The 140,378-nt window shown below is 40.6% G+C and overlaps 9 protein-coding genes across 16 annotated transcripts; 3 read left to right on the top strand and 6 right to left on the bottom strand.

Annotated features, from left to right (window-relative positions):
• The first annotated feature begins 3,846 nt into the window (after positions 1 to 3,846).
• Positions 3,847 to 20,660, top strand: sgip1b (SH3GL interacting endocytic adaptor 1b). 4 transcript variants are annotated; one of them, XM_063461010.1, is made up of 24 exons: positions 3,847 to 4,274; positions 8,512 to 8,575; positions 8,926 to 8,971; positions 9,487 to 9,543; positions 9,901 to 9,958; positions 10,467 to 10,642; positions 10,811 to 10,822; positions 11,335 to 11,346; positions 12,120 to 12,144; positions 12,529 to 12,592; positions 12,727 to 12,797; positions 12,889 to 12,963; positions 13,052 to 13,120; positions 13,204 to 13,950; positions 14,600 to 14,721; positions 14,839 to 14,989; positions 15,139 to 15,195; positions 15,489 to 15,600; positions 15,830 to 15,985; positions 16,115 to 16,247; positions 16,340 to 16,542; positions 16,848 to 16,912; positions 17,045 to 17,203; positions 17,315 to 20,660. In XM_063461010.1, exons 1-24 carry the CDS (start codon positions 4,265 to 4,267, stop codon positions 17,335 to 17,337), a joined length of 2,667 nt encoding a protein of 888 aa, XP_063317080.1. In that variant the 5' UTR covers positions 3,847 to 4,264; the 3' UTR covers positions 17,338 to 20,660. The 4 variants fall into 4 exon arrangements, with proteins under 4 accessions (XP_063317080.1, XP_063317079.1, XP_063317082.1 ...); XM_063461009.1 differs by having other exon boundaries at positions 3,848 to 4,274; positions 17,039 to 17,203; positions 17,315 to 20,659; XM_063461011.1 differs by lacking the exon at positions 15,139 to 15,195 and having other exon boundaries at positions 3,849 to 4,274; positions 17,039 to 17,203; positions 17,315 to 20,657.
• A 1,025-nt stretch (positions 20,661 to 21,685) lies between these two features.
• Positions 21,686 to 23,138, top strand: dynlt5 (dynein light chain Tctex-type family member 5). 2 transcript variants are annotated; one of them, XM_063462393.2, is made up of 5 exons: positions 21,686 to 21,780; positions 21,935 to 22,063; positions 22,256 to 22,347; positions 22,659 to 22,783; positions 22,859 to 23,138. In XM_063462393.2, the coding sequence occupies exons 2-5, from the start codon at positions 21,969 to 21,971 to the stop codon at positions 23,060 to 23,062; spliced, it is 516 nt and encodes a 171-aa protein (XP_063318463.1). In that variant the 5' UTR covers positions 21,686 to 21,780; positions 21,935 to 21,968; the 3' UTR covers positions 23,063 to 23,138. The 2 variants fall into 2 exon arrangements, with proteins under 2 accessions (XP_063318463.1, XP_063318462.1); XM_063462392.2 differs by having other exon boundaries at positions 21,727 to 22,063; positions 22,859 to 23,137.
• A 2,771-nt stretch (positions 23,139 to 25,909) lies between these two features.
• On the top strand, positions 25,910 to 38,514 carry mier1b (mesoderm induction early response 1b, transcriptional regulator). Of its 2 annotated transcripts, none has more exons than XM_063461318.1 (13): positions 25,910 to 25,947; positions 26,781 to 26,805; positions 28,281 to 28,429; positions 30,105 to 30,287; positions 31,463 to 31,592; positions 31,698 to 31,765; positions 32,104 to 32,176; positions 32,307 to 32,458; positions 32,568 to 32,649; positions 32,783 to 32,877; positions 33,167 to 33,294; positions 34,375 to 34,502; positions 36,748 to 38,514. In XM_063461318.1, the coding sequence occupies exons 1-13, from the start codon at positions 25,939 to 25,941 to the stop codon at positions 37,041 to 37,043; spliced, it is 1,518 nt and encodes a 505-aa protein (XP_063317388.1). In that variant the 5' UTR covers positions 25,910 to 25,938; the 3' UTR covers positions 37,044 to 38,514. The 2 variants fall into 2 exon arrangements, with proteins under 2 accessions (XP_063317388.1, XP_063317389.1); XM_063461319.1 differs by having other exon boundaries at positions 33,248 to 33,294.
• A 136-nt stretch (positions 38,515 to 38,650) lies between these two features.
• On the bottom strand, positions 38,651 to 42,901 carry LOC134616492 (nucleotide sugar transporter SLC35D2-like). The gene is made up of 13 exons (XM_063461320.1): positions 42,686 to 42,901; positions 41,730 to 41,763; positions 41,566 to 41,652; positions 41,418 to 41,485; positions 41,261 to 41,332; positions 41,112 to 41,180; positions 40,907 to 41,009; positions 40,729 to 40,821; positions 40,553 to 40,620; positions 40,387 to 40,465; positions 40,221 to 40,303; positions 39,118 to 39,170; positions 38,651 to 38,930 (listed from the first exon to the last, which is right to left on the bottom strand). The coding sequence occupies exons 1-13, from the start codon at positions 42,877 to 42,879 to the stop codon at positions 38,920 to 38,922; spliced, it is 1,014 nt and encodes a 337-aa protein (XP_063317390.1). The 5' UTR covers positions 42,880 to 42,901; the 3' UTR covers positions 38,651 to 38,919.
• Positions 42,902 to 43,957: 1,056 nt separating this feature from the next.
• Positions 43,958 to 52,200, bottom strand: LOC134616851 (SERPINE1 mRNA-binding protein 1-like). 2 transcript variants are annotated; one of them, XM_063461893.1, is made up of 9 exons: positions 51,827 to 52,200; positions 50,917 to 51,097; positions 50,592 to 50,732; positions 49,893 to 49,964; positions 49,536 to 49,610; positions 49,115 to 49,292; positions 47,828 to 47,893; positions 47,426 to 47,611; positions 43,958 to 45,765 (listed from the first exon to the last, which is right to left on the bottom strand). In XM_063461893.1, exons 1-9 carry the CDS (start codon positions 52,080 to 52,082, stop codon positions 45,706 to 45,708), a joined length of 1,215 nt encoding a protein of 404 aa, XP_063317963.1. In that variant the 5' UTR covers positions 52,083 to 52,200; the 3' UTR covers positions 43,958 to 45,705. The 2 variants fall into 2 exon arrangements, with proteins under 2 accessions (XP_063317963.1, XP_063317962.1); XM_063461892.1 differs by having other exon boundaries at positions 47,426 to 47,614; positions 51,827 to 52,198.
• Positions 52,201 to 53,388: 1,188 nt separating this feature from the next.
• LOC134616729 (3-keto-steroid reductase/17-beta-hydroxysteroid dehydrogenase 7-like) lies at positions 53,389 to 60,476 on the bottom strand. 2 transcript variants are annotated; one of them, XM_063461703.1, is made up of 9 exons: positions 60,337 to 60,476; positions 57,483 to 57,686; positions 57,270 to 57,362; positions 57,032 to 57,146; positions 56,052 to 56,246; positions 55,840 to 55,944; positions 55,688 to 55,744; positions 55,495 to 55,593; positions 53,389 to 55,345 (listed from the first exon to the last, which is right to left on the bottom strand). In XM_063461703.1, exons 1-9 carry the CDS (start codon positions 60,369 to 60,371, stop codon positions 55,211 to 55,213), a joined length of 1,038 nt encoding a protein of 345 aa, XP_063317773.1. In that variant the 5' UTR covers positions 60,372 to 60,476; the 3' UTR covers positions 53,389 to 55,210. The 2 variants fall into 2 exon arrangements, with proteins under 2 accessions (XP_063317773.1, XP_063317774.1); XM_063461704.1 differs by lacking the exon at positions 60,337 to 60,476 and adding an exon at positions 59,625 to 59,739.
• Positions 60,477 to 60,956: 480 nt separating this feature from the next.
• Positions 60,957 to 70,817, bottom strand: ddr2b (discoidin domain receptor tyrosine kinase 2b). The gene is made up of 17 exons (XM_063461879.1): positions 70,764 to 70,817; positions 69,888 to 69,980; positions 68,632 to 68,734; positions 66,802 to 67,039; positions 66,296 to 66,443; positions 66,061 to 66,163; positions 65,755 to 65,938; positions 65,045 to 65,285; positions 64,851 to 64,916; positions 64,299 to 64,435; positions 63,322 to 63,532; positions 63,010 to 63,233; positions 62,612 to 62,739; positions 62,306 to 62,521; positions 61,978 to 62,212; positions 61,558 to 61,707; positions 60,957 to 61,397 (listed from the first exon to the last, which is right to left on the bottom strand). The coding sequence occupies exons 2-17, from the start codon at positions 69,967 to 69,969 to the stop codon at positions 61,263 to 61,265; spliced, it is 2,601 nt and encodes an 866-aa protein (XP_063317949.1). The 5' UTR covers positions 69,970 to 69,980; positions 70,764 to 70,817; the 3' UTR covers positions 60,957 to 61,262.
• A 7,300-nt stretch (positions 70,818 to 78,117) lies between these two features.
• LOC134617543 (carboxyl-terminal PDZ ligand of neuronal nitric oxide synthase protein-like) lies at positions 78,118 to 99,448 on the bottom strand. Its single transcript, XM_063462822.1, has 10 exons — positions 98,991 to 99,448; positions 98,185 to 98,256; positions 95,973 to 96,065; positions 95,789 to 95,847; positions 94,853 to 94,961; positions 88,220 to 88,349; positions 87,635 to 87,762; positions 81,001 to 81,162; positions 79,840 to 80,008; positions 78,118 to 79,388 (listed from the first exon to the last, which is right to left on the bottom strand). Exons 1-10 carry the CDS (start codon positions 99,093 to 99,095, stop codon positions 78,856 to 78,858), a joined length of 1,560 nt encoding a protein of 519 aa, XP_063318892.1. The 5' UTR covers positions 99,096 to 99,448; the 3' UTR covers positions 78,118 to 78,855.
• A 10,199-nt stretch (positions 99,449 to 109,647) lies between these two features.
• rgs5b (regulator of G protein signaling 5b) lies at positions 109,648 to 111,182 on the bottom strand. The gene is made up of 5 exons (XM_063461927.1): positions 111,082 to 111,182; positions 110,873 to 110,959; positions 110,706 to 110,767; positions 110,442 to 110,605; positions 109,648 to 110,337 (listed from the first exon to the last, which is right to left on the bottom strand). The coding sequence occupies exons 1-5, from the start codon at positions 111,123 to 111,125 to the stop codon at positions 110,161 to 110,163; spliced, it is 534 nt and encodes a 177-aa protein (XP_063317997.1). The 5' UTR covers positions 111,126 to 111,182; the 3' UTR covers positions 109,648 to 110,160.
• Positions 111,183 to 140,378: the final 29,196 nt, after the last annotated feature.

Consider the following 140,378-nt stretch of genomic DNA (forward strand, 5'->3'; position numbering starts at 1 on the left):
ATGTTCTACAAATATATTTTTGAGCGTCATATGTGAGAGTATTGTTGCTGTTCTGTTTGTTGATGTTATTTCGTTCTAGTCTTTCTACTTGGAAGTTGCGGTACTTTTAAAGATAGAATATAGGCCGAGCATTAATCTAAGCACTGCCTCACTGTGAGCCTGTTCAGTCATTATATAACATGGATCTTATATGAACTGTTTTGTACAGTCTGTGTAAATGTGATGACTGAATGAATGATTAAACATCAAATATTATTTTTTATGTCTCACTTTTAAACCCATGTATCTATCAGATGAGAAAACGGTGGAGTAAATGACTGTTTCTCCTTTACTCTCCTAAAATGATCGAAGAAACTAGAAAAATACACTTTTGCCCTGCAGCAGAAACATGGCCTCTATGCCTCTTTTCATAGGCGGAATAAAATAATAGCTCTTGGGAGGGAATGACAGAGATGTAATATAGTTTAAATAATAGCAATTACAGCATGCAGTCTTTCCAGGAAGTGACAGTGCTTTTGGCACATGAAAAGTGGCATTAATAGTTGCGTAATATCAGACAGTAGCCAACACAAAAGAGAGAAATTCATAGTTTAATTACTTTCTCGCAATCTGCACAGCTGGCCAATCAGCGTGTGAGGTGTTCATGAATGTTTGGACTGTTAGCTTGAGAAAGTTAGAGAACCAGTGTGAAAGCAATTCTGCTGACATTTCTATGGCTTAAATATATTGCTCACAGCTTTTAAAATGTCTCTGTTTCAACCAGTTCTGAAGCTCACACATAAAGGTTGAATGGAGCAATGGAAAGACTGTTTTGTGGCATATTATGATAATACATTAAAGTGAAGGTGCAGTGTAAAGTTCATCAGAGATAAAAAAAAAAAAAAAGTCATAGCTTAGCTGGACAAGATGTGGAAATAGTGGGGACATAAGGTTGAAACAAGAAGGTAATAATGTGGAAATAGTACGTTATTACCACTTAATTACCAAAGTAATGTCTTCTCTTTTCTCTCCTGTCTCCCCTCAGCCCCCAGTTACTCACAGCAGATGGCTGCCCCTCCCTCAGCCTACCTTTCTTGGGGTTTTCTCTCTAATATTGTAGAGTCTTGACCTTACAACATAAAGCAACTTGGGGGCCACTGTTGGTGTGTATTGTTGTTATATATAAATAAAACTGAATATATTTAAATCGAATACTAAACAGCAATAGTTTGCACAGGTGTACCTAATAAAGTGGCCTCTGAGTGTAGCTTCTGTAAGGCTTGAGTAACTTTATTCAGCAGGTGGCAGTATTCAGTCACTAAGAGTGAAAGGATTTAGTCCTGTTGCAGTTTCCTGCAGTTAGATCTCTGCGCAGGCCGTCATGTTACAACACAGCGTTTTATTAAAATTCAGTCTAACCTATTTGTACACTGTGTGGGACAGCATCACTACAGCCTCGCACATCTGCGTCTGTAGACACATGTTTACCTAAATAGCTGTTTCTTGTTTTTGTCTCACTAATATTTGTGATCTGTTCACAGCTTTCTTTCACTCCTGTCTCTCTGACACCCAGAGCCCAACAATAGCAGTAATCCCAGGCTAACAGAACAACTCACACCTCATTCTCCTTGTGCTCTTCTCCGTCTGGCTCTCCTTTGCTAATCCCACTTGCCATGACCTCTGAACCCTGGATGTCATCTTACATAAGAGGCTGATTGAGGGAAGCACACGGGTGCAGCCTGAGGTGTGTTGTGCCAGCTCGTTTAAGCTCATTAACGGTTACTCTAGGATACAAATAAACAGCTACAAATAAACTTCAGTGGCAGAAGCAGGGGAAACTTATTCCGATTTACAGGGGTCGTGTTCAGCTTCTGGTTCTCTGAATATTTTAGGTTCCAAGGTTTGGAACGTTTCTTGTTTTTCATTTGGCTGCCATAAAGGACACTGACTCAAACATTTAGTTGTGTCTGCATCTGATTACACTCTGAGTATACACTTAGCATAGAACAAAACAGCTGAGGGAAAGAACACACGTTTGAATTTTCTGCTGTTTTAAAATTATGTGACCTCCACAGTGGGGTCTCTCCCCAAACAATCAAACACACACATACACCCACAGACCCATCTGTCCTTGCTGTATCGGTTAGGGTGAGTCACTCTGCTCCAAATGTCCAGCACGCTGCCATTAAAGCAGCTGAATAATCAAACCACTGCTTTGACTAAAGCAATTTGTCTAACACGCGCACACAGTCATAGTTTGTCCTTTGTCCTTCCCGCTCTTGCTTTCTTCCAGGCTAACATTTGGGGTCCCTCCTCCCAGTGAGCATGTCTTATGATTATAGCTGACAGGGTGTACTCTGCGGTGGTAGATTTTCTGCTGTCCTCAAGTGGGACACATTTTTAGCAATAGAAATAGTCTTGCAGCTTTGTGAAGTCAGTATATTGCTCTTGTTTTCTTTCCAGAGAACTAGCAAAAAAACCTTTGAACCAAAAAAACCTCCCAAAAAGTGTGTCTTCAGCATTTTCCCCCCACAAATCAAAACCTATGTGACTGAAATTGAACAAATGATCTCCTCTTGTCATCCTCTCGTTGTTAGATCTGATTGCAGCCCTCAACAGAATCAAAGGCATTATTCCAATCCACCTGCTAAAGCTTAAGTGGCTCACTGGTTCTGATTTGGACTTGTATTACTGATATTTTCCAGTCAGATTCCACTGGGAATTCTTGTTCAGCTTCTTTTTCCTGAAGGGCTACCCTTTGGATGACTCTTTCCATTACTGTGTTCTTCCCATTCAATTCAATGCCACTAAACGTGTTTAGTGGTAAATTAATATTTGTTGTAGCTGCACAACTGTTGTCTGATACTTCCTAACTTCCTAATGAATGGAAGTTATTAGCATCTAGACAGACAAAATAAAAATAAAGCAATAAACAAATACAGGTTTTATGGATTCCTTCTTGTTTTCCTACACAGTACGGGAGAAAAGGCTGAATGTAAAAGCGTTTCTGTTTTCAAAGAAGAAACACACAAATATAGTCATGAAAAGCCGTAAAGGGATAAATGCAGGGTTGTACCACATTATTTATGCACATGCTCAAATATTGATGTCTAAAAACAGCAACAGCCCCACCTGAAGAATGAATTAAATATATTTTTGTATTAACAGAACACTCTATATGAGGAAAGTTTCAAGGTTAGGTTTCATGATCAGCCACCAGCACAGTGAAGTGACCCAGTATAGGCACTGGTCCACTTTTAGCTGTAGAGTATTTGCATGAAAAAGGACAACAAGAGCTTTAAACTCACAGCAAGTGAGTCCTGTGTTTGAACCCACCGGCCTGTGGGGGGATCCTTCTGTTTGGAGTTCTACCTGTACCTCTGTGGGTACTCCAGCTTCCTTCCACAGTCCAAAGACATGTATGTTAGGTTAACTGGTAATAACTGGTGATTCTGAACTGGCCTTAGGTGTGACTGTAAGCATGAAAGGTTGCCTGTCTCCCTGTGTTGATGGCGAGGTGTATCCCGCCTCTCGCCCCAGCATGTCTGCAAAGAAAACGGATGGGCGACCTTTTTGCAGTTCAGAAAATTTTAATGAATTTAATCATCATAAATCATTAAAAAACCCAAATACAACAGATTTATTTTCAAAGCAACAGCAATATTTGAATTAATTCTAAATGAAAGAAAATAGTGTATTTTATTTTATAAGACCTTGCATAGTATGTAGTGTGCCTGCTCAAGGCAAGCCAAGAGGTGCTTAGGCATCAGGGGACAGCAGCCATGTGACCGTGGTTTCAGGGATTGGTTTAGTGCAGATGTGACATCAGCAAGCCTCCCACTCCCTCCCTCCGCCCCTCTCTCCCCTGGTCTTTCTCTGCCTCTCTCTGCCCCTCTATCTCTCTGTAGCGCTCTGTTTTTTTTCCCTCTGCCTTTCCTCAGCATCCCCCCTCTCAGCGATGGCGTGTGTCAGTGCCGCTCGGCCGTCTGGGGCCTAACGCACACAGAGAGGACCCCTATTCCTCTCCCGATTTGCAGCGCATTCCTCGGGTGTCTCTTCTCCCCGTGTCCTTCACCGCTTCTGCTGCCTTGCAGCTCCCACCCCGCCTCCCCGTGCGGGTGTCTGGGAGTCGGGCCCTCGGGGGTGGAGGAAAACAACATCGTGCTTCGCTGGGGAGCTGTGCAGAATTAGCTATGCCCTGCCCAGGCATCTTTTGACTGGTCGGATTCCTCCATTTCTGCCCGCCTGCAATCCAGAGGGCAGCGTAGGATGAAAATCTGCAATCATGATGCAAGGTAAATGATGTGTGCACTCCTTCTTTTATTTTCCACGTCCTGTTTCTCAGCGTCCTCCTCCTGCCCTCTTGTGTCCTGCTGGGCCATTAAAAAAAGTGAATGCAGTGATGTGATCTGTCATGCCGTGCGGACCTCTGGTACGACTGAGCTGTATGCATGACCAGTGTGACAATGTGGCTATTGTGAGTACTTGTGCGTATGCGTGTGTGTGTGTAAGATTTATAGAAAGGTAGCTGTAATGCCTGAGAAGATGTTTGTGGTGTAGAAAGGGGGGAGCTGCCATTCACAGTGATAAAGTGTGTACAGAGTAATGTCCTTTTGGGTTTGTGTTTGTTTTTGCGTGTGCCTGTGTATGTCTGTGTGTGTGTGTGTGTGTGCATGTTAATCTTGCAGTTATGTCATATAAATGTGTATGTAAGGAGAGATGTGAGCAGTCCAAGTAGCTGTACTCATTCATTACTACTAGCTGTTGCTATCAGGTGATCCTTCAGCCTCGGAGCATTTGGTGCATGTCTCATATAAACTGAAGTAAAGGATGCTGTCCTACAGTTAGGTGAAGTACATTATAAACCATCCTGCTCTGCATGAGAGATGCTGGGTCTTTATCATCCATTTGTGCCTACGTGGTAATGGAAGGTGGCTATTATTAGCAGAGGGCCTGCAGTCAACCTAACATGATATTGTACTCGGTTCACAAGCTGGAGGAAACTCACACAGATGTCACAAGCTCACCGTAGCCTTTGTTAGCTACATGTGCACACAGTGTTAGCATGTAGTTAGTGACATTTAGTGAGGTTTGGACTAAAATATAGGTGTAGTAATATGCTTCTTGGGCTTAAGATAAAATGTGCAGGTCCTCTCTATAAATCAGAATCATTAATTGCAGTAGTGTGGGCAGTAATCTTGGCCAGGTGGCCTATTTGTACTAGAAGTTTATGCTTTAAAGGCCACATTGCTAGTTTTACATGTTTCAGACACTTAAAAAAATGTAATTCCTGCTGATCATTTTCCATGGCATACCATAAGGTATCAAATTGATCTTTTCTTCCAGGCAGGAGTAAATGTCAGGAGTGTATAAAAATCAACTTGCAGAAACTTGAAACCTACTTGAGATAGGGTTTCCTTGGCTGTAAGCGCGTAAAAAGAAGAAAACCAAGGGAGTGGGTGGAAAGGATGGACGTCGTGGAAAGGGCAGAATTTATTGTCTGCTAACATAAAGTTAAGATACTCCTGCGTTTGCAAACTGTAAATATCTAAAATACTGAACAAAAGTCAGAGGATAAGATGTGAAGAGAAAGCAGAGAAAACCTGTTCAAACCGCTCATCAGAGCAGAACTGTTCTTTTTCCTTCTTTATTTGAAATCTCCTCTGTGTCACTGGCAACAGCGGCATGCTGGCCACCTCGGTGTAGTTGAGCTACACGCAACTGACAACCAAGATAGCTGACTAGCTGTTTGTTTTAGGGATTTACACAAATTATGGGTGCCATTCTTCTGTTTATCGAGGTTTGCGTTCATACAAACTGTGTCATAGTCTGAAAGAACTTGACAGTGAATCCAAGGCATCGTTCTTGACAATACTTTGTCTAAAAACATTAGTCAGTTTCCACTGTGAACATTTCTCCTACAGCTTTAGTCTTATCTTCTTTCCTAGATGCAGTTTCCTTTGTTGTAAATAGCTGTGTGTAGATGTCAGTGTGTAGATTTCTGCTAATTAACTGTGTAAAATGTAGAACAACAGTACATAGTAGAGAAGAGACTACAAGCTGCAGAACAGACGTTGCAAGGATACCTGAGGTTAAATTTTGTCATATTAAGAAAATGATATATCTGTAAAAAGGCTGAAAGTCTTGTAGCACATTACCAATAAATGCAAATCCATTTGTATTTCACGTGCAGAGTAAAAAAACCCAAAATAACTTAAATTTTAATCCTCGATTTTGAAAGTGGAATAATGGCACTATAGGGAAGTTACATAGTTAAATTATCAGCAGTAATGTGAAGAACATGTTATTTGTGAGTAAGTAGGGTGACGTGTGAATCCATCACTTTGGTCCTTGGAAATGTTTTGCAGAATTGTGTCTAAAGATTGTGTGTCTGTGAGTTGGCATGAAGGAGACCCTAACTCAACTATATTTACAGCTAGTATCATTAATTAGTATGATGCCTCTGTTTAATGAGGCTCTCCTCAGGCAAACTCTGTAAATGGGTTACAAAAACAACAGTCCTGCTGTGACGCACAGTGTGATCTGCATCACTTTGCAGTCAGTCTGACCAGACCTCTTGTATTCGCTCAGTGTGTCATACGTAGTCGTTCAACAGGTTTGTTACTCATCAGTGTTGGGACTGATCTTTACCAACAATGTCACATGCAGGTTAGGACTGGAGAGGAGAATCGTGGTACAGACCTGCGATTGACTAACAAAGAGCAAGGATGCAGGAATAATATTTGCCAGTCCAGCCACTAATACGTCACATCACAGACCCTGTCAGAAGAACGTGAATGCTACTGATTAACATTTATAATATTTGTTAGGATTTAAGTATGAGTGAAGGTAATCACCACATCAGTGACTCAGTATTAATTTAATTTTGAAATGAGTTTCTTCTGTTTTGTGTTTATCTTAACAACATAATATCTGTGACATGAATTAAAAAAGTAAGGCACAAAAAAAAATTAAAAGCGGTAAGTCTGTTTAGAAAATGTGATCCAGTTTAAGCACAGCATGCAGATTACACAAAGGGATGATGAGCAGAGCAACACACAAACGGTATCAGCTGCTTCTGAGTGGCACAAAATGTTCATCCTCCCAACTGTTCATCACACGTGTCCCTGTCGCTCTGGATTTGACTATCAACTGCGCTCACTTCTTCTAAAACACAGTTATGCAAACCTGTCGGTTGCTTATTTGGGGGAAAAGAAAATGCGTGCACACGCACTCAAACTCACACTCAAACACACAGACTTTTTTTTAAAAAAGAAAACTGTGCTCTTAGTCAAAATTTGTGTAAGGTGTCTTTCAAAGATTTTTAAGTGGAGTACATTTAACTTACACTTATTCAGACTTTTTATTTAAGTGAAAAGTTATATGTTATAGTGTAATAGTACGCAAGTCAAAATACATTAAAGTACCTAAAATCACTCATCTTGGTTAACTGCACTTTCTGGAATATAAATACGTTGTATTATTGAGCCAGAATAAGTGATTCATTACTGTGACTATCACAGTAAGCGCTCTAGACCAGTGATGTTGGACTGGAGCACTTTTGACCCTTTAATTCACTCATTAAACAAAAGAGTACTTTATCTTTAATTGCACTAGCCAACAGCCTTCATAGATAACACCCAGAGAATTTTTGTTTAGCACGTTAGCTAATTCCCTCCGCTTTGTATTGCTAATTAGAAAATGTTAGCATGCTAACATTTTATGCTTTAATGTGCTAACATGTTAACAGATGTGATGAACTCCAAACATCAGAATGCTAACACTGCAAATACACGTTAAGCTAAAGTTATTATTAATTGGGCCTAGGTAGCCTCACGGACCTGTTAGCATGCTAGCATGGCTATAGACTTGATGTAATTTTTAAATCAATACACTCCTGCAGCGTGGAGCATCATTAAACAACCTCCAGTTATTTTTATTGTCAGTTGATAATAAGTGCTCCAAATTACATTTGCATACAGCATGTTCTGTGTCCTAATCATTTCAAAAACCTTTTAAAAATCACCATAAGGTGAAACCGAAAAAACGTTTTTCTTTGTGTTTATCGTTCTGATTGCATCGCTGCATGTTGCCAGCCGACAGTGCTGCAGGACTTTTGGCATTCAGTTTGGCTGATGGGATGCTGTACTAGATCCCTGGCTGCTCTGTTGAATCGTGCTAATGAAGTGAACACATTGATCAACGGTTGTTCATTTTTTCTTAACAGCCTACATAGTCAGGGAGGGGACACTGCTTCGTTTTATGCGGAGGCTCCAGATTGCCTGGGGTTTGTTCCAAATCAATACGTTAATTTTTATCTCCGTATTGGGGTTACTGTAACTTCTCTGTATCCACTAGCACGTACTCATCCCCAGGCTCTTATACACCCAGCCCATTACTCTTCTTTGTTATTTGCTTTCAAGTGCATTTTAATGTCTAGATAGTTAATTTTATATTTGGCTATAAAAACTTAAAATGAGTTCTTAATGATAATGTTCACGCGCTCCTTTCCTGTGTGTGTTTCTATGCTAGGACTGAAAAACCGAACCAGGAAAGCCCTGGGCTTACGAAAGAAAGACAAGGACAAAGAAACAACGTGAGTTTCCTCAGACACTCACTGGTAACAGGAGAAAATCCCTAAAACACTTTGAGAACTCATTGGTTTGAGAATGTGAATGCAGAGAGATGTAAAACAACCCAAACTACTGCTATGACACTAATAAAGTTCTTGTCGGATTTATAAAATTATAGGAAATTCTGTGCTATAGGTCTATGTGGTACATGCAAGAGATACCAAAAATAATCTGGGTACCACAACATGGGTATTTTACATGAAATAATTTAAAACAAGACCTGGACCCACTTTTTTAAAACCACATACAAATGAAGAAAAATCTACTGGTATACTGGTACCTAATTTTTCCATCTGCTTGTTTTGTCAAACAGGAGCTCACCTGACAAAGAAGGAAGTGGAAGTGGAAAGAAAGGAAGCGTACGTACATTGTAGACCACAATGAAAGTGTTTCCTTTTATTTACCTCTTTTTTTTTGGTCCTCTAAGTGTCTGTGACTGTTTAACAGAGGAAACTATACCTAGGAGATTATTACAGCACAACAGGAAACTACAGCACAGTGACTTTAACAAGATTTAAACAGATTAGTTGGAGGTCTCTTCCTGTTAAAAGGTAGTTTTTCTGCACCGCTGTTTCCAAGTGCTGCTTTTAGGGGATAAAAATTTCATTTGGGTTCTTTCTTTACCTGGACATATAAACACTTTGGGAAGACTGTTAACTGGTGCTATAAATAAAATTAGATTTAATTGAACTGGGCCTGCAGCAATAATTTATTCTGATTATGGTACATTAAAAAAATATCACTATTGATAGGGATGATAGCAAGATCTAATAAATCAAACATTCCTCTAAGGAATTTTTGATATTAAAAGAATTTTAGTTTAACGTCATAAGCTTTTATCATTTTGCCTTCTTTATGATCTCCATTTTGATAGAAAAAGGCCAACGGGGCTCCCAATGGTTTCTATGGGGAGATTGATTGGGACAGATATGTAAGTATCCACAGCCTACACCTGCACATTTTCTCTCTTTGTCTCTCTTTTTGCATGGACTCTGCAGCTCTGGCATTGGAAATACTTGCAGTGCTGTGCTGTGCAATCAGTGTCATGTGATGCCAGGTTTAAAATTACCGAGTAAAGGGTACAAATGTGTGTGAGTTATGGCGGTGCATAATCTGTGAGTCAGTAGGAGCTTCATCAACCAAGTGGAACGTCTCCAGCAAGACATCTGTGAAATCTAATCTACATTTCTATGCGCTGCTGAAGAGTTTGAGGGTGGCTTTGTTACAGTGTGTGTGATTGGCTAGAAATGACCGTCACCGTTTCCCTCTCGCTGTCTCTCTTTTGCAGGCCTCTCCTGATGTAGATGAGGAGGGCTTCAGCCTCCGGCCTGGTGACGAGGGTGATGATATCCTTTTAGTAGGAAGGAGAAGTAGCACTCTTAGGAGTCTTCGCCAGCAAAAACTATTGATCTGTTTGGCTTTGTGACTCATTGGTTGAGTGCTTCTCAGCATTAAATAGGCCAAATCCCTGTGTATGTGTACCCCTGCTGCAAGGCAGCCGGACACAGCCACATTAGGCCGAACCAGCTTTACAGTTGTCGCTAAACCACAGTTCTCATTAACCACTGACGCTCAGTTCTGCTCCCACAGGTGTCAGCAGTGGGAGTATATGTTTGAACTGGATTCATAGATAGTTGACACTGTGGAGACCTTCCCTGAGCAGGAAGATTTAGTGGAGGCGGAGAAGGAGTGTCAGTTACAGCAGTTGTAATACTGGTAACTGGGACACAGAATGGATGTCTCACTCCTGTCCTGCACTGTTGTCCTTGCTTTAAATGCTACAGAAGGTTGAATTATCTGCATTTTTGTACAGCATGTTGTACTTCCTCCTCTTTGCCCTTTACAAGTGTTCACCAGCCTCCAAAGAAAAGCACTTTTTCTCGTCCAGCGACTCAGAGGATGACGAGGACAGCAAAAAAAAGTTCAAAATTAAGATCAAGCCGCTGGTGTCAGACAGTGCCAAGTGTGTGCTTCCATCCATGGACGAGCTAAAAGCGTCAGTGGGAGGCTTGGCGCTGTCCCCGTCTCTGGTGAGTGCTGCTGATCTGCACTCCTGTTCTGCTGCACAGTTGTGAAGAGCACAGTAGTCACGCTCAATGCAGTTCATATACTTTACCAGCTGCTAATTTCTCTGAAGTCTGTTTGACTCTCTGCCTGCGCTTGTCTTTTCTTCTCACTTATTTGCTGCCCTCTTGTAGAGGAGAAGTCCGGTAAGCCTGTCACACATTTTCACATCTGTATCAGCACCCTGACAGATGGCATGAGATGTGGTGAAAACGCTTGATAACGTGTTCCCTCCTGTCGTAGTGTTCTCGTAGACTGTCTTCGCAACCTCAGTGCCTCACAAAAATTCACAACTTTCTTTTTTTTGTTGCTTCTGTTCATTCAGTTTTGTCCTGCTCGGCGACAGCTTTACTTAAACCTTTGTGGCAAAGCGTGTGCGTTACATAATGCAAAGTAAACCTAACACACATACAGTTCCAAACCCGTTGATCTATAGGCCCGCTGTCTTCACTGTGAGGCTGTGTGCGTGCTGATTGTAGGTGATGCTCGTATTGTCCGCATAATCTCCAGGGAGTTATGGCTCATGCTGCATTATTGAGGCTTTGCGGTTAAAGTAAAGAGATGCGGTGTGTGTAGTTGTAGTTAGTTGTCCATTTGACTGATTTGTCACTCACTCTCTGACCCAGGTCTGTTCTCTCTTCCTTTTTGCTGGTCTCAGAGACGCAGTCCGGTAAGTTTTCCCTCTGCTGGCTGTTCTACCACTGATAGCCCCAAATGCAGCTTACTGATCTCCGCTGCCTTACTCTGTACAATGCAGAAAATAAAGAGAAACATTTTTACCTCAGGCTGTAGTGCTGTTCATCCGTTGTTTAGTTAGCGAGTTGCCTTGTCCACCAGAGATACCGACGGGAGAAATTTCCGCCTTATCTTGAATACGTGACACTTGACTTTTGCCTCTCAAAGCTCCAAAAAATGTACCACAGCTCAGCAGAAGGGGTACGCCATTAATGTTTACACCTTGTCATGCTGTCATGTCAGCATGAGCCTCCCACCACGGGTAGATGCACACTTCCTTCTGCTGACTGACACAGTTAGCATGTGTGCTTCGTTCATGAAAAGACTCACAAGAAAGTATGTATATTTTTCTGATGATCATTTCTGAAAGGAGGCATTTCTGCTTTTCAGATGCTTTTTATTTTTTCGAATGGAGTTGTTAGTTATGATTTGGCAGCACTAGACAAAGCACAGACTTCTCAAGCTGATGTCTCCAATTCTGTTCAAGTCACACCAAAACTATCAAGACTGATGAAGAGCACTTAAGCCAGAGGAGTAATACACAAATTAGATTTCCTATAATCGTACTGTGTTTTGATATAATAAGAAAGAAGAACATCTTAAAGGACTGAAGATCATGTGTATTTGTATACGGTGTATAATATGATCTGTAGCCTTACTTTTCTTTTGTTTGGATTTCTTTTTTTTCTTTTTTTCTTTTTTTTGCAGGGGCAGATAAAAAGGAACTTGTCCTGTAAGTACACATCTCTAAAAATCGCTTTTCAAAATTCCTCCCGTATTCCTTTACTTGTGCTCATAACCACATTGCTACTGCACGCATATTAAAGAGGTTATATTATTCTCATACCCAGCTATTTGAGGAGCTTTGCATGAGTCGGGTTCAAAATAATCATTTTTTAACTTATTCTAAGCGTCGGTTTAGTCATTTTTTAAATTCTATGTCTGAAACAAGCCTTTTAAGCATCTCTTCCTTTGAACCAACTTTCTTCTGATTGGCTGCCACTTGTGAACAAAAGGTTTGAACAGTTGGTGGATGGGACTTCTCCGCTCCTAGCCAGAACAACATAACAGTAGTCTCAGCAGAACAGGAGCTGAGCTTTTGTTATTTTTCTTATAGGTGAGGAGATCGCTAGACCCAGACGCTCAACCCCGATACCGAGTCCTGCCCCAGAGATGCAAAGGTCTGTCATCCTTTTAGCAATGTTGGCAAATTAAACGCTTCTTTCATTAAGATGGTATGCTATTGCTCTGCTTCAGATGTCCCTCGAGCAGCTATGTGTGCTATTTTTTACTTGTCGCATGTGTTTTTTTGCAGTGACAGGCTGTCACAGAACACTCCTGCCTTCTTTGAGCTGCCTTTAGAGAGAAAATATGCCAGATATGATGGTCAGTCCTCCATTGATCGGACATAACTTTACCCAAATTAATAAACTCCCTTTACAAAGGTGACACTGTTCCCCCCTTTATCCAATGACAGTGGTACCTTCGGACGCGTGGGGAGATTCTAGACCCCGATCAGAATCACAGCTGAGCAGAAGTTTTCCAACAGGGGGTGAGCAAACATGAGTGAACTTTATCTCTGTTGTAATTCGTGTTTCTAATGAAGTTGTGCTGACCTTGAATTGTTGCACCTGTCGCAGCTCCGCCTCCACTCCCTCCAAAAAACATTCCATCGAGAAGTCACTACGGCTATCCTTCAGAATCTGCTGGTAAATTTATTTTCAAACATCAGGTCAAGAATATAGTTAGATCAGTCAGCTGTGATCTCACTTCTCCAATATACTCTTTGCAGTCGATCTACCCAATGGGAGGGCGGCTCGCAGTTCGGCACCAATCTACCTGAATGTCCTCTCCCCAGCCTCTTACCGAGGCTCCCCTGCCCCCGACCTAGACGACGTCTTTGGACCCACGAGTGAGGACACCATGTCTCCCAGATGGGTTACTTTCACTGATGACAGGCCCCCACCGCCTGATGAACCGGCTCCACCTCCGCCACCGGACTCTCCTCCTCCAGACACACCTTCATCCACCCCCTCCACCCCCTGCCTCTCGCCTGGACCACCTCCAAACGAACCCCCACCTTCACCTCCGCCGTTTTCCCCTGGGTCTCCTCCTCGTTTCACTCCGCCAGACTCGCCTCCCTCCATCCTACTCGGACCTCCTCCTCCAGATGAACCAGCCCCTCCTCTGCCCCCAGAATTCTCCCCCTCTAATTCCCCTCCTGGGTGCTCCGAAGAGGATGCTATTGATGAGGAGGTGCTGCAGTTTGCAGAGTACTCTTCCTCCCCTGCCCCCATCAGCCCTGTGCCTCCTCTGCCAGCGGAGCGTAGATCCCCTCGTGCTGGAGTCACGTCTCCGCTGGTCCTGGGGGGTTTAGGGGGTAAGAGGACTCCAGAAGGTGTAAACCTGAGAGAAGATGTACCAGACTTTGTGGGTTCCCCCAGAGAGCTGACGCCAAGCTTCAGGGGCACGCCACCTCCTCTTCCTCCAACTACCTACAGGTCTATCATGTCTTCCCCGGGACCCTACTCAGGCAGCAGTGAGTACTCTTGTGTTGCTGCAAACACGCACAGTGGCCTCTTTGAGATTCATTTACACCAAGCACGATTAATGTTTTTTATTTAAATTCTGCAGTGTCCTTTAATTTTGTTTGCTTTGAAAAAAGTAAGAATGATGAGGCCACCAGCACAGCCACAAAAATAAAAATCACAGAGATGAGCAGGTCAACCTTTAGTGACATCTAGTGTTGTGATTGTGAAATAACAGCGTTTTGTTTGTAGTGCATAACAGGTCTTATCTTTCCAGAAATATAAGGAAATATAATGTTGATATTTTAAAGGGGGACTGCTGAAAATGCTTAAATGGTCTTGTTTAACATATACCATCATTCAACTGGTGAATACAAACAACAAGCATCCCACATTAGACCAGTATGAAAATTACAAGATGCTTTCTATCAGCACAGAGATCAAGTGGTAACGTCTTCCTACAGATTTTTTTTCACCCGTGAATCAGAAGAACACCTACAAAAATCTCAACAGCAATTTTATTTCATGCCAGAACCAACCAGAGTCTCGCACTCCAGTTTCTCTCCAAACACAGCTGATAGAAGGGAAGTGCGGCAATAAAAATCTCCGTCACTGTGAACTGAAGGCTGTGCTAACCACAGACACTGGTATGTGCCACAGGCCCCTCATCTCCAGCTCGTCCTACCACACCTCAGTCTCGAGGCAGCCCAGTCCCTCCGCCTCCTCCTCCTCGTCCGTCCTCCCGACCAAAGCTGCCCCCGGGGAAACCAATCACAGACCTGGTATGTGGGAAAAGCCCTTTCTTTTCTTTTACCCTCTCTCTCTCCCCCTCATTTATCTTTTGTTCCTGAGACTGTGTTTTTTCATTCTGAACAAAATAACTTGTGTTACATCTCCAGACCCGGCCATTCAGTCCGCCAGTTTCAAGCAGCCCCCCGCCTTTTGCCCCCCTGGCCCGGGCAGAGAGCTCTTCATCAATCTCCTCCATTACCTCACAGAGTGCAGCGTCCACCCCAACTTTAGGAAGGGACCTCAACTTGTCCACCACAGGTATGCTAACAGCAAGATGGCTGTCATGCTCGTCTCTGCGGCTTAGCTGCGCATCTCAGTCCACATGTTGTCTGTCACTCATCGTGTCCTTGCCTCACAGTCTTGTCCCTCTCCATGATTCTCTCTTCCTGATGTCTCTGCTCACTCAGAGGCCTCGCAGCCTCTGGTATGGTTTGACCACGGCAGGTTTTATTTAGCTTTTGAAGGTGAGTTGAGCTACAGTGCTGCTGTAGTGACACCAGTGCATGCACTGTACGCACCTGCCCCGTTTCTTTACTGGCTGTGTCCACAAGAGTGCTGCCACCCATCCCCATCCCATCCACTGCTCACTTACTTAGAATCCAGATCCATGATCGAGGCTTTGGTTTTGCTTTAATTGTTTTTTAACTATTCTGTCCTCTGTGTGTGAAACCCACCTTCAGGCAAGTAAGATATAACCCAACTACGGTTTTATAAGGAGATGTTATAGCAGTGTCACTTGTGTTTATGTGTGTTTTAGGGTGTTCCAGAGGTCCCAGTCCACTCACCATGGGACCCCAAGACACTCTGCCAGTGGCAGCTGCCTTCACAGAAACCATCAATGCCTACTTTAAAGGCGCTGACCCCAGCAAGTAGGCTTACATTAAAAATGCACTGACATCATGTCAGCATGGATTTATGCTAAAACTGAAACACTGCACTGCTAATAATGGCAGACAGGGGAATGTTTCTAAGGCAGACTGGGCTAGGTTGTTTTAAGCCTAATTAGATGTACACAGTTCTTTGTATTCAGGGTTTTTATACCGAGAGGGATCTGTGAGCTTTATATTTTGTTTAGTTTGAGTCCTCTCTCTGTCTCAGATGTGTTGTGAAGATCACAGGGGAGATGGTGCTATCCTTCCCCGCTGGCATAACCAGGCATTTTGCGAGCCACCCAGCTCAACCTATCCTCACTTTTAGCATCAGCAACTACAACCGACTGGAGCAGGTCCTCCCTAATCCACAGCTGCTGTGCTGGTAAGATGAAGATTACAGACAAACACATATACTGGAGCGGACAGTTGCCCATTTTTACAGTCCAAACAAAAGAGATTCATAGTGTTACCTCATGCTGGCTGAATCAAAGATGTTCCTCTCATCCCTTAGTGATTCCACTACTGACAGTGTAGACAGAAAGGAGTTCTGGGTAAATATGCCAAACTTGATTAGCCATCTAAAGAAAGTGGCTGAACAGAAGCCTCAGGCGACATACTACAATGTGGATATGATCAAGTATCAGGTATATAATATCTGTTAATATTCACGGATGTGTTTTTATATTTTTTCTATCTATCCAGTTATTTCACTGTCTTCTTTGTCTTTGCCATTTAGGTCTCAGCAGACGGGATCCAGTCCACTCCTTTGAACCTGGCAGTGAGCTGGCGTGGCGATGGCACCAACATAGACCTTAGAATAGACTACAAATACAACACAGAGGCTCTGGCTGCCCCGGTGCCGCTTCACGACATCAACTTCCTGGTTCCTGTTGATGGAGGCATTGCCAAACTACAGGCCATGATCCCACCTGCCACCTGGTGAGGATTCCTGATGACAAGGAGTCTTAGTATGTGGTCTTATTGAGAGGCTAAGGCCGAGCTAGTATTGTAAACTGAGCAAACTGACGTGTATGTTAGTGCATCAACCGTCTACCTTTTACCATCTATTTGTAGAAACTAGCCTATATTATTTTCATACTCTGTATTTATATAAGTGTGTATAAATATTGGCACAGTTGCCTGTGTATTATTGATATGCACTGCATTCATAGTATTATTATATCTACTCTTTAGAGTACATGTGAGAGAGTAACATGTAACATGGAATTTCTTTCCCCATAAAGGAATCCGGAGCAGCAGACAATACAGTGGAAAATCCCAAGCCTGTCTCACAGGTCTGAGAATGGAGGCAAGTATTCATTTTTGCCATGTTTATAATATTTAACATTTTTAATTTCTACTTCATCTTCTTCTTCTTTGGATTTTAAAAGTAAAATCTTTTGGTCCCGTTACGCAAATATCACATGTCTGGTAGGAGTAGGGGCTCTCCTGGGCCGGTTCCAGATGATCGAGGGTCCCTGTAAACCCTCCCAGCTGGCAGTCCAGTTCACAAGCGAAGGAAGCACTCTGTCAGGCTGTGACATCCAGCTGGTCGGGACTGGCTACCGGCTATCATTGGTCAAGAAGAGATTTGCTGCAGGTCAGTTTAAGCATCAGAAACAGTGGCTGACTGTCTTCAGTCTGTGGTTTGTTAATATAAATGCACACGGGCACTTCCCAACTATCTGACATGTCTTATTTTGTTTCACAGGGAAATATTTGGCAGATAATTAGCGGACCTGTTTGCGAACAGAACCAAGAAAATCAATGGCTTTTGACTGTGAAGACTATGGATCATCCTATGTTTAGTGCATTTGAAAATTTATCTTTAGGAGCCATTAGATTTAATGGCTGGAGTTTATTAGAGTAACAGATAACAACACACAGAGGTGAAATGTGACATTCTCGGTCAACTGACTGCTGCTGAGTTTATGCAAGTAAATACAAGTCATTAGTTTTGTGCACTTGGAACACTTATGAGCTTATATAGAGTAACGTTTAGGGAAACCCCAAGTCTATGTTCTTGTTAACTTAAAAATAATTGTGGATTTCATACAGTGATCCAGCTTTATTTGTTCTATTTTCCTCTTGTTTCACGGGTTATCACTTCGAATGCACTCTTAAAGATGATGTGAATAATTTGTATGACAAAACAATCTTAAACGAGGTGGAAAAGATGGAAAACGTTTTAACATAGGTTTGCTTTGCAGATGTATTCCAATTAGTTATAGTCACATGGTACTGTCTGATTTGCACTGCCACCTTTAAATCAGATGTTTTTTGTTTATTTTCAACATGTGTGACTGTCGTGATTGTTGTCCAAGCAGAATGTATTCCTCTGTGTGGACAGCTTTGACACCGTCATATCCCTTTTATCTGTCTTATGATTAAAGGTGACAGTTTAAAATGACCTGCAGCACTGGAAGAACATCAGCACTATGAATCCTAAGGTGCTCTTGACATGGAATTATGTTTGCGCCTCAGTCCTGGGAACTTTAGGGAACAATTTGATCATGGGTCATGATCATTTCCTTCTAGCACATAAATTCGATTTTGTAGGGAAACTCGTCACAATAAAGGGCGGAATAATTAGAGCAAATAAAACTGTTTGCTCTATGATTTGTATGCTTGCTCCATTTAATCATCATAAGCCCACGATAACCAAGATCCAAACTTAATGCTTATTTTGCTTCCTTAGACTGAATGAACCATTTTGACTTGGTTTGCAAAGTTACATTTTGATTTATAGTCATTGTGAGTGTTTTGGATAATTGGAGCTATATTTGTGGCCATATTTGGATGACAGGGTTGCGGGCTAAGTTCGCTCTAGGTTCACTCAAGTAATATAGAGCAGAGACTTCTAGGACATGATGTGCAACACAGCAGGACATTTGGCAGATGGCTCTGAGAATGATCAAAAAGACACCCACATGCACGACGGGTCCAGTTCCTATTAACAGAGGTGGTGCCTTGCAGAAAACGAGTGGCATAGTTAGTCCACTGAGGACACCACTGTCATTGGAAATGAAAAGGTTTTTTTACTAAACTGTAAATGTTAGAGGTGGAAATCACCAGACGGTTGGGTGAAAGTCACATATCTGTTGATGTCTTCACAGACAAATTCACATTTGAGCCGACGTGAGTTTACTAAATAACATTATCTCAGGATGATGGTGATTGAGCTGAGCGCTTTTGTTCGTAGTATTCAGAGTATTTTCATTCATTTCGTAAAATATCGAAATTTGGTGTTCACGTATTGATAAAATACTGCAATAATATGCAGTGTCGATTTTTTCCCCCACCTCCTAGTTTATGGGGATTGACTCATTTTTGGAGGCAGCCTTGAGTGGACGTTAAAGGAACTGCAGTTTTGGTCATTTCAGAGTCAAAAATCAGGCCTCAGTTTGTTGAGTGCAAAAGAGTTTCTTTACAAACCACACTTGATGCGCTGGAAAGACTGTGCTCAGGGCTGAAGCGTATACATAACGCCATACTTTCACACACACAGCCTTTAAACACTACTACTGGAAGCATTTTTACCATTAACGAGTCGTGTTGGCAGAGAGTTAGAGCAGTGTGACCTGGTGCACAACAAACACATCGAATTACCAGTAAAGGGCAAGTGCAATGTTGAGATACATCAAAGGTCTCACATTACAGGACACAGGTGGAGTTTGTGGTGGTGTTTTGTGGGTAGAATTGCATTATACTGAGCTGACGATTATGTGTGAAGCTGCTACTTTCACTGGGACAGCTTGGGTAATTTATCCAGAAATTATATTAGAAAGTCTAGAGCCAGATGCAAGAGTGCCATACACTGAGGAAAAGGACCTTTAAGTTTCCAGAGAAATCTAAAGGGACCAGGGCTATGGATTGCAGGAGTTGCCTTTGATGCTGCTTATAAACTCTGACAATAATCTTTGATGGAGGACATCACAGAGCAATGAAAAGAAGTGTCTATCAAAAAGACAGCACTATTTATTTCCCTGCTTTATTTTCTCCCTTTTCCCACCATGTCGAATAAATGTTTTATCATTTTCTAATAGCAATATTTAAAAGACTTAAGTGTAAAAAGTGTACATAAAAAGCTATGTTTCAAATATTTCTCTGAGCATATGGACGTGTCTGTGATCGTCTCTTGGTTTATTGATGTCAGCGCTCATAATGCATTTGGTTCTGCGTAACGACACACAACACTCTCTTCATCTAACGTGGGTTTCTTGTAACAAAAAAACAAAGAGAAAAAAAAAAGAAAAGGTGTTGATGAATAACTCCAAACAGTGGCGCATGAAATCTGCACCTGTCCATCACCGGTCTTATCAATGCAATACCACTTTATCCATTTCAGTGAGGTCATGATGTGTGTGTTGTTGTATCAGTGTGCTTTGAGAAGAGACTCCTTTGCCTTCACTTGCGCCTCCATTCTCTATTTTGCTGGTGATGCACCTTCAGAAACTCATTGTCAATCAAATCTGGCATGCGTTCAATGACGTACCCATCCCATGCATCCGATAAAGGTGTTTGACATCCTCCTGTGTTTGACTTGCACACAAAAGCACACCTTCAATTTTCTTCATGAAACAAATTGTTGCTTCATGTCACATGTGTGTGTTTCACTTTTTTACAGAGCGTTTCCATGTGTTGACTCACACTTTGGACTCGGGCGAAATTTAGTTCCTTAGAAAAAGAAACATGGCTTTTTTTTGGTTGAGTAAGAACAACTTTTGTTTTTCTTCTGTTGAATATGCTTATATTTTTCTTTGCCTTATTTTTGAGTGTACACTAATATTCCAAAACCAGAGGTTTTCTGTAAGTTTATTTTTTCTACAACTTTTTTGGCTGTATGTATTCTTTCACTGCATTAGGATCAGAATATGCAAACATTTCATGTAAATTTCCCATCCAAAGATTTTGAGAGTAAATATATGAAAAAAAAAAAGTCATTATAATGTAATACCTGTTTTACTTGGTAATAAAGAAGAGGAAATATGAGTCATTTATCTCCTTCTCATTTGTTCAAAGATGTAAAAATATAACACCTACAGGCACATAACCCGTAACATTAAATGTACATCCTGGCGCTTCAGCGACACTGTAATTATCTGTCATAACTTAATAGTGAGGTCAAATAGGCCGAAAATCATCATCATCAGTCATCATGTAATATAAGTAAACACTCCCAAGCAACTACAAAAACAGTCCTTAGTGAGATTATGGGAATTTTTTACCCCGTCATGGTCTTATTCCTGTACATGATGACAGTTTATGAAGCAGGATGAAGGATGAAAAAGAGAATGAGCTGCCTAGTTAGTTAAAAATAAACTGTATTATAAGAATATACATAGATATAGATATAGATAAAAAGTTTAATTTACTCATATCCAGTTATTTACAAATCATTATCTTTTAATTTAATAGTTATCTTAATTTGATTTAATTATCTTTTAATATTTCTTTCATCTATTCCATATTCTTTTTAAAAAATGTATTTAATACACTCTTATCCTATCTTAGAAGAGTGTTTTCCCCCCACATATGTTTCTTTTAAGGATGCATTCAAGGATATACTTTTTCCACAGCAGCTAATTGCCATGAAACGCAGGTGTTGCTAATCACATAAAAAAAGGCTCTGTGCATAAACTGGCCAGAGCATGAATATTATATTTTTTTATTGTGTTATATGATATTATTATATTATTTGTAGCTCCTGTATTTATCTTTTTCATGTCAGTATAACGTTTGTGAAAAAGGTATATTGTTGCCACCTCTGTAACTGTTATTATAATTATTGGCCTCCTTTAATAAAATGCAGGGTATCAAGCAAGAAATACTCAGAAATGGTACTTTTTACTGACATGAGCCCAAAGTGCTTTACAGGAAATAGTTTACCACAACACAACGTTAAAAAGGGAAGAAGATGAGTGATGAAAAGGGTACACAACTTTGCCTTTAACGTAAGGTAAGGTGAGCTTTAAAATTATATCTACTGTAAAATGTAATGTAATGTAATGAACTCAGCCTCTCGTTTCCAAGCTTGTCTCGGTCGTTCACCTCGCGAGACTTCAACAAGCCCTTCACCGGAAACCCCTCCCACAGGCTAACATACCGTTTCCATAACAACACCAAGCCATACCAGACGACTGGTTCGGCTTGGTTCAAGGCTTGGTGGTGAAACTGGTAATTTGGCTCAGTATTCTAATTTTATAATCTGTAATCGATTTTGTAATTAAAAACTCTACTTTTCAAACTCGGTCTAGTGACTCTGAACGCAAATGACACTTTTATGAGCGTATTTTTTTGTACTTTGTTATGGTCTACGTGCGACATTCAGGTCATTCAGAAACCAAAAATAAGGAGAAGTGGGGATGTCCGATAAAGAAAAACAGCAAAGGAAAGAGAAGAGGGTAGTCAAGGTGCCTTCTAACGGGAGAGGCAAAGACACAACTGGCAGGACTAAGGAGTGAGTAGACTATTAAGATAATATGGGCCAGTGTCCATCTTTTAGCTTTTTAGCTTCCTGGTAGGTTAAGAATTGATTTTCAAAACAGCATTCCCAGTGCAGCATGTTTGGTTGGGGAAACTGCTGGTCAGTCCCAGTGTGTCTACATGGCATCTGTCCTGGTATTCTCTTCAGCATGATTATGTCTTTCAGCTCTATAAGCACTGTGTCATACATTGATGAACTGGGCCACCATGATGACAACGCTCGCCTTGCTCCAACAATGGAGAACACCTACCAGATGGGTGAGTTAGCCTTTTTAATTGCCTACAAAACTGGGGTTGAGTTTTAGGTTCTAGGCATCACAGAACTGACAAATAAACTGAATATATTTTGTTTGATCATTTTAAGCAGAAAAGTAAAAATTCAGCCTCACAGTGGTAAAGAGTGGCCTACTGTTTTGTGTAGGATATAAATTGAGATGGACAAAAATATGAATTTTTCTTCTGTTCACATGCATCCATCATGTTTTTACCCCACCATCAAAACTACTAGACAAATATAAAATAGGATTTTTGTTAGTAATAAATGTTTTCTGGCTTTTTTCGCACCGCAGGACCTTACAAACGCTTCCCTGCCAACGCTGCCACAGACATACTTAAAGACGTCCTTACCAGTTACCTCCAAGAGGAGAAATATGAAGTAGAGTGGTCTCAAAAAATGACCAAAACATTGTGTGAGGTAAATGAAGAATAGATGCAACTCTTTCTAAATACGTTTAAATTTCTTCATTATTCAGACTGACTCTTCTTCCAGGTAATACGAGCCCGCGTGAAGGAACTAATGATCCCCAGATACAAAATTGTCATCCTGGTCCACATCGGCCAGCTCACCGGGCAAAGCATGCAGATCAGCAGCCGCTGTCTTTGGGACGCGTCTAATGACACTTTCGCCTCGTACTCCTTCAAGAACAGTTCTCTGTTTGGCATGGCGACTGTTTACGCTGTTTACTTTGAGTGAATTCTCTCTTTCTGTGTTCTGTTTTTGAGTAGTTGTAAAGAAACTTAAAACAAATCTTAACCAAACCTCACAGTGTGCTTTTGTTTTACATTTTATTTTATTTTTTACATTTTTGCACTCAGAAATGACGTCATCCTTACAGTGTTCTGTACAACAGAGATTATGCCAAATTAGGATTAACTGTGACAGACTGAGAACTTCCTTGAGATGTTCCTCTGCTCTAGCAGAGCATGGACAGGTCGCTTTTTTGACAACCCTGTTGGCAGCACGTTCTCATCAAGGCTGCGTTTTGGTCCCGCAATTGACGTTCCATCACTGACACATCTATCCACTTTAGGAGGTTTGCCTCTCTGTTGACTGCCAAAGAGGTAAAAATATTTGTTTACTAGAAGTCCCTAATTTAGGTTAGATGAATTTAAAAAGGCAAATAGAGGTGAGTCCATACTGACCTTCTGGGAAAGTATCCTCTTCTCCCATAAATCTTCTCCACCTGGATCCTCCGCAGTTGAACACCACTGCCCGTAGAAAAGCTCGACCGCACAGCTTCAGTGTGTTGGCGCTCTCCTGTGTCTGAACCTGCGCCGCACACAACATGCACAGCAGCACGATGACCAATGGTAGGGATCTCATGTTGATGTTTCTCAGGACACGTCCCGATCGGGTCTTATATCACACAGCCTTCCTCAGGTGTTTCCTGAGTAAATGCATTATCTATGCATTATCATTGGTGATCATCGTGTGCTTTTAACAGCGGATGTAAATCTGCCAATTTGGGATATGTGTGGGAATCTAAGTCACTGCAAAGATCGCTGATTGACTGCATTTTAGTAAATGTTAAAGGGAAAGAATTGCTCTTTTATGTCCGAACTGCAGGGTTTTTATTGCCGTGGATTTAGCAAAGTATTTCATAATGGATCTCTTGAGATGTGCGCCCTACAAGATAAAGAGGTGATTGCTCTCTGCATAGCAACGAAGAAGCACGCACGGCCACTATCACCGACATAAATCAATGATTCCACGGAAAGACAGTTGCTATTACCGGTACGCTTGTTAAATCAAACCTATGTTCTGGGTTAGAGTTGTCGTTGCTTGCCCGTGTTTATATGTCAACAGTGGAGGGGTGGTGTTATAAATTGATGTTTTATAGCCTGCTTCAGTTGAAAAAGTGTAAAATTCGTTTGTTCTTTATGACATTTAAGGATATTCATAACATCTGCTATGTTTCTCAGGGTTTTATGGGGAGTTTACACATACAGCACTCCTGTAAAGTGTGACACATTCACAAATGTTATTTTAATATTTCTGTAGCAGACACAGGTATTTCTTTTTAAAATACAGGGGATTTCTTTCTATAAATATAAGTGGGTTTCTTGTTTGCATATTAATTTCTCTTGTGTCTTCAGAGAAGAACCCACAAAAGAAAAAGTTAAACAGATTTCACATACACCTTGTAATAATTATCTGATTTAGCAAATTAATATAACAAGACTGAATTCCAGTGGTACATATGTACTGTGTCTTTATGCAGTTTGTTACTAGCAGCATCTTGCAAAAAATTGTCCCTATTTGCTTAGCTGAATCAACAGAAAATAAAAAAGATAACATAGTTTGGCAGACATAAAGTTGTATTTGTAGTAAAGTTGTAGTAAACACCACCAGATCACACAATGACTGGACTGAAAAATCAGTGACTACAGGTCTGATAGAGTGATGAATTCAAATTTGAATTTTACAGTTCAAATCAATGTCAGTATATACAAAGAAAGTCAGGGGACAGGTGCAACAGTGAGTGTCACAGCCATCTGTAAAGCAGAGTGACACTCACTGTTGCACTGTCATGAATTGGGGCTGAAATTCAACCATTGGAGACAAAATTGATGTAATTATGAAGAAAAACAAAAGTCCCATCTGATTTTGAGCCAACATGCAACAGCATATGGACAGCATTTGATTCACGTTGATTCCAAACTCACTGCCAATTCAGTAAAAGCATACCTAAATAGAAAAAAAAAACAGTACAAAAGTTATCAGTCAGTCAGTCAGTCATGGATTGGCCTCCCATGGTCCCAGACCTCAACATTACTGAAGCAGTGTGGGATCATCTTGACAGAGAACAGAACAAAAGGCAGCCAACATCCAAAGAACAGCTTTAAATGTCCTTCAAGAAGCCTGGAGAACTATTCCTGAAGACTACTTCAATAAATTATATTCCCTAAGAGAATTCATGCTGTGTTGAAGAATAAAGGTGGTCATATAAAAATTTTTCAGTTTATTCCAAAAGCTTTTCCACAATTTGATAATATCTCCTGCAAAACTTTAGAACTGTATCTGAGCTCTGGTGGACAGCCTAGGTCCAAACCAGTTAGAACCTCCACACCTTCAATCAGGACACTGGCTGCACACCTTCTTTGTCACATACATCGCCATCACCTTTAGCCCCTGTGTCTGTATTCTCCCTGATAGGAACATAAAACCACTATCAGAAGAAGAAACATGTGACAGTGGAGACATTACAGAAAACATTTGAAAATAATATTTTTAATTTACATTTAAAAGCTGGCTCCATGGTATAGTGGTATTTGATGTGTATGGAAGCCTTTATGAATAAGTGAGAAGCTGAAAGTAATTTTAAATATAAAAGCTGAATATAACACAGTAAAAGCCTTTATAAATTTAAATGTTCCGCATTAAATAAAACACAATGAAAAATTTCCTTTACAAAACTAATTATTTTTGCGTTAAGCTTGCTGTTATATGAGTACATTACTACATCACTGCTTGTGGTCACTCAGTTTTTCTATGGAGACGTAGGTGGGCGGGGCTCCACATCCGGGAACTACCGCTGACCCCCGACTTGACCCTGTAGGATTGCGAACATGGCGGAGGTAAGAAAGTGAAATAAATATTCGGAAAAAATAAATTTATACTACGGGATAGTTACTTCAGTCGAATATTCACACTGTTTGTGTGTTGTAGTTTAAGTGTACGAAATTAACTGTGGGATGTTTTCGCTGCTAAATAATGAGCATTTCTCGACTCAGGCATGTTTATTAAACTTCGGGTTTAGCTAACATTAGCGACGCTAGCCCCGTTTGGAGGTAGCTGCAGCTTTAGCGATGTTACTCCGCGGTTTTCTTCGAGAATACTTAACTGTGTATGTTAATATTTTTTATTCAGCCGTGTGGCGGATTTTTATGCTTGGAGATATTTTATGGGTTATTTTTAATCGTTATTTGTTGCCTGTTGATACCAAGCCTAACTTGGACGCGTTAGCATAAATATCTAAAGGAGAATTAACTAGCTTGCAACTTCTCTTGTAAGTTAGCGAGCTGAGAAAATTAACCTAGTAAGCACTTGGCTGTTGGCGTTTGGGTGATTGCCGGTGATATACACGACGCTGTACCTGTGACATTTCAATCAGCGAGGTGCTAAATAAATGTTCCCACAGGAACCGGTGACAGTATTCTTTGTTTCAGTTTGTGTTGAACTGCAGTCAGCTTTAGGACAGGGTCGGGCGCGCTTTTCCCCAGCTCCCGTTTACAGTCCTCTGTCAAAGGAACTAGAATATGTCAAGTTAATCAGCAGTGAGCTTTTTTTTATGTTGTTGTTGTCCATCTAATGACGTATTGCATCTGATGCAGTTTTTTTTAACAGTATTTACATTTTTTTTATTTTTTATTTTAATTTTTTAATTTGTTGCTCTTTTTCTGTTTTTCAGCCCTCCCTCGGGAATTCGAGCCCAGGTAATTTACATGTATTTGGAGGCTTTCTGTAGTTGTTTGGTCGAAAGACACTGATTTTAAATCTTTTGTCTATCAGACACGGATTAATTTTGATTTTGATCGATATTAATCGTGTTCTGTGGTTTGTTTGTTTTTTAAATTATGATTAGTTTGAAACGGAAAATAAATGTATCAAGTTTTTAGGCTTAGGTACCCTCTATGTTTAAAACAGCACTGTTTTTTCCTGTACTTATTTTGAAATGAGAAATTAATATTACAAAATACTAATTTAAAAAATAAGTCCGTACTTCTTAATCGGAACATTTTGCTATTATTAGTATTTTTTTAAGCATTGTACTCACCACACCAGCTGCCTTCATCATCATCTGAAAATTTCTGTGATCTTGACACATGTGATCTTATTAATATACAAACACTGTCACAGTGTTTGTATATTACGATATTAAGTAACAATGTTAGACTAAATAAGATTTCTGATGTGGTATCTCATGTAATGTGGTCGTTTCAGTTCTGCACGCACACACCCTGGAGATTATCAACAGTAGAACCTTCAGTAAAAGGCTGATTGCATCAATGTGCAAGTCTGAGCCCTTTTATAACAGTTACTATAAGAATGTTTAATGCATAATAGTAATAATGATTTTATTGATATGTTTGCATATTTGAACATGTTAGCTGGCAGTTTTATTTATATATTATCAACTGATTTATTTAGGAGTTAATATTTTGCTGGTTGGGATATGTGGTGTTATGATTGTGTTGAAACGTCTATGGCAGTGTAATTTTGTGTAGAGGATTAATAAAGGATCTATCTGTCTGATAAGAAATTGCAGTGCAGCCAGTGTAAAAAGTAAAAAAAACACAAAAAACCCATGAAGTTGAAGTTAAACTGTCAGCCAGCACTGTGAAAAAGGTTTAATCATCGTCCTCCATGTGTTCAGCTTCTTATATGTTAAAGACAGATCTGCTAATGTTAGCTGAAGCTCCTTTGGTGAATCAAGCACAATATAGTCTTCAGCTTTTAGATATATTTTGCCTTTGACCGGGTGTTTTCTCAGATGAGATGTGTTACTGTGGCCAGCTTTGCATTTTGCACTACAGATGTAGCAAAGAGTAGAGCAGTGGCTAAAATTAGGCACTGATTGATTTAGTGCTGTCCGTACTACAGTACTCTGCAGTACTGAAGTAAAAAGTCCTTAGTTTAGTGCACAGTACTTCAAGTAATCCTATGTGGTTATTCAATTTGTACGTAGTTCAACATTTATATAATTTAGAATAAAATATTTAACAAATTAAACCATAAAGTAACATTTCAGCCACCCACACTCATACAGTATATGTGAAGATATGCAAATAAAAATACTGAGTGATTCTTTAGAGCTTTACAATTTGTTGCAATTTCCTTAAATGAAGATTAAATTCTGTCATATTTTCCTTCTAAATTTCCATTGCCTCTTTCATGCTTCCTTTCATAGGAGGTTCAGCAGGTTCTGATGACCATGATTTTGACCCATCAGCTGAAATGCTTGTCCATGACTTTGATGATGAGCGCACCCTGGAGGAGGAGGAAATGTTGGAGGCATCAGATGAGACCAATGCCAATGAGATTGAAGATCTTACACGGGTTTGTGTCAGGAGATCATATTTGGTTTGGTCAGGCCCATGGGGTAAATAAAACACTAGTGTAGTTCAACATTTATTTTCACAGTCTGTAAGGGAATAATCCTGAGTTTCAAATAGTGTGGGGGGGGGGGGGATGGATCGACCCAGTACAACATACTTGGTTACAGCCAGAACAATAGTGTAGCTCTACAGCAGGCAGTACAGAGAGAGAGAGAGAGAGTTGAATGGTTTAGTTGTAAATACCACCATACTGAGTGAATGGATAACAGCTGACCAGCTGAAGGTACACTAGTGTTAAAACATAATGTTTTCCAGTTACTTTTTTACTTTCGTTTAACTTTGTTTAATTCTGCTAACTTATTCAATGGCTCCACAGTGTAGTGGTTAACACAGCTGCCTTACACATGAAAGATCCCTAGGTTGTTTCTGGGAGGAGACACAAATCCAGGCTCAGGGAATCGTAACGTAAATGTGCTTCTGGTATTTAAGCCGGACTAATTATATCTTTATGTACTAGCCATTTTCAGACGTATTGGCATTTTTAATGGCCGACAAAACAAATATGCCTCAACCGTGTTCTGACTGTTGATGTTGTATAGTTTATCCATCAGATGCAACTTCTTGGTTGGCAACACCTGTTCAGAACTCCATAAACATAAAAACATCTGAGCAGAGTCAGGCAGTGCAATAAAGAGTAATCCACACCTCTAACAGTAAAACAAGCTTATTTTTAAGCTGTGTTGTCATATTATCTTCTAAGGACTAATAAATACATATAACTTGTGTTAGGGAAATCTACCTGTTTCGTATGTCTGAAAGAAAAAAAAAATCAGCTGCTATATTAGATTTTTTAAAATCATAAAGTAACATCTTGCATTGGGTTGATTTCTACCTAATCCTGGTCCCAAGCCTGGATAAATGGGAAGGTTGTTTCCAGAAGGGCATCTGCCATATGCCAAATCAAACATCCACCAGTGTGACCCAATGGGAAATAGGAGCAGACCACAAAATTTCACTTTCCATTTAAGTAATTCATGGTGGAATAATTAAACAACAACCGTGTGGTAATGGTTGTAGGGAGAGTTGCACTCTAAGCTCCATTTTGCACTACTTTGTATTTTGGTCAGTAGATGCCACAGTCTGTGGAACCTTACCTCCACTGACTGACTACACAGAATAGATAATGAATAACTGGGTAGTGGGAAATGCAGTGCAGGTCCCCGATAATGTGATTATTTCTTGTTTCTAGTTGAAGAAATTGTAACTGTTGTTATTCCATGTTTTTCACAGCATAGCTCGCTCAGGGCTGAAATGTTTATTCTGTATAATTGAACTTCAATTTCTGTTTATGTCTCACTGTGTAAGTATGTAGACATTTTAAGACAAGTTCATGCAGCAATGATTTTCATTGTATTGGTTTGCCCTCTTGTGGCTGAACATGATATTGGAACGGTTTGAACCTTTAAAGTCTATTTTGTTCTGTTTTTTTCAAAGAATAATCAAACTTTAAATCAAATCAAACTAACTGACGTTTTTAAGTTTTAAGGATCAAGGTAAACTAATCTTGAACTTTAATTTGGACAAATAATTATTACACAAGGATTTTTAGGTTATGATGTGTATGAGTTTTAGAAACGTAACACCCAAGCATCAGTAAACCAATCTGCTTTTAATAGGAGGGAGAGATGCCTATTGATGAGCTGCTGAGTCTGTATGGTTATGGGGGCGGCAGATCACCAGCAGATGAGGATGAGGAGGAAGAGGAAGAACCAGAAGAAGAGGAGGATGATGAGGAAGAGGATGAGGAACTTGACAATGATGAAAGCAGCAGAAGCACGGGCGAGCTGAAAAGAAATGAGGTATGTTTCGGAGGGCTTGTGTGTCATTGCCCTCTGTGCCTACAACTGTATGTACATCTTGTGACTCTTCCCTCTGAACAGAATGTTACCGTAAGCTCTGCGTACGTGCGCTTTGTTGTTGTCTATTAGCTATGGCTAATATATATATATATATATATATATATATATGTGTGTGTATATATACATGTGTGTGTATATATATATGTATATTATGTATATTATGTATATATATATACACACACATATATATATATATATATATATATGTATATGTGTATGTATGTGTGTGTGTGTGTGTGTGTGTGTATATATATATATATATATATATATATATATATATATATATACATATGTGTGTTTTAAAAAAAAAAAAAAAAAAAAATTGGCCTCTCGCCCCTGCGGGCAGTCTATCCTTTAAGCTTGGGTCCTCTGCCAGAGGCCTGGGGGCGCAAGAGTCCTGCGCAGTATCTTAGCTGCCAGCGTGGACACCCAAGTTTGGGAATAACATGAGAATGAGGCAACATAAGATTTTTAAATTCATACCATAAGTGCATCTACGAAAAATCTCAGTTGAATTAGAATCCTGGTGACCTCAAGGTCAAGATCAGAAGTAAACTTTTCTGAAAATTACTTACAGATTTATACCATAGGTGCTGGAGGCTGAGGAATGGCACTGGGGGCTGCTGGTAAATTTTTTTACCTCACAGAGGGTGGCTAGCACTACTATAATGGAAGGCTCCTCTGCCACCAGGCAGCATAGCCATCAGTCTTCGATGATGCTTCATTGGGCCAATAGAATTTACTGTGAAGCAAATCGCCCAACTCTGGTGGTCAGTATTGCTTTGTGATGGGGGCGTTGTTGCCACTCTCTTTCTCTATACTATTGATTAAGTGAGGACTGAGGGTGTGGTCTGTGTAAAAGACGGGATAAAAACAACATAATGAGACATTCATGCAAATCAGCCATTATCTTTCACTTATGTGATATTGTCAGGTAAAGTTGTGGTTATAAAATCACACAAACATGCGGGGGCTTTGAGTTCTGTTAGAGAAAGAAGTACCCACACAGAGCTACACATGCATGCTGGATTTTTGTCAAGAGTGGCAGATGATTTTTGAAATTGTTTAAACTTTTCTAACTTTTTGTGATTTGCTTTGTTTGTTTGTTTTTTCAGAGTGAGGATGTGAAGAACTCATTGGAACAGGCAGGTGAGACCCAGGCAGCCTCAGAGGGTCGCACGCGCTCAGTCAGGTCACTCGGCACAGCAGAACTTATTCGCCCTCAGAAACTCAAGTACTTTGAAAGTATGTGTTGTACTGCTAATGCATTTTTCTTATCTTCCTTCTTTTTACTTGTGTTGTTTTATATTTGTAAACAGCTGGATAAGTAAATATCACATTATGTCTCAGGCAATAATGATGCCGAGGAGGAGTCAGATGAAGATGAAGATTATGTTCCGTCTGAAGACTGGAAAAAGGTAAAGCAAAAAAGACATGTGCACCATCAGATGAAGCTGAATTCATTTGGCCGTCTCTGTGATGAGTTGCTGACTTATAATGTCACCACTGCAGAATTATGAGTTTGTTGTTAACTTAATACTGAATAGTATATGTTATTTATGTATCTATTTTAACTGTAAAAAAACAGCGATTTAGGCTATGTGAATTGATACATTTTATATGTATGTGTAAACATTTAATAAAATAAATACAAATATTTGCCATAAAAGAGATCCAGATCTTTTTTTGTGCTCTTAGTACACTTCTGAAATAATCGTCGGGCTACACTCAGTGTAAATTATGTTTTTCCCAATAGGAGATTATGGTGGGTTCCATGTATCAGGCAGAAACTCCTGTGGGTCTGTGCAAATACAAAGACAATGAGAAAGGTAAGTTGGGTTTTTGTGTATTTACACCATAACCTTTCTCAGCCTTCCTGGATCCAGATAAACCGAGGAGGCTTTGCAGGATAAAATGTTGATGTCTTGCCCTTCGTTTCATTTGAACCTGTACTTTCAGTTTACGAAAACGATGACCAGCTGTTGTGGAACCCCGAGTGTCTTCCTGAAGGCAAAGTTGTGGAGTTCTTGACAGAGGCTTCCAGGCGGACGGGAGAGGAGAAAGGAGTGGATGCAATCCCAGAGGGATCCCATATCAAAGATAATGAACAGGTGACAGCAGCTCTTCTGTAGCTTGAATCAAATCACACAAAGCAGATCACGTGCTGTTATGTATAACTGTCGTCTAATCTAAACCTGTTTGTCTGTATCCTGCCGGTAGGCATTGTATGAACTGGTGAAATGTGACTTTGACACAGAGGAAGCTTTAAGAAGACTTAGATTTAATGTAAAAGCAGCCAGAGGTAAGTAATCTATTACTCACAGATGTTCTTCACATTTTCTTCTTGTCTGTGTAGCCCTCTGCATTTTGAATTTTCTCCTAAAAAAACAGTTGAATTCAAATGAAACATTAACACTTATAACTCTCTGTAACAGAGGAGCTCTCTGTCTGGACTGAAGAAGAATGTAGAAATTTTGAACAAGGACTGAAAGCTTATGGGAAAGACTTTCATTTAATACAGGCCAACAAGGTGAGAGAAAAACACATTAGTTAGAGATTTCTGATTCTAACATGAGATGTTTACTATCAAGTGGTTTTCTGGATACTTAGGGTTGGAATCTGCTTCATTTGAACCTTTTTGCTTTTTGAGACCAGTAAAATTGATTTGTTAAGATTTTAAAATGTCTGCAAATCATTTGACTTTTCTCCAGTTGCTAAGCTCTAATTTGATTTGTCTCTTACTTGAATCTGTCCTGAAACTGTGTCTTCAGGTGATGGTAATAATGGTCATTTCATGTCTGCTGAATTAAATCTTTCAGGTGAGAACTAGGTCTGTAGGAGAATGTGTGGCCTTTTATTACATGTGGAAGAAGTCTGAGCGTTATGATTTCTTTGCACAGCAAACCAGACTTGGGAAAAGGAAATACAACCTTCACCCCGGTGTCACGTAAGTTTACTTTTAAAAAAGTGTATGCAATTTTGAAGAACATTGCTCATAGAAAATTAGTAATGGAAAAACGTGCAACCTCCACCGACTGTGAGGTTGCTTATGTAAAAATCTTCTTTTTTAAGTATTAAGAGCTTTGCAAATGCTTGGTTAAAGCCCCTTTGGCACCAGTGATGGCCACATTATTATAAAATAGTCTGCTGAGGCAGCGTACCTGAAACTGGTTGTTGAGGATCTTCTGTTGTGCCTTGTTTGCTGCTTCCTTCTGTTCCTTAGTGGTCATCAGTTGTTCTCATTTTCTAGCTTGAACATCTCTCTGAGCTGTCTCTTCTTTACGGTTAGTTCAGTGGACTGGCAGGTGCTCTTCATTTTATCTTCTTTTTCAGCCAGTTTGTGCAAATCTATATGGGATTTTGTGGGAACTGTATTTTTCTCTTTGAAGAAGCTATTCTTTGAACCTGCTGACCGTCATCTTCATCTTCAAGCAGCTGCTCCAGCAGAGATTTGTCTTTTTATTTCCTTGATTGTAGACAAAAAGAGCATCTCTTAATCCCTGCAGAGTTGTGGTTTGAAGACTCTGGTTAGATGCTGGTGGTTCATAGCAGTAAAGATTGGTGCTTTCTTTGGTGGCTCGAATCTGAACTGTTAGAGATGCATGAATGATAAAATCATACATGTGTAGTGCATGTTTTAAAAAAGCAAAAAAAAGAAAGAAACTTAAATCTTAGTTTTAAAAGTTAAACTTTAGACTCACTGATTTAACAAAATGGGAAAATCAGTTTACTTCCTGAAACTGGAGCGCGCAAAACATGGTCTTTGCTACACTATAAAGTCTTTTCCAAGTTATACTTTTGCATGTCGGATTTATTTAATTTTTGTGGCTCTGTCTTTAAGGATTGTGAAAGAATCAAACCTGGTTTATAGAAGCCATCGTATAAGTGAAGCTATAGATTGTAATGTCGTAGAAACCACCCACAGTCACTGTCAGACTGGGGAGGGACACCTGACCACACAGACTGCTAAACCATATGAACAGTTGAGGTTGTGTAACAGACTGTGTGCACTGCTTTCTATCATCAGAGACTATATGGACAGATTACTGGATGAGACGGAGAGTGCGACATCCAGCAGGGCAGCGTCGCCTCCTCCCACCACCTCCAACAGCAGCGCCAGCCACTCGGAGAGAGAAGACAGCAGCAGTCAGAATGGTGAACTGATAAATACACATTATGAGTGCACCACATTTATCCTAAAATATAACCAGCCTTCCATTTAATGAGAGTTTTGGGCAAATGACAAGAATTTAAGACAAACTATGATCCTGTGCTTGAAAACTGACTTAAAGTTACTCTAACCATCACTTAAATATTCAATACAGTCATTCATATGTAGTTTACATAGACAGTATCTGTTACGGTTTGGAGGAGGACTCAAGCGCAGGACTCCGGTTCTGATGCTCACAAGAAAGGTTTATTTACAATGCACCAGGTGTATATACAAGAATGTGCAGGGGGTGCTATATACAGCTGAGTGAGGGGAGAAGGGGTCTCCAGGGAAGTCCAGGGGAAAGCACGCGTTCTTCAGAATATCCACTCACACGATCACAAGTTCTCACTCCGACACTGCCACACGGGAAACACACGGGGGGGAAATCCAGGGAGCTCTGTAGACAAGGAGACAGGGTTAAGTACGACGCACACAGGAAAACACTCTTAACTGACTTGCTGTAGCTTGGCTTCACTAACGCGTGGTAGACAACGATCCAGCGGCGAACAGCAGTCGCCTCCTGGCTTAAGTACCGATCACCTTAATGAGACCCAGGTGTCTCATCTCCCGAGGGCGTGGGCCGAGGGCGTGAACCCACAGTGAGTTCCGCCCCGGCGAGAGAGAAGAGGAGAGAGAAAGGAAGAGAGAGAAACAGAGAGAGTGCTGATCAGCGTGCAGCTGATCCGCCTGGCCGTGACAGTATCACCACTTTTTCCCCCTCACACCTGTATTCTGCTGCATGGTTGGGTGCAGCAATCATCAAGGACAGAAAGAATGTTTTTTAAATCACTTTCCTGTTGTTTCAGACAGAGACCACGAAAAAAAAACAAAAAAACCAGTTGACGGATACAGACATCAGATAAATAGTATAACAGTAAAACAATTATAAGCTACTGTATTATAAATCACCAGTCATTTCAAACAATATATGACCATTTAAAATTTTTAGATTTGTATTTTCATTTTCTTGCTAGTTTTTTTTCTTTCTTATCTCCTTCATCTGTCTCCTCCACTTCCAGTCTCGCCTCACCATCTCATCCTCTTCCTCCTAAACTGAAGTTAGGGTTCTAAAATAAGTAATCCTACATGAATTAGTTATCGTCAGCAGATCAGCCACATAACCCTCCCGTCTCCGGACAGCTGACAAGAGATGGCTAAACAGCATCATAACGTTACAAGCTTAACATCCTGCCAGCTAATATTCGACTTAACCAGCCTAAAACTCTTTAAGTACTTTTTCTCAGATAAACAGCTTGATTACCTTCTCACATCACGAGAGTTTATTTGCTAAGTGTGAGTCTGCCCACTTTAGATCCACTTCAAAAAAGTGTCAGAAACACCTGTGAATGGCAGCAAACTGGAGCTAACAGCAGCGCTTACTGACGGAAAATTATGGATATCCTCAACAATTCAACTCACTATTACTGTCATTAATCAGAAATGAGCTCCATGACTAATACAATGTATGGGATAATGCACAGAGACATGTCAATAATGATAATCAGGTAAACCTGAGGTGACTGGGATTTGTTACCCATCTTAACACAAAATGCTGATAATCTCTGAAGCTTTTGTAGAAATTCAGATCTCGTCCAATAAAATTTGATGGGTTGTTGATAACATACTGACATATATTGTGTGGCGTGAAGTCAGGGAGAATGCCAGGGTTACACTTCACAGCATCAGTAAACACACTCGGCAGGCGAAGGTTGATATCCATCGTCAGCCCTCCCTTGCCCAGCTTCTCCACATAATGAGCAACATGCTAGTCATGTTTTACTTTGAGTATCTCCAAAGGTTGATTCTGTTCATCTGGACGTAGCGTTTTCAGTGGCAGTCTCCCACTGAAAACGCTACGTCCAGATTTACTTACCTGGATGATTGAGAATGCATCAAGACGTTCCTCTGAGTATATACACTTGTTTGTTTACTCATAGATGCCATGGTTTATCGCATCTGCATGTTTAGTAGGTTTTTCACTATGTTTCAGGATTATTACATGTCCAAAAAGGCTGACAAGTAATGTGACGTGATCACATCTGTAAAACCTCTGCATGAAGGTTGCACTCCCTGTAAATGGTGGAATCTCAGGAAGCTGAATAAAAACATCCGACAACACCTGAATGGCTTTTTTTTTCTTAAACTTGTTAAATATATCTAACCCCGTGTTTCATCTTTCTTCGTTAGGTGTTGCAAGCCACACGGTGGATGGTGCTCAGTTGCCGCCAGCAAACCAAGTCAAATCTGAGGGCGTTCAGTCCAACGGTCCGTCCCATCCTCCGGAAGCTCCGCCTCCAGCTTCAGACAACAACTCCAACGGCTGCAGCCAGCCCACTGCACCCACCCTCGACAGAAATGGCTCCCTGGAGCCTCTGCTAGACCACAGGGACACAGCACCCGACAGGCCGGCCAAGAGGTGCAGGACGGAGGCAGAGCCCGTGTGCCAAAGCGAAGTGGAACCATCCAGAACGCAGGAGAATTGATGGCTTCACAGCTGAGCAGCGTTGACTAACAGACACTGACTTGGGGGTGAAAAATGTTTGTACTTCTCCAGTGATGGGTAGATTTGGGGGGGCAGAGGATGAGGAAAATGAACCCTACTGACCCATGAGCATAGCATCTCCTGACAGAGAGAGACAGACTGGCTTTCAGGTCAAAGGTCACTGAAAATCACATCTTGAAGAACAGCCAACCGAGGTCCTCCAGGAGGGGCGGCAGTTACCCCCCCACCCCGACGTCCTTCCATCCCATCAACCCCCCCAAGCTCATCCCAAAGTATCATAGCTAGATAACGTCCATCAAAACATCCCCAGCCTCCCTTTTTGGAGCCTGACAAAATTTTGCCAAGAATTCCCTTTTTCTATTTGTTCTTAAAGATAATAAATCACCTGCGATATTTTTTTACACAAGATATTTATATTTTTTAACAAAAGTAAATAAATCCTAGTCTAATGATGGGTGATTGCCATTGAAGCCATTTGCTTGCTGTTATAAGGATTTGATGAAACAGGACATGTCTAAGTGATTACATGCTTACGCTGTCATAAAGATGCTTAGTAAAAACAAGAGGAATAGGCTGGTGCTGTAGCTAGTTCTCACTTTAGTTGCACTTTGATTGTACGTTTCCCGTCTCTATCAATGAGATGTGGCGTCAGAACCCAGCAGAAGTCCATGTTCACTCCTTCACTTCTTTTTCTGGCTGTTTGTTTCAGATAAATAAACCAGAGGGTGACTCCTGCAGGTTTGTTTGTGTAAAGCAGCTGACATCAGTGATGTCCTGTATTATAAGTCACCATGTAGAAGATCTCTGTATTTTTGAATTTTCATAGTCAGTGCATTGCTCAACACTTTGTTTTTACTAGTCAGAATGTGATTTTTCATGTAAAGTTTGTATAGATTTCTTACCTCAAGTGGTTTTATAACTGTCTGTTTGTCTGTATTTTCTGGTCTTCCTTGTAGGCTGTGCTTTTCGTTGGAAAACTGTTCCTGCTTTTGTTTCTCCAAGACGGTTGTAATAATAAAAAACAAAGTAGCCATTCCTCTTTCCCTCTGTTTGGCACTGCTTCCCTTTCCTGTGTGACCCTGATTCAGAGAGTTCGTTGCAGAAAAAGCTCCTTCTTGTGTGCAGCTTTGAATATGCAGAGATTCTTTTTAAAACCAGAGCTTAGTTTCTGTCATTCCTCAGTAATTGGCTTCCACACAGCAGATTTCCAGGAGTTAAAGTGACCTGGCTGATGTGAAGGTGTCACCTGAAAGAACCTAATGATGTTTTGGTACAGTAGCTGTTCAGCGTAACGATTAAATGTTTTATTTTATATTCCATCACTGAACGTGCATTCAGAAGATAAGAGGAGTTTGTCTCAAATAATGTTAATGGGTTTTTTTTGTTTGGACAATATTGTCTTTTATTTCTATGTAAATGATGGCGTGAATAAAAATAAAGTGTATTCCAAGGCTGGCTATGACTTGAATAATACTGGCATTTCATTGAATTACTGTGCAAAATAGAGTCAATAACAGAATAACAACAGCTTCATTAGAAAATTATTTATGATGTACAGTTAATTCCGAGTTATGTATTGAAACAGAATTGGAAAAATAGATATTTTTTAATTTGGAAATTAATGAAAATGAACAATTATAAAAATTAAGTTCATATAGTCTTTTGGTTGCTCCTTTCAGGGATCACCACAGCAGATCGTCCTCTCTCATGGCTGAACGACCCTCTGTGTGTCCTCTTTCACTACATCCACGAGTTTTCTCTGTGCTTGCCACCACTCATAAAAACATTTCCACATAGAAGACGACACGCCAAAATTTTGCTGAAGTTCTTCAGTCCCAGGGGTTTCACTCTTCGGTTTATGCCTTTTCTGTTAAAATTTAAAGCAGTTAACTTCAGAGACTCGTCCACTTTGTGTACGATCCTCTGAACTCGTACAGAGACTCGTACAGTGAAAAACAATATAGTTTTTCACAGTGTAAAAACTATATTGTTAAATTCCAAACATCGACAAGGTGAAACCTTGTGTGGTTTTGACTCATTTTAACTGTTCTTACTTGATTGCTCCTGTGTGAAGGTGATATAGGAGTACACCAAGCTCCCAGCAATGCTGTGGGAAACAAAGATGAGAAAATGTGCTCCTGTATTTTTTTGTTAATCGAGTACTGGACTTTTTCCTACCACAAACATCCTAAAACATGGGCAGAGCTTCCAGTTTGGAAAAATGAAGTAAAGGTGGAAGTGGCTTAAACCTGTATTCTATCTAAAGGCCACCTAACAGCTTTCTTCCTTGACCACTCTAATAAACACTTTCCTGATGAGTTTATGGCTGTCTGTTTTATAAATATTGGTCATAACATGTTGTTAAAAATTAGGATATGAAATTAGGACAGTTTCTAAAAGACAGTTTCTGTGGTCGGCTGAATGTGTTACAACTTGTGACTGACAAATCGTTTATTCAGTTGATTTATATAAATATAACTGGTTTCACGGTGGACCCGCCCCAGACCATGACACCCAAAAGCATTCACCTTTGAAGTCAAACTTATGCTTTTTGATTGTGGTGGTAAGCTACAACTTGTACTTTTTGGGCAAATCTGTATCTGTTTTCGATTTGTGTCATCATTTTCTCAAGTTTCACTAACACTTGGCAGTTAGTTGGAAAGTGTCTGCAGACAAGTTGGCAAACTACTCCAAACTACTCGCAATCATGGCGATCTACTGGCTATCAAAGCAATCACAAGGAGGTTTTTGGTGCAGCACCCTCTTTGCAACTGATTTCATTGGCAACAGCCAGCAGTCTTCAGAAACTAATTGCCAGCCAGCTGGGCACTACACCGGGACACATTTTTTAGGGGTTTGCCATCCAATCTCTAGCCCTCTAAGCCTTTGCGAATGAAGTCTGAGCTCCTTCCTCCACCCATGTCTGCTATGCTTCTGCAAGCCACTTTGCAACCCTCTTCAGCTCCTCTCTTTGCTGTATCTGAATGAATCAATGCCCTATCTGGTGTTCAGTGAAGTTTACTGCCGATCTCCTCTCATACGCTTTCCACTTATGTCTGGACACACAAGGAAGCCCCAGAACAAAAATATCTCGATCATCTTTGAACTACACTGGTCCTAATTCAGCTCAACAGTTCAGCTGTTGAATCTGTCTTACCTGATGTTCAGGCCTATAAAGTTAGTCCAGGTGAATATGTAGTCCCCTCCAAACACCATTCCAATGTATGTCACGAGGATATTCTGTGGATGTCGCAGGGAAAGTCACTGCACATGTACGCACTATACATCAAACTGTGAGTGTGAGCCAGCCTGAGATGACTCACCTTAATACAGCCAATGATGGAGGTGGTGAGTGCGGAGTTGTACTGTGTGCACAGCATGATGGAGTACATCAAAATAAATCTGTGCAATGAAGCGAAGCAGAGTTAGATGAAAAGACCAAAGTGGGCAATCATGGAAAAAACAATGACGATTAGGCGTCTACTTTACCCCATGACACAGGAGAGCACAAACTGCACAGCAAACGTGTGATCAGACCAACCATTATACTCCAGCCCCTGTACCCGAACACCCACCACACACACATACACACACACACACAGCACTGATTATCTGAGCTCTCTGACTCTTAAGTCTTACAAACCAATCAGCGTTTGAAAACTTACCATTTGTAAGTCCCCTGAGTAGTAAGCGTACGCCAGAGTGGGGAAAATCATTATCAAAGCATTGTAATAAAGAAGACCATATTTGCCCAGCTCCTGCGTGGATGGGAGAAGATGACCCTTTAAAGTCTTCATGACAAACAGCCAGTATATATACTGTGTGACATGCTGCTCTGCTCACCTTGGAGTCCAGCTTCTGCTTCACATATGCCCCACTGGCTGCTGTCAGAACATTATTCAGCATTATGAATACGTATCCTTCCAGATCAAAAGCTAAGTCGGTGCTACAAAGCAAAAAACGCCACAGAACGTGGCAAAGAATCACACACGTGCCTCTTCATAAAGCCCGAAGCGGATGGCAGTGTCTGTGTATGTGACCGTCTCACCTGGCCGCGATGAAAGCACCAAAGATCATGGTGAACACCGTCATTTTAATGGAGGTAGAAAAGGTCTTTCTGTGAGGAAAGTAGATGGGTGGCAGTGTTAAAATAAGTTATTTATGCAGAAAAATCTGAGAAAAAAATTATTTTCTTACTTTAGCAAGAATCCCTCAAACACCATGGTAAGAAAAATACTGAACCTCCTCAGCACAGTAAACATGGGTAAACTGAGGCAGAAAAATACAAGCTGTTAAGTTTGGCAAGTCACATTTGGGACGCTGCGTCTCGTGTCATGTTCTATGAAGTTCTCACTTGAGGCGCTGGGTCCCAAACAGTCCTGATATTTGATTCCCGACATACAACAGTGGCAGCGGGAACATCTGGAAAGACAGGGTATGTGTGAAATGCGTTGACCAGTTCTTCATCTTTTGATTTTCAGCTTTATAAATCCCCACCTCACCTTGCGTGGAATACTCGAATCCAAATCTGGAAATGAGATAACTCCCAACATCTTCCCAATCCTCAGAACTACAACCGTAGCCAGCATCTGCAAAGGAAAGGGGGGCACGGCACATCAGACGGTGCTACCACATAAACAGAAAACAGCTTTAAAGAGATGCTTACTTGGCCAATTCCAACGCATGTTGATGACGGGAATCTGTAAAACAAGACGACACATGACTCAGTCATATGAATGATGCTTTACCTGACATTCCATTACAGACGACATGAGGATGAGAAGCTTCATTTCCTGGAAGTTGTCCAATTTTTGGAGGACTTCCGGTTTTGGATGCATGCTTTCATCTTGTTTATGCCTAACTCTGACCCTCACACATATTGAGATTCATAAGAGGTTTGATGTGTTACGCATTCGTAGCTTGGTTGTAAAAAATAGTTGAGTTACTTTTTGACCTCTGACATCAAGAAGGCATCTTTCCCAGATAACTACTGCTCACTGCGTATTTTCTCCTTTATTTGTATTTTTGATTATACTCTCTAAACTCTAGAGTTGGTTGTTGAGTTGGGAAAATCACAGCAGTTCAGCAGCAAAAACAAGCAAACCAGTTGAAAGTGACTTAAATCATCTCTCTTCTCTGATTAGATATTATTGAACAGGCGTACCCAATAAAGTGGCCAGTGTTATGGTATAGTATGCTACTTTTATTTTTGACATTTTAAAGCTAAAATTCTGCACCTTCTCCTGGAACACAGTCACATTTATACCTATCAGTTATTTTTACCCTACATTTAAAAAGCTTTGTTTATAACAAATAATAACAATGATGATAATAACATTATAGAAGACACGTGGTTCAATACATTTCCAGCATTATCTTGTGTGCAGAGTACATCCAGCTGCACCCCTGGGTGTGTTGTGTGCAGTGGGGCAGAGGTTACGTCAAAGGGTGCGTGTCCTGTGGTACCTAAAGTTTCACCTGGACCCATTTCTCTGACAGTTTTCCAACTATACATATGTATGTATAGTTTATCTGACACCCCTTCTTATTATTATTATTGATAACGGTGTAAAATTGGTCAAACGTTCCCCATCAATCAGCGGCTAGACTTTGCACCTTTACCTGTAGTTGGTGAGGACGCTTTTGTTCACGACGACGATGAGAAACGAGCTGACTCCGTAAAAGCCTGCCGCTAACAGCTTCAGCAGCACCGCTGAGGTATCCCCGGATGTTTGTCTTTCGGTAGTGGAGGATGTTCCCTCAGACGACAAGCTCTTTTGGCCGGGCTCACCCCGACGTTTGACGTGCGCCGCCATCAGAAGGGTCCACAAAGTTTGTTAAAAAAAGGAACTCCAATAGGTCTGCCCGCGCATGCGTGAAAGACTGTGCTCGGTAATCCCGTCGGCGAAGAAGGAAATGGAAAGGAGGGAAACATCTCAATGTTTAAGACTTTTTAAAAAATGTTTTAATTCAGTTATGTCTATCTGAATCGACCTAAATAAAAGCTGGTTTAATTTCTATGTGCAGGCATGACTTCCACAAAATAGCGTCTTAATTTTATGCTGTAGTAACACACCTAGCTACAGTAAAAAAAAAAAGCTAACCACCTTCATAACCACTGAAATAACCAGGTTATTCCAGTGGTTATGTGCCAGCCACACGGGCAAGAAAAATGACAGTAAACCCTTCTTTTTCGCCTCAGGTGTGTATCAGGCTACTTGTTTTGCTGCTTTCCCCTAATCCTTGTAAACGACTTTCTTTCACTCCAGCCTAGACAGGCCCTGAATAAACCACAACCTCATGTTTGCAACATGGAAGGTTTTGTGCCATGAAGTAATTTCCAGAATTTATGTATGTTTGAGATCTAATATATTTACTTTAAATGGTAAACAGACTGTAGTGAATAGGATTTATGAAGGGGTTATATATAAGATAATTACCTGTTTTGCAAGTATCTTTATGACTGCGTTGCATTCTTATCCTTTTTGGTCCCTTAAAAGTATCTCTATAACATCTATAATATCCATTTGTTACAATGTTGCTGCCCTCTTTGGCCTGATCTCTTTTTTAAAAGGCATTTTTAACAGTAATGAAATGTTTTAGCCGGATAAATGAAGGATATATACAACAGTCACTTTGCCAAAAACTGATTTCAGCTTCTACCTTAAGGAGTGTTATTTCCAGCTCAAAATGACTCCATATTATCCATGACAGATATGTCTGACAGATTACAGGCTAGCAAGTCATTTACAACAGTTTAAATTCCCATAAAAACAACACCCTGTTTCTTTCACTCTAGTGCCAGTTTCTCTAAATGAGGAACTGGCACTAAATAAACTACCGAAAACGGCACATCTGTGAATGCATTTAAAGGAGCCACTGACAGAGCAGACGTAACACCTCTAAAGCATTTTTATTAGAACAGGGATGTTTGCAGAGAAAGTTTTAATGTCATGTGGCTCAAACGGTCCTACGAGGAAAACTGCTCCAGCCTGTTGTATCAGCGCGTCGCCAGCAAGTCTTTGCAGAGCATGACAAGTAAAGCTTTAAAAATTCACTCCATCAGGTCTTCGGTGTGACACCCCCACCCCCACCCCAGCCCGCACCCACCCCAACCCACACATGAAACATACCTGCTTTTATTAAAAGAAAAAAAAAAACTAAAATGCTTGCTGGAAAATGCTGAGACAGGCAGCTGAGAGCACCTTTAACTCACATTTTACATTCTGTAGCTTGTTCCACAATGACCGCTGACATTTCTTTCAGACAAATTATGCATCGATGCTTGTTCACAGATTAAAATAAAAATAAGATTACAAAAAACCCCCAAAACAAAACAACAAAAACAAAATAAAACATCAAATATGGTTTAAAGTAAAAGGGAAGAAAAACAATCTTCAGAGGAATTGGTGCTAATAAAACCAAGTGCTTTGAGATCTGAAAGACAGTACAGATACTCTAAAAGAGCGAGATATGTTCATGGTCTAGCTACGCTATCATTCTCACCTACATTTCAACAATCACTTCATAAAAGACATTAAGAACTACTTCAGGCGACAACTTGCACTCTCCTGTTTGAGAACGGCAAGTTCAGCAGAGAAAATGCTTAAATCCTAAGCAACTAGCTGTCAAAAATCACACGCACGCTCTCACGCTTTGCTGCAAACAACACACACTCACACAAACACACGCCCGTACGCATATCCTTACCAAAAAAACAAAAACAAAACAATATTTGCTTAGTGGTCCTGAAATTACAAGTTGTATAGCCTGTATGACCTAAGAGGACCAGCCTAAAGATACATTGGGCCCCGGTACACCCTTAAAAAAAGAAAAGAAATAAAAGTGGGTAGCACTTCTGGATCAGGGGATGTGAAACACTACTAACCACTGGTCCACCAAAAAAAGAGGCAAACTATCAAAACAAAACAAAAAACAATGAGAAGAGGCATCAACTTTCACTGCACGACAAGCAGAAAAATACCAAGCTTTAGTAGAAGTCACATTTAACCTGGTTACCCATCCTCAACTTGTGCCTCACAAAGGGATGGATAGTCAGGATCCAAGTAATTACACTTTAAATGCATGTTAAGCCGTACTTCAGACATCTAGTACAAGTACAAGGTTCTAATGTAGTGTAGTGCTACCACATCAGCGTGTATTACTGGGAGGGCCAAAAAATACACTCCAGTACAAAGCCTTTTCTAAAGATGACCCCATAATACTGAGCTGAAGTCATTACGGGGAGGAGAGGAATACACACACTTCAATCTAATTGCAGAAATGCATAAATTCAAGCAGCACAAAAAATATCAATGAAGTATGCGTAATCTCTGGGGAAAAAAAAGAAAGAAAAAAAAGTATGAAAACATCCCTGCTTTCATGTTCCTAAATACAAAACTTCAGTGTAACAAGAGGTCCTTTTCTGCCTTTTTTTTTGTCTTTTAGTCTCCTTTAAAACAGGTAAAATTTAAGTCCTTGGGTGGTGTGAGTGGTATGGGATGACAGTCTTTTTGTGTCATTTAATTTTTTTTCTCTCTGTTTTTCTTATATACTTGAAGATGTGGTAAGCATGCAAGCCTCGTAGAGGGGGGGGCCCGGAAGGGCTGATGGGTGGGCTGGTGGTGAAAGAGGGAGCCTTTTTAGGCCAGGGCTGGGAAGGCCTCAGGATCATCCACATTGGGGACTGACACTCCACTAGCCTGGTGGGAACAAGCAGACAAGAACCAGGACAACGTTAGGACGGCTTGAAATGAAGCTGGTTTACATGCAGTTCCTCCAATGGCCACTTGAGGCTGGCTCCAAAAGTGAGTCAATCCCTATACGCGCATGTTAAAATGCAGAACTTCACTGAAGAAAAGCATTTACAGCCTGCTACAAAAAGAGTTTCATCTCTGTAACCAATAACCCCCATCATTACTCCTTCTATAACACACCCATTTAAGCTGTTTAAATACTCATAAATAATGCAGTTTTAGGGCCACTTTGAGTGACAGGCAGATGCCTACACAGGTGTCTGTGGCTACTATTATACCTGGGAGGCTTCACCTCTATTAATTGAAGTCACTGAACTGTATCACTGTGTGTCTGTAGAGCTCAGGCCTTTTTGAGTATTTTAGTGCAGTTAGCTGACGGGTAAAACGGCCTATTGTACGGTTAACAATCAAAAGTCCAAGGATGCTGATCTGGTGTGTGTGAATCTATCAAGTTTATAAGTGTCAGCTGGAAAAACAACAGAGCGTATTATCTCTCAATCAAACTAAACAACAGCAAAAAGAACTCAACTCGCATAATGCAAAATTTTAGGTTTTAAAATTGGAACAACCCAACCCAGAGACAGGTTGGGTGGAGTAGCTACATCATTTAATCTACGAATTCTGGCGTTTTAGGCTGTGGCTTGGTGATAACTGAGGCACATGGTGTATAAAAAGTCAGCAATGTCCTGCAGACTCAATAACCGTGTGCTGGGACCTTCACAACATGTGTTTCTATGGATGAGCAGCTGACGTAGGTGTAAAGTGAAGGAGGCAGTGCTCCTATCAATGGAGTGTATGTAAATTGTCTTTATATGCGGTCAGCTGTAGTGCTGAATCCATCAGTCACCTCTGTAGCTCCCTTCAGTTACAGGGAGCTTGTTAGTGTCTTAAAGCTTACTTTTGACACTTCTGCTGGGACTGTACCTGGATTTGTACATATTATAAACATGTATATTTAGGATTTTGTCTGCATAGAGGAAAATATTTGGAACTCCTCTAAGACATTTTATCCATAGCATAATTTCTTTTTTCAACTTTTAACCAGTTTTATTAATTAATTCAAGCATAATCCACATTTCTGCTCAAATAGTCAAAAACAAACAAGAAACGGTATAGATGTGTCAAATAGGATTACACTGACTTATTGCCTTTACTAAGCTAGTAAATACATGGACATTAAATGAAGTTCTAACAACTATAGCGTATACTTGGATGTACACATACACACACTTTGCGATACAGACCGGGCGTAGCTTTGCCAAAAAATGTCTTAGACTGACTAACATTCCCCTGAAACCCATTATTAATATGAATGTCACATTTATTGACAATGAAAAAAAAGAAAAGAAAAAGCAGGTGCTTTATTCAAATTTAGATACCAGTATTAGGACAATTCCCCTGCCTGACTGACATGAGGTCAGTAACTGAGTTTTGCGTGGTGAAGCATGTGTTCAGTGCTCTGTTATTACAGGGTCTTAGTGATCCACAGCAGGTTTTTCCAACTCAGTGATTTTACAGCCGGTTCAGTCAGAGAGCCAACTCTTTTGTGCAGGACACTAAACCTTTGTTGTCGGCAGTGATGGCAGCTTTGTTTTTTTGCCATTACCTTTTCGGAACGTCCTCCCCCGCGTGCCGTCCTGCTGCCTCCCCCGCCGCGGCCTCCCCTCCCACCACGTGCGCCCCCACGCCCGCGACCGGGGCGGCCAAGGTCTCCGAAGTTGATCTCCAGCTGAGATGTGATGTCGTTGGCTGGTTTGCGGAAATGGTGGTCACTGGACTCGTCAGCGGCGGCCTGCTGATAAAGAACCGTAGATGGCCATCACGCTAGATGTCAACTGTGCTTGGATCAGAAATGCAGCGTTCCATCAGTGAGCTCTGCTTCTTACCCTGCCTTCAGCTTTAATGTCTTCTCAGTATTTTAAAAAGGTATCGCCACTGAGTCGCAGCTAACACTGAACATTTTTATGGGCTGAGTGAATGAAAAAACAAGTGTGAGTAATGCAGGTACCTTGTGGTAGAGATTGTGCGATTCTGGTTCTGTCTCTGCGGTGTCGATCAAAGCCCCAACAGGTCTCTGGAAATTGAACAAACCACAGAGTTATTTTTAGACAGCAGAGTGACCACCAACCAAACAGCCTGAGCATGTTTACCTGACACTAACCACACACATCACAGCAAGCCTGTCACTATTGCCTATTTAAATGCAGTTACTAACGGAATACAAGGATACATGCTGTCCACTTTAAACATGGTTAAGGAAGACGAATCTAAATATCTATATCAGCTGTGACCTGTCAGCCCACAGTGTCTACAGCCAGATTTCTGTCTCTCTCACACACACACACACACACACACACACACACACACACACATCAAAGTAAACAACTGGAATAATCACAATAAACTTAAAATCATCAGCGTGCAAGTCTAAGCTGCCTGAGCCTGACTAGATCTGATGCAGAACAGTCAATTACCGAATGACTGTTCAGAATGTATTGATGTACAACTCTAGCCTCAACAGATGGCAGCAGCCCTGTCTCTTTGTGCGGCAGAAAATGTAACCAAGCATGGTGGAAAGTAAGACAAATGACAGCCAGGATGATTGTGCATGACTCTGATGGAGAAAATAACCTGTTTTATGTAGGTGGCGTCAGAGCACCACGTAACCACACTTTGCACATGCATGTGGACATCAACCTGCATGTAATGAAGGCTGCACTTGCCAAGCTAATCGAATAATGTGTGTGTGCAATGCTACACATTTCAGAAAAGCAACTTTGTGACACATCCAAACTAACTAGCTGAAGCTCCACACGAGACTTTCTTATAGCAGCCGTCTTTGGCTTTTCACGTTTCTCGTTTGTACAATCTCACCACATCTCATCGGCTTTACTGCTGGTGATGCACGGTGGTTAAAGACTGTTGGCAAAGAGCTTGTACCTGCATCACCGCCCAAACTGACAGTACTAGGGCATTACATCCTATCAAGCACCAGTAAAAACCAAGGGAAAACAGTCTACATAATGGGGTTTGCAGACAAAAAAAAGTCTCTTTACTTTGTAATAACTTAATGATTGTTTCAACATGCAGAAAAGCAATATGTTCCAGTTATTATATAAACTGATTAACAGTTTCCAATGGCTTTTAAATATATGCGCAATAGTTTTTGACTTGTAAATTAGTCCCCAGGAACATCCCAAGTGTAGATGGCAAAGGTCTTTTTCAGGGAGCCAAAGGACTAAAACTTAAAGGTCTAAGCTGCGGGCGAGAAAAGCTTTCAGCACACCACACTCACGTCTTCGCTCTTGGACTTGTGCAGCACATATCCTTTCTTCCACTGGCTGTCGGCTCCCTCGTTGGGCTTGCGGATGTTGAACTCCACCTTGGTGCGCTCCTTGTCCTGCATGGCCTTCCACTCGTCCAGGGTCATCTCTTTGGGGCCTTCATTTTTCACCTCTTCGACCTCGTTCTCTCTGCAATGCCAGGAACACACAACACTGTGGGAACTCGCCAATCCTCTTACCTCTATACATGCCCTCTAATCCTGAGGCCAAAAGGTCAGAGGCAGCGTTTAACAAAATCGCCCTTGTTGCGTCACAACAGCAGTGCAAACGCTAACGGAAACGCAATGTGACAACTTAATAACTTAGCACACGGGGATCCTTTTCCATCCAAACATCCAACATCCATCCAACACAAGGACACAGGATTCTCACTTGTTCTCGGAGCCAGCAGGTGCGTTTTCCTCGCCCTCTGGGGTCGTCTCAGGGGGAGCAGTTTGTTCAGCCTCACTGGGAACAAAGATGCACAACCTCTGTATCAGTAATGGTAAGCTTCCTCTAGCTGAAACATTAACTGTCTGAGCCTCTTTACAAAGGAAACAGCGACACTCCAAGCTTAAAGCAAACAGAGAAACATCCCAACACATCCTTAAACTGCAGCATCCTGTGATATGACAAAACCAGAAGCACTTCAAAAGAGAGCGAGTGCACACAGTCTGTAAAAATATCACATGCGCCTGCTGACAGCGGCGCTCCAACAAACAGGCCATGTGTCTGTTTGGGGAAACTCACCTCACTTCGTCCTTCACGTTGCCCCAGTTGTGCGAGCCGCTTCCGCCACGCTTCTCCTCGCTCTTCGGATTGCTGCAGCGAAAACAGAAAGGGAAGACGGCCAACGGTGTATGAGTTCTCTTAAATTCTCTCGGACCACAGTGAGGGGCTCTTCTCATTAAGGGAAGTGCTGATTACAGCCTGAGACAACATAAAGAACCACTTTCTTGAGATGCTGTTCCCCCTGGACTCTCACAGAATCCATATAGTCAGGAGCTGCTGGGTCTAGGTTTCTAGTAGAGCAGCTTTGCATGATTTACAGATCAAAATAATCTCTTTTTGTAATCTTATACGGGGCCTTGGTAAAGCCCTTCAGTTGATTATCCAATCAAAACTATATTTTAGCCCCTCCCCCTTTTAAACTAGCTTTCTTCTGATTGGCTGCCCCTCATAAACAGAAGGAGTGAACAGCAGTGTGCCTGACACATCCCATGTTTCTGACATCATACATAGCAAAGACTGGAAAAAATAAGCGCTTGTTTATTTATCTTTGAGCTCAGAGATTGCAGATCTCATTTTTAGAAACCGTACGCATATTTAGTATAAACATCTATTGTAACAGTATTTACATGACAAAATAGGAAAATAATATAAAGCAAAATAGCTTTAATGCACTGGTAGGCGATTTCTACTCATGACCTCAGCTCAGCGCATACTTACGATTTGTCATTGCTGCTGTGTCTGTCGAAGTCTCGTTTGCCACGGGAGTCAAAGCCGTCGCCTCGGCCCATGCCCCGCCCTCTTCCACCGCGCCCGCCCCGGCCGCCACCACGCCCTCTCGGGGGCCTGTCTCCAGAAGGCCTGGTGCACAGAAACAGATACAATTTAAAACACACGGATGAACGTGATGTTAAGAAAAACATGCACTCCATCAACAACAGTTGCAAGCTCTCAAACCCTGCACATGTCTTGTCAATGTGCCCACGTCTGCACCAGCCGGCATGTTTTAAATAAGCCCTCCATCTCTCTCATCATTGCTGCTCACTTTTCCACAGTAAACTCTCCGGCCCCCTCGGGTTTGTCCTCAGCAGGTTTCTCAAAGCGGCGCTCGCGGGGTGGTCTTCGGTCCGGCCTCTTGTCTCCAGGTCGCCCTTCGCCCTGCGCGCCCTGGTGCTGGGAACCAGACTGGCCCTGCTGGTCTGCTCTTCTTCCCACCCGCCTGATACCTGCAAATCAAAGGAGCACAAGCTGAATTTATGCTCAGCTGTGTTGTTTAGATTTTAGACCGTGTGTGTGTGTGTGTGTGTGTGTGTGTGTAGGGAAATGCTAAACAAAACGAGAAAACAACAAATGCATCACCTGATGTGTGGTCTCCCATCATCTCCTTTCAGCAGTACACACAATGAGAACTTCATGTAACTGCATTGAAGATGGCTCTATTTACTTGCTTTGGATGAATTCAATTAAGACCAATACACTCTAATAAGATTAGTTAGGGATAATAACAAGAGCAGCGCTGTCTAGTCTTCCCAGCACAGGTGATGCCTTTTCCTTTCTCCCCACATTTGCTTTGCAAAGTCAGAAGCTGCTAAGAGAGCTGTATCCTCCACACAGAAACCCAACACTGCACCTTTCTGTCAAACGCTAGCAGAAACCATTTCTGCAACACAGGCTCGCCAGTCTGCACCTCGCTGCTGGCTTTAACCCGCTCTGGTTCGGTACGTGTTCAAGTCCAGCTACGTTCCGTCTGCGAGGCTTTATTTTTAGTCTGTCCTCTAATAACAGCAGCACAGGGTCCATATTGACCTCACGCTGTGTACTCGCTCAGCCGAGTCGAGCTAACGTGGCTAACGGGAGCTGCACATGACAGTTGCTACGAAAAGCAAAAATAAACATGCATCGCTCATTAGCGAGAGAAGCAGGTGCATTGTTTCCCTTCCTTTCTTTTTCATTACCTTCTTTCTTCAGGGGGACTGGCGCCTGGGTCTCCTCCTTTTTGTCCAGCAGAGGGTTCTTTCTGTCCTTCTGTGACTCCTTCTTCGGCTGCTTAGCGGCTTGAGCCGCGGTCTTGGTGGAAGCAGCGGCGGCCCCCTCCTTCTTCTTGTTTTCGGCAGCCTTCAGGATCTCGAAAGGGTCGGACTCATCGTCCAATAACTGGTCGAACCGGTTGGTCACGACACAGCCGAAGCCTTCTTGCAGTTGTCCGGGCATGATGGCGCCCCTTCAACGGGATTCACCTCCGATTCTACGAGGCTTGATGCGACCAGTTCGCTGGATGCTGCCACAAGATGGCTGGGAGAGCTGCCCCTTCTCTTCCGGTGCGAGCATCATCCGGGACATCGTGCAGCGCACACCAATGTGTGCACGCGTCGGCTGCAATGTTTTTATTTACATTACGTAACGCTACGCTCATGTCCTCCGCGAGTAATCCGGGTTTGCATTTCTGAGACGGTGTCACATGCAAGGGGAGCTGTCAGAGTTTTGTTGCGCTTTCTGAGTGCTGCTGTACGCTGCTGCTGAGAATAGAAGTTACAGGTACTATAAAGTAACTTTATAACTGCAGACTTCATGCAGACTAAACACAGAGCCTAAACTGCGCCCACTTAAACCTGGATACATCTGTATGTGCAGCTGCAACTCATCCTGATGCTACTGACAGGCACATCATCAGATTAAGTGGGATTTGCCAGTTTATAAATAATAATAATAAAATGGTGGTGTGGTTAGGGCCAACAGGGGCATGCTGAAAAACATATTCAGCAGAATAAGTTCTTTAGGTTCACTGAGAAAGCTGTCACACGGGTTGAACAAAAATATCGAGGAAATATCTCCAGGCACTAAATGTTGGCCCAGTTGTTTTTTTTGTTTTTTAAACTGGGCTGAGGTTTGTCCTGGAGTGTCTCAAATGGACAGGAAGTTGTCTGTGTTCACCTGGATTTAGGTTTTCAATTTTTGTATTTTATCCTTCTGCAGTCTCGAAGTGAAGCTGTCCAGATGAATAGAGTCGGCTTTCTGCCATTTCATTGTTGTAATAACAGAGAAAACTGGTACAGTGTGCCACTGGATTTACACTTACAGTCTGCAGATTCTCCATTAAACATTTAATAGGTTTCCAGATAAATATAGTTTTAGAGGGACATTTCTGCATAACTGTAAAGCTGTGCTTTGTCTCTGAAATGTTCAAGGCATGATGATGTGAAAAAACGAAAAAATTTGCTTACCACACTACTTTCACTACTTTCCTGTAATTCACAAGAAGAGCTTGAAACCAAAAGGAGACATGCATCGCACATGGTCAGCGCAGCTTTACTTAAGGCAAAACTTCAGAGGGATATACGATGAAGGATAAAAAATAAAGTCACCAAAATATATCGATACTTGAACCAAGTCACCACTCTGCATCGTGTCTGACAAATATGACAGTGTACAGAAGTGCACCTGTGTGACGCAGTAATAACTTTTTTCAAGCCGTGCTATTATTAGCAAATGAAATTTTATTTGAATTTACATCCATCATTTCTTAATATTTTACTTGGAAAATTCAATTCATTTATTTAATCACAGGAATGGTTGACTCAATGTTCTTTATATTGTAAGAAGACCCAACAACAATATAGAGAAAACCCCAATAATCAGACCACCGCCTATGAGCAAGCACTTGGCGACAGTGGGAAGGAAAAACTCCATTTTAACAGGAAGAACCAGGCTCAGCCATCAGCTTTAACCAGTTGGGGAAAATAGGTACAGCAATTCATTGAAACATGTGCAAACACACATGTACATAAGAGGCTAAATTAGCTGAAAGTTAATATTTGGAATGACCCCATTACATAGTAGCACATAGTAGTGGTGTGGCATTTAATATGTCACACCACTTTATGAATGTGTAATATATTTAATATGTAACGTTTTACCTATATGCACAATTGTTAAAAAAGAGGTACTGTTGTATTCTTCAGGTCATTTGAAATTTGAAAGTCTATTCATTACCAAAACTGACACAGAAGATTTAGTTATTTGAACATTTTTTTAGATTTTGGACTCCTTATATGTGTACTTTATAAAATTTACACATATAAATTTTTTACAAATAAAAATGGAAAAAAAAGAGAAAAATCATTGGATAATGGACAGGCCTAAACATCCTTTCCTACTAGTCGCCTAACAAAGAAAAATATACTTGGTTGTATTTTGTATATGAATTGTTGGATTGACTTTTTCTTTTTAGTTTAGTAAATGCAAGAGTCGATATCTGAGGTGGCTGAAAGATAACAAAATCTAACAGTGGGGTGTGATGCTGTGGATAAATGAAATAACTAAGCAAAAAAAAATGCTGATACTGGTCTAAAGCAGCTGATTTATTTACTTGCACACTTATTCGTCCTATTGCAAACTATAAGTTTTTCCATTTATTTACTCGACAATCCTGCATAATTTATTATTTGTATGGAAATGATCTCCAGATCACACAGAGCTGGTGGTTAGTCAGTGGCCTCAAGAAGCCAGGGCATTAACAAAGAGCTAATTAACTTTGTGGGGCAGGAAACATGATGCAGCTATCAGGTGAAAACACAGCAGGGTCCACTTTACAACAGGAAAGCGCTTTCTTGTTACTGATCTCACGCGAACTTGTTGACCCTCAATGAACTTCCACTGTTTGTTTAAAAACCGTGACAGGCTCAGCTCATGAAACGTAAAGTCTCTTCATTATTTTAACAAAGTTTCAAGAAATGCAAAGCGTGTTTCTATTATTAACATGTTGAAATATGAAACAATGTGAGTAATGTGAGGAGGTTTGTAGAGAGCTCAAAGTAGGTTATCAAAAAGGCCCTTCCTGCCCACACAGTTATTTAAATTAGACCTCTCAGTGTGATGTGGTTCAAGTTCATGGTATGATTGGAAAGTCTTTACAGCAGTGTTAACAGAGGACTGAGTGAATATCGGTGGACTTTAAAAAAAGAAAGGAAAAGTTGCATTTCCTTCATGACTGATTTGTTTAATTACATAAAAACATCCAAGCTAAGCTTTGTCTAACCTGGTGGAGAGGTGCAGCTTGATCAAAGAAAGAACCCATTAGATGTTGAGACAGATCTTTCTTTAACATTTTGACTCAGGGAAAATGTCCCTATGGGGTCCCCTCAGAAGTAGTCAGAGTTGACATAATCACTTATATAAACCAAAGCTTTGACCTTGGCTGAGGTAGAACAAGCGTGATCATTTCACCATCTATTCAGTGGTCCACCTGGGAAGGATGGGATGAATACGAGCAGTGACACTGGTTCAGATTTCACAGGATCCATTTCAAGAGAGCAAAACCTTCCGGTACAAAAGAATCACTTTTACTCTATCTCATTGAGGTACCGCTGATGAGCTTCATTGTCAGCATTTCTCTCACACAGTTTCCTTCTGACCCCTTTCTCAAGTTCGAGAAGTTTTGAAAAGAGGACGTCAGCCGTTTCACCATCAATGTCCATCTGAAACGTGAACACAAAGCAGAGAAAACCTGAATTAAGTTAAGTGTAAAAGCAACACATCATACAAATACCATCTGCTACTCTAAAAAACGCTCTGTAACACAGGCCTGAGCACTTTCTCTGTGGAATACAGGGCTCTCGTTACTCACCTGTCGAGGCTCGGTGTAGTTTGTCCCAAGCCCTGATGTTAAACTGTGATACTTTGCTCTGGGATCCAGAGATTCTGGCTTTTGCAGAAACAGCCAGTGCTGTGAGCAGAAACACCAGGCCATGAATCTGGGTTCACAGAGCCTTTACAGTGCAAATATTCAAATGATTGTAATAATTTTCAAATGGATATACCAGTGCCTCTGCTCCATTGTACGGTGTAAGGGTGAAAGTGTTGGTGAAGATCCTAATCTGTTTTGCACAATTAGAAAATACATGAACATGAGACTCTTCATACGTAACTGCGATCACGTTAAAAGATAAAAATAAAATAAGTTACCACTTACCAACCACATGATGGGCATGATTAGAGTCCAGAAGGAGGAGGGGAGGATACCATAGGTCAAATTAGTCATCACCAGTCCTGGGCAGACTACTGACGAGAACAGACCCTGTCACAAGACAGAAAGAATTTAAAAATCACAGTGACCTCATAAGAGTTTTACAAAGCTTGCAGTGACAGTTACCGCACTGACATCACAGTACGTGACAGACAAACCTGGCCGTTCATGCGCCTGTTAAGAGCCACGCTGAGCATGTCTGAAGCGTATTTGGAGGAGCTGTAGGGCTCCGTCCCTTTTCTGTGCTGAATGTCATCAATGCTGAAGGCAGACCGGCGGGCATTACTCGAAGAGGTCCACACTACCCTGGACGTATGACCTGTCTGACACAGCAGAGGCTCCAGCTCCCGGATCTGGAAAACCAGGAGAGAATTATATCAGGTCCATAGTGAAACTGCACAGTAAGGAGTGATGTAGGAGGGGTGCATGAATCACTGATTTAAGCAGGCCAGCATAAGAATATATGGATCAACCTGAGGCAGGCATTAATAATTCACTGTGTTAGCCAAATCAAATATTCATTTTGTAGAATTTTGTAAGAGAAAAAAAAAGCAAAAGATATTTTATCTTTAAAATTATTATTTTATTTTCAGCAATCTATGATGGATGCTTCACTACTACATGGTGATCCTACAACCTCAATGACACATTTATTATGCTAATTAAATAATAATAATTTATAATAATTCAAACATCAGGAACAAAACTTGCAAGAAAGAACAAGTTCAAAACATTAAAAACTACATCACACTTATTGGCCACTTTATTAGAGACACCCGTTCAACTGCATGTTTGCCCAAATATCAAATTAACCAATCCCATAGCACCATCTCAATGCATTGCAAATTTGGTCAAAACAACCTGCTGAAGACAGATATTCAAAGCTTTAATGGGTGCCTTTTGGTTGGGGGAGACAAAAACTGGGTTAAATAAACATATTGTTTACATTGCTGCACTAAGCAATGCAACTAAGCGCAACACAAACAGCAACAAAGTTTGCAGCTGACTTTCTGTGTCAAACACATACGCACATTAAAGTCAGTATCCTGTAGTTTATTTATGCTACTGTAGGTTAAAAGACAGCTCTGTATGTGTGTGTGTGCACATGCGTGTGTGTGTGTGTGTGTTTGTGGTGTACCAGGACAAAATGACCAAACAGGTTAGTGGCAAAAACTTCCTGTAGGCCATCTGAGTTGAGGCGGTCTTGTTGAGTCAAGAGACCCTCTGCTGTTGCAAACATGTTGATGACATTTCTGCAGTGGGGAAGGCACACTCTTATAGAGCAGTAAAGACACAGCCATGCAGCTTGAAGCCAATATCAAACAAAACAAAACAAAACAAAACAAAGAAATCATAAACTGGCTTTAGAAATGTACCTGGAAAATAAACCCTTAAAAAAAGCTCTGATGTCCACTTGTGGATTGGGCATAATTCCAGCATTTAGATAGAGAAAGTCAATTCTGTTGTATCTGGAAACACACAGATGTATATTAAAGGTTAAGCTATCAGTTCCTTATTTGTAGTTCATATCACAAAGAGAACAATCACCAGCGTGATGACGTCAGCACGCAGCATCAAACATCTCTCACCTGGACTTGACCACCTTAGCACCGTCGAGCACTGACTCCACAGAGCCCACGTCGAGCTGTAGTAAGTCCACATGGGCACCGGTGTGAGAAGTGAGGAGGGCGCTGCGGGCGGCCTCTGCCCGCTGCATGTTCCTGCAGGCCAGACACAGCCGGAGCTGTGTGTCCTCCGTGAGAAGCCTTTCACACAAAGCCAAGCCGATGCCGCTGCAGACAGATGGCAGACAAACACAAACACAGCCGTGCACTCGTATTAACAAACTTTCGCTGAACAACTGAGAGATTACCTCACAGATGAAGTAAAGCAAACTGTAAACATAGTCTGGAGTCACGTTACTGGAGAAGAGATAATGAAAAAGGATTTTCAAGTGACATGAAGCTTCCATTTTCATGTACTGTTAATTATGGTCTTTGTTTCCGAAGTGATATTTAGTGGATAAGTTAACTAGTGTGTGGAACGTGAGGGGGAAAAAAAGGAACATATACAAGTGTTCTGTTTTGTCTCTTTTAGAGCTGTATGTTAAGTAAAGGGTTATAGGAAGCAGTTAATATATCTTAACATAAAGCTGTAAACCTGGAGAAACAGCTAGTCTCACAGAGATCTGTTACAAATAGTTTGGGAAGCAGACTTATTTCCACTAGTAATCTATTCTTGAGCTTTAGACTCTAATGCTGAATGATGTTATCCTAAAGGTTTCCCTTTATAAATAAAGTCTAGAAATTGCATAAGAATACTTTAGACATCAATACTATACAATTACAGTTGTAAGCAAGCAAATGTGGGATGATTTTGACAGTTTCCTTACGTGCAGTCAACCAGTATGGAGAATCTGGACGTCATCGAAAGAATTATAGCCACCGGGATTCGCTTTTAGAACCCATATAAGTAACATATACAACTAAACAACAACTGTTTGGAAGAGCATCCACATGGATCGAAGAAGTCAGAATACTGTAAAGAAACCACTACTGAGGAAGACCAATATGAAGAAAACTGGTTTGGCTATGAGACAAAAGAAACTAACAAGAATTAGACTACGAACTTTGGGCACATGAGTTCCTATCGCAACACACCATCCTATTGCAGTTTAAGGTTCTGTTTTCCCAACAGGGCAAAGGACCAAAAACACACCTCCAGACTTTGTGAGGGATGCTTGAAGGAAGTAATGCATCAGATAAGCTGTCCTCGACTATCATCCAACCTAAACCCAACTGAGATGGTTAAGGGTGAGGTGAGATGCAGAGTGAAACAAAGGAGGCTAGCAAGTGCTGAGTGTATGGGGAAGACCTTTACAAGACTGCTGGAAACATCTGAAGGTGACGACCAGGTTATGAAAGCTTTGAAATAGTTTCATGGTGGACAAAGTTGAGAGATGTGGTTACTACAAAGAAAAACGCCTGTATCCAACTTTTGACAGGTGCAGTTCATGGGCAAAATGATATAGATAAGCCGATTTCTACCTTGGAAATGTATCTTTTTTTACATTTTCAAAATGTTTGCCTTTTAAGCATTTTAATATAATGTTATTTGTACTTTAAAGTTACAGTGTGTAAAATCTCACTGCTAGATGCCAGTAGACTGCCGTCAACTGAGTTCTGTTTTGCTGCCAATTCCAATTTAAGTGCATAATCCTAGATACAGTGGCGGCTGTGGGAAAAACAACACTGGCCCACGTTCATTTGTATTGGGTGTAGGCTGTCAGTCCGCTGTTCACCACAGCCGTGGTGCTGTGCTGGGTTTCCACATCCATTTACTCAGGAGGAGGGTGTCAAAGTTTGTAAAAGGAGTTTGATAGGAGTCGATAAGTCAGTGAAGGTCACTTCTGTCTGATGACAGTGATACTGAGGTGTGTGGTTGAGGATATACTGACCTTTCTGTCAGTAAGAGATGAGTTTTTGCTGACGTTAGCTGCTGTTAGACTCTGTTAGCTGTTGTTAGCTGGCGTTAGTGTTGGACTTGGACACTTGGTAAATAATCTATCATATCAAGTGAGAATGTAATCAAATTGGTTATCAGAGGAAAAGTGTGATTTTTTAGGAGACTTGAGGTTAACATTGGCGATTTCTGGGGACAGGATAGTCGCATGTCCGATCGGCTGACAATAAGAAACTGTGACAATATTGGGAATAAATGAGCATGTTTACACATGTTTCCGTGTTTAAGAGCCCTGACTTCAGTTCAGGAGATGAGGCTTCAGGTGAGGATGATGTTTTTGTCAGATGCTGGTCGCCTTGTTTGTTTCCTTCATGTCTCTGCTTCTTTGGTTAGGAAGACCCCTTTGCAGATGATAAAACATATGTATCATCTCTTACATCTTAAGTCTGAAGGTACAGACACAAATTGAAATTTCCCTTCACGGCATGCAAATTCCTACGAGGCCGCTTCATAGTGGTCAGCCACTGTATTCAATATGACATTCCAAGTTCATGAGAACGCATCAATTTGCCGAAAGATGTAATGACCCATGAATCAATGCATATTCATGAGTACGACATTCTTTTTTTGTTTGAACTTGTGACACACATACATTACATTTGAATATATGTGCTAGTGAAACATTATTACAGAGTAAGAAAGACAGCTTATGAAAGATTTAGAGGCCTTTAATCTCTCGCTGTATGAACCTACAGTATGTCTTTTACTAACACGCACTGATACAGTTCATAGGTGGTACTTCGTAGTGTAACTAACTATAGCAATAACCTCCATTACGGTTCCGAAAACAGGTTACACTTGAACAAGTCCAACATGTTTTTTGAAACTCATTGTTTAAAATGAAGAGTAGAAGTCCAGAACAGCATCTTCTAGCTAACAGCACCCGTATGAACCATTATAAAACAGTTTTAGCGGACTTACCTGTTGGCACCCGTTACAATGACGACTTTTTCCATGCCTGAGCGGAGTGAGCAGCGGCTGTAGAGGAAGCAGACACCGGGGGAAAAATTTCAAACCAGCTGTATTCACCGGGAACGCTCAGCCCCTCGTCCGATGCCGTTGAAAACAGTCAGCCTATTGCTTAGGCAGCTGCGTGGTGTGATTGGATGTCAACAAACAGCTGGCCAATCAGATTTCACTACAGAGAGCGAGGTGGTCCAAAACGATTAAAGGGCGCAACGGTTGAAAGTACAGCTGTGTTAGCAACCCCAGCAGGCTAAAAAGTATGAAACTTATGGTATATTAAAAACCAAACATACAAATGAAGGATAATAATAGCATTTTTTCTTTATTTACAGGTATCCTTGGTCCAACAGGCGTTAAAACGTTTTTCTTTGCTATTTTCCCCACTATGTACAATAAATTCATTTCTGAAAAAGGACATAAACATGTTTATAAAAAATCTACATCAGCTTCTGCATACGAAAGCACAATCTCATCAGGAAAACGTTTTCCCTCATGACAAAATTCAAATATAAAAGACAAAAACACAAAACAGTGCTCACATTATAAATGTGCAACAGGATTAGATATATGATGGAAAAGAAAAGGGAGGGGGGATATTATTGCATAAATAGACAGCATAACAAATCATAAGAAAATAATAAATACACAGAGGTCTGAATGCACTGCGTGAATAGAACTATCTGCATTATATCTACAATAGGAGGCTATATTTAAGTGTAGTCTGTACCTTCACATATCTCTCCATTTAGAGCATAATTTTTGAGAAGCAGGCATTGACAAAAAAGTGAATATTTTATGGGTCTGACTCCAAATAAATGAATCTAAACCAAAGGAAGCAACCGAGACACTGCACAGCACAGTGGAACGATACATCTCCTCTGCTACGCCAGGCTCTCTAACAGCTGAGAGTGTATCTCCTGAAAGCTCGGCCGCTGCTTGGCGTTTCTCCTCCAGCAGCTTAGCATGAGATCCTTGTAAATTCTGTCAGGACAACAGGGAGGCTTCGGCAGGTACACCTGGTAGGATGAAGCACAATACTCTCAATATAGTATTATGAGTATTATAAGTATAAGAGTTATAAGCCACATCTACATATATATCTGAGAACTAATACATCCTAAAATCCTCCACGGTGGCACTCAGGAGGACTGTCAGGTACAGTGGTGTGATGCTCACCTGTTTGCCCTGTTCCCTGAAGAACTCTCCTGTGTTTTCAATGACCTGCTCGTCAGAGAGCTGGGAGTACGGCTGCTCCTTACACAGAGTGAGAATTTCCCACAGAGTCACCCCGAAGGCCCACACGTCACTGGCCATAGTGAACTTACCCTGAGGAAAAAAAAAGATCATAGACAGATTGGTATAAATTTAAAGCTTAAAAATTCTAAATTAAAATGTATAAAATATTTAAAATTGATCTGCTGTCACCTCTGTATAGAACTTATACTAACCTTTTAAATATATGTAATATTTGGATTAGCAATAATCGTAGAACAATAAAAAACCCCAATAAAACTGTAGTGGAATGTCAGATTTCCCTTAGTCCATAAATAACGGATAAATGGAGGCGATAATGTCCCAAATCCATAGATCACTCACTAGTAGGATGCTCTCCCATGACATCCAGCGAATGGGCAGTACAGCTCGGCCCTGGATCCGGTAGTAGTCCCCTCTATAAAGGTTCCGACTCATGCCGAAATCAGCGATCTTTATGGTATATTTCTTACCCACCAGGCAGTTGCGGGTTGCCAGATCACGGTGGACAAAGTTAAGAGAGGACAAATACTTCATACCAGATGCAATCTGCACTGCCATGCCGATCAGTGTGGTGTAACTAAGAGAGAGAAATTACGTAGTGTGAGCTAAGTGGCTCTTTGTGTCATTTCCCTGATGATCATTTCAATTACATGTGAAGACGAGGACCTACCTGACCATGCTCTTCCCCTCCGTCTCCTCTTGTTTGATCTCATCTTCATCAGCGGCCTTCAGTCTGAGATTGCAGAGGAACTGGTTTAGGTCACCATTTTCCATGTACTCAGTGATCATGCACAGAGGATCTGTGTCCACACACACTGCCAGCAGACGGACGATGTTGGGGTCCCTCAGACGAGACATGATTCGGATCTCCTTCAGGAAGTCATTCCTGCAGAACGACAGGGACACGTAATCTATAACTTGTTTGGCAACTGAATGAAAAGACATACCAGTACATCTCTGTAAAAGTTTCTTTTACCTTGCGTTCTTGTTGGCATCTTCCCGCAGTGTTTTAACAGCAACAAGCAGAGGGGACTCATTGTTTCCCTCTATGGACAAATCCTCACCCAAAAAGTTCTGCATGCCCTCTGCCTCGCACAAGTGGACCTGTTTAGAGGAGCACTTTGTCAGTCCATCATCCACTTGGCATCCCTCGAAACCATCTGTTTAGCTCTGTTTAATACCACTAAGTGTTTCCTATCTGTCAGCATGTAGTGATTTCATAGTCTGCTGCTTTTACCAGGCAGCAAGCACTGTCATTGAATTTTATAAATGATAGCTATAAAGTTACAACAGCATAATGGCGGCGAAGAGAAAATGAGTTTAAAGCCCTTAAAGCGTCGCCAGCAAACATTAGAGCTACAAAACTGGGCATACTTCTCCAAACTGGCCCTCTCCCAGTTTCTCCTTGAAGGTGAGCTTCTGTCTGGGGAACTCCCTCATGGATGAATCTGTGCCAGCAAAGAAATTCATGTTGACAGCTGTGATGGAGTAGGTGCTGCTGTCCGAAGACTCCTGCAGACTGATGATATCTGCCTCAGCGTAGTGGGGGGCACCATCTGAGCCTCCGGCTGCAAAGGCTCTGCAGGGGGTACTCGATTCTTATTTGGAAAAGAAAAGACGGAGCATGGGACGTGTCGCTGTAGCTGACCTCCAAAGATGTTCACTTATTTCCTTTAGAAAGCTTACCTAGATGTTCAGTGGACTGAGAAAACTCGGGCAGTTTCCGGATGAGACGCGAGGGCTCCTGGTAGTCGGCACAGAGGGGGAAGATTCTTTCATAGGTGGAGTTGGAGGTCGAGCCACTCTCACTGGAGAGAGACGAGTGGTGGAAGGAGAAGGCCCGTGTCTGGATGGCGAGACGAGCCGTGAGCTCATCATCCAGCATGCGACGAGATGCCTGAAGATGCAAGAGAGAAGCAGTTGGTATCTGCGGTGTTTTTACAACGTGAAAGTCTTGAGAGGTTTTTCAGGACATCAGTGTTGTCATGTGATGATATGAGAAGAAACTGACATGGATGCTATGGTTTTATGATTTGAGCACAAGAAATTTGTGCTTTTCCATTGTTTGTGCTATAGAAATATAGAGTTCGTTTAAATGCTTATATTAATTTGAGATAAATATGTTGGCCCAGAGAGGTCAAATACACTGGAACCTAAGAAAACACAAGCAAAACACAACAAATAGGAAAATTCTGCATCAGCTCAGCTTTTGCAACATTGCAAATCTGAGAAAGGATGAAACATTACTGTTCAAGCACATCTTATTATAAAAGATATTGTTTGGAATTTCCTTCATTTAATAAAATATTTATTGGAAATGTAAATATAATAGCCCCTTCATAACAAGTTTCTCCTACTGAAAACGCTGCGTACAGATGAACAGAATCAACTTGTTGGTATTTCCTTACCTGGATGATTGAGCATAGATCAAGACACCTTATCGCCTTCTTGAGTCTACTTCTTGTTTACCTTTGTTCTATATATTTTAAAATTAGGGAACAAATTTCAGTTTGCAAACTAATTATGAATGCTGTTTTTGTCCATCCAGGGTTCAGTGCACACATCACACCATATGATCAGTTGAGTATGTGGATGTTGAATCATTACTGTAACTTCAAATAACTAAAATTGATTAAATGATTTAAAAAGAATTTTTTTCTCACCTTCTCCAGCATCTTTTGCCAGACCTGTCGCCACAGGATAATGACAATGATGGCCAATAGGATGGCTATAATGGCCACCAAGCAGCCAATCAGAATCCTTGTATTGCTGTCATCCACTTTATGTGTAGGATCATCCCCTAACAAACCACATTAGAGTTGGATGTTGACATGGATTTAATGTAATTTTTTTACAGTTCAAATTCTAAAATAATTACATTTTTTCAAACATAATGCTTTTGTTTCATTATATTATATAAGAAACTGGCCATTTATTCTAACAATAATCGGTAATTCTTGCTATTATCAGCAGGGGGCAATGTTGAACCAGGAGAAATTTAGGTCAAGCAACCTTTTAAAGCATTAGAAGTCCAACCACATCTAAAATAAGGTGCATTACACGATCAAGGAAATATAAAAACAGATTTTTACATGAAATCAAAATCAAACAGTAACAACACATTTATGTCTTCTTCTATCTCATATTTCCCCTATAATTAAAAATGAAAACAGTGACTTAAATAAGAAAATATCAGAAGAGGTTTGGCTGCTCACCTGGTAATATTTTTGTCGGGTGTCCATGCTTGCGAGGAGCCATTGATGTATTGTACACTGCTGAGCCTGTAATTGAAAGAAATAAAGGTGGTAAGACACGGTACATGCTCCCTTTAGATTATTGAATTAAAGTCTCGAAAGCAAAGGCTACAACTGATCTTTTCTTTTCTTTTCTTTTTCTTTTTTCTTTTTACCTGACTGGAAGGCCACCTCACTGAACAGCATCCAAAGGTCACTGAAGTGGAAGCGGCATTTAATGGTGCTGGCTGTGCGGTCCCCGAGGGGCACCGTGATAAAACGAGCGCTTTGGCTCACACGATCAACAGCAGGCCTGAAGGTCACCGGGTCTGCCTCCCACTCTGATCCTGACCGAAAGTAACAAGTAACCTGCCTGAACATCCTCACCCCTCGGCTAAACATGTTGTTGCAGTGAACCTGCGAAGGTGAGATGTGGAAGTATAAGAAAACCATGATTAAAGTACTTAAATAGTCTGTTTTTATTCTGCAGCCCTTACCGACCTGGCATTTCTCTCTCTCTCTCTCTTTTTTTACTTTAAAGTGCTCAAAATAGTCAGAGCCCGACTGAGATGATGGTGCAGGAGAAGGTGTAGCCATGACTAATCTGTCTAGCTGTGCAGTAGCAGAAATATCATTCATCTTACATCTCTGATCTCTTGCCACGGCACTTATCCACGAAGATCAGGCTAATTATACAGAAAATGTAATTTTTTTTCTTCTTCCAGCAAGGCTGTCCTATTCTTTTTTTAATGCCCCAATAAATTTTACAGCAGCTGTAGAAGGTGGGTGCTTGCCCAGCATAGTGCAGAATAGCTCCATTCAGCAAAGTGTTAGCTCTACAATTTCATGCCGCTCGCTTAAAATACCCCCTGCGCTGATTTCTTACCTTCATGGACGAGAAATTTCGCACATGGTCGAACTCAAAGATCATCTCCACGTAACCTCTGGGGAAGCTCCTGTTGTTCCACCCTACATAGTCATAGCCAGGCCAAAAGTTGTAGCTGTGGCTGTGGAGAAAGTCGTCCAGACCCCAGGTGCCATCGGCCAGCTGGCCGAGCCCTTTCGTCAGCCTCGAGGAAGGATTTATGGTTGAGCTGAAGATAGAAATAGGAGTTTTTAAGGTTTTATTATATGCACATTTTAAAATGCACAAATATTGTTTTAGTTCAAAGAAAGTTTGTTAAACTCAGACCTTTCAGCTGATGCTCCATCGTACACAGAGTCATTGAAGAAGACATCCAGGCCTCTGTAGATCATTTGGTGTCCATCTGGAATGCTGTAGGACATCAGGCCATCTAAAGCAGGCAGGTCAAAGAGAACACACAGCTGATTCAGTGTTTGCTCACATCATATTACTATATAAAGTGTAATGTAAAAAAAATCGTTTGGTTGAAGTTTCATGTTCCACTCTGAGTGTCATGACTAACCGAGCCATTCACAGCCGTAGAGCTCCACTCTCATACACACGATCATGGAGTGGTCGGTCACGGGCATAAAGCGGACAAAACGAGCAATGATGGGAGGCTCCAGGTCCTTCAGGACCACGTCATATGCATTACTGTTGCCTTCGATGATCTGGCAGAGGTGAGGAAAGATGTCTCATTTCCCACAAATACTCAAGTTGTTGGTGTTTCTACACGTGTTTCCCATTTATAATAGTAAACAAGCACCTTTTACAATGCTTTTGTAACATGTTGCTAGCATTCAATTAGAAGTGAACATTTGAAATATTAAAAACAAATGCTCATATATAGCATTTGATCTGTTAACATTTGATAAAACATAAGATTTAAATGATTTTCAAATACACACAGTAGCTCAATTTTTCACTATCATGGACAATGTTAAACAAATTAAGATGATAAATAGCAGATTAGTATCACGTGTACACCTTATTTGAATCAGAAGAACACATCTTTACATCTTTACACACCTGCCTTCCCTTTCTGTCATGCCAGCCCACCCAGCTGCTGCCGTCACGGCTGTACTTGATCCTGTATCGCTGGGCAAACTCATTGCCCATGCCGTCGGCGTGCCGACCTTGGGTGCCCACGAGCGTGATGAAGTGCAGTGAACGCAGGTCCACCTGGAGATACTCTTTGAGGCCGTCCGGCTCTGACATGATGTCAGGACACCAAGCCCCGTCACCGTCTCCGTTGTCAAAGTCAAGTCTGACAGTGAGCAGGAAAATAAATGGAAGAGTCGGTACAGGAAAGCGAGGTCACAGAGTTCAGGTACACAAACACAGGGTAGAGAAGAAAAGACATAAAGCGAGGAAAAATGTTACAAGATATGAACAGAGAAAAAAGCAGTGAGGAATAATGAAATTATATGCTATTCACCTGATTTTTCCTGTCTGAAAGAAATCATGTTTGCACACTTCCTATTATTCCATGTTACCACTGAACACATTGTTAAAAGGCTGTAATTAGTTCACTAGTACATGATAGATAGACTAATCAGCCATAATTACTTTGTAGGGATTGTGATGTATTAAGCAGCAAATGAAGACTCAGTTGAAACTCATATTTTGGAAGCAGGAAAAAGGGATCTAGGTGATATTGGATTGTAGCTTTGCCAGAACAGATACTCATACGCAGTGTTTCCATATGCTTTGGTTTGCCAGCCGGTGAACCTGCAACAGAGCCTTGGATGCCCAGGGTTATACTTTGGGATCAAAGGCTGGTGTCAGTAATAGCAATAGAGCTACTGCAGTGCTGGGGACGATTGAAGTATGTCACAGACCATAAGCCACAGATCAGCCAGAGTACCCATGTAGACCCTACAACAGACAGTGAGTGCCAGAACCGGGCCATGAAGCAACCTGGAAAGAGAACTCATCTAATGAATGATGTTTTATTTTACATCACGCGGATAGCCACGTGCATGCGTGTGTGTTGTTTACCAAGGGAAGAGATGGAAGCAGGATACACTATGGGAACGGAGCCAGCCAGTGAAGCCAGCAAAGTTTTGTCATGAAACCTTGGGCCCCTGCGTTGATCTGGATGTTGCTTTCACACGTGAGATGCACGCTCATTCACTGCAGTGGCATTCGCTCATTTCCAAACAACATTGGAAAAAAAATACTCAGCGGGGATTTGAAGAACATGGCAAAGAGTGTCCACTTCAAATCCCCTTGATCTCATTTCAGATAGATGTGATGAAGAATCAAATCTCAATGGAGACTTGATTTAAACGACTTAAAGAATCTGCTGCGAATAGACTGGAGCCTGATCCCACAGCACACCTCATGACAGTTCAGTACTACTACTAATAATAACAGTGCTTGATTGGAGTGTGCTACTTAAACTTAAACATGCTTGCTGAAAGATGAAAGTATATTTTCTTAGGCCGAGTGAGGTCATCTTATGAGAAAGAAAGCGAAAATGTATTCTAAATATGTGCTATAGCACTATTTACCCCTTACCCTCAACACAAGCCTGTTTGTGTAACTGCTAGGAGCTTTGGATCGTTAAAAGATGAACTTCTATCATGAAATATATCAGCAATTCAACAAATACAAATCCATCTGGTGAATAACTTTAAATGTTTTGAGTGAAAGATAAACCAATTTAAAAACAAATCTTGCTATGTTGGTTGAGACACAAAGTCTACGGTGCTTTTTTACTAAAAGAAAGCAGCAGTTAAGTTTAGGAAACTTCTTCAAATAAAAAGAAAATGAGTTTAGGGATTATCCCTGACAAACTATAATCTCTACATCTAATGAGAGGAAGAAAAGTAGAGTATAAGAGCACAAACATGCCTTCCAAATCTTGCAGCGGTGGACTCAGACCAGTGGCTGGAAGCAGAGATGTCCTCATCCTGAATCTGCCCACCGGTCATACCAAGAGGATAGCGGCACATTTCTATAAGCACATGAAGCACACATACACATAAATGTCTGACGCGTTCTTTCATATGTGCAATATGGTTAAAGTTTTTCCACATATGAGGGTAATATAAGGTTACTTTCACATAAAATCAATTTTTAAGCATTTTCTGGACTTTGAGTAGTTGACTGTAAGGTGGTCACAGCTCATCCCTTCCCCCTCTAGCCCTCTTCCTGCAGCCCTGCAAAGGCCTCTAAAGCCAAACAGAAGCGTCACTGTGTAGGTGCCAGTCTAAGCAAAATGAGAAGGGAGTGGTATTAGAGCTGCCCACTCTTCATTTTTCATCTTTTAAAATAATTTCTAGCATGAGAAACGCTTGAGTTTGAAAAGCCTGACTCCCTTTGTTCTTATGTTGTGTGTGTGGCGATGGGTTGACAAGCAGTGAAAAGAGATTACAGTACTGCGTTGATACAAGTAAGCCGCCATAACTGTAGAGTCAGTTGAGGCAGCAGAGTGTCATTGTTTACTTCCCACCATTTTGACTTATATTTGAGTTTTAGTTAGAGCTCCGGCGAAATCCCTCACTCGGATTTTTAGAGAGCGGGCAAACAAGCGAGCCTTTGACTGTGAAAATATTCTAGGGAGGAAAGTGAAATGAGTTCATATGTGTAAGGGAGTGTGTTAATAGGTGTGTGTAGGTGTGTGTGTGTGAGTGCAATACCTACAACTACGCCTACAAATTTTCAAACTTTTTTTTTCCACGAATTCTCCCCCTTGCCTGTGAAAGGTCTCCCTGTTTTAAAGATGTTTGCTTTCTTGACCAACAGCTAAACCGTACACACACACACACACACACACACACACACACACACACACACACACACACACACACACACACACACACACAGAAATGCTTGCCTTCTGAGCCCACCCACCTCAACCTGCTTCCCTCCTCTCCATCTTGTCAACATGCTTGTCCCTCAGGAATATGAAACAGTTATTTTAAGCTTGAATATAACATATCCATACGTCTGACTCTTACACTGCTTTGATCACACAATGAAAAAAATTAAAAAAGCACTCTGATTGGCTCATGCAGTCATGGCCACTGTATCCAACTTAACTTTAATAAAGATAAAGAGCGGGTATTTGTCAGCTTAGTGCCAGCAGGGTAAAGATAAACGTCTACCTGGGTTGACTTGAGATCTCACAGTGACAGCCTGCAGGAGAACGAAGGCGATCAATTTAACCTCCATGATCTTCAGTCTCATCTCACGGATGCCTGAAAGGAAGCTTGTGAAATCAGATAAACCAGTGTAAACTAGTGTGTTACTTTTTCAAATATCCTCTCTGCAAATTCTCCTCAGCAAAGTCTGGGACTTGTAATTACATTTTGGATGTTTGGGATGAATTCAAAGGTTTCATTTACCACAACAGCAGGTGCACAGAGATGCATGGTGGCATAATTTGCAACTCTGCCGTTACAAATTGCTCTATAATAGGAGACTATTAAAAGCCACAGCAATAAATGCCCACACAGACCTCTCTGTAACCCGGAGTCCTGCTCTTTCCCACGACAGTACGTAGTGCCTGTATTTTATTTACCCTGTATGGACCACGTGAAGACGCGTGTCAGTGTCTGCTCAGAAACTGCACTTACTGTCACTGATGTGAAGCGTTAACCAAAATTTTTACAGTGGCAAAAATGCAGCAGGGCTTCTTTCAGACATTAATGTGAAGGGAAATTTAAAAAAACTGAATTTAACACACTGCGTAAAACCAATGAACTGAATCCCTGAGAGCCTTCATTCCATTAGAGGCGTTTTTATAATCAGTGAGTAACTTTACAGTAACTGATTACTTACTGAGTATCAGCCAGTTGCTACTTTTACTTGAACATAAGATTAATTAGAAAATGAATGTCTTCCTTCATGTTGTCTCTCACTAAACTCAGGCAAGCTGACACTAAACTCCCTCAATGTCTACGTGGACATTTGAGTTAATAGCCACATATGTAAAAAAAGAAAAAAAAGAAAAAGGAAAAAAACAACAACTTTTGACTTACTTTTGAACTTCTTCTCTCCTCAAACTGTTTTTCTTGGGAAATATTCCACATCTGTTGTTCGCCGATGCATTCAGGACCATAAGTTTGTGACCTCTGCCTCTGAAGGACTTCTTTCTGGAATAGCAAAGAGAGGGGAAAGGAGAGAGAGGAGAGGAAGAGACGCAGAAGGAAAGAGAGAGCGAGAGGAAACGAAGGCTGATGTAAGAGTCCTACTAGCCCGAGAAAAGAAAGAGAGAAAATAACACGCTTTGGGATTTTGAGGTGAGGCCAAAATCCCAGAATTCCACCTGATCCACAAATGGCTTCAATTATGGTGTGTAGAGGCAGCTGAGAGCTGCAGTAGCAGCTTTCACCAAGAGCTGCTGACAGAAACAGGCTGGAGTTCATTTTCATGTGAAGATAGACTAGAACTGAAGGAGACGTGATGTTTGAGTAGAAAAAAACCCTCACGGGATACAAACAAACTGCTCTTACATTTAAATGGACCATGCTCTGTGTGTGTGTGTGTGCGCGTGCGTGTGTGTACTTACAGGTAAGGATTTAGAAATTGGGAAAAAAGGCAACAGCCTTCTTTGCTAACAGTTTCATATGAAAGCCCAGAAGCATCCAGATAAACTTTTGTTGCTGTTGCATTCGTTATGCTCAGCTATTGCAGGTTTAGCATTGCTTTTTACATGTTTTATCTTCAGTTGCAACAGCCTGGCATAGAGCTCCTATTTAAAAATGTTTGGAAAGCCAAACAGCTCTGGGTTTACATTCATGTTTAGCATATGCTATCATTTAGGGGTTTTATGCTGAGCTAAAGTACTTTGATATTGATTTTTAACTAGGATTTCTTGCAGCTTAATTTGGCCTGTGCAAAGCAGTCATCAGCATAAAAACATCACTTATGTTGAAAAACTCAAGCAAACAAATTAACTCCATAAATCACCGTGTGACTATTATGCACAGAATATAATTAAAACTAGAACACAAAAACAGAACAATCAGAATCGTTCCTCTATTCAGCACTGCTTAAAACATATTCAGAATTTGGGTAATTAAGCCTGGTAGGCTGACATATCTTAAATTAAGATATATTTTGGTCTTTTATTCTACCTTTGACAAGCTTGAGATGTGAACGCTCTCTATCCGAGCTCCAATTTTAGTTTTTGGCTGGACGTCATTGTTTCCTCATCTTTTACTGACCATTTCTTTCTCACCACGTGGAGCGAGATTTTTTAATAGATGCTCCTATAGTATAGATTTCATTACATCGCCTCATTCTTGTTCTGTACTTTACCTGAGTATTTTTTTTTACTCGATACATTTTTAAACAGCTATCTGTACTTTCAATTTCTTACATTTTCAAAACAGGTTTGTTACTTTCAATTTAACACATTTGAGGGGAGTTATTATTTCATGCCACTGCGAGCCTTCGAACATTAAAGCAATTTGAGCCTAAATTGTAACACATGAAAGGCAATCCTAATAGTGTATCAATCACATACAAAGAGATGAAAGGGCCAAAACCATATAATGTATGGCATCATGCAGTCATGAGTTAAAGTGTGCCAGCTTTTTTTTTAAATTTTTAAACAAATGTACTTAAGTAGCAGCGACTCAGTGCATCATGACCGAGAATAAGTTGACTTATAAGTCACTTTTAACATGTCGTGGTTGTTGGTCCCAGACAACTTTTACTGTTACCACTAGGTGGCACTATAACAATTGCCTGAATCATGAAATAATTGCTAGAAAATGTTTTTTGAAAATAGTGTTTAGTGAACCTCCTGACGAATAAAAAAAAGAAAAATGAATCAAATATTTACATGCACATATACGTTTTAAGTTGTATCATATTTCCCTTTTCACACATACTTGTCCTTGTGTGTGTGTGTGTGTATATATATATATATATATATGTATATATATATATAATATATATATGTTTATTTTAATATTTATCTATCAATATCTCTGTTTCTAGACTTCATTTTATATGAGTGTTTGATGTTTGTTATATATTAGTTGCTATGACAACTCAATTTCCCTATGGGATTAATAAAGTCTCTCTGATTCTGATTTCCTAAATCAGGCTTTTTTGGGGAATATATTCCTTAAAAGTGTACTATGCAGTTTATTTCAGTTTTTTGGTGGGAAAGAAAAATCACACTGATGATGTAGAAGCCTCAAAAACTCATGTATGAAATATGATGCACAAGAGAAGTTTGATCCAGACTGGATAGTGTATGTGTGAAAGATAGCAAATTAAAATTTCATGGCAAATGATCAAAATGATCCTACGGACACACGCTTCAGCAAAACCTCAAAAGCTTTGCAATTTAAATTTCACCAGCTTCTTTGGTTTAGATTGAAATGTGAAGTTGATTTGATAAAATCCCAAGGAGGATTTTGAAAAGGTATAACATCCGCAAATCTCCAAAATGGCATAGTAAAGTAAAAATGGTGGAATTCCTGTCATGTTTGGATCATGGGTCTCATTGACTTTTCGTACATCTTGGGTTGTTGGATCTCTGTAAGAAATTTCATTCAAATAGCTCAGTCTATGTGCTGGTTCATACTTTCATAGGTGACGCTGTGGAGCCATTTCGTCCTCTCCATACGTGAATTTTCACCAGGCCTGACGTGTGGGCAAAATTTCATGTGCTTTCAAGTGTCTTTAGACCCTCAAAAAGGCGATTCATTTGACCAAGTAATGATAATAAGGAGAGCAGATACAATTTGGCCTTCACACTTTTAGTGCTCGGGCCCTAAAAACCCCTCACAGGGTTATGATCTTGGTAACTAGTTGCTAGCTCAATCAAGTATATCTCACGTGTTCCTTTCATGAGTCAAAACAGATTGTTCTGTTTGACAGCCTTTCAGTGTGGAACTTCACCATGATGGGGTCACAGGGCTTGAGCTAGAGAGAGAGGGAATAAAAGATGGAAACACTGCCGACTGCCTCAGGTATCCATGGATACATGACGCACAGCGATGGCTCATGGAGCTACTCACATCTGTAGGAGGGCACAAATATCACCCAGATGGTGCATTTAATTGGAACGAATAATGACTAATGCAATGATGCACTGGAAAAAAAACAGGTGAGGAATATTCGTACTTTATCTTTTCTGATTCTGGTTCTTAGTGATGAGTTAAGGTATCGCAGGGGCTTGAGCTACATGCTAACATGCTCAAAACTAATTTTAAAAGCTCAACTGTTTTCCTTTGATACACTTATTTCACATCACAACAGAGAAACGTGGCAATGCAAAGATTCACTGCATGTGGTTGGAGTACTAGAACAAATTGTAAACATTAAGCAGGTAATGTATAAATTTCAGCCACTGGAACAAAGACTGTACACAAAAGATGCTTTTGGAGCTGAAAAGAGAAGCCAGTGCAAAAAAGCCTTAAATTCACATTCCTAATAACATCCAACAGGGTGAACTCTGAAAGAAGTGCAAAAAAAGTCCTTTCTCTTATAAATGTGAGAAAATGACGTCACTATTTAATACTAAACAGTCACAGTAAATAGATGCTAAAGCAGCACATGTTTTAGGGTGAGGCTACCCTGTGATTGGCATGTAAAAACTTTTGGTTCTCCCTCAGATCTACCTCTTGCTTCTGGTTGGCTGATTAAAGTACAACAAAGCTGGCCCAAATGTCTGACTACAAGTCCAAAAACAAGTAGACTGTGACCTCAAGGGACGATTGCTCTGGAGGAATTTTTATTGCTCAGTATTCTTCCTGTGGGGAGCATAAATGTAGTGAAATTCCTGGCAGTCCATCCAGCAACATTTAACTCACAAAATACAAAATAAAAGTGAGTCTAATTTGCAAAACTTTCTGTTGCTTACTAAATTCAGGGTCACAGGGGTGGAAAGCCTATCTCAGCCGTTATGGGGTGAGAGCCTGGATGGATTGCCAATCAGTAGTTGTCAATATCGAGGAAACGTGAATTCCTATAACAAATTATGCCGTTCAGTTTTTGAAACTCTCAGATATTTCACTGAATGCGTTAAAGCTTTGTTGGCAGTGTCATTGAGATACTTCAATCTGGGCTGACATTTTCATTCCAGTCTGTCTCAAAAGACCAAAACTAAGGGATAAATACAACACTGCACACAAAGTAAAACTGCTTTTCAATCCATTTCACCTGCAGAGTTCAGAGAAAGGGACTGAAAAGATTCGGAAGGGGGGGGGGGGGGGGGTGAACAGAATAACACTGCAGACCATTTTTTCATTACAGTATAATCAACCAAATGAAAGTAGAGACCAAATCCTGGAGGCCACCCACTATCTGTGTCAGCAGCAGCTGCACTACCGGAGCTGCAGGGTAACGTGGCAGGATGTGGGAGGGTAATGGCTAACATTATTCATATTTTCTAGCTTATCTGCTTACATCAAGCCGCTTCTGTCTGCAGTGTGCTTAATGGGAGCTGACCCTGTTTAACGACCACAGCTGGTGTGTCTCTAACGATAATAGGGGGCCATCGGCCTCACGAAGGACCACATCTCATTTTCTCAAGCAGTTGGTAATACTAACGAGGAAAACATTTCTAAAAGGTCAGCCCAGAAACTGATGCGGCTTATCATTATGTTAGGGACATATTTAGGTTTGAAGCAGCCCTGGATACATTTCAACAATTTGTAAGTTTCACCAAACGAAGAGGACACACATGACAACCGATGGCATTTGAGAAAGGGCATTTAATTCCACGAGGAGAAACATCGATGTAAGTGCACTTTCATTTTCAGCACACTTCTTGTGAACAGACATAACCTTGAAGAGAAATGTTAAGAGATTGACGGAGCAGGGTGATAAGCTTCAGGGAAGAGAGGAAAGGAAGGTGAGGAAAGGAGAGGATGGGGGAGGGAGTAGGGCCAAGACGAGATTAATTGATTTTGGAAAGAACTCAAAAACACGTCCCCAATCCAGTGATTTAAAGAGCTGGCTCACAGTCAGCGTGATGGAGCCGGTGCGGCAGCTGGCTGCAAGAATATGAAGGCGTCCAGAAGTCTTTTAGATCACATATTTTTCGGAATTTGTACTTTGAGGTCATTTTCAAAACAATTTCTTTAAAGGGTGTCGCAACAGTGACACAGCAGGTTATCACTGCCGCAATACGGCATTAATGAATTATCCCTACAGTATGGAGTGGCTACAGTTTTTAACAGCATAGACAAGACTGTAGCAGCACCTGCCCGGTGACATGTGCACCTCTGACACACAGAATAATCAAATGAGAAAATCATCTTTAACTACATAATTAGAATGAAGACCATTATGAACAAAATCATGCTGAATATATATACAATCGCTAAGTTAATCAGACTTTACTGTGTACAATGTACAAAAAAAAGGTCATACTTTCAGAGGTACATGCTGCTTAATAAACCCATTTCTTATATGAGATTACAGACGAGTGTCACAGCGAGGGTTAGCAAGGTCCCCACTCAAACCCCCCCAAGAAAGCCAACTATGTCGACACGTTTAAACAGACTTTTTTCTTTCTTGACGGTAATGAAAAAACAGCAAAAATGACTGTGTTCATGCTGGACATGTCATCAAACCACAGTGTAAAAAGCCGTGGCTCTCAGAGGCAAGGAACCAAACATTACAACAATCATCAAACACACACACACACACACACACACACAGCAGAGATTTTCAGACAGCCTGTAACACCACAGCACTTGTACTGACTAATAGGGTTTGAATGAAGCTGCGCTGTGCTAAATGTCCCACTGCACTGAAGCCGAGAAGCAGAAGGTACATTTTAGTTTTGAGGATTACAGTACGTAATGTTACTTAATGTATGTAGTGTTGATTTGATAAAAATGTAATCTGAAAAATTAATACGAACTTGTAGAAATTGGCAAATTTATGAACAACTGCTTGAAATAAACAAGTCACATTATTCCTGCCTCAACTGTTTAACTTAGCTAGCTATTAGCTAATATAATAGCTAATAGCTACTTGTTAAATTTGTGAACATGATAACACACTAAAGAATTGCCCCTGTGCCTCAGGTTGAATTTAAACATATGCTCACATGAAATACACTATGTACAAACTGTCATAACGTATGAATTTCGACCACTTGAACATGGCAAGTTGAGCACAGATTAGCATTTTAGTGCAACTGTCATGCTAGCTGCCACATTTTGTGAACACCAATCCGTCGAGTCTCTAATCACATATTATTCTATTGGAAGATGACAGTTTAGCAGTTAAATATCACACAATGCCAAATATAATTGCTTAGGTCAGAGAATGCCACTTTCAGCTTGCTAGCTAGCATCAGCACTAATGTTTCTACCAAATTTGTGATGCAGTGTGGGAAACGCCGGCTAAAGATTTGTGGCTTTTCCCACACTGCCTGCACACACAAAAAACGCCACGCAATCAGTACTGAACAATGGGGCTCTTTCAACTTCACTGTCAGAAGAATCTTGTTTAACGAACAGTTTCTGGTGCACAAACTGCAAATGAAAAACACACTATTTTCCATGAAATTCTTAAACAGCAAACCTCTCGACCATGAGGGGAAAACACTCGCTCAGCAGGGCTACACAAGCCTCGAGGCGCAAACTGTCCAGGAAGCCAGTGAAACCTGACCCCCTCCAGTAACGCGAGCGCCTTTTCTGTATTTGGCCTGTGGCGATAAAGCTGTGTGGATCGTGACTGATCAACAGTTTCTTTAAAACCTAGAAGAATCAGAATTTTACTAGCGTGCTACCAATGGCTATTAATCTATTTCCACTTTCACTAAACCACAGTACTTGAAATAAGAGACCCATTTTGACATCTTTTAGTTAAAAATTAATGGAAAATAAACAAAAATGGATAGATGAAATCCATTTTTTGAAAATCTACAGGTTTTGAAAGTCTAGGAAACAATAAAAAAAAGTGAAAAAAAATCATTTTGAACTTCATACTGGTTTCACATGCTGTGTCAAGCGAGCATGGAAAAATCAGACTAGTCTTCACTCACAATTGTTTGGTTCAGTTTATGCATGAGAAACTTCTCAGTTACCTCCACTTTTCAGGCAGTGTTTTGCTTAGTCCCTTCCATTCTAAACGACTTTAACTGAAAACTGTAGTTTTCCACACTCAACTTTTTGAGTCCATCAACTGGGTACTTATAGTGCACTCTGAACATATACTCAAATGATCACGTGTAATTATGGAAGTACGGAAATTTTTGACACAGCATTTGTGTGCATATTAGCATAGCATTTAGCTCACCCTCATAGAGCAGCTAGCATGGCTTTATACATTATGATATCTAAATTTATTATATAGCAGTTACCAAGGATGAACAAAAATATGGATGATTTGCAAACAGCATACTCAATGGTTCTAAGACGTTTCTGCTATTATTATTATTATTATTATTATTATTATTATTATTATTATTATTATTATTATATTACTGCCCTAGTTGGGTGTAACGGATTCTAAAGTAATGCATTACATTTTTCTGTGTTGCAGAAGTGTGACATATTAACTACATAATAGCAAGAAATAACAATCCACAGAGCTACCAGTGAAGATCCTTGTACCCAGTCTGATATGAAAGAGTAACACAAAAATAATGTAATGAATAGTGTAATGGATTCACTTCTTCGGGGAGTAAATAAGCAATGTAATGCATTCGTTTCTAAAAAAATGCATGTGGTACTGTTTTGTGTAATGACCCCATCACTGACTGCTGCAGTGTTAGCACTTGCCACTGAATATTGGCTTCCTAGCATAATAATACGTTTGAGGTATGAATTAATGGTATAATCAAGTTATCCTACAATTTAAGATTGAAATGTATCACTTTAAAAACACTTAGCGCATCTGAGTATTTAATTTTACGAGGTACAGCACGGATATAGACGGACATTTTCTTAAGCTGTGCAAACCAAAAGGGCAAAAAATGTCAAACTTTTGCCAGGACAGCGGTGAGTGAGCGCGACAAGTAATTTATACCTGCAGATTATGCAGTTTTCTGTCACGTTATACAGATAATTTCAGATTCTGAATTTTACTTATTTCCCATTGGGCTTTTACATAGATTCAAAGTTGCCTAGTGCAGCTTTCACAGCACCACTAAACAGCCATTTCATCTCCCAAGCAGTCTGGCAGACTCTCTGCATTCAGCACATTTAAAAGTCGGGCTCCTCCGTCGGCCCCCGCTCCCTCCCCCTGACCCCAGCTGTCCCGGTCATCGCTTTCATCTGTGTTTGACTCGTACTCTGACCCAATCCCAGATTCCCTGAAACGAAGCAACTCCAGGGCTCCCAGGACCTGCTCCCCCAGCAGCGAGCTTTCATCGGGGGCCCCGTCGCTGGGAGTCTCCCCTGTGTCCTGTCCCTGTTCCTGGCTGTCTGCTCCTTGGGAAGTAAAGCGGAAGCACTCAAGCCTAACTCCGCTGCTGCTAAGCCCCGAGGGGATGGTGTCAGCGCCCATGGTGCCTGGAGAGCAGGACCCGGGCAGGACAGAGACCCAGGCACTATTGCTAATCTGAAGCTGGGACTGAGCTGCTAACAGGCCTGTAGATGAGGAAGGGGTGGGGGGTTCATGAGGAACGCCGGGAGGCTTTGCACGAAATGTGATCTCCAGAAGACTGTCCTGGGAACCCACTGTGGAAAACAGAAATGAGAAGAGATCAAATATGACATATTTATAATGGATTAAGCAAAGCACAAAAGATATTTCATTATCACATATAAACAGAGATGCAGACCATGTAAGAAGAGGGGACTGGTCAAAGCTGAGATTACAAAGAGTGGGATGACGTCTGTGCTGGAAGGGGAGAACGGGGAGCGGTACACTCTAAGAGGGCTGTCATAGTATAATTAACTGTGTGCCAGAAGTAGGAGAGAAAACGGAGTACAAGAACATGAGCGCAATGGGAAAGAAAAAAACTAATTAAAAGTAAAGAAAAATAGGGAGAAAATGATGATTTTTTTACAGATCAGAACGGAGGTAAACAGGAAGATTAAAGGCAGCCAAATAAAAACCTACACTGCACTTTAAAGGAGAAAACGATCTGAGTGGAAAGTCAATTACAAAAGTGTATTAGCCACTCACTGGATGTTAACTGGCCCGCAGCTTTGAGCTCCAGCTCCTGGATCTGTTTGACCAACAGGGAAATGTGCTGCAGCAGGTCTGTGTTCTGCTGCAGCAGCCTCTGCACTCTGACCTGGGCTTCAGTCCGAGCACACACCTCCACCGACAGCTGTTCCTGCAAAACATTTACCTAAACACACACACAGACATACAACTTTTAAATGCCACTGCCCGGGCATATTCAGTGTTACCTGAAACTGTTCAAAGTTTATGTAAAGGTTTAGTGTCTGAAAGCGCTCGGTGAATTTCATAATCATAAATACAGATACTCATATCCTGTTTCCTGGGAGGTTTTGATAATTAGCCTTTTTTTATGTGATCAGGAAGTTTTGTGTCAAACAACCTTTGCTCAGTTACTTTAAGTAAAGCAAATTTCATTTAATTATTGAGCATATTTTAACCCCGTAACATCAAGCAGATCATATTTTATACATATACCTCTACATAACCCAGAATTAAAACTCATAAATGCAAATCTTTTTCTTTAAAAAAATGTCCAGAAGGTTCAATAACCACTCCACTTTCAACAAATTACAATTTTCTGCCAATTATTTCAGGGTTTCGGCTTTAAAGGGTTAAAACAACTGACGCTGGTATGCACACAGGCACACGTTGAATTCTTCAAGGCTTGTGATTTTAGATTTTTTTTATTAAATGCATCACAGCTGATGATTCAGTGCACAAAAAAGAAAAAAATGTGTGCATGAATACAGTTAGTGAGAGTTTCATCACAAAAAGGAGGAGAAGAAAAAAATTGTGCGATAGCATCACAGTGGCATGAGATCACCTGCTTTAAAAATACTTGCAGATATTTTCAGCTTCGTTTACTCAGTGCTCATGGGTCGGAACACACCCCTTTTTAAATGCAAGCTTCATTTCGATCTCAACTGCACTTCCGTGAAGTTTTAATGGCTCTACCTCGCGTGGTTTCAACACCATCGCGCTGACAAGATCTGTCCACAGACAGGCAAACACACATAAACAGCTGCTATACTCAAAACTGCCGTTGTGGAAGTTTGCACTATGGTAAAATTTTCCATGAACACATTTTCCCATGAAGAGACTCACACAAACTTAAAAGGTGAAAATACCTTCTTTGAGGTTCCAGAAGGGGAAATTTACCTGCGCTGAAGCAGCTAGTGCTTGTTGTTCCTGCTGCTGCAGTTGTTTCTGAAGGAAGTGGACCTGGTGCTCTGCAGAGCAGGATCCCCCTGCTGCAGCATGAGCCAGCACAGAGGCTCCAAGGATGGGCGAGCTCAGCAGAAGAGACGGGTCATCAGATACCTATAATGAATAATAAAATGATGGTGATTTAGGCTCCACTACTTCTACAAGCTGAGTTGAAGCACTTTCACTAGTCATTCACAACACACATAAAGACTGCTGTCTACAAACTTTGACAACCACTATGCTGGGATCAGACTACACAGTATTTTTGTAGGAGTAGGTAATTATAGACTTAGTTGGCTTTTCCTGACCGAGAGACATATAGGAGTACACACACACACTCGGGATCAAATCAACGTTTCCCAAGAAAAGAATACAGTCGGACAACGTCAACCAAAGTAGCTCTTTTGATTCCTCTGTTATGTGCCTCTCAGTTCCCTCAGTACTCCTACCTATGAACTGGAAATCCATCTCAGCATATCCTCATGGAGGATGTCTCAAATCCTAAAATACACCCAGAGGATGGAGGAGTGAGGAGAGATGAGTCTCACAGGAGGAGCTATGATTGAAGCTGCACAGCTCTATCCTTTATGGAAGTGATTTTTTATTAGTGACTCGTGAAAAACACTCAAAGGGACAGAGCTGGAATATACAAAACCTGAAGGGCATGAAGACGACTCCTGAAATAAGTAAACGCTGTTATGCTTATCTGAGATCGTGAAATAGAGCAGTAGGTTTTAACAAAATCATGGACAAATGATCCAGCAGTGTTACACATCACATTTACGTGAGATTGCTTTTAAATGACTGAATCTGTCAGAATCTGACTGATGTAGGAGTTTTAAAACCGACAACGAAACAATATTTGGTGATTTAAAAATCTGATTATAGCACATCTCTGCCACCTCAACACCCTCGTGTGTGTTGGGGACAGCTCTTTCATTATGCTTGCTTTGTTTATGCTATATACTGTCTTCAATTACAGTTGTGTACAGTATCTTATTCTTATTCTATTCCAGTGTTCACAAATTTTTGCTATATAACTTTGCACTGTCCACTTTCTGCTGTAACAAAACAAATTTCCCACGTGTGGGACTAATAAAGGTTATCTTATCTTATCAATGATGTTTTAGACAATGTCCAGTTTGCTACCTGGTTGCCTGTCCAAGTGGATCCCACATACCTTGGTTGTATTACACTAATGCATTAATAGAAGAGACATAATTAGACAACAGTGTAATTGTCTGGAACTACTCTTCGTTTATTAAAGCAGTTGTGTTTATAAAACCTTTGAAAGAGGAGTGAAAGAAGCTATCAATGTCCACTGTAAACAAACATCTTTGAACGATGACCTGGATGACTGAGAACCTTGACAGACAGATAACTACAGCCCAGCCCATGCAGCAATATATTAATGAATAACCTCGTATTGTGGATGAATTATCTCAGTTGTTCTCCTGACTGAAGATTGGACCGTTTAGTGGAAACAAAGTTAGCGTTCATCCTCCAGCTTCACTGTGCTAATGTGTTTATATTATGCTAGCCATAGCTAGCCACCACGTAGCACATCATTATATACCAGCTAGCCCAACTTCAGTAACCCTCCAAACGTCATTGCTGTTTAGTTTCCTGTCTTCATTTATGATGGAAGTGATAGCAGAGCTGTACGTTTTAATTTTTTCAGAAATCACTCAGTCAGACAATGGTATATTATGTTTAGGTGGAAACTAGCGAGCTAACGCCCTGCTAACATCTAACGCCATTAAACTTCATAAATTCTGTTTTCATGGATGCCTGGATTTTAAACTTAATTGTTACACCTGGTAAAGCAGCAACACTGATTATTTTATTAAAGATGAAAGAATTTATACAGTTCGTAACTCTCAGTGATGCCACAGTGTTTGTTTGACTTTGGGACCTGAAGCGGAGTTTGGACCCGGAAACGGCTAATGAAGTCAGACTTAAACACCGGATATCAGCCGATAATATTGGTCTGCCCATGAATTGGCTTTAGCTTTTATCCATTATGCTACATTATATGAGGCACACTGGTAAGTTGACACTCTGGTTTCTTTCGGGGCACGAATAACCAAACTGTGTTAAGCTGATATGCTGTAGGCTGAAGTCGGCATTAGTCCCTGACATCAGGAAGAAACAGAGCTTGGCCACAGACAGAGAACAAAGTATAAGGCAGCAAAACCCACAATCCTACATGACTAATAGCAGAAAGAAAAAATACATGAAAGTTTGTATGTGTAAAAGCATGTCTACAGCAGTGGTTTGAAAGCCTCTCTTTGCCAGTCTGAGCTCCTCAGGGAGGAAAATGCAAAGAGATGCTGCACTGCCAGCAAGGAGCCTGTGTGCTTTCATCCCGATGGAGAAATCCACAGATGGTTTCTTAGATATCCTCACTGCTTGATGTTTAGGGTGTCTACAAGGAATTTTGTGATGATCTCTTAAAATGTGTGTATAATGTGAATCCACTTTTACTGCTCAATGCTGCTGAAGTGCAGGCAGGTAGAGTGAAGTGCGGCAAGCCTGGAGCGAGCGGGAAAGCATCTACCGCGTCAAGTTGCATAAATGAAGAAAATATCAAAGTGGGAACTGTATTTCACAGCAAATAAAAATCAATAAACGTTGCTATTCTGTTGAAGTTGCTGCTGATGGAGAATTCTGTAGTGTTGGCTGTTCTTCTGTAAACTCTCTACTACTTGGTGTTTGATTTTTTCTTTGAGGTCCTGACGACAGGCATGAAATTTACCAACATTTTAGAGCTGAAGATGGAATTATCCTGAAGTGTGTGAGGCACTGTGATAAATCAAAGTCTAATATTTAGACTGGCATTTTTTTTAACATAAGCATGATAATTATACTGTAAAGAAATGACCTTAGTCCAATAAGAATAAAAAAAATTGTCTAATATTCTTGAATCCAATTGTGAAAGCAGTGCTTTAATTAGGGTTTCTATAAATAGATGTGTATTGACTGTATGGGCCACTGCTGCTGGGGTGAATGACTCACACAATTATGCTGGAGTGCTACAGCAGGAATTGTTGACATGAAAGTCTTATCTGTCAAGAAAAAGATGGGAAATCAATATGTTGGACTCCATTGTCATTAACACTTCACTGTGAAGGACACTTGACCTTCAGATTACAAACACAGGACTTAGACAGGTTGCACGTGAGACCTGATGAAATGCTGCAGGAAAATGAATAACACAAAAACTATGACGCTTAAATTCCCTTGTTCTCGGGTCATTGTGCAATTAGACTTAATAACTGTTCGATTCGAACCAATTAACACCTCGTCAGAACAACACCGGTTTTCTCTTGTGAGTAATAAAGCTGACAGTTCCTCAGAGACTCGGTGGGAAAATGAGCAGACAGGCAGATAGCAGAGAGCGGCTTGTCCGACATCACAGGACGAGCAGAGCAGCACTTAGAAATCCTGGCTGTGATTTCATCAATAAACCATATGATCCTATCAATATTGAAGAGCCTTGCTGAGCCCTTCTTCTCAAGCAACCCTTAAAGACATGATTGCTTACATCCCTCTGAGCTCTGAGCCGTTTTCTGATCTTCTTTTGAGCTTTTATGAGGACAAACTTTAAAATTAGCAAACTACCCATCTGTGAGCTGTGGGACTCCAGGAAGCACTGAATAATACAATATTTTTGACTTTTTTTTTATTATCCCATCTATATATTTTGGTAACCTAATTCAGGATTAACAAATGGGTGGATGGACACTGGGCTTGAGGTGGTGTCGACTCTGGTCATCAGTTAATTTGCATTCATATTCAAACTTAAGGATAATTTATAGCCGATTAACTAATCAACATTTCTGGAGGAAACCAGAGTTACAGCCACCCCTACCCATAGTTAACATGCATAAGTTGCTTCTGCTCACTCCTAAATATCTCAGACCAGTTCTTCTAAAACATGGACGTAGCCACTGTGACGTCACACTTTGGTACTGGATGCATTTTGCTGGCGTTTTGGCCATTGTCCAGTTGTTTTTTCTTTTATTTTACCTTATATGAGAGAGTGCAGCGCAAATTTACCAGCTAAAAATGTACTTTTTCCTTTACTTGGGTAGTAAGCCACATTCATAATCTGTATGGCTGCGATACAGAGACACAAATATCTGCTAATTAGTGCTTTTACTTTTGTCTTTGAGACCCTGATGTCAAATTTGTTTCCTTTCATATAATTCCCTTGTATTTACTTTCATGCTGTAAATTAACTGTAAATATTTAACTGTAAATAGATACCTTGCTTGTATAACTATCTAGTTTGGAGGCTTAGTTTGTGGTTTAGTCTGCTGGGACTTTGTGTTACACTCCATGTGTCCCCTGTGTGTCCCCCACATACCTGTTAATTAGTGCTATGTAATGGACTAATGAAATATTAGACTTTTATTCACCAAAATTGAAGCACTAACATATTGGATGGTCACTATCACACAGCAAGGCATAATATTAATATCGGATTAGTCCATTAAAAATCCTCCAAAAACACTTCAACATTAGACTCAATGAAGAGTTCATTTTAATAACTCTAAATAGTGGACGAAGCCTAAAAAATGTTACTGTGTCAGGACACCTGTCAATGAATAAAACCATGCTCCTAAATCAATAATCAAAGCGAATGAGTCATAAAATTTTTTACCACACTCACACTTTCTATTCAGGGGGAAACTATCCAGGGACAAAACACGCTGTACCAGTCTGTCAACATGTTTTTTTTAATGCTGTAAAGCTGTTATTTCAACATGGCAGGATTCTGGGGGCTCACTCCCTTTGGAGGTAGTCTCCAGTGGCACCAACTGCAGTTGGCTTGATTTTTCAAGAACTGAAAATGCCCCGTTGGTATCAATGAAAAAAGGTTTTACAGAAAAAAACAGGAGAGCGGTTTTCTAGAATATGTCATGACCTGAAGCAGCTCATTGGCATTTAAAGCTATAGACAATGGAACCAAAAACCAGAGGTTTCATGCATGGCAAGTGAAAAATTAAAGATATGTTGGTATTTTTAACAATGAAACTTGAAGGATGGGAACGTGCTTGACTTATTTTACAAAATAGGAGAAAAAGTCCCTTTTTTGTTCTTCACATTCTGATTTAAAGATCATATTTTGTGGTTACCTGACTTCAAGAGTATAAGATCTGTGAAAAACACTGCCTACAAATACAATATGATACTACATACTATTTTAAATGTGTCATATCTAAACATGACTTCCTATAACATCCTGGGCTATATTCAGAAATTTGAGAAAACTCCACCCAGAGCCACATAAGCATTATTATAATAGTAGTATAGTGTAGATTACTATAGGTAACTTGCCCTTGGTTATTTTTCTAACACTAATCCTAATGAAATGCTTACAAGACAAAATAATTGTTTATTAATAGTAAACATTACTCATTTATAGTTCTTTATTATAGTTGCTGTGTTCATTTCAATTTTATTTATACACCTCCTAAACTCTCACCTAGAGATGCTTTACACTGCAAGGCAGAGACCATAAAAAGAGAAAAGAGAACACCTCAGCTATCTATGAGCGAGCACTTGGCAACAGCGTGAAGGAAAACCTGTCATGGTTCTGGGTCCTTTTGACCCAGCATTTTGAGTTTCTTTTGTTTTAGTGATATTTTGTATTATGTTTTAGGTTCATTAGTAGTCTTAGTCTGTTTTATATTTTCTCATATTCCCTGTTTAGTTCCTTGATTATTAGATTCCCCCTTGTGTCTTTGTCCACTGTGTGTCTGTGTTTGTGTGAGTCCTTGTGTCTGGTTTCCCTCCTTGTGTTTCATTCTATGTTCCCCCCGCCTATCATGTTTATCCATGTTTCTCCAGCTCGCCATATCGCTCTCGTGTTCCCTCGCTACCTCTCGTCTGCCTTTCCTCCACACCTCTGTCAAGCTCATGTTTCCTGTTTTATTGTAAAAGACTTGCGTTCCATGTTCAGTTTGTTTAGTTTTTGCTTATCTGGTCTTGTTGTGTCTAATTCGTCTCAGCTGTGTTTCCCATGTGTTTTCTGTTCCCTCGTCATTCCTTGTGTATTTAAGCCTTCCCTCTGTTCAGTGTCCCATTCTCCCCCACTCCCTGCCGTGTGCTCTGCCTATCTGCCTGTTTAGTTTCATGCATATTCTAAGTTTAGTTAGTTAGTTTTGCCTCTGTGAGTCTACGTTTGGGTCCTATCTTGCCTGCTTTACACGGTTAGTGCATGACAAAGCTTTCCTTTTAACAGGAAGAAACTCCCAGCACAACCAGACTCAGGGAGGGGCGGCCATCTACCATGACCGGTTGGGGATGAGAGGAGGAAGACAGAGCAAAAGACACACATTGGGAAAGAGCCAGAGTTTAAAATTAATTACTAACAATTAAATGGATTAAATGCAACTTGGTGTATAAATACAGGAGATGACTGAAGGAGAAACGCTCAGTGCATCATGGGAAACCCACCCATGTGCCATACCCATCCATAAATAAAATGTAAGTGTGCCTATATCATCTCCCTGCAGGATTTCTGTGTTTCCATGTTTCATAACAGCGATGCTGAAATGATAAAGGGCAACGGTACCTTTCCATCATTACCAAGAGCCTCGTCCTTTTTACTCTTCTCCGGGTCTGATGAGGAGACGCACTCAATGCTCTCCTCTGTAGTGGCTTCAAGGTCTGTCTCCTCTGACAATGCAAACCTCTTCTTTGCTGCAGAGACCAGATGCACAGGATGGATTGTCATGCTTTATAAAAAAATAAAAAATTGTGCTTTAAAGTTCGCAACATATCTAGAGGCAGTGACAGCAACAGCGTCGGCTGGCAGCAGCCCACACAAAAAAGGGCTTTGATCAGTGGGCTCGCACAACTAACCAAAACCAATTTGCAGTTTCAACATTCAACATGGCAAGTTGAAAAAAAAAATGGAGGAGGATAATGACATCTTTTCACACAGAGGTGTGCTCAATTGCCACTGTTTGATTCTGCCTCACTCCGAGTTTTAGCTTGTATAACAGAGAAAGCGAGAGAAACAGGAGTAGCAGGCCTGGGCGGGGGGGCGTTGTGTGCGTTGTGTTGTGTGACAGAAGCAGAACGGGAAGACGTGAGAGAGAAGGGAGCGGTTTTGCAGATGCAGATTTGTGTGTTTGCGTTTGTCGGTGTGAGTCACCTGGCACCGCCTGCAGCTCCTCCGCCTTCCCCTCCTCATCCTCCTGCTCGTCATCTTTCTGTTGCAGGGTCAGCTGGTGACACACATCAAACGCCTGACCCACTGTCCGCACAATCCTCATGGCCTGAGACTGTGAGAGGGGGTGGGGTGGAGACACCAAGAAGATGGTGTGTGTGTGTGTGTGTTGAAGTTTTGAGAGAACAGCAGCAGGAGGCCAACGAGGGTGGATGCACAAATGAAAGTACACAGTCGGGGAGAAAATGAGGCCCCAGAGGAGTTGCACAGGAAGAAAAGCGAATACAGAGAGAGCGAGCGTATGAACATTGTGCACAGGTAACGAGAGAGAAGATGAAAAATGCAAGCAGGAGGAGGAAAGGGAATGTTGGGGCAAAGCAGGAGGTGAAGGCAGACGGAAACGGAGGGAGGAGAAAGAAAACAAATTAGGACAGCAAATGCTGGGAGGACTTGAGCTGCTTGTCCTTGTGTATCTCTTTTGTATACATGCTGCTGTCACAGCGATGATTGGTGTATTTCAGGAGCAAGTAAATTGGATGGCAGAGTGAAGATTAAGCTGTTTTTAGTATAGGAGGTTCAATTTAATTTGAATTAGACACAAATATTAACTACTAAGATCTTTTTACTTGGGTCGCAGGAATGGCATTACAGTAAGGACTACAACTTGTCTTAAATGTTTGGTAACTGTGCCAGGGTTGGGTCTGATCTGAAGAAAAAGCCATTAGAGATTAATCCTGACATTTACAAGCATGTCCTAAAACTTGATTTTTCCACTAATTACAAACCCTAATTATACACAGGAGGAGAGACACCCAGAGAGTTACAGAAAAAATTACACAGTATTAACCCTCGATTGATCCTCAAAAACAGTGAAAAATGTCGACTATTTTACTGTAATCTCTTTGTTTTACCTCCACAGTTAGCTGGAAAGGGTTGCATATTGAAACAATTGAAATATGACACACTTAGCTCTGAATGATATGAAACGCCACGAATGTGGGAAGTGAAATGATTGGCCTACAATAAGCGTCTTTGAATAGAAAAATAAAAATCAAGCAAGTACAAATGTACATGCTGGCATCAAAAAGGAAAGAAATTCCATCCATCCATTCTTTTCCGCTTACCCTTGTTAGGGTAAGCATGTCCTTTGAGAGTGGGAGGAAGCCGGAAGAGAGTACACGGAAAGAACCCAACAGTGCTCATCACCGCGCCACTGTGCTGCCCATGATTAGGAATATTATTCTCAGTTAATTATTAACTAATAAATGGTCATATTCACGATTTCTTGTGTATAACTGTTTTCACTGATGCACATTCAAATCAAAATCTGGTGTTGTATAGTGAAATATCCAACACGGAGGAAAGCATCAAGTTAAATAAATAGTCTACATGTTGTTGTTAGTCTTAAGAACAAACAGCTTAATGCTTCTTTTTCTTGTTTCTTTTTTAGGTTGTCAGAGCCAGATCTGCATTTGTCATCTGTCCATATTTGCCTGTTTTAGTGTAAGTTTTAATACCCCCCCCAAATGGTTGCAAAGTGGTTTAGCTCAACAAGAGGAGAACTGTAACACCAAGTGTCATGTGTCAATATTTGATTCATGAGTTTTTCAGACTTCTACATCATCAGTGTTTCAGGCTTTACAGAGTTAACAAACAGTAATGCTGAGACTGAGGAGGTAAAACTTGAGATGACCTATGATTAGCTAAAATTCTATAGATAAGATATGCTACTGTAATACTAAATTGTAGGGGTGCAACGATACACAAAATTCACGGTTCGGTTCGGTTCGATACTTTGGTGTCACGGTTCGATATTTTTTCGATACAAAAAATATTAACTCAAAAGTACAGTTTTTAAATTTAATGTTGCTGAAACAACAAAGTAATAAAAAAATAAATCTATCTGATCGAGAAATCACTCATCTTTGGAAAAGAGGGTTTATTACAGAGAAATGTCTCTTTCCAAAATAAAAGCTATACTATACGCTTCTTCTGGGGTATATTCTCAGCAGCATATTAAACATATCAGGTCCCCATAAGGAGAATCATGTGCTAACGGCTGTCTAAATGACTCGGGTAAAGTCTGTAGCATGCGTGCTTGTTGTTTTTGTCTGCTTCCACTTGTCTTTGCACTAGGATGATGTCGGAGTAAATGTGCAGTCATATTCGTTGTGTTCCCACTAGTGCTGTCAGCGTTAATCTGAAATGACGTTAACGCCACAACACGGCAAATCTCCGTTAACGAGCTACCGCGGATCGCCCCGTGCGTAGGGCTGGACGGCGTCAACACGTTAACGAGCTAACTGCGCTAACGCAGTAGTTCCCACCAATGTAATTGAGCACTGCGTGGCACATCCGACATACTGTTTTACTTTTGTCCATGACGCGCTTACCATCAGGGTCATACTTCACATGAAGACCAAAATAGTTCCAAACGCCAGATCTGAATGAGGGTGGGGGAGGTTCAATTTGCCATGTTACAACGACCTTAACTTCTGTCTCGCTAGCTTGCGCTGTGCTCAGTGGATCTGCACTTGACAGTGCAGCCTAGGCGGATAAGTCAAACGCAGATCCACTGAGCTCTCAACACAGACAGCATCGTCAGAGGAAAAGTTGATAAAATACATTAAAAATTTTGTATTGTTCGATACATATGCGTACCGAACAGAAAGCACTGTATCGAACGGTTCAATTTCGATACAAGTATTGTTGCACCCCTACTAAATTGGTGGAAAATTTATACCATATTATTGTTATATTTTGCCAGGAAAATGGGAAATAGGTTCAGCAATTTGAAAAATGCAACCATATATGGCAATACGATATAAAAGGCAAAAACAGTTTGTACAACTCTGGACTCTCTTAGGCAGCTTTCTTGTAATTGCTTTAACTATTCTTCAGACATTCAAAGGTCTTCTTTGGATGTTTCTGTCTTTTGTTCTGTTCTCTGTCAACAAGCTCTCACACTGCTTCGTTAATGTTGAGGTCCGAGCTCTGTTGAGGCCAATCCATAACTGATAATGGTCCACTATGTTTTTCCATTCATTCTTTTGCTACATTGGCAGTACATTTGGGATCAGTGTCATGTTGAAAAATGACACCTGATGGCGCTGTTCTGCATTCATAAATCCATCAGTTTTGACAAGCTCTCCAACAGCACAGTAACAAACTGCGACAGAGCCTCCACCGTGTTTTACAGACTGCTCTAGACACTCACTGTTGTACCTCTCTCCTGACCTCCTCTGTGCAGATGCATCTCTCCTGTGTCAGGCCTGTCCTGGGTTTTTTCTCTATTTCTTAAAGACATGACTTTCGGATGTTGTTCTACTAAAGATTTTTTCCTCATGCCAATATATCAAGATAACAAGTTTTCAGCTAATAGGTCTTTGAAAGCTTTTTTTTCAAAAATACTATTTCATGCCTGTCAAACTGTGCTATGTTTGGTATTTTAAGTAGATTCAGCTAAAGAAATGGGTGCTAAAGGATTTGCAACTGGCTGCTAATAACAAAGTGGTTCATCCTTTGAGTTATGTGCCTTTTTAATTTTTGGATGGCTCAACAAACCAAAAAAACAACACTTCTCTGAGTGAAAACAAGTGAAAAAGCAGCCTTTGGAAAGCCTGGAGATCTATCTATCTACAGCTCCACCTCTCATTTCTTTTTTCATAAAGCATTAATATGCAGTCCAGAGGCAGCAACCTTAATCCACTGGAGTTAAACTTTATCCACCATATCCTTCCCCAGTCTCATTACGGGTGACGCTTTCCATATTGAACAGTGGCACAGAAATATATTTATTGATATCTGCCTCTAGAGGACCATCCTGCCTCAAGGCATTCATTTTAAATTTCAAGGCAACTCGAGCTTGAAAGTAGTTCAATCAAGTGAAATAGCAATATAAAACAACAAAAGCAAAAACACTGTAGGGAAATTCGCCATATTTCTCAATCAATACAGAATTGAATTCTTCTTTAAAATTCTCGGGTTAAACTGACAGGCCTCCGAGGGCTGAGCACAAAAGGCTGTGTTGGTGTACCGAGCTGACATCGAAGCTTTGCTACGCTGCAACATGCCGTGATGAAAATAAATCAAATCTCCTCTTATCAGCTGGTCCATCTCCTCCTACTCAGCACACATGCTTGGCCTGCAACAACCAGATAAGGCTCAACAGCCGCAAGGAGGTAGAGAAGCACCACAGACCATGTCTCTAACATTGTGATGTGTATTTGGTTCAGTTGTAGTGAAAATGTCTTTAAGCGCAGAGTGAAAATGCCCCTTTTTCTTTTCGCTTCCCACCAGAACGATTAGTATTCAGCTTCACTAAGCCACTGTCTGTCTGGTATCCATGGTGAAGGGATGGGAGTCAACCTCAGTGATGCTCAGTCTTTGTCGTGGAGGAAAAATTGACGCTGCTTGATATGCAGATATGTGGAGAAGAACACGCCTCTCATTTTTCATAAGTTATTTACTAGCACAGCCATATGGGGTCTGATTCTAGAGGTGCGCGCTATGGCTATACATCCCTGAGATTACAGACATGAATGTTATTAACAGATGCTTCAGAAGCTGAAATGGAAATGCGAATAAAATGTGCTTTTGTTGATGTTAAAAAAAGAAAAAAATCTGCAAAAGATATGTTTGTCTATTTCTGAATCGCAAAAACAGTAAAACACTGGAAAATATACTTTCAGTCATTCGCTCAGAGGTGGTTTTAGATGGGAAGACTGACAGAACCATCCAGTCTTTTTCATGTCAACTTAGCCTTTAACAGAGATTGAAGACTGGGAAAAAGAGAGTCGACATGTTGCCTCTAACAAAGGGGGAAAAAATCCCCCTACAAGCTTCTGAGCAGTGCTCTGATTAACACATTCTGTTTGTATCTTGTTTAATCAGCACAAAACTCAGCGTGTGACGTCACAGCGCCGACAAGACGAGCAAGCTGAACGGCCAAAAAAAAAAAAAAGTCCAAATGAACGGCAGCTGTCAAGTTAACATTTCATTTATCTCTGGAGTAAACAAACAGCACGCCAATTAGCGAGCTTCAGAGTTCCTGGCAGGGTTAATTCTGTTTCCACTGAGTAGAGTTTGGCTTGCTGCTTCCCTTATTTCTGTGAAGCTGTATCTTCAGGTAAATGGTATCATAGCCCTCGTCAGACTGTGAGCCAGAGAGTTTACAAGCCTCCTAAAATGACCAAATTGTTAGCATAGAGAGCTATTTGCTAACAAGGTGAACTGGTGAAGATATTCTGAAAGCAGCCTTTAAATAATGTAGGGCTGCCACAAACGATTATTTTGATAGTCGACTAGTCACCGATTATTTTTGCGATTAGTCGACTAATCAGGTCATGCATCCATTGGACGTAAAACGCACAGCTTATTGCACCAGCATGCATCTGCTCTTATATAACTATCATTAGCTTCCAGCTTTAAGTGTTTAAGGTATGTGCTAACTAAAAATAAAGACAAGATGATAGTTTATTAAATTTTAATGAAATTTGCAGATTGTTTCGGTGAAGTTTAATAAACTCAGCCGTCTGCTCCTTGCTATCTAAAATATAACAGGACACCGGAGTAAATTCTCGAGCATCTCACACTTCTGATGATCAGTTGTCTGCTTGACGTTTATTCAGCTGTGTAAAAACTATAACTTTAATCTCAGCCAAACCGATTTACTCAGGAACAAATAACATACTGAAAAAAGCCAAACAATAACATTTTTAAGTTATCTAAGTGACTTATATATCACGTTTAACCTGAGTAGTGAAAAAAATCGTGGGTTTGAAAACGATTTGCCGGGAGTCCGGTGTTCTCACCGGCTCTAGTGAGGCTTGCCCCCGGCTAGCTATCGAGCTGGTGGGTAACAGACGTCTCCAAAAACGTCAGGGCGCTTTTGAAAATATGTGGTGTCTTGATAAACTGAGCAGATATTTGAGGTTTACACAGCTACGTTCTCGCCTGAAAATATGTTAAACGTTTATTTTGTGACCCAGAAAGAATAATAAGAGTAATATAAACTAACTAGCTGCCGCCATTGCTGGAAACTGAGCAGGGCCGCGCTATGAATTCTGGCACACATCTTCTTCTTCTTCGGGGTTTAACGGCAGCTGGCATCCTTGTACATGCAGTGCCGCCATCTTCTGTTTCAGTCCGTTATTACACGCTTAAATCCTACTACTTATTCCTGCGTCTTTTGGGATCTTACAAAGCTTCAAACGACGCGTCGACTATTAAATTAGTCGTTGACGATTTTGATAGTCGACGTAATCGTGACTAGTCGACTAATCGTGGCAGCCCTAAAATAATGCAAACTAACCCTTTTTGTCCATTCTTGCTATTTGTGAGGAAAATGAAGGAAATGAAGACTCAGTGGCTAATTGTCATTTTTGAAAGTAACGTCTGCTAACAGGAGTAGAAATATTAAGCTGCCTGGGTAATGCTGCTAACATTACCATTATCTCGAGAGAGGAGAGGAGAGGGCTAAATTGCAATGAAAGGTAATCCAGCCAGTGATTATCTGGGCCAATTGTGACTCAATGTCTCTGTAATCATCCACGCTGTATAACGTTTGTGTCATTTATGTTTGCAGTAGTTTTGGGATCTGTGAGCAGTGAGGCTTACCTTTCTCTTAGACTTAAACACATTGCAGCGGAAAATGTTGCTCTGTCCGTCTCTGGCTATATAACTGAATATCTTTAAGTCTTGAGCATCATGTGAGACGTAAAAGATCCTGTTGAGGCAAGAAAACATGTCAATTTTTTTTAAATTGGGTGTTTGATTGAGCTGGTTTTTAATTTAAAGTGCTCATTTTTCTCCCTGCTATGTAGCTTTTTTCCTCAGTAGAAAACGCTGCCACTAAACAGCCTCAAAGACCTTGTTTTGTAATCCAGGCCTTTCTTCTGTGACTTATTTAGATCACTATGTAATACAGAGCTGCACTTAGAAAGTCTCAGCCAAATAGGGAAAAACTGATTCTCACGCACTCACAACATTTGAAGAATTTATCCCGGCTTGGGACCAGCACTGGGAGAACACCAGCTTGAGGCTGGGTTTGTGTTTCCTCCTGGTTTTGAACAGAGGATCTTTCATATGCAAGCAAATGTATCAAGCGCTACACCGCATACTGTAGTTTAACTTTAAAGTTTCCATATAAACCTGATATATGTATGAACCGGCTGCTCTGCCCTGCTAATGTCCTGATTTATTTTTTAACCCTATCCAAAATCACATAAAGTTAAATCACTTATGCTGATTTTGGATCTGACAAGTAAAATGATCACTGAGAGAAAAGTTAAAAGCCACACACAGACTTCATTTTCACCAAAGTTTTATGATGGCAGCTCTTAAAATATGAGACCTGCATTTCTTAGCTTTTGTCACATCAAATGAGGAATGAGGATGAGACGTCTGGACTTTTCGAGATGTGCATCTTAAAGAGATGGGTACTAAAATTAAGCTTTTCATTGCACAGCCTGACAGGGAGGTTGTGTTTTTGATGCATGTAAACATGTTCCAGCAGAGCCACATGTACACTTTGTTACAGTCGAGAGGGCCCACCTGTAGATAGGATCCTGTGTCACCAAGATGGTGTTGTCGTCCCACGACCACCCTTTTCTCTGTTGCAAGACAAAAATCACACAGGTTCACGCTGACAACTGTGACTATCTTAAAAACAAAAGATGTCATTCAAGGTGTGAAAACAAGTAAATGGAGAAATAATATGTGGTTGTGCAAGACCGACCTTCCTCTTTTTGCGCAAAATCACTTTGACGAAGTCAGTAGATACGACAATGTTGACCTTCTTTTTCTTTATGTTCTTCAATTTGAATTCATACTGTGAAGGAAGAATAGATAGAATAAACAACAAATCCAAAGGTTGAATCAAACCAAACTGATTACAGTACTACCCGGTCTGACTCGCATTAAATATATTTAAGGTCCTGCAGAGATGGAGCTCTATGAAGCGGAGGGATCACACGGAGAGGGGCTATTTTTTTTACCGTCTTCTTCCCCGGAGGAAAACTGGGATGGTGTAAGCGTCGAGAAACTGTCAGTTTCTCTTTCTGGGAGCTTTTTAAGTTTTCAAAGGCTGACTTCCCAGAGGGAGGCGGACATGTGTGGGACACTTTCATCCCTCTGCTTGATTAACTCAGTCACTGCAGGCTCAGACTCCAAATCTTACAGTCATAGGATGTAGGGTAAAAAACAAAAAACAAAAGGATTTGTATGAAATAACATGTTTGGCTTTGAAAACACCAAGTCCAACATCAGATGATTAATTGATCAGATAAGGTTCGATGAAATCACTCTCCAGCACACACACAGTTACCCAGTGTGTGCAGCAGACTTGGATATTCTCTGTCAAGTTTCCTTTGGTTTGTGTAAATATGAGAACACAGAGCTTTCTCTTAGTTTCATCAGAAACTGGAGGTGGAGCTGATTTTAGTCCAGAGAGGTTTACCATGCAAGCCTGCGACCTGTGTCCTTGTCATCTGGTCTTGTCCTATTAATGCATCTGGTTGTTGCTGTGTGCTTTTTTCCCCCCCACATGCAGGCTGGATTGGAAGTGCTCAGGTGAAGGACATTGATCTCTTGGTGTGTGTGTGTGTGTGTGTGCGTGTGTGTGTGTGTGTGCAATCCAGGCTAATGCAGCTCTGCATAAACCAGGACCATCCATCTCCGCACACGCTGCTGTCAGAGGGAGATGAAGCGTTCGCGCCACGTTTTCATGCACATGAGCCTGAAACTAATTCACACTGAAACCGCCCCCGAACAAAATAATGCTACAGGTTGTGGAAGCTCACCTCTCGTCTTACTCCCTGAGCCACTGCGAGCGCTTTAAGGACAAGTTAGCTTTTGAATATTCACAGTCTGTCTCCCCCAGAAGCAGAGACTATTAATTACTGTGTGATAACAGAGCTCAAAAACAGCCCGACCGTTTTACAAACCTGCTTTTATGTTATCCATCTTAATCCCACACACATTTACAATCTTTTTTTTTTCAGTTTTATTGTACTTTCATCATTTGTCTCTTTTTGCCTCGTTTGCCTTCTTATTATCAGTTTGTTTCAAAGACTTGGAGCAAAGCATTTCACAGTCTTTTAGATAGGAGCTTTGTAGTAAATTAACATTGTCTGCTTAAGCACAGATAAATAAAAGCTGAAATGCAGGAGAAAAGCCTTCAGCGGTTGGATTGCTTTGTGCATTGTGTGGGTTTCTCTCTTTTTTTCCCCATTTGAGCTGCTCTGTTGAATGTGTCTGTCATTTTCTCCAAAATGCATAAAAGCAAATTTAGAATCTACTTTCTAAAAATGTGCAAACACATACACACACTACTGGGATGCCTGAAAACGCAAGGGGAATCCAAACACACACAGCATCCCTACATCTTTGCCAGTGCGATCAAATGACCAGCATCGCCCACTGTACGGGATGCTGCATCAGGATTAAGTCTTTCCTTGGGTGTCACTGGGGAGGCGGCCGATCTCCGAGTGACACCATAAACTTGGTTGTTAGATTAGATGCAACAGCTGACAAGCAGCTAAATCCTTTCCTCCCCGAGTGTCTCTGTAACACTGCAGTGATGTTTAATGACAAGGCCGCGTGTTGTTTCCAGCGGCCTTGCATGATCGTAACGAAAGGAGGCTTGAAGGATGTTGTTTTTTTCCCCTGATGGCATCAAACATATCCCTGTGTGCCGTGTCTCTCCTCAGCCAGAAAATCCAAGCTGCCCTACGAATCCTGCCCTGATTTAAACTGCTCCTGACAGCCCACTGAATCTGCCCACTGTGTAGTTTTACACAGACAGGTCATTTATGTGTAAAGAGGGGACGCCGAGCCCAGAGAAAGGAACTTGTGAGGAACATGCACAAAGACGTGCAGCGAACGTCACCAGTGTTTCAAAGTGGGTTTTGTCAAAGAGGCAAAGTGTGTGTGCTTCAGGGAAATCTTACTCTGATTCTCCTCATTGCTGCAACTATCTCCATTCGGCTCCCGGGGCGGCCCACCTCCAAACTGCCTATGTACTGCAAAACATAAGAGAAAGGTTTAAAGACGGGATCGTTAAGGAAGTGAATACTTGGGGAGTGCTGGGCTGACACACTGTCTCCTCTTAAGATTGAACCAGTGTCAGCAGTTTGATTTTTTTTTTTACAAAGTTTTGGATAAGCAGACAATTACCTATAAAATTGTAATTACACGGCACATTATTTTTTCAAGCAAATATCAAATATAGACGATTCTACCGTCTCAGATTTGGCAATTTGCAGTTTTTATCTGCCTTACATTACATAAAATTATGAATTTGGCTATATAAGTGTTGGTCAAAGAGGACAACACATCCGAACAAACTATGTGATTTTTTTACAGACCAAATCATGTTATTAGTGCAGACCTGAGACAAAACAGTAAAACTTAAAGAACTGTTCATAAATCTCACAGTGCAGTCAGTCTCATTCATCTATACATGCACTAAACCAAAACTTTGTATTATCCTTGAAACAAGATTATGAAAATGAATTTTAAAAAATGACAAAGTCATAAAGGGAAATTTAATATAAAATATAAAATTATTGCATGATCAGAAGACGCAACCATAAACTAACACACACAATTATGCAAGAAAAAAAGAAAAAAGAAATATAAGACGACATCTGAAACCCAAGAAGCCCACATAACAGTGTTTAGCATATTAGGACTCGCTGGTCTTCAAGCCTGAAATGCTGCCCAGAAAGTACAATCTGTTGCAGAGGGTCCTTACCTTTGCCTCGAAGCACACCCCATGCTTAAACACCTCCTCGTTGTGCATGGGGATCCTCAAATCTTGCGCGTCATCCACTAAATTGTACTTGGTTACTCCTGGCATCGCTTTAATTTTAGCTCACTTGCTCCCGACACTTGTTTTACGACAGCGCTAGAGACCTGCAGATATGCGCATCTCCTCCGGCGCTCTTCCCTCCGCCCTCTCATCGGAGAGACGCGTCACTCCGGAGGTCATGCGGCGGGCGAGGCACCACGGTCGCGACCGAACGATTGGTTGATGGGCTCAATTAATGCGTTAATCCGCGATCGGTGAGCGGTCTCACTGGCCCGTTTTTTTTAAAAGCCGGGTTGAACCGAAGCACGACTGAGGAGCAGTGCGCGTCGCCACCGCCGGGGACCCGGTGACGCACGGATCTCAACACTGGATCGTTTTCTTCTTCAGGTTCCCTCAGAATTAATTAATGACTCACTGTCCGCACGTGTACTAGCTATTAAACTGGATGCATGACACCTAATAGATGGAGAAATACTCAGTGGTGTGTAGGTTCTATCAGCAGCTGCTGCTGGTGTTTGGTTGTGTGACATCTAGCGGCATCACAGGGAACAAACAAAACCCTCAAGACAGTTTAGTGGATTCGAGATTCTCCAGGGCTGTGTGGCCTCCTCAGAGTGACAATTCATGTCGCCAGCATTTTCAGAGAAGCTCAAACACCTACAGAAAAATAAATAAATAAATCAATAACCCGACGCATGCCTTTAACCGTCTGGTGACACACTGTTGATATTTATTTATCAGTTAACTCTTACCATTATAAAGAGCATGATTATTAAGAAGCAGACCAGCTGGATATTTTTTGGGTTAAATGTGTATATATGATTTTCCATGTGGACATAGATTAGACAAAGTAAGTAAGTAAAAATACATAAAACTTCTCGCTATGCAGTTTCAGAATTCACAAATTCAAATTTTGCCACATAGAGACAAACATTCTTGGGTGAAAAAAAAAACAATATTTGCTGAATAAATTAGACTGACCTGTTTCTTTTTTTGTAAAAAACAAAACAAAACAACAACAACAACAACTTATGATGTCCCAGCAGATATTAATTTAAACAAACAGAAAACATTAACTCAAATTACCTCTCATACAACTGAGGTATGGTATGCAGAAGAGCAGCTAGCAGCAAGCAGAGCACTGGGTGCCACTCCTGTCAGCTAAGAACAGGAACCGAGGCTAAAATTCACACAGGCTCACCAAAGTCAGACAACAGAGGATACTAAAATTATTGCTCGGTCTGATGAATCTTAATTTTTTGTTGCCACATTTGGATTGTAGGGATAGAATTTAATGTAAACAACATGGAAGTGTGGCTCCATCCTGCCTCATACCAGTGATTCAGGCTGTTTGTGTGGGTGTAATGATCTTTTCTTATTTTCTTAGTACAAAATGAGCATTATTTAAACACCAAAGCCTCCCTGAGTAATGTTGCTGACCATGTCCATCCTTTTATGACCACACTGTACCCATCTTCTGATGGCGGCCTGGAGTTCAAGGCGGCCTCCACAGTCACAGGAGATTCATGTCACAGGTGTGGAGCTGACTAATCTGTGGATCAGCTGTGTGATGCTGTCATATCAATATAAACCAAAATCTGAGGAATGTTTCCAGGAACTTGTTGGATTTATGTGATGAAGAATGAAGGCAGTTCTGAAGCAAAGGGGAGTCAAACCTGATGAAATGAAAAAAGATGTGATGAGTGTTTTTTTTTTTTTTAGATGAGCAGAAATTGATAATTTTTGAATGAATCAATCAATACTGACAGTTGGAAAAGGTGAGTGGAGCTGCTCGTTCTTTCACAGCAGGACAAACACAACTATCGCCTGAATCCACAGCCTTTTGTCTTTAAAGAACTTTGGGACAATTAACAGCTAGAAGGCCTTTTTATTTCCCTGTTGAGTCGCTGGAAACCAAAAACAAAGCCAAAAAGGGAACATTTTTTAATTTAGAAACTGTAAACATTTGCTGTGCGAAACAGAGTTGACAGAGTGATACAGAGCAGAAAAAGGTGTGGGGGAACAATCACAAACAGAAACCATTACCTAAAAATCTTTTATGCCCTCATATGCACCTTATACAGTGCGACAGGCCTTCTCCACAGATTTGAGATATTCTGAAGCGAACTGTGCAGATGTGCTTTGCCCTCAACTAGTTCTGTTTTGAATTCAATCACACCATTTCCCCAGCAGGGGGCAACAGAGGTCTTTACACGTTCAAAAGGAGTCAGCACACGGCAAAGACAAACGCTCCCAGTAAATATCAAGCACACACGTTCTCCATATCCTTCTTTATCACTGTATGCAGCTTGTCTTTCACTGACCTGTGACAGAAGACACTGTGTAACTTGTGCTCTCTGTGTCAGTGTAAGGCACACACTAACTCTCAGTACACACATACAAACATAGACTTTATTTTTTCCACAATGCCAGCATCTGACTGCTGTTTTCTGGGGACTATTTGTACTGGCATTTGAGGTTGTTGCCTTTAAATTGCCTCATTTCAGGTATTTAAGATCTTGCTCCGTGCGTGCGTCTCCTCCAGAGATAATAACTAGTTTTGTGCACCTGCCATCTTTTCCAAGCCCTTACAGTGGCCAGTGACATGGCCCTCATGTGTTTTCATGTCACAAGGGTTCAGTCTGGTGCTGCAGGTAAACAACCAAAGCAGCTTATGTTCAGATGAGATGCAACATGAGTAAGAGAAAAGATGCAGGTGCATTAGACACTTTGTGTCTTTTTCTTCTTATGTTTCTTTTATGTCGTATGTGGATGCAGTAGGAACAGTAGACACACACACACACACACACACACACACACACACACACACACACACACACACACACACACACACACACACACACACCATTTGTCTTTTTAAGCCTCAAAAGTGAACATATTACAGTTTTACACACATTTTCTTTCTCGTGTGACGTCAATGTCTGTTTACTGATTTACATTTTAATAAAAAAAAAAAAATACATGGAAAGAGCTGGAAACCAACCTCTGTGAGGCTGTATTCAGTGGGAATTCTTCTGAGGGATCCCAAAGGAAAAAAGCTAACAATCAGGGAATTCATCAGCTGTGGTCTGATAAGTTAGCCTCTTGGGGTAACTTCTAATGTATCAGGGTTTCTGGGGTGGCCTGCGGGTGTCCAGATAACAGATATCTGGGGCAAGACTCCACAGAGCACTGATCTTTTTTTTTACAGTCCAAATACGAATGTAGATAAAATCAGACAAGAGTTAGTGGTTTCAAGATTACTCCCTGCACAGACCTGCATGCAGCCAAAGGCCAGACATACTAGGTATACACTACTCAGAGTACTAAATGACTACATATGGAAATTTGTAAGATCCCCATTGATAAAATCTTATCCCCTGCTCACATATTCTGTGTATTCATTTGAAGATAATAACTGATAAATAATAACTGATACCAGCTTCTCAAACATGAACATTGGTGCTTTTTTTTCTTCAAATCTCTGAGCCTTTGGTGGTGTTTATACTTTTTTCTGAATCATTAGAGGCCAAACGGTGGATTAGTAAAGACTGATAATGAGTATCAGGTAGCTAAACTAGTGATCAGTATTAATTCCCTGGAAAGAAAGAATTTAATTGCAGTTCAGTTCTACTGAGTCATGCTGTGAGTGCACAAGCAAACAGAGGAAGAAAGCAGGCTTTCTCTGAATTGTCCTGATTGATGGTGACATTTTTTCTAACCTTGCACTGGGCAGTTTTACTAGTATACTGTGTCACATGGGTAAAAAGGAATCAGCTGTTGTGTTATCTACAAACTGCTGCTCGACGTGCAGACTGACACGAGATCATCTGCTTAGGCACATTCGCTGCTCTTCATAGATCAATAAACACACAGCCTGCTGCGTTTGTCAAAGCAGCTGAGCTCAAAGCCGACGTTCCCACAAACCCAATTACCTTGTCACCGTGGAAGCCACTCTAGGTAGTTATTGGCACGCGCATTTGCCAGCGTTTCTGTGGATGTGGTTCACAGACGTAAGGCTATACCTCACAGCGCTTCCTGTGTCTTTGTCGTGCTCCACAGGGAAACAGCCTTGGAGAATTTCTATAAGCAGCACAGAGACTAATAGCTGCATGCTGTGTTTATAAAAAGTCGCAACAATCAGTTAAGTTTTTCATCACTTCAGGTAGATTTCATTCAAACTGCTTATTATTTTTTACATGCCTATTTGAATTTTTCATGGTAAACTTTGACCATCAACGCTCAAACAGTATGATACACATTCTTAAGACTTCCATCCTTGTGGTCAATAAGCACAAGCACAACAACCAACCAATTATATGTGACACACGGTCATAGCTACTGGGTCAGAAAGGGAAGCCAGTGAAGAAATGCTTTAAAACTGGATTTTTTCTCATGGTCAGTGAGGGCCAGTTTAGATTTTATAGAAGTCTGAGAAGTTTAGTATTTCAAAAAAGTTTACCATGTCTGCCATTTAGAGTCAAATACATGATAATGTAGGACGTGTTTAATGACCAATGTTCCCACTTTGATTGACAAGTTGCCTCCATGTGAACGTGCTGTTTCTCCAGTCAGACATCTGGTTTAGTATCACAACAACAACACGATGTCACAACGGTGACGCCATGCCTGTGACTTTCCATGTGTGCGGATGTTTCGCGTTGCAAAAGTGAGAACTATTGCATCAGTTACAAAAATATTATTATTATTATTATTACTTGCAAAATAAGTGTACGTGACAAAGGTTTTGTGGTTTATCATTTTCATGTCAGTGATGAAATTGAAATCAGAATAATGCACCTAGCTCACAGAACAAATGAAGGAATAACGAACAAAGTAAATCTTTTTATTATCTTTTTACTACGATTGTGGGAAACAAATAATGATAAGAAGAAGAAGAGTAGAACAAAACATTCAAGTCACAAAAAGTGTTGTGATAGTAATTTGTCTCATCTCCACTGGAAGGAGTGAATCATAATGTGCTATCAGGATGTTTGGTGAAAACTCCATATTCTCTGATAAATCAGCAAGACAGAGCATCCGTTCAGTTTATGGTAAAAACCACAGAGGAAGTATAACCCAGGCTTACAGCACACCTTGTTTATGATTTGTATTTTCTGCTGTTTTTGCCTAAAACTGCTTTCATTTCGATTTTATTAGCATTTCAGTAAAAAGGGGAATGCTATCAACAGCAAACCGGATACTCTGACACTCATACGTGTAGCAAGTTTAGGTCTCCAGTGTGACTAATTTGCAACTTTGGACCATACCAACAATGCCATGAAACACTGAGGGGTCAGTTTTCTTGGAAATGCAATGGTAAAAGAACCACATGGGGGTTTACCTCACTTAGATAAGTCAGCATTATTATTGCTAATGACCTCTGTGCTTTAAGTTCCTGCTGGCTTTATGTATGTCACATAATGAAATAATGCAGAACACATGTTGAATTATGTTCTCATGTCTCAGTCTAATAGTCCATAAGTGTTTATGATGATTTAACAAGTGGCCACAAAGTACAAAGCAGTTTATTAGCAGTAGCCTATTTTCTCCTACTTTACAAACCAAATAAATGAAAAAAAAAAAAAAAGAATATTGTGCTGGGTTGGTCACCTTGGTAACCTGATAACCATCCCTGCAGCTCTTTGTTTTTACACCACTCCAGTGGGTTCAACCTCTGATGGCAGAGCCATTAATCACCACTCACACAGCAAGTATGTTTTAGAATCAGCATGCTGACTCACTTCCAGTACAGCACTCAGCGCTCTAATAATCCGGTTCCATGCTCTAGCAGAGCTCCACCTCTTTTGTTCTGAATTATGTTTCACCTTCCTGACATTAAAAGCTTTCCACTTAAAACGATCCATGCTTTGGAGACACTCATACAAAAAATACCTGGTGAAGCCTCTCCCGTGCCAGCTCATCCAGGTGTGGGATCTATATGTGTCAAGAGTCTGTAATAATTAATAATCCTACATGCTTAGTGAACAGATTGCAGACATATAAACTGAGCCTGTTGTTTCTGTTTGATCATATATGCATTGCATCATTACAGCCAGGGTACTTTTGGTCACAAAACCAGTGAGTTTCTACCGAGTAAAGACGCTTCATGTCGGGAATTAAAATGCGTTGCAGATCCCGCTGACATAATTTGAAGCCAGCAAGTTTGAACTCAGTCCAAATTCCTCAAATCCCTCAAGTTCTCTCTTAACAGTGGTCAAAGGGCCAGTGCATACGGCATTTGTTATTGCAGAGTTTTGTCGCTCACTTGCGGTAAATACTCATGTTAGTCTTTACTTGTGAATCCGCTGACGGCCAAAACAACTTTTTCCCACCTAAAATCAAGCAGATGAAGAAAAGTGAAGGAGAAGAATACCAAAAGCTTAAGAAGTTTAAGAAGAGTTTTTACCCATTTGATGATTAGTCTAACATCAGGTTTTTATGTCTTTAAAGTAAGTGAACCAAATATTTGTCTGAATATTGATAGCATCTCTATCTGTGCACTGATGAGCTGTGTTGCTTTCACTGATGTCCCGTTTGGGGCGGGGCAGCTGCAGTTCAGGAGGTAGAGCAGGGCATCTGCTACTTGGAATATTGGTGGTTTAATCCCCGAGTTTGCCTCCAGTCTCCAGTCTGCATGCTTGAGTATTCCTGGGATAAGATACTGAGTTGCTCGCCCATGCCTTCATCAGAGTATGAGTCTGTGTGAATGTTGTCTTGTGTGAATTGGTGTGAACGGATGAATGATGCATGTTGTATAAAGCACTATTTAAGAACCATTTACCATCTTCACACCTTCTGTGTTATTCAGATGATGTGTTTTATTGTAAACTGGGGGATTAATTTCAAAACTAGATGCGTCGCTATGAATTTCAGCAGTGTTTTCTTTCAGATTTGTGGGAATCAGAAAGATCCCTGTCATCAAAGAAAGATTTAGCCCTGCACTCCATGTTTTCGTTCAAGGTCGCTTCCCTTGCCACATTGGTGACCTGTCCGGGGTGTATCCTGCCTCTCCCCGATGACAGCTGGGATAGGCCTGAGCCCCCTCCGCCCGGCCCCACCCATTACGGCCCTGAAATTGAGAAGCGGAATAAAATGGATGATGGATGGATCGATTACGGGCTGTGGAGAATGATAAATCAGATTTGGACATGCTTTTTACATTATTACACTGAAAATGATTTTCCGAGCTTCTCTTAAATCTGAGTGGCGTGTCTTTGAGTGTATTAGCTTAGCTGAGGATGGACTTTTTACAATTAATATCATTTCTTTGATAAATGGTAGATGTCTTGCAGGCAAAGAAACTGTTTTATCAAATCAAAGAGGATCTTTGTTTTCTTTTTCAACTTTTTTTTTAAACACGCTGAAAGTAGCAACTAGAAACAAAGTATCGATCCTATCGCACTAATCTGATATCAATACCAGCATTAATGTCAATACTATTGATATTTGATTTGACTTGATCTATACCAGTAATATTTTAAGCTTCTTTGCTCTCCTACTTCTAATATCTACTGATTTATTTTACGTTTATTGAACAGCTTTAGTTAGTTTCAGATTTCTAAACTAGAAATTAAGTACAGATGACACCACATAATGATTTCTGAGACTACACCTATCTTCATCATCAGCTCTATTTTTTTTTAATCTCGACACCCACAGCTGTAGTTTCCTAAATGCTTCTTGCAAACTTGTGACGCAATCGTAATCTGTCAAAATCTGACCACAGACGAGCAGAAAGAAACAAACACAGGAACAGGCAAAGAAATACCACACACACACACACACACACACACACACACACACACACACACACACACACACACACACACACACACACACACTCTATAGCACTCTGCGTAAAAGATTACTATCAGATTAATGCTACCCAGCACAATCTAGAGTTACTGAAACAGGCCCTACAACTTTCAGTATCACTGACGATTACTCATTTATCGTCACTAAATAAAAAAAAAAAATGAGGCATGAAGATATTTCTGGCTTTCATTTAATACAACATGATTCATCTTAACTTTCTTTGTCCACCCATCTGCATGCAGTCAAACACATGGCAAAAAAATGTATTGTTTGGGTCACAATGCACACGTATTCCACACCATATCGGTTATAGCAAGAAATTTGTTACTTAAAGTTCTAGTTTTTTTTGTATCTCTTATTTTGTGCACCAAATATTGATCCTAATACGTTAAAAACAAAGTAAACCTCTCTCTCTGTGTTGATAACAGATTTTTTCATTCATTCATTTTCCACAGAAGTCCCGTCGGCCCATATGTATCTACTTTATTGGATCTCCATATACTTTTTTGAATAAATTAAATTAGATATAAATCATGAATGTCCACCCAGCAAAATATCGTCCACAGGGTTGAATTCAAATTCATTATTATTGCTGAATACTGTATGTAGGTAAGATGATGTGTTACAGCATGAGCAACAGTTAAAAATTATGTCGATCTGTTCCCTGAAATTAAGACGGCAGTGTTTGAGTTTACAGAGACCGAAAAACAAATGAGTTTTTCTCCACTTAATCTCAATTACTGTATGTCAAGGCTCAGAAGAGGCCCTTTTTACTCATCACTTCTGTGTGGAAGTGACACAGAAAAAGAGGGATGGAGTGGAGAGATAGCCACTGTTTTTTTCCGTCAGTGTCAGAGTGGTGCTAATGACTTCACCCTCTGCGTTTTAGTTGCCAAGTGTTTGAACAGGAGTCATTTGTTTCAGCAGGACAGTGTAGGAAGGGGAGAGCAACGAGGAGGTGACGCTGATGGATGGCGGCAGTATGAAAGGATGAGCCTGATTTACCGAAGGGAGGGGAGGCTTTTGTGACTCACAGGGCCCTAAGGTAGGGCTAGTAAACAAACCTGCCAGTGGAGGTGCATGGTAGGTAGCTGCTGTATCCATGGTGACCATCCTTCACACTCAGATGTTTCCCGGGAAAATGAACTCATGTTTTGGACACAAACACATTTGCCGTCCGTTATGGGCTTAGCATTTTACAACATTTAGCTTCAAACCTTTTATGAAAGCCTAATCTGCCTGTTGACACACTTGTAAATCTATTAATCTTTAAACAACAGTCCAACATTTTGGAATATCACTAGAGTTTATTGGATTGTTGACTTTATACAAGAAATTTCCTGATCTTTAAAATTTAAATCAAAGCTCTTGTCTCGTTTACGTAAATAGGTTAGCTTGACATGACTTCCGGAGATGCTACCAGAATAGGTGCTGAAATCTGATATTTCCTGTAATGTCTGTTGATGCCACTCTCTTGAATGGCAAACATAGCACTACATGATTGTTTAATCTTTAAACAGTAACTGTATGTGTACGTGTTCATTTAGTATATTTTGAATGAGCCAGGCTTGCAATTTTTTTTTATCTTTCTAGCCTTTATGCTAAGCTAACTGGCCACTGGATATAGCTATAGCCATAAGCTAGGATGATCTTCACATCTCAAAATAGGAGTGTATATTATTTAGATTCACATAGAGAAGAAGTTTAATGCTACTTTTCATATGGGTATTCTAGCTATAAACTGCAGCGTACAGCTGGGTAGCCTAGCTTAGGATGGGAAACAAACAGCTAGCCTCTGTTTAATCCACCTTGTAGAACCTCCAAAGTTCATTAAAATAATTTAATCAATTTTTAAAAAATTAACTAAGCAAGCAAAATGTAAAATAAAACACAAGGTGACATTTTGTGTGAGGCAATTTCTCTCCCTGGCAATGTCGGAAGAACTAAAGCGAACCGGCTGCTGCCTGCAGCTACTTTTTCTACGGTTTTGGAGTTTTCCCAGTTTTCACAGAACAGGCTTTCAGTTCTTAGAGTCTCCTGTGTACGTGACCGTGGCAACAGAAAATGAAACAGAGGTTAACTGGTGGGAATAAACCTCATAAAAATACATTAAAAACAGCTGTTTAGCTGCCATTCTTCTTATTTTTATTTTCCAGGTTCTTGAGTCTATTTCAAGTTCAGGCCAATTTTGAAAAAGTGGTCATAGGAAACTTTGATTGTGTGTGTGTTTAATATAAAATGAAAACCTCTCGAAAAACCTGGATGTAGCCTCGTAACTTTGTATGGAAAAAAAATGTAATGGATTTGAATTATACTGTGGACGTCAGTGGATTTAGGACACAAATATTTCAGTTGTATGTGTTTTACATCTCTGTGCATCCTTCTAATACTGTCTGCCTTTTATGTGTCACTTGGACCTTTAATCTGACTCTTGTGTTTGTGACTGTATCTGACATTTCCTCTGGTGATTAATGAATGTATTTATGCATCTATCCACCTTTAGTCTGGTTTTACACAAACACACGCTTTTTACATATCATCTATTAACTGTTACCTCAGAGAAAATGAGGGGTCATCTTACCACTTATCTGCGAAGTGGAACAAGGCCACTGTAAGTCAGTAAGATTTACAGTAAGCACGAACCAGCCTTCTACTCTCTTTTTCCTACTGTGACTAACAAACTCCACCATCTCTACAAATGAATTTCCTCTGGAACAAGTTCCTTTCTCTCATGATTTTTTTTATTCAATGCATTTACTTTTCCATACAGTACTCCAGATACTTCAAAAAAATACAATGTAAAAAATAAAATAGGCAAATAAATACAAAACATACAGTTTTCAATAATCAGCAAACTTTAGCTTCGTAAACATTTATTTTCAATAAATAAAGAATAAATAAGCATTAATGCTACACAGCAGTATGTCTCCTAGTGGTACTTTTGTTGTGCAACTCATATCAGAATTTTTTTAGTATCCCCTTCATGCTGTCTTTCATCCAGTCTTTTATGCACAGTACATGTTTGCCCTTAAGAGGCAGACATTGCCTGCAGGTCAGCCTGTGTCAGTTCATCCTCACAGCCTCACAACTTCCACCTCTCACTCCAGTGTGGAATCTCTGGACATCTCCGGTCTCTAAAGTTATTCCACAACCGGGCACGAAAACTCCTCGGACTGAGGTATTTATTCCGTCTAAAACTTGACAGTTTCCACTGTGCGTCAGTCAGCTTATGTCCTTTTGAGAAGTAGTCGCATTGTAGGGCAGTGTTTTATCATTTGTTTTATCTTCCAGTCTTTTAGCCCGTCTTGGTTTTCCTGGTGAGCTCCAGGTATGTTGAGGATTTGAGGAAGCGAGGGTAGCAGTCTTTCTCCATCAGGGTGTAGATTTTGGATTGGGCCACATCGAAACAGGACTGGCTGGGCTGCTCCATGTTCTCTTTGGTGATCGCTTTGGTTTCATGGTCGAGATTTACCTGTAGACGGGAAAACAGTCAATTGATTATCAATAGTTAACAACAAGATAAGAGAAACCAGCAGTTTGATAGAGTGTGTCTAGTTCTGCTTATCAGATATTTACCTCACGGGGTGCGTCGGAGCCGATGAACTCATCATAGATTTTCTTTGCCTTGCTAGCTAGTTTTGAAGGCTTAGTTGCTTTGTAGTCTTCACATGCCAAGTAAAAGGCAATGTTTTCCTCACTGAACTCTGACACCAGGAATGCTCTGAAAAGACACAGTCCATCTGGAGAAAGGAGAAAGAGGAGAGAAAGAGTTAACATCTCATAGAAAGCTCAAAACTTATTCATTTACATTTACTTGTGTGAGTGATCTTGTGGACTTACTTGGGCTGGTCAACAGATTGTCAAATGATTCCTTCCATTTAAGAGGCTCCTCAACATTAAACCTGCAGAAGCAGAGACAAAGTAGTTAGGAAATGTTCCCACAGTATCCAGGATTCACATGAACTCAACTGAAGTGCTGAAAAAGAGATGCTGAATGAATGTCTTACCTCAGTTTGTCACTTTTCTTTGAGTGCCCAGTGATGCTGTCTGACTTCTGTAGCAAACTCCCAAACAGAGCTTTCAGCTCTTTTGCCCTGTTAAAAAAGGAGGAAAAGTTACAGTTAGATTAATCCATCCTGTATTTTCTACAAGCGACAAGATCATAATCTCTTGTTTAAAAAAGAAACATCTGATATAACATCCTCACATATCTCACCTTTCAAGGCAGGTGATAGGCAGCGAGTCGCGTCCTCTGCACATGATGAGTCGTACAAAGTGGTTTACAGAGCCGTCTTCCTTGTTCTAAGTGAATGAGCTCTCAGCTTGTCTGCTGTCTGTGTGGGAGTGTGACTTCTTATAGGGTTTTCCACTCTGTGACATCATGCCTCTTAGCCAATGAAATGAGATGTGGGTAGATGAGGAGACTCCTCCACTCAGATTTTTCCTCCTGGCTTTACTTCCTCAGAAATGAGCAACGTTTGTGACTGAATTACTGCCCAACACTCTGTGGTCATCCAGGGTGTGAGAATGCGTCTGCGTGGGGTGAAGGGCAGTGTGTTAATGCATTTCAATGGTTGTAAAGGAGAACCAGACATTCTCACAAGGACATAAGATCCCCTAAAGTGAGAACATTTTGACAGTGTTGATTTTTGGGTCAACAGGCCTGTAGGGCTGCCCTTCGGTGCTTTCCAAAATCTGGACTGTATTCATGTCCGTTACTTGAGTAAGGTACAAAACAATATATCGGCTTATTATCAGTGAATAAACAGGCTTGTTTATTTATAATCTAATTTTACAGGTTTTTACAGAAAAATGTTAGCTTTGTCTGTTTATTAGAGACAAAAAGTATTCAGCAATATTATCATCAAAAATTACTTATGCATAATTTAAATTCTTTTTTGTGACTTCTAATTTTTAGCTTTTATTACTGCATCTTGTGAACCACTTTATTAGGTACACCTTGCTGCTGCTGCTGCAGATGTGTTAAGATAAACTAGAGATGGTTGTGTGTAAAAATCACAGGAGATCAACAGTCTCTGAGATACTCAAGAACAGCCCATTTAGCACAAACAACCGTGCCACATTCAGAGTCACCTAACTCGCCTTTCTTGCCCATTCTGATGCTCAGTTTGTGTCTAGTGTCTGGTGATTAGACATTTGTTTTAACAAGCAGTTGAACAGTTGTACCTAATGAAGTAGCCAATAAGTATATGTTTACATATACAAAATATTCAGTATCTAGATATCAAATATAAGTGGACTGCAAGTAAAATAAGTAAAAAGTACACTATATGAGATAAATAAGGACCACCCCCCCCCAATTAATTACTCTCATAGTTTATGCTTTCTAAGCTTTTTAAACATACATGTGATACGTTCTCTGTCCAGGACAGAATTGGGAGGGAAATGTTTGGTCAAATATTAGAGTATAACTGAGTGAAATGACCCCAATAATTGGAGGCAAGTAAAAGAAGACCAAGACAAGTACCTATAGTATCTGCCAGGTGAGGGTTAGGCTTTTGATTATTAATGGAAAAATAGATAAAGAATCAATTATAAAACAGGAAAAATAAACTAAAGCGTATAATAAAAAACATGTAAATGGTTTCAGTATTAAAAATACAAAAAAAAGCAAAAAGAAGATTTCTCCTTACAGTTATATAAAATAACAGCAATTATTCCTTGGGACAAAAGTCCCATATGCATGTCTTTATGCACTTGTTTATCTTTTCTCGATGGAGGAATCATTTAGCTTTAGCATGTGTCATAGAAAAAACTCGCCGTCTGCACTTCCAGCATTGCCTGTCTTTTCTTACCAGGACCTGACTAAACAGAGGTAATTGTCTCTATATATAGCCCCAGGGTCGAGAAAAAGGCTGGTTATTCAATCCGAGAAATCTATTTTTGGACTGGTAAGGGAGCCAGCAAACAGTAAACTCCACTAATAGCTCATTTCTCATTGAGTTTAACTAAATGGACAGGAAGGGGAAAGCAGCCAGCCGGACATGAAGGCAGAAAGTTCACTGATAGTGTCTGAGCCACCTTCCTCTGGCGGCAGCCACAAACAATACTTTCCCTGTAACGGGCCTACACTAATGAGCTTCTCTTCTGCTTGTTCCAGTGAAATACAATCTACGTTCCTGCAAAGAAAATGTACAAAGATAAGGCACTCATTTAAGAAGAGCGACTGATTCACCTCCTTTTTGGTGCTGTAGGAAAGCAGCATTTAGTCATCTTCACGAACCAGTGTAAAAATGTATCAAGTGTTGCAGTTACTACTAGAGAGTATGCTTGGTTACAAGTAATAACTATTTTCCACATACTTCTCCCTTTCTCTTTTAGCCCAGGAGGAATCTAATGAGAATAAATAAAGTAAAGTAGAGACTTAAAGGCAGAGAGATAATAATGAACTGAAAGTTAATCTTCCTGTTAAAAGGGAGTTTTTCCTTCCCACTCTCACCAAGTAGTACTTCACCAACGATCTTTAGCTAACAATATAAAGAGTCTTGAAGCGACTGATGTTGCGCTATATAAATAAAATTGAACTGAACTGAATTAAGCCTTTTCAGTCACTGTGAACTTGTCTTAAATACACAACGCTGAGGTGGAGTTCAGTGCCTCACAGTCTCACTCTTGGGTCAGTGGTTTCATCACGTTCTTTAGCTGACCTGGTGGAGCCTTTTGTATGTGATGTGAGGCAGTGTTGATATATGGTACTGTAGCTTAAAAGACTTTTCAAAATGCATCAAATACATTCAGCAGTACTGGATCTACAGTGTGCTTTGTGTTACCTTCAGTTCAAGGTAGTGATTACTCTTTAATGTTACCTGCCTTACATGTATATCCTTATGTAACCTTTTACATCCTTTTGTGTCTCTCCTTTTTGTAAACAGACAATTCACAATATGGAATGATTCTCCATCAGTGACACAAGAGATGATACAATTGATGTTATATCACTGAAAACTCAGAAGTTATACAAGGCCTGGATGTGTCCCTGCACTTATTAAAGTCCAGTGACTCAGACACACACAGGGCCTGATCTGATCTGAACTTCTTGCATCTGTATGTGTGTCGTGTTGTGATTATTGCTGTTGAGTGGGTCAAACAACGGTGGCGCACACACACACACACACACACACACACACACACACACACACACACACACACACACACACACACACACACACACAGGGTCATAGAAAGTGGCACAAAGATATTACAGTCAACAACGTGATAAAATTAATGGGCCATAAACTCGTGCAAAAACTGGGTCATTTAAAGAATATTTGATTTTATGGAACCTGTCTTGTTCCTCGCCATTCATCTTTCACAGCCAGCAACTCTGCCCCAGTTAGGTCTATTGTTTAGGAAGAAAAGCATATGATTTGGTGCGATATTAAAGCCTTTGTGCTTGAAAAATATAATAAGAATATTTTGGTCAAGGCAAGATGAGGAGACTATCCGAGTGTGCCAATTTACTGGGAGACTAAAATGACATGACGCACTTATTAATGATTGAAATTTTAGACAAAATGCATTTTATTTTGCATGTATTATATTTAGACCCCAGTTTAGCAAATTTCCCAGTAAGATAAATGGATAAATCAGCATATGACATAAATAGTACTCATTGTTTCACTATAAAACCTTTAAAACCATTCATATGAGTTACCTACCCAAAACACAGCAACACATTGTGTAGAGTGTTCACAGCAGAGCATTTAGCATCTACAGAGATGTTTTTCTTAAGAGCTGAAGGAAACCAAACACGAAAGTCACGGAAAGGTAAACACTGGATGGTCCTCAGGTGGAGACCACCTTAATGTCAGATAAGTGCATTTCAATTCAACGTTAACTGTTTGCGAACCAGTCTACTCTCTCAGCTCCATATACTCTGGATGATTCTGGTAACACCCACTGGTTATCTGTGCAGCTGATGCTTTAAGCTGCAGGTCCCAGAATGCAAAGGCTGGACAAGCTTCTTGAGAAGCCGTTCAACCAGAACAACAGTGACAGAGGAGCTCATTTTGAGCTGATCTTGAGCACAATTTGTGTGTATTGCGGACAGACTTGCTATGGTACATGCTTATCAGAGTGATGAGATAATAAATGCTAAATACTATTTGATATATATTTGTAATTTACAAGATCATGCATACACACTGACCTTCTGTAATTTAGGCCCCAGTCAACCGGCCTTAGTGAACCCCCTGGCAACCATCTTCACTAGGGAAAAGTTAGCAGGTTGCTGGAGGTCGCTGGTAGTCGCTGGCGTGGGATCGATTGTAAAGAGGCTGCACTGTCACCTGTAGTTCGCATGTTATGCATCGACTCATCTGCAAACAGTTTCACACTTCTCGCTAAGCAGTTGAAAAACTTAAGGGTGCAACGCAAATCGGAAACCACTGACTTTTAGAACAAACGTGACGCTTTTCGAAATGGGTTGTTTGCAGCAGTAAGCAGTGTGAAATTTACACGTTTACTGCGGAAGTAGAAGAAGACAAAATCCATCTCATTTGACGAGTCCACATCTGGAGACACAAACAAGAGAAACTGCTTAACAGAAAACTCGTGTAACAGATGCTGTCAACTCTACAAGCCCCGGCAAAAAGACTTTGGAGATAAAAAATAAATGGTTGTACAAATATCAGACACATAAAGAAGTGTCAGAAGAAGAGGATTTACTAAAGAAAAAAGTCTAGAATGATAATAAGAAATGCATTCTGTGTCAAACTGACGGTTTGGTTTTATGTTAATCTCTGTCTCGCTTTATTTTTCATTTCCTCCCTCACCATATCAGGCTTGCTTTTCTTTCTAAAGCATTTATTTTCTAAGATTAATCACATCTGTCATGTTGTTGTGAAGCTTTGTTGTACTTTCCGCTTGTCTATCTGCACTTTATAGCCCCTCACTATATGTACAACATCCTCGTTAAACAACTGAAGAAGCTTCTCGGATGAGCTTTTCTTTCTAAGCTCCTTAGACTATGATGACCTGGATGACTGAAAATCTCCACAGACAACATCCTCATTAAACAGCATTTTAGCGTAAATAGATTCTATATTCAGTTAATTTATTTTAAGTATCCAAAGATGGACTTACACCTGTGTACAGCATTGCTGACTTGACACCGGCCTAAATTACTAATATACTGTATATTAGTGACTGTCAGTGTAGTTTGCATACTTGGTGAAAATGAGAGTTAAATGTATGTTCCTCCTTTGAAGTTCTGTCATAAACTTGTATATTTTGGCAAAAAAATGCTAATTTCCCTTTGAGATTAATAAAAATAAATCACTCCAAAGCTTTTAGCTGTCAGAGAATGCAAATATAACTCCACTGTTAAGAAGGTTCCCATGCTCATCTGTTTAGTCTAGTATAAATATGCCAAATTTATGGGGATTCACCCTCAATTTACTCTAAGCTGATTAATCTGGGATAAATTCACAATAAAAATTGTGTTGTAATCAGACTTATCATGATGTATGGAGGAGACTGACTCTGCATCCTGTCGCACTGTGTTTTCTGGAAGTTTTGTTTTCGACTGCGGGAAGTACGGAAGTAACCAGCACCGTGGAATTCCCAGATACTCTGGCCATTTCCCAGTCGATGTGACCCTGGCCTCTATTTGGAAGACTTCCAACAACCACACCAACTTCTTCCCTCTCTTCCCTCCTCTTGGGTCCACATGTTTATATTTAAAAAAATTGAGCTTTCAGGCAGAGCAAGTCAAAGACAGAATACAGAAACTGTGGGCAAATCTTGTTTTTTTTTTTTTTGTTTTTTTTTAAAAAGTATTTTCTTTTTCTTTTTTTGAGAGAGAGATACCATCTGGCAGTGGACAGAGAAGCCATGATCTGCATAGTCACTCAGCTGTCGAGCTGACAACGCAGGTGGAGGCTTACCTAATGCATTCCAACTAAGACTGCCACTGGCCACAAGTGGTGCACGTGATCCTATCTATGCATTATCAAAATGTCAACTGGCCATTGAACATCTGGAGATAAAGCAGCGAATTAATGTTAACCAGCCTCAGATTCAGTGGAACATCAGTGACTGCACATGTGAAAGAAGAGTCACAGTATCCAGTGCCAGAAACACGTCTCTCATTAACTTTTTTTTGCGACCAGCTCATAAAACTTAACATATTTCTAATCCTGACACACTATTTTTTTATTAATACATGCACAAGCTATTTTTCTCCCATCTGGTATCAAGCTGCATGAGCGTATTTAAGAAAACATCATACTTTGTTGATACACTCTTGCTTCAATTAACTAGGTTAGCTTAATTATGAACCCCCTGATCACGCACATGACCTTTTTTTAAGTCATGCAGAGCTTCATTTTTTTTCCTGGAATAGTCACAGGCAGAAAAGGAGTTTTCCAAAGAAGTCTCTGCAGGAGGTTAATGAATTTGCACTTGCTGGCACTGAAACATATCCTCCTGCTCCAAGGCTAACAAAACCCCCACGGGAGGTCGGGTAGACACATGGCTAACTGGGTACATTGCTCAAAAATTAGATGCAGGCAAGAGAAAATCATTTTTATAGGAAGTGATAAGCAACAATATCAAGCGCTAATGTGCCATCTCTAATTCTGAAATATGGCTGTATTTTAGGACAACTTGGTGAGCGGGAACAGCAGGTTCACAAGGTTCCTGCAAACAAGACATCCATGTCACGTCAGCCTGATTTGTTCATTGCTGTCTAATCCACATTTATCATTTAATTTGCTAAATTCAGACCATGCAAGTCAATGGGTCTGGCAATGTGTCAGCGTTATCTTGTCATCATAAGACAGACGTTAAAAATGAATAAACAAAAAAGCAAAAGAAAAAAATGAGAAAACCCCCCACTTTGTACGCTGAGTTATTAAAATAACACTCATTGTTAATACAGTTTTAACCAGTAGCATTTTGGGTTTTCCCCTCTCCTTCCATTGCAACAGCAAGTAAATGTTTGACCGCTTTTAAGTGCTTATGTGCTGTTTTTGGGGTCGGGTAAAGACTATTCTGGTAAAGGCCTGCTAAATGTATCTAGGCAAGCACATCGCTTAGAGCTCGGTCTGCTTGGCAACACTTGAGTGGGGAAATAAGAGCTGAGCGCTTTAGTATCATTAGTATGATCTAACATCAGGTCGCTAAAATGCTCACACTAACCTGCCAATGCTTGTCAAGAATAATATTTACCATCTTATGTAATTTGGCACACTGACATTTGCTACTTAGCACTAAACACATGAACAAACAGGGCTGTTAGAGCACATCAGATTTTCCTGGTACCGAGCTACAAACCAAAGTGAAACTTAGGATGGTACTTTGTGAAAAAAGAAGGGGATTACTTTAGTGCCATGCTTTCTCCTATCAGAAACATTAAAGTGTTTATGTGTTTTTGAGACATTCAGAAAATCTATCCATGGCAGTCCGTCTGTAAGGTACTGAGATATGTCTAGATATTGTCATTACTAGACAAAATCAAAGGTGGGATATGAGGCGCCTTCTCAAGCATTGGGAAGGCCCGTATTGTTGTGATGGTGAGTTCTTCATTTCTCTCCATTAGAGTTAAAATCCAAGCTACTAAACCTATTGCGGGGAGCGTTAAAGATTAACCTTCAGGTGACTGAGTAGAGCCATTTATGACACCAGCCTCATATTTAAAGATGCTGCTGGGATATTTCTCATTATAAAAATGTTTCCTACCATGAATCTGTGAATCCGCTGGTCCTAGTATAGTTCAATTTCCTGCTGCAGAATCCCTGAGGCAGATACTCAATGCACAAAGTGATGACAAAAACAGTATTGGGATAAATCTTTTTTTTTTTTTTTTGCATCAATATAATAAAAAAAAAGATTATTTACAGGATTTTATCATATTTGGGGAAAAAATGTATTCTTGTATCATCACCATGATTCCTGTTGCTAAAGTTGCCTGGTCACTTGAGAGCAAATCAGCTCTATGTGGCCAATTCGATAAATACGCTCTTTCTAGCACGTTCAAACAAAGCAATGTTCTGTACAAATCAATACACAGTTGCTCTGAGTGGTCACGTTTACCCTCTGATGAAACATTTCTTTGCTAAAGGGAGGGGTCTCTATCAAAATGACAATGCCCAATCAATAGGGCGGGAGGAGCGCTCACTGAAGGGTTTGATACGTATGAAGCAGTGGTTGTGCAAAATTTTCATATTGATCCAATACCAAGTAAATACAGGGCCCCTATTGCCAATACCAATACTTTTATCCTATAAAAGCAGCTCATGACTTATGAGCAGTGAGTCATGATTTATGAGAATAATTACCACTGAGTCACCATGATTTTTACTTTCCACAACTAGCAAACAACAAAACATATTGTAAAGCTTTTCATGTATTTTTAAACTTTTTGGGGGGCTAGAATGTGCCTGTCTCTAAACAACTTTGGAGATTGTACAAAGTATCCATTATATTGCGCTAGTATCCATCTGAAACCAATACCAGTGTTGGTATCGACACTGTCCATATTTGGATAGATCTGCCCACCTCTAGTATGAAGCCAATTTGAATCTGATGGTATGATCTTCCCTGAAGTAAGATTTCAGCCCAGCATTTGTGAGATTTTCAAACTTCAGGTTTAATTCTTGTTCGGTCATCAAAACACCAAATGACAGAACATCTTTTAGAAGATATGCTTGATAGGGTCACAGGGACTTATAGACTGAAAGAACAAGGCAAATGGAAGCTGCTCTTGGGTGACGTAGTGGGCTAACATCTTAATGAAACTCTTAATGCAGGCTCTTTATTTTGTCACCTATCTGTAGATACATATGTCTCATTATTAAAATTAAATATAAAGAAAACTGTTGCTAAATCTACATTTTCTTTGGACCTACAGCACACAGCAGTGTGCAAAAAGGGAAGAAATGCCTGCTGATGGTTTGAATATGAATATGTGGATTGAATCCCATGGCTTCTGTCCATAATGCTGATTAATTTTTGCCCTCTGTTTTCATGTGACTTCCTCTGCACAAGTGATTCCTGCGAGCATTGCTCATTCCTCATGGGATCAGATGCTGTAGACAGATTATGCAACAGTCAGATATCTATGACAACTTGTTAGATGACTGCAGGAAGTCCTGGAGAGATTTCGAGAGAATTATTATGCAGGACGATTGTTTCTTTAGCTGCAACACAAAACTAAGATGGGAATTTTGCTGGTGGCAAACACAAGACCTAAAATGACCCAAATAGTTTAAGGTTAATCTCACTGATGTGTAACAAAGTCTGACAGGAAAAGCCTTTTGTCTAAGTGGCATTGCAGCTAAACTGAATCAGTTAAAGAGGTGAAAATGTTGTGCATGAGTTAAAGAGAGAAGGCACAGCAAAACTAGGAATGTAGAGCTTAATCCCAGAGTTTCTCCTGAAGTGAAGAGATTCAGCCCCTGTTGTGTAATACATGATTGTATCCATTTGGTGCTCAGTTTAAAAAAAAAAAAAAAAAAAAAAAAAAAGAGGTTAAAATCAAGTTGTAAAAAATAAGAACTTATCAAAGTGTTGCAACATATTATCGGAGGAATTCTCAAGAAAAGCTAAACAGCATCACTGTATCACAAAGCATCTTCCCTGGAATGTAACACAGCTGGTCGCTCCAACAATTCACAGGAAAACTGAATTCTTTCTGTAGCAGTAAATCTGCGAGAGGCTCTGCTCACTCTGCTCACCTTATTTGGAGCAGAGGAAGCCTCTCCTTGTTCCTGTTTCCAGAGCCAGATGTTTATACAATGTTAATGTATATGAAAAAGAGAATAGGTTAAACATGCCACACAAAACCTGAGAACAGCAGAATGGATGCGTAAATTCTTCAATACAAAACAGATTGTCAAGCAATCGACTGTCACAGCTCTGCTGGTGGTCAAAAATCCACCATAATGTCCATAAATGGTCAAACAGTGGCACGATCAAATGCTTTTTATGGTTACAGGTATGGACGAGTGAGATTTATCATTAGCACAAGCCTTGTCACGGCCCAGCGGCACGAGGTAACTGAGATGGACACAAGTGCAGAAACCAAACCGGAAGCGAGACGGGAAGTGAACAAAAGATTTATTTCCACCCACATGTAAACGTAAACGAAAACAAAACGACGCCACCACACTAGTGGCGCGCAGTAAAACCTAAGGTAACTAAGAGTGACCTAGACAACTCTAGGAAGCAGCTGAACAGCAGAGGCAGTGGGGAGGTGGAAACTGGACTAGGAAGTGGCCGGGGCACTGTAATGAGAGGAGAGCACAGTCAACGGGATCCAGCAGACAATCAGCGATCCTCCACAGTTAAACTGAGTTGCCTTACTTGGTTTCAGGTGGAGGGGACAGGTAGGGCGGAGGGCCCGGATGCGGTCGAGACGTGGGGAGGCAGGCCAGTGAGTGGTGGACCAGTTGACAACGTCGTATCAGCAGCAGGCGGCCCAGGTCCAGGAAAGTGGAAACGAGGGAGGCGAGACCTCCTCTCCAGGAGCCTCCTCTGAGAACAAGAAAAACAGGTAAGTCGTCACACGGGTTCAGGACAGAGCAATCACTCTCCACTAGACTAACATGGGATAGCAGATACTCAGGTGATGAACGGTTGAGAGCGCAGGTCTTATATGCTGCCGGAATAATTGCCCACAGGTGGTCAGCCAGGGAGGAGCAACCGATCTCCGCCTAAAGGAGGTGCTCACCCAGATCATGACAAGCCTTTGGATTTGGGAGGTTGTGAATCTGCTTTTTGCTGGTTTTTCACCAACATATTCTTTATTTGGTCAAAAATAATACATTTATATTCAGTCTAATAATTGTTCAAAGCTTCCAAAATGTACCTGATGTGATCTAGTGAAGTTTTATTATTGTGGAAAGATTTAGTGTTTGTGAGTTCACTTGATTTCCTCTGGGATTAATGAAGAATTCTGATGATTCTGATTGAAATCAGTTAAGACATTAATAAAAAAGATCATATCTTTTAAAGACCGACTACGTAGATGTTTTCAAACCTAAATTAGTTGCTTTATGTTTCAGTGGCTGAAGAATAAGCCAAAACCTGAGAGCTCAGAAGGAGGGTAAAGGTCATCATTCAACTCTGGATTGCAGGGAGTAATAAACAGTGAACAACTCGGAAAGGTCCATTAGAAAGACTTTGGGAGGAAACATTCAAAGAGAGCAGCCTGGTGGATTCAAACCGAGGACCTGCTTGCTGTGAGGCAAGGCTGTTAACCACTGCACCACATATGATAGCAGCACATATAGACGCAAGTCACTGGATTCAGAGTGAAGTTTGGCACCTATTCACAGTAAAATGGAAAGCACACTTATTTACAGGCCACAACAGCTGGTTTGCATGAGGTGTTAAGAAATCTGATATTCCAAAAAATCATGTAATCCACTTGTGAATGTTGATATCTCTACAGTTTTTCATAAGCAACCCAGCTCTGCAGCCGTTAGTTAAAGAAACAGACGTGCAGCTTGGACACATCAGCAGTGAATAACTCAGGGTGTTATTCACTGCTTGAATAACTCAAGATGGGACAATTGCAGGGAATAGTAAGGGCAGGGATTATTTAATTCTCCTTTAATCATCACGGTTTCTCAGTTTACACTGTCATTTGAAAGCAATTAAAAAGATAAATGCACCAGATTCTCCCCTGCCTTTTTGGATTGTCTCCAAAATCCTCCCACTTACGTTGGAAGGTTTTAACATAATGTGGTCCTTAATGACTGTGTTTGCATAAAAGCTCCCTCAAATCTTTGAAACAAGACAAAGTGTTTCACATTAGCAGGAGAGGAGATAGCCTACTAAGTGAGCACGGTGATAGTTTCACAGTGCTCCATGTCTGATTGGAAGTGTAGAAAGACACAGCACATACTGTACAACAATCAGTTTAAATGCTTTAAAATTCGCTCAAGGCCACTGAGTGCCAGTGTGAAACATCTACCCACACAGCAACCAGTGCTCTGTTTCCTTTAAGAGGCTCGGCACTGCTGACTTTCTCAGGCAGCAGTGAGTCATTAGTGAAGGTAGAATGGCAAACCTGTTCAGGCAAAAACACCAGCCAGCAATCAAAGCGGCACAATGGAAAAATGGAAAAATCGCAAATAACAAAAAAAATTGTCAAGACATAAATGAGCACGAGCTGTCACGCAGCGTCACAGATATGACTGCTAATGCAAATCATATATGTGACAGCATATGTCGCATATATGCATTAGCAGTCATGTATCTGACATGCACTGCAGTGCAATAAGTTTTAGCTGAGCTACGCCTCAACGAACTTTAATAATCATCTTTAGCCTTATTAAAAAATCCCCAGGGTCTTCTGGGATTTTCGGATCCTTATTTTGGTGATTTCCACCAGAGAGTCTCTCAGCCACGGAGCCTGAGCGTGATGTGTTTGAAAACTGAGTTTACAAAACAGGAATAATTCTGCTGTGGATTAAAAACTGCCACGAGTATGATAAATCCTTTAGATGTCGATAGGACATTTTTAAACGCAGTCTGAAGAGAAGCCAGTCACACAAATCAAGGGTGAAACTAATGACATGTCAAGGTCTTTGCAAGGATCCCTGATTTCTTTTGTGATCTTTTGCCTCGTCCTTGTGGTCCTGCTTCGTTTCCCTTCTGTTTCCCGTGTGTGTGTGTGTATGCTTTCATGTTTTTCTGCACGACTTATTCTTTGTCCCTCTTTCAGTTTAAGCGTTTTATTTTTAAAGTCATCTTGTTCCTCCTTTGTTCTTTCCCTGCCCTTACTATTGTCTTGATTGATCACATGTGTCTCACTATTCCTTTATCTGCTGTTTTTGTAGTCTGTGGATGCCATTAAATAGTCAAAGTGAAATCACAGGGATGTGGGAGAATCAGACCGGACTAATAGGCTGCTTAAAAGTCTGATGGTGAATTCTGACATGGATCTACTGTGATAAAACTATAAGACCCAAAGACTCAATTCATCTTCTTATAGACGTATTGCCTCCTGTGTGATAGCCATGTTGTTTTATGTAGATGCATTTCCCCCTTTATGCAAACATAAAAACATCTCTTCATTATTAGTGTTAAAGAAACAATGTAGCTTAAATGGAATGATTCTCGTCCCTGAAACGAGGGAGCATGTAATCGGTTTAGTTTTTCTGTCTGTCTGTTTGTTAGCAGTCTAGCGTCCACAGTTTTCAAGATGTTGTGTTCAAATTTTGTGTGATGGTAGATACCAATAACAGCTCCACCCAATTTAATTTAGGTGAAAATTGGGTCAAAGTCAAGGTCACACCAAATGTGAAAACCATTCAAAACTTTTTATATCATCCACAATTTTTTACGGCTCGTCTTCAAACTTCACAACAATCAACTAGGTCTTTGGAGACATGCGTACCTAGGAAGGCATTTCACCTTGGGCCCACTCCTGAAGACCTTCTATGACTCTGTGGTGGCCTCAGCCATCTTTTACGGTGTGGTCTGCTGGGGTGACAGCATCTCTGCTGGGGACAGGAAGAGGCTGAACAGGCTGATCCGGAGGGCCAGCTCTGTTCTAGGATGCCCTCTGGACTCAGTGGAGGTGGTGAGTGACAGGAGAAAGATGGCTAAGCTGTCATCACTGTTGGACAACATCACCCACCTCATGTAGGAGACTCTGACAGCACTGAGCAGCTCCTTCAGTGGCAGGCTGCAGCACCCACGATGTGGGACGGAGAGATTTTGCAGGTCTTTCCTTCCAACTGCTGTCAGACTCCACAACATGGTCACTGCAGATGACCACACACATGCAGACAGACACACACACACATTCAATACACAATGGTAACTTTCACCCTGTCTTCCTGATATGCAATAGTACCAAGTGCTGTTTTCCTACTATAACAAAGCATGTTATTCTATTGTGTACAGTATTATTATTATTCTATTTGATGTTATTCTATTCTATTGTTTTTTTTTCTTAATTTTTACTGCTCGTAACTGTACTTTGTGCCGTGATCAAAAAGTTTCCCATGTGTGGGACTAACAAAGGTTCATCTTATCTTATCTATCTTATGACACCATGACATTTTGCAAAGTCAGGCACTGCATGAATTAATCTAAAAATCTTTTACAGTTTATGGAATCCAAAGATTTGCTCATATCTTACGGATAAAGATAATAAAAAACACAATTTTAATTTGTGATGCTTCGAGGTCTGTGTAGGCTCTCAGCCATCGGGGTCATGGTAGTCTAAAGAGCTTGGACAGAAAATGACTGGATTTCTTTTAAGTTAACTTTAAACTTAAAAGATATTCCAGTTGCTTTCCAAACTCCTTAGAATGCTTTGAGGTCATAGGTCAAAGGTCAGGGCCACACCAATTGAAAAAGGTTTAGTTTCCAATGGATCATTTCCAAACTTTAAAGGAATATATTAGTCATTCAGGACATTTTCTTTGTTTTGAAAATAAATTATCGGAATTTCAGGAGCGGGACCGTGCCTCCAAACACGCCCCTTAACTCTATATGACCCTCCCAGTTCTACAAGATGTTCATTCTTGTTCTCATGCCTCACCCTCCCTGCCCTTTTTACAGTTCTTTTACTTCTTTGCTTCTCATTAGTTCATGGCGATCTGCCTTGAGCTGCTGTCAGTCCCCATCGAGGCCTTCCCCAATCCACAGCTCAGTTCTTGATTAAGTCATTTGCCTTTATCTACTAAAAAATGCTGCCAAACCTAAAATGAGGAAGTGGGCCCAGTAAGCTCAGAATAAGCTCTTTCAAGCACTATTTTTTCAATTCAACATTATATGATGTCACAATGACACAAAAAGATTAATATATTATACCCTATATCCATATTTAGCAATGCTGACATCAGTATAAAACTACATAAAACATAAAACAGCATAAAATCTAAGCATGTTAACAAGTTAGATGCAATGGCAGATGCAATTCACGTTGTGTATCACTCATCCGTTCCAGTATGTTGGTCTTTTGTTATGATGATTGGCTTGTGGGTGACATTATCTACTTTCCTATCAAAAATGGTGAGCCAGTGTATGCTCTGCTAAGGAGGTAATAAAGGAAGTACTCAAGTACCTTTCCTTGGCATTTAGAGCACTCAACTAGCACTTACTGTGGCTGCCATGCAGATATTTCTGGGTCACTTCACTCCGTTAAGAATGTTCCCAATCAAAATTTCTCTCCTGCTGGTTCTCACTTCCCTGATTTTACCTCGGCCGAGAACATTGTGTTTTTTGGTAGCGTTTGTGTGCCTGCATGTCATTCTGTCTTTAAACATGATAACTTGGGTGTAGAGTGGGGTCATGTTAACCATTCATTCAAATTTGGCTTACACCCAACTGAAGTCCTCAAGGTCAGCTTAATGATTTATTCGTTTAAAATTGCGGAAGACCTAATTATACACTAATTTGCACTGAATCATTAGTTATTGTTAATCTCTGGCTCTCTTCCACAGCGTGTCTTTAGTCCTGTCTTGCTTCCCTCACCTCCAGCCGGTCACAGCAGCATGGCTGCCCCTACCTCAACCTTGTCCTGCCAGAGTATTCTTCCTGTCAAAAGGGAGTTTTTCCTTCCCACTGTCGTCAAAGCACTTGCTCAGAGGGGGTCGTCTCATTGTTGGGGTCCTCTCTGTTTTCTTTGTGTTATTGTAATGTCTACATTATGATATAAAGTACCTTAAAGCAGCTGCTGTTGTGATTTGGCGCTATATAAATTAAATTAAAATGAATCAAACTGATGTCACATTTGACCTCTAACCTCCTTTGAGGTCAGTAGTCCAACCAAATTTGAAACTTTTTTTTCACTTGATGTTTATTACTAAGCATTTAAATGATTTTTTTTCCAAAACAATGAATAAACAAATACATAAATAAAACAAAACAAAAAAAAAATTACACTCATAAGTGTTATTAAATGGTTTTCAACTGCCCAGTAATAAATTCCTGGAATTTGCACCCATCAAAGCTGAAGCACAAACATTAAAAATGTTCCAAAAGCCTCCAACAATACAAACACAGTGAAGAGGTCCAGGTCAATGACTTGCAGTCTGTGGTTGCCTAGGAGACTCTGATCAGCTCCAGCTTACAGACATTTGTCAATCAGCACGCCTACAGGCCTAATTCTAGTATCCATGTGGATGAGTTATAAAAAAGTCACCCCAGGTCACTCAGAGCTGTTATGAGGGGGGAAAACTATCCATAGAAATCAAAACTGTTTCTGTACCAGCCTGTAAATATGCTTTCTAATCCTGTAACATGGGAGTCTATGGGGACTCACTCCCTTTCGGAGTCAGAGGACCCTCGGTCAGGAGTACGTGATAAGGCTCAAACACTGGCTTCAGCCACAACTGACTCTGAGCCGGTCTAAACTGGAGGCAGATTATTTCCCACAAATAAACACATAAATGTCAAGACAGTAGCATCTCTAGTTTGGATGTAGTGATGTTTATGCGCACGCAGCTGCAGTCACAAGATTATGACTGTGCAAGCCTCTCATACATCTGTGGCACATGCTGCTAATGATTAATGGAAAAAAGTGCATGTGTGGTAGAGGCCTAGATGACTGAACGCCATCACGTCTCATGACCTTCCTCTAATTTTATATCCTTATTTCATTTTTTCCATTCTGATCCTTTTTTTAATGTATTATTTCTGAAATTTTCCAGTTATTGAGTTATTGTGATAAAGAGAGAAAAAGTAATAACCGCAGTTCTGACGAAATGTGTGTCCTTCTGTAACCCAGCGTCTCTTCGCTGACAGTCTTGATTTACAAAGCTGTGAGGTGAGTGGAAAGAGGAAATGTTTCTGTTGTATATACCAAAAAGAGAAAGACACATTATTAAAAGGTTAATGTAGGTCTGAATTTTCCAAACACTAACAGTGGGAGTGAAGAATATAAATTCATGTTTTTGTGCACAGTGGCTTTTATTGTTGCTATAAATTTGCTGTTATCTGTATTAAAGCTTTTACAGGCTGCTTTTTAGTGATGTTTTATCATTTAATTGACAGCAGTGATCCACAAATTTCCCATATTGCCATATTGTTCCAATCTCGGTAGCTTTCCCCAGCATCCAAGGAGGGCAAGACATGTGTGGGAATTTTGTCCTCCCTTGGTGGGAATACTATGCATCATTTGATGAGCCAACGCTGGTCACATGTCTGACAATATTATTTTAATCTACAAATTACCCAGCTGTGGAAAACACATCCGGCCTTTATCAGCAGTGACCTCCAAACTTTGGTTTTCCCTCTGAGGAAAGTACGCTCTTGGCTGCGTTTTGAAATCTCACTGGATTTGTTTTTATTTACAAAAATAAAAAGCTTGTGACCGAGCTCTGGGGACAGATCAAGTACTGGAAAGAAACCAAAGTCAAAGAAGCACCTGACATATCATCGTTATCATCAAAGGGACAACGTGGCTAAAAAGGCTGTCCTTTTCTCTACAGGGTAAGATTAAACACTCATGAATTCCCTAAATGGCGTGCTGGTATAAACACAACTCAGCAGGTGACACATTGAAGGATGTCCCGGTATTTTCAGGTCTGACGTGTCACAGACTAGCCGGGCCGATGAACACAACACCACGTGATTTCCAGTTTCACTCGCCTGGCGTTCCTCCATTGACTTTTTTTGGTGCTATCATTCCAGTGTTTAGTGAGACTACATTTCCACACTCAGTCCTATTTATCATCAAACACATGGTCCCCTGGTAGCACCCTTGTAACAATGACAGAAGGGTTAGGATGGACACATTGTGGATTATACATTTTGCTTCACTCAGTCTGTGGGATATGAGAGATTTGGCACACAAAAAATTTTCTATGTTTTCCTCTGATTTATTGGACTCTGCAAAAGCTTTGATTTCTTTATACTGCATAGAAAAAAGGGAAATATGAGCCTCAGTTTAGTGAAACATATGCAAACATGCAGCACATAAGGCAAAAAAAGAGTTTATACAATTCTTATGAGTGTTAAAGTCAGTATTTGGTATGACCACCTGAACTCTCTCAAGCAGTTTTCTTTTAATTTCTTTAAGTAGTGTTCAGGAATAGTTCTCCAGGATCCTTGGAGGACATTCAGAGCTCTGTTTTGGCTGCCTGTTCTCTGTCTAGATGATCCCACACTGCTTCAATAAAGCTGATGTCCAAGCTCTGGGGAGGCCGATTCATGACTGATAGTGTTCCATTGTGTGTTTTTTCTATCCAGGTATATTTTTACTGCATTGGCAGTATGTTTGGGATCATGCTGAAAAATAGGGCCATTGGTACCTTAATGCTTTCCAGATGGTATTGCATGGTGGCTTATATTTTTCTTCATATATCCATCAATTTTAACAAGATCCCCAACACCACGGGCTGAAATACAGCCTCAAACTGTGACAGAGCCTCCATCGCTGTAGAAACTCCTCTGTAAGATAAGATAACTCTTTATTGTCATTGCACAGCCAAACATAGTACAACAGTACAATGAAATTGGACAACTGTACATGCTGACAACAATTTAGTCAACATTTTCTCAATGGGATACATCACTCCATCAGACCTGTTGGCACCTATTTTCAGTCCAGTTCTTGTTTAATTCAGCACACCTCAGCCTTTTCTGCCTGTTTTGCTTAAGAATGGCTTCTTGACAGCTACTGAGACCATTTCTGGTGAGGCCTCAGTGAACAGTAGTTGATCAACTAAAGCACCAGATGTATCTTTCAGGCCCCGTTTTACATCTTTGGTGAATTTCACACTGCATGCCATTGTTGCAATATCTCAAGTTTTTAGTTAATAGTTTTTCTGGAACCACTTTATTGAAGCAAAAAATATAAATATTCTGTCACATCTTTGACATTTTTCAGACGTTAATCTAAAGAAATGGGTAAAAATGTGTTTTATGACAAGCCGCTGGTAACAAAGTGCCTAAAGATACAACTGAAACCTGGTTCTTTGCTAAGCTGTCTGTTATGTGTAGACACAAAACTGGTTCATCCCTTGATTTACGTGTCTTTTTTATGCTTGACTTATTCACAGGTCAAAGTCAAGTGGCTTAACAAACAGACAAATCAGCAAATAAACAAAAGACAAACCTTCCTGTGAAAACAGTCAGTTACAAGAACTGAGCTGAAAATGCTTGAAAAGGCAGCCAAGGCCAAAAGAGAATCCATTTAATGACCCCCCCAGAAAGACTTGGAAACTATTGCTCAAGACAACTTTAAAAATGTCAAGAAAGTCTGACTCACTGGAAACAAAATGTATATATATATATATATATATATATATATATATATATATATATATATATATATATATATATATATATATATATATATATATAAAAGAGAGATGACTCAAGACTTTTACACAGCACTCTGTGACTCATTATTTGCCACAACAGAGAAGTGAAGTCAGTTTACCTGGAACATCTACTTTTTTATGAGTCTATGGAGGATTTTAAGCTTCGGAAAAAACGGCTCCGCAGTTTTTGAACAGGCAGTAGGACCGTGCGTCACGTTAACCTTGAGTTATTATGATGTTCAACATTTGTCCAGCAGATGGAGGCAGAGTCACGCCTGTGCTGCGTCACTCGCAATCAGCGTCACATCCTAATTATCCTGCAGCACTTCTCATTTATGCGCCGCTCCTCCCCATCTTTTCACATTAACAACAATCTGTTAGTTTCTTACACTGTTCAAAACTGTTAAGGTGGAATAAAAACGGACCGCTGCAGAAATGGTATGTGAAAATGAGAAGTCCAAATAGAAGAAATGAAGACATGGACACCAGACATGGACATAAACCTGAAAGAATGCACTGTTTCATAGGTCATAGGAGCGTGTGAGCATGTACGCCTGCAACAAGCTAATGAATGTGTCCTAAACACTGTTCATGTGCATTATTTGGATACGTGCACCATCTTCTGTAGATAGCAGAAACAAACAGAACCTGGTGTGAAAATACTGTTTTTGTTTTCCTGATCAATTTCCTTATCCTGCAGAAACCCCTGGATACTCTGCATTGTTGTTGTCTTTCATCCCCCCCTCCTCAAAGGAGCACATTATCTTGCATATTTCCACAGCAGACAACAAAGAAAAATGTTTATAATGCTTTCATGTGTTATCCACCGGGAACAGTTGTGCATGTGTAAGCATATTTTATCACGTATGCCAGTTTTTAGTTTAAAGAAATGCAGACGTTTCAACTGTATCTCTGCTGTATCTCTTCTCTCTGAATGAACAAAAGATGGATGCTCTAGTACATCACCGCGAGCAATTTTTATGAATACATTTTGGTGAAGTTTAACTCATCTGTGCTATAGGGTAGCTTTCTTCTAGACCTATTTTGTCTGCTTGAATCAGTGGGTGTGACTAAAGCCTAATGGGAATGGATGATTGCTATAAGAGTACCTATCTGAAGATGATAGCTTAAATCAGTATTCTCTCTTGCAATGAGAAGTGGAAATAAGGGCTGGAGTTAAGGCTGTAATGATATTTATCCCCTGCTCTGTGAAATGGCTCAATCTCCTGAGCCGATTCTCTGTCTGATTGTTATAAATCTATTGGAATCACATTATCTTGGCACCCCCAAGACTGACAATGGTGATCGTGAATTTCGGCTGTAAAAAAGATCAATGTTGGTTTTCTGTTAACCATTGTATATTGAGTCTGGTGTGTCTATTCACACAGTTTGGATAGAAGATTAAGAATCGACAGTCGTGCGAGCATCACCATGAAGCCGTGTCTCTGGCACGGTGGTGCTTTGAGACAAATGCTAATGTCATCATGGTAGTGTGCCAGCAATGACACTGTAACGTGCTGATGTTTAGAGGATGTGATGTTTTCCATTTTCCCCGTCTTAGTATTACAGCATGCTGATTCGCTAACCCCAAAATAGAGCTGAGACAAGTGGAAATGGCATTTTGTAAACAGGTCATAAACTAAAGTATTGGAAAACAATTTAATGTTGCGACCAGATGACGGTGCGACACAAAAGTCATGTAACTGACAATGATGCCATCTCCGGAGTCATCGGGGTTTATTGCGCCGCGGACAATAAATGTCTCTGTAAAATTTCATCCCCATGTTACTGAGATATTTCAGCCTGAACCAAATAGCTTGATCGACTGAGCACACTTCGAATAGTGCCAGCATTACTAATCAGGTCCATAAATATTTGGATAATGACAAAGTTTTTTTGTAGCTTTGTCTCTGTACGCCACCGCAGTTAATTTAAAATCAAACAATCAAGACGTGATTGAAGTGCAGAGTTTCGGCTTTAATTCAAGGGCTTTAACAAAAGTATTGTATTAGCTGTGCATGACTTATAGACAGTTTTATACATAGTTTACACAATTGATATAAATTCAAATATGCAGACAGTGACTGCCTGAAGTTTAGAAGTCATGGACATCACCAATTGCTCTGTAAGGCAGCCTTCAGTTCTCGCTTGTCTGTGGTTCTTCCGTCCTCCAGTTTTATGTTTAATACCTGAAAATATGCTCTGTTGGGCTGAGATCAGGTGACTGACTTGGCCACTGAAGAATATCCCATTTCCTTGCTTTGACAAACTCTTGGGTTTGTTTTGCAGTGTCCTGGCTCATTGTTCATTTTTGCTGTGAAGCTTTGTCCAATCTGTCCAATCTGAGCAGAGAGTACAGCCCTGTACACTTCATCCTGCTGCTTCTATCAGCAGTCACATCAACAATAAACACTTGTGACCCACTCCCACTGGCAGCCTTACGTGCCCATATAGTATAATTCTGCCATGTTTGACAGATAATGTGGTATACTTCAGATCATGAGCTGTTTCTCTCCTTCTCCATACTTATCTCTTCCCATCATTCTTGTACAAGTTCACTTTAACTTGTTTGTCAATTGTCCAATTAGTTTTGAACTTCTTAAATGGGGGACTGTATATAAAACTTAATGCAATACTTTTGATAAACGTCTTGAATTAGAGCTGAAAGTCTGCACTTCCATCACACATTGACTAGCAAAAATATGAAAATTCTGTCATTGTCCAGAAACTCTTGGCACTGAAGTAAATGTAATGACATTAAACATTAAAACCCACTGAGAGGTGAGAGGAACAACACTGACCATCTCATTAAAATCCAATGGGCTGCTAGACATCTGAGTGAACTACACTTAGTCACATTCCAGCCACCAAAACTCTGTTGCAGACCAATGGCGCTCTCTAATGACAGCAATCCCCTCCAGCAGAACAATGTGTCATTATAAGTGCTGCTCAGGTCGGGGAACATATCAAAGAGCCTGAGGCATTTATGCCCAGCCCTCAAAGCTTGCATCCCAGTGCGATCAAGAATCTAAAGATCCGATCCACAAAGTCCAAACTCCTAAACTATCAGGATCTGAAGAATCAGGTGGCAACATTCCAGTGCCAGAAGCTGTGTTCCCATGGTTGTACCTTGTTTGCACTATTTGGTGGCTGGATAACAGAAAACTGGCCAGGTGGTGTTAATGCTTTGGCTGATTGGTGGGTAAAAAGTACATTTAGCCTCACTTATTCTCTTTTCTATAAAGCACAAGTGTTGACCCTATACAATGTGGCCCCAGGAGACTCACGTCTCCCCTCCCCTGTTTGTAAACCTTTATTCAAAGAGAATCCAAAAGAAATCCAAGCACATGTTAAGCGAGAATTACTTGTTATGGGGGGAGCAAGAGAGAGGAAAAATTCATCTGCAATATGTTCAGTTTTGAGCAAATTCATCAGAGCACTTAAGCTAAAAGGGTAATTTCATAAATGGAGATGAAAGCCATTGACGTTATTTTTCTTCCCTCCAAAGAGATTTTGATAGTCTTTTCAGTGAGAGGGAGCTATTTAGAGGACTGTGCTCTTGTAAGACCATTAGCTCTAACAAAGAAGACTTTTTTTCTGTCAGGGGGAACTAAGTATAACACTAAACTTATCATATTTATATTGCTGCTATAATGAATGAATTTATGCTATTAAATGCTGACATTTAAAAAAAAAGACAGTAGAAGGTTTCATGATCGATGGATTAGGTCGCTAACTAAAAACCATGGTGTCTAAAATGGCTTTTATCTTTCTTTGCATACAAAAATACAGGTACCTACAGAGAGCGATGCAGGTGCATGCATAATGTTAGGAACCAGGCTTCATTTGTCCCTGTTTTCAACACACATAAAAGACTACCTTTGGGGTCTTTATTATGGCAAATGCATTGGTGCTATACTATAACTTGAGCATTTAAAGCATTTTCTAATACAAGTTTCTTTCAGCCAGTCACAAACACATTCATACTGCATTTTATCTATATGCAAACTCACACTCACAGTATGATGGATGCATTGGGGACAACTCAGTGGTCAGTATGGATCGGAGGATCCAGAGATCTATCCACCAACCTTTGGATTGGTAGCTGACCTGTTGTAGACCAGAGCCAGAGCCTGTGGACAGGAAAGCTGTCAGACATCCAGCAAATAGCTCGGGGCTGATTCGAAGGCAAAACTCTGCAACGGCATTACAACCCATGAGTCGCCCGCTCGACCCAGCGAGCTAAACTGGCACCCGAAATCATCGAAACACTCCTTCTGCCTCAGAATGTCACTCTAGGGCACTGACAGAGATTTCAGTCCACTGTGAAACATGTGGCGTTTGGGCCACTGCAGGCTCAGTTGCTTTCTCTTCCTAGTGTACTTAAAATGTTTCAGAGCTTTCTACAGACAGAGGGCTGTTAAATTATTTGTCTCCTTCCACCCATCTCATAGCACCGCTGCCAGGAGTTGCTAGAGTTTGATCATTATAAAATATTTTATCATTGCTGTGGATCATTAACCATCTGCCATAGCAGTAATAAAACTTAGATGTAGTTCAACCCCCCTAAGTAATTCAACAAGCCTTCAGTTGTCAAATTAACATATGGTGACGGTACTCACAGAGGCCAATGGCGAATGTGAGCCAGTTCACCGTGGCGCAGCTTAAGCTGTCAATTTCTGAGGCTGGAGTGAGATGAAGACGCTGGAGAGTTTTTAACAACCACATTGGTGATATAAGTGCATGTTCGTTTAGCTCACTGGGAGTTTGAGCCTGCTAAAGACAGACTGCTGAGGACGAACAAGGGCAGCGGGAAGTAAGCACAGCTTAAAGCTAATCGTAATCCCCCCACACTGCGTGTTAGCGCTCACTTTACCCCGGAGAGCTCTTATGGCTTATCAAGACAGGAATGAAGACTTAGGCTGCGCTGATTGTGTTTAATTAGGAGTCACTAGTGAATGCCTTGTGTGAGTCTAATGTCGTGCTAATAGAGGATAACATGTCTTAAGAGGCCGGGGTCATTCTGGAAACACCTCTCATGACTGTGATACATACATAAGAGCTGTTTCCTGATGTGGTTTGCGGGGGTTATATGCAGGTTAATTTTAGTAGCCAGTCATTTAATTAAAATAGTATGCATAAGTGATCACACATTTTATTCCTCTATAGAGTGAACTAGTTCCAGCCCCGGTGCCTTTTTGTGAAGGATTTTGAGTGCGTAGGAAATGGCCTGAAAAAAAAAAGCACTCACTCCATCAGGTGACTTTTAGTAAATCTACACAAAGAAGGGCATTTTATGGCTTCCAACCATACTGAATAAGAGAGGCACAATAGTAGCAGTCTACAGCCATACTATTAGCTTTGTGAGACTGTACTCTGAAAACACTTAGGCTGCATTCACAAAAGAGCATAACCTGAGTTTAGAAGTAGCTCCCAAATGGCAAACAGCAAATACACACACAGTGTGTCATTTCGGTTTAGTCTGAAGTTATTCACTAAACATTTTAGCTTTATAAATAGCTCAGGAGTCTGAGGAAAGTTAGCAGTGGCCCAGAGGACACCTAAATCCCTAAGACCTGCTAACAGTGAGTGAGCTGCTGCATTTCAAACAGTACAATAAATAACTACAATGTCTATTTTGAGGGTGTCTGTTTTGGCCCATCAGTACACTGACCTAATCCCATGGCAGTAAAGATGATTGTCTGCACATTTTCCTTTGCTATTGTGAATTAAAAAATGACTACACATGGTAATGATAAACAGAATAAAAAAACAAAACAAAAATCGTCTTCATTGCAAGCACATTCAGTTATCACCAACTGCAATATGAGCTAAATACATTTCAGTCAGTGCCACTATAGCTGAAAAAAGATTGTTATTTGTAGCTGCAGTTATTCATATTTGGGAGTAAGGCTCTGTTCAGGGACCTCCCTGCTTTATTATGTGCAAAGCTGGGAGTGAGCAGAGCTGTGAAAAGACCCCAAGAAACAACACAGGAGGCGTCAGTGAGACCGATTAAGTCAGATTCATGATAAAGTGTGGAGTCAAGCTGAAGGTGGGTTGCAAAGTGGCTTGCAGAGCACAGCAACTGTGAGCTGTGTAAATCAGTTTGAGTAGCACGCTATCGGAAACGTACAAATGAAATATGTTGCAGGATATCACCTGACGTAGGCAGGAAATGTGATTGGGCGATCTGCTGGGATATGACTTGGTGGCTACCAGGTAAAAGGTTGAACATTTGCTTTTTCAAATGAACAACAGAAGATGCAAATATAATTACATTACATGGAGGAAACTGATATTTTGCTTTTTTGTGGCATGAAGTGTAAAACTGAGGACTGGTGCAAAAAGAAGGGGAGCTTTAATGGCTGCTTGAATAAAAAAAACAAACAAACAGACAACAAGAACAACAAAAAGGTAATCCGAAAAACCCAGAACCCCACGAGGAGCAAGGAAAATAGGCGATTACAGGGGGCAGGTAAGGCAGCATGTAGGGAAACATAATAGATGATTTGACACTGACAACAGCGAACCCAGGAGTTTATATTGTACACAGAAGACTTATAACTCACAAGAAACTGAGGAAGAGGAACAAAGGTGAAAAAATCAACAGGTGAAAACAGTCAGGGAGTCCTGAGAACACAGATGTTACGTTCTCAGTCTAGGCGTGTATGAACGCAACAAGAAGTTGGCCCACTCACGCTCCACCAAAGCAAAAACACAAACAACAATGTCTTCTAAAATGCTAAGCAGCCATTTATTAGCTTCAGCAGTGAGCAGTGCCAAAAATAACAAACAAAACTCCCTACTGGTCCCTGTGCTTTCCTACACAAAAAAATAAACACCAACCAAAAGACAATCCACTTACCTAACTATCTAACAAAAAACAGGAGAAAACTTAATCAACAAAAATGGCTTCTCACGCCTACTAGGCTGCTGCAGTGAAGAATATGTACAAGGTGAACAAAATTACAGACTATTTACAACTATTTACAAAACTAAAATACTAACACCAGACACACAAGTGGACCATGGTGGATACCCAGACAGACCTGCCCCCACAACAAAGACAGAGGACGCGACTTAAATACACACAGGGAAACACAGGGAGATTGCACACAGGTGGGGAACACAGCTGGGAATAATCAACAAGACGAGACAGAGGTAAAACTGAACACACTCACATGAGACGCAGACCTTCACAATAAAACAGGAAACGAGAACAAATCCTTAAACATAACATAAAACAAAACACTGACAACATTAAACCGTAACACAGACGTGAAACAAAACTAACACACGATGTGAAAGAACAGAAAATAATCAAAAGACAAGAAGACGGAAACAAGAAAACTTCACATTAGCCAGTAAACAGAGCCTCTAACTGACAGAGACAGAGGGAGGAGCTGATAGGAAATCACTGAAGCAACTAAAAAGACCCCCGAGGAATAAGAAACTCAAAAGAAAAACGGAAACCCAATAAAACAAAATCAAAACTGCAGCAACAGTAGAGCAGCAAAGATATTAAAACTAACTTCTCATTATTTCAAAAGAAAAAACTGACTGGCACACAGAGAGCGGTTTAGACGGGAAACTGCAGATTTTCGCAGACGGTCGGGGATGGTGGAGACTTGTGATTCAACAAGCGTGCTGACACAAAACTGAAAGAATATGAAGCCATCGAGTTTTCCTAAAAACCTTTAATTTCAAAAGGTGATCGTCTTCATAAAATTTATAAAGAAAAATGGCAACAGAAACCAAAGTAAAGAAAAAATTAAGACCGATTAAAGACTGAAGTAGCTGGGAAATTCGTGGGAATTCTGGAAAATTCCCCAGAGCTCTACTAAGTCTTTCGTCTCATCAGTTTTAATATTATGATTTAATCTAATGTATGTCATCAGCATCTGCCGCAATCTGTTATAACCTCAAGATCGCGATAAACCCAGTGTGTGTACATGTACTACGTGTCCAGCAGCAGAAGCCAAGCTGGGACAGTTGGTGACTAGATAGTAAATGTAAATGTAGTTCTGTATAACTTGCCATACAGATTTAGGGTCATGGTATTAATGTTGCACATTTCTCAGTCTGATTATCAGCGTACTGACAGAGAGTGTGGCTGTAATGTGGCTATAGCTACATAACAGGAAGTAAAAGAACAGGAAAGAAAAGAAAGAAAGCTTTTAGATTGACCCAGGAGAGGTGACAGCTTATGTATTATAACTTCTCTGCCCAGTACGGCCACCGTGTGAGTCATTTTATCAGGTTCAGTGGGATTCATTCTCACCATTCACACAGTCCATCACCCCACCAAATGCATTATTCCCTTGACTTTCATTTATCTCATTCGATACATGAAGCGGCATAGGCCGGCCACAGAATTTAAGATATTATTCCTAGATCGCTCTCATCTTCTGGGCGATTTAGGACAATGTCTCTGGTCAGAGCTGTCGCTCGTCACGCTGCATGTATTTGACGCTTTATGATCTGTGAAATAACCCTGCGCATCTCTCCTCTTTCTTCTCTTCTCTTCTCCTGCCAGGAGTCTAGGCCACATGAGGAGGATAGCCACTGACAGACAGAAAAGCCACGAGGTTATCAACTGTGTCAGATAGTCAGTCAGGTTGAGTAACGGTGCAACAATGTCAGGTTTGACTATCAGGTAGACTCTCATTCCCGAGCCTTGTTCCCTGTAATTTGTTTTCGCTGTCATATTGTCACAGTGGCAACAACAGCCGCTACAGACAGCCAATGAAATAAGCGCTCTGCACCTTCTCTCTCCATTATTTTCAAAGTCACGCTGTCTGTTGTGCCGCTTCGCAATCCTTCAGTAACCTCCGTAGGAAAAAAAACCCAAAACAAAAAAACAACAACAAAAAACCCACTCTTTCTTCACACGAGTCAACTCTGAGGTGCCAAATTAAATATTGGATAGACAACAAGTTTACAAAATATATATGAGCCGAAAAAACCAGGCATTCAGCACGTTTTGATCTTTGCTGGAAGTCAGATTTATTTATACAGTATAGCTTTCATCAAAAATTCTTCTCTGCTAGAGATCTACAGAGACGACCCAACCTAGATCTTGTGAAGATTTAGAAAGAGAATATAATGATGGATTTCAGTGTGGAAGAAAAAACAAATAAGAATGAAATACAACAAGAAAACAAACAAAAAAACCACTCCAAAAAATAGCACAACACGCAGCTCTAGCCATCTACCTTGCCCATTTAGTCAGCGGCAAGAGAAGCGAAAATGACAAACCCCGTTTTATGCATCCAGTCCATGTGAAATCACGTCAAAAGAAAGAGTTAAAAAACACGCGACCTTCACTTTATTAGCATGTGTGTGTGTGGACATGGATTTTGCATTTATCTGTTAAATCTTTAAACGATGAGGATGGGATTTGCCACAAGGAGGCCATTTAGTGCTGGGCGTGCAATCCAGGAGCCGCAGAAATTCAGCCGATTTGTCTCAATTTGCTCATCAAAGTCCTCTGAGCATCATTGTGATCCCGTCTCTGGGTGAAGATGACTTCATTGAGCCACGGAGAGGGGGATCTGACAGCTGAGTGGAAGGGCTGGAAAGGTGGAAGGAAGGTAAAGCAGAGGAGTGTGTAAAAGACACCTGAATTGAGAGTAATGAATCCAGAGAGGAGCACAGACATGTCTTTCATCTTCAGGCGGACTTGAACCGCTCTTTCATCATCATCATCTGAAAAATGTGCATGCTCATAGCACAGATGCATTTACCTGCAGGGAGGAAAGACACGTTTCACTTTCAAAGAATATACTCACACTTTCCAGGTCCTGCAGTGTTTGGAAGCAGAGAGAGGAAGTCATTAGAGACTACCACTGTGAGGAACACGGGCAGGTGACAATTATTTACCCTCAAATTAGCCTCATTATTGTTCCTGATGAATGTGTGTGGAAATTAAAAGCGATAGCTCAGAATGGCGGGCTTACAGCAGCGTAACAAGGGCACGGGCGTGTTATAGGAGTTCCTCATCAGGGTGACAGAGAGCAACGTGGCGAGCTAAAGCTTCCTGCATGTTTTGAAAGCTGAAAATATCGAAAGGGAAGGCGCTTTCATTCTTGTGATTTCTTTTGGTCACAGTTCGAGTCAACTCAGATCAACTCAGTTGTATTTTTAGTAGCCATGCTAGCAGCGTGGCTCCGGGGCTGCAAACGTGACTCTGTCGGTGCGCCACTTTAGTCAGGACTGAAATATCTCAACAGCTATCGGATGGATTCCCCAGACT

Source organism: Pelmatolapia mariae, linkage group LG18, assembly GCF_036321145.2.
Source record: "Pelmatolapia mariae isolate MD_Pm_ZW linkage group LG18, Pm_UMD_F_2, whole genome shotgun sequence".
Lineage (NCBI taxonomy): Eukaryota > Metazoa > Chordata > Actinopteri > Cichliformes > Cichlidae > Pelmatolapia > Pelmatolapia mariae.

Excerpts from the sequence above, each read along its gene's own strand:
- LOC134616851 (XM_063461892.1), bottom strand. The coding sequence starts at position 52,082 with ATGCCCGGACAACTGCAAGAAGGCTTCGGCTGTGTCGTGACCAACCGG. Across the intron at positions 50,733-50,916 it reads GGAGAGTTTACTGTGGAAAA|GCCTTCTGGAGACAGGCCCC; the intron begins GTGAGCAGCAAT and ends TCTGTGCACCAG. Across the intron at positions 47,615-47,827 it reads CGCACAATCTCTACCACAAG|CAGGCCGCCGCTGACGAGTC; the intron begins GTACCTGCATTA and ends GTTCTTTATCAG.
- sgip1b (XM_063461009.1), top strand. Across the intron at positions 8,972-9,486 it reads GAAGTGGAAAGAAAGGAAGC|AAAAAGGCCAACGGGGCTCC; the intron begins GTACGTACATTG and ends CCATTTTGATAG. Across the intron at positions 12,798-12,888 it reads AAAATATGCCAGATATGATG|TGGTACCTTCGGACGCGTGG; the intron begins GTCAGTCCTCCA and ends ATCCAATGACAG.
- mier1b (XM_063461318.1), top strand. Across the intron at positions 32,459-32,567 it reads ATATCAAAGATAATGAACAG|GCATTGTATGAACTGGTGAA; the intron begins GTGACAGCAGCT and ends TCCTGCCGGTAG. Across the intron at positions 34,503-36,747 it reads AGACAGCAGCAGTCAGAATG|GTGTTGCAAGCCACACGGTG; the intron begins GTGAACTGATAA and ends TTTCTTCGTTAG.
- LOC134616492 (XM_063461320.1), bottom strand. The coding sequence starts at position 42,879 with ATGGCGGCGCACGTCAAACGTCGGGGTGAGCCCGGCCAAAAGAGCTTG. Across the intron at positions 40,466-40,552 it reads GTGCTCTCCTGTGTCATGGG|ATTTATTTTGATGTACTCCA; the intron begins GTAAAGTAGACG and ends TTCATTGCACAG. Across the intron at positions 40,304-40,386 it reads CCATCATTGGCTGTATTAAG|AATATCCTCGTGACATACAT; the intron begins GTGAGTCATCTC and ends CGACATCCACAG.
- rgs5b (XM_063461927.1), bottom strand. The coding sequence starts at position 111,125 with ATGTGCAGAGGACGCGACTCGCTGCCTATCACCTGCCTTGAAAG. Across the intron at positions 110,768-110,872 it reads AAGAAAAGTGACAAACTGAG|GTTTAATGTTGAGGAGCCTC; the intron begins GTAAGACATTCA and ends CTGCTTCTGCAG. Across the intron at positions 110,606-110,705 it reads CAATCTGTTGACCAGCCCAA|ATGGACTGTGTCTTTTCAGA; the intron begins GTAAGTCCACAA and ends TCCTTTCTCCAG.
- dynlt5 (XM_063462393.2), top strand. The coding sequence starts at position 21,969 with ATGTCCGATAAAGAAAAACAGCAAAGGAAAGAGAAGAGGGTAGTCAAG. Across the intron at positions 22,064-22,255 it reads ACAACTGGCAGGACTAAGGA|CTCTATAAGCACTGTGTCAT; the intron begins GTGAGTAGACTA and ends TATGTCTTTCAG. Across the intron at positions 22,348-22,658 it reads GGAGAACACCTACCAGATGG|GACCTTACAAACGCTTCCCT; the intron begins GTGAGTTAGCCT and ends TTCGCACCGCAG.
- LOC134617543 (XM_063462822.1), bottom strand. The coding sequence starts at position 99,095 with ATGCCAGGAGTAACCAAGTACAATTTAGTGGATGACGCGCAAGATTTG. Across the intron at positions 95,848-95,972 it reads TTTTGCGCAAAAAGAGGAAG|AGAAAAGGGTGGTCGTGGGA; the intron begins GTCGGTCTTGCA and ends GTCTTGCAACAG. Across the intron at positions 81,163-87,634 it reads CTCTTGGTAATGATGGAAAG|GTATCTGATGACCCGTCTCT; the intron begins GTACCGTTGCCC and ends TATTCATTATAG.
- LOC134616729 (XM_063461703.1), bottom strand. The coding sequence starts at position 60,371 with ATGGAAAAAGTCGTCATTGTAACGGGTGCCAACAG. Across the intron at positions 57,147-57,269 it reads TTTAAGGGTTTATTTTCCAG|AAATGTCATCAACATGTTTG; the intron begins GTACATTTCTAA and ends TCCCCACTGCAG. Across the intron at positions 56,247-57,031 it reads TGTTTGGTCATTTTGTCCTG|ATCCGGGAGCTGGAGCCTCT; the intron begins GTACACCACAAA and ends CTGGTTTTCCAG.
- ddr2b (XM_063461879.1), bottom strand. The coding sequence starts at position 69,969 with ATGAGACTGAAGATCATGGAGGTTAAATTGATCGCCTTCGTTCTCCTG. Across the intron at positions 65,286-65,754 it reads GAAATTTCTCGTCCATGAAG|GTTCACTGCAACAACATGTT; the intron begins GTAAGAAATCAG and ends TCACCTTCGCAG. Across the intron at positions 61,708-61,977 it reads CATGGGAGAGCATCCTACTA|GGTAAGTTCACTATGGCCAG; the intron begins GTGAGTGATCTA and ends TTTTTTCCTCAG.